Raw genomic sequence first — 142,456 nt, forward strand, 5'->3', positions numbered from 1 at the left:
CACATTAATTAACATTCCATCTGTCATAACACAGCAGGGTAGTGAGCTGAGGTGGGGGGGAGGATAAACACGTCCCTATTCACTACCTGCTGTTAATTAGAAGAGAAATTAAATAATTTTTTTTTTTTTTTTTGAAGGCTGTACTCTTTTTAAGGGTTGGTGAATCAATGCTTTGTGATAATACAGGTGCTTTGGGTGAATCTAAGGTCTCAACTACAGCCAAGATTATTCCAGAACTTTAGTCAATGAGCTTAGTGCATATTCTCATCTTAATTACAGCCTGACAGTAGCCATGCTACATACAGCTCAGGACAAATGCACATTGAGGAGGCTCAGGGTTGGAGGTTTTTTCAGTCACATCTCAGATGCCTCCTTTTGAAATCTCACTTGCCCTATTTCCTCTCAGAGAAAAGTTTTGCTGGGAAGTTTGATAAAACTCCTTTGGTGTTTTTAGAGCTGTAGTGCTTTGAAATGTATCTGAACTTTCCTTTAGAGAACTTTTTCTCTTTTTTTCCCTTTTTCTTTCTCAGCTCAAACACACTCCACAGTTGCTTGGCCTTGTTGTGTACCTGTTTGAGGTAGGTTAACTAGCATAACAAAAATATTGATGAGTTAGCATCTTGTCCTATTTTTTTTAATGCAGCAAAACCCCATTTGCTCTTCTCACACCACGTGTGCAGGAGTCACCACAGAGTTTGTTCTTTCATCTCACTCTATGAATAAGCATTTGTACACACCATGGCAAGGAGCAATATAACATGTGAGAGCTCTGGTGATGTGGGTGCTGTGCACCAGGGGTGTCTGCCACCACAGCCATGCCAGGTGTGAGCATCACAGTGATCCTGCCTCATGCAGGCATATTCACATCAGGCTAACCAGGCACAGTCAGCCTGGGACTGCTGGAGCCACTTGCTTTTCACTTTGGCAGGGCTGTTTTTGTAGTTTTATCCAGGCAGCTCTGCTGCTGCATCTGTATTCCATGTAGAAGCCAGTACAGAACAGCAGCATTCCCCTACAAAACACCCTGATGCACACACCATGTGACTTAGCTCTGACACAGAGCTCGGTCCTGATAGCCTTTGTTGCTGAGATAATGGGATTTCCAAGATATGGGGCTTGGGGAGAGAGTTTGCTTCTCTTTTGAATATAATGGCTGGAGCTCAGTCTGGTATTGTTTCCAGTGAAACACACTTTAAAGCAGAACTTTGTTTTTATCTTGACAGGTTTGTTTGTTTGCAAATAGGGAGCCTCTATCATCAGGCCAGGTCTTCTGCAAATAAGTGTCCTAGTGTGGTTTAAAAAGGCACATACATACATAAAAGTTACCATCTGGTTTGTAAACCACAGCCCAGGGATCAGAGGGGGACTTCCCTTGCACTTTTGTTTGAGCTCCAAGATGTTTTCCTCTGCACTGGGTCACAGCTCTGAGCTGTAGTACTCTTTGTGTGTTTCAATAGAAATAAGCAAGAGTTCACATCTCAGTCAACAAATGTAAAGAGCTCTTAAAAGTAAATCAACATGAGCAAATTGCTTCTGTTGCGTAGAGAACACTGGCGTGGCCAACATCACTGCTATATACACAAATTAAATGTTATGTGCATGAAAGGACATTCAACCACAGGCAGGAAAAATAAAAGTTCAAAGGAAAACCCATGAGGTAGGCAGACCAAAGCCCACAGAAGTGGATGGCCAGAGATGTTCAGCAGGTGAAGAGCAGGGATGGACCTGTGGGAAGTCCAGAGCGTGCTGGGCTTAGTCCCTTTCACTGCAATTGTAATTTGCTTGTGTGACAGAACCCCTGGAGGAGAAGGGAGATGACAAGTCAAATGGCTACATTCATTTTCATAGGTTTGGACACTGAGGGATAATATCCAGATTGATAGTCTAGTCGCTGTCAATAAGTGGTATTTCAGTGGGTAGGAGTGCCAGGAGGAATTTTTACTCCTTACCAACTCCAACAAAAGGTGGACTCACCAAAAAATACTTACCAGGGTGTGACTAAAATCAGAGGTGGACAAATGAGATCTGCCTTTAGCTGTTCTGCAGCAAGTACCAGCCTTTGGACATAAAGAACATGACTGGAAGCTGAAGTCACCAGGGAAAGTGTCTTCTGTCAGGGCAGACAACACTGGCAGATGGCTAGAAATAGCAAGGCCTCCAGTAAGACCTGGTGTTAAAAAATCTTAAATTGTTACACTGTTACAAAATGTTATGATTATGTTAAAATTTGACCACAAGGACTGACAGGAACCTCTCTGTGTTCCCCTCCTGCCTTTTCTTCCTGGTCTTCAGTTCCACCTCTATCTCTGTGGTGCTGTTCTAGCCCTTCCTGATTTTATTTTATCCTCTCTGCACAAATATTCTTTCCTTTTAGGACTTGCCCCTGTTCCCCGAGCTATTTTTATCAGTTCCACCTCAGTCTCTTTCCCCTCTTACTCACTGCTGGGAATCCTCCCCTGGATCATTCTTCCTTTTCTCATCCCCACAGTGTCACTCCTCCTCTGCTAGAGGTCAGAGCAGGAATCTCTTCTCCATTCCTAGCTATAAAAAAAAGTGATATCTTGGAAATCCAGTGCCTGAGGGCATACTGGTGACTGCTTCTCCAAAAGAAAGAGCAAACAGGCTTCTGTGGCTCTGGCAGGTTTAGCCAAGGTGCCCATCTCTCATGAGCCTTGTACACTGAAAGGGGAGGCTCTTTGGTCCTGTTGCATTGTCCTTTGGGTGTTCAGCATCTGCCAAAAAGGACTGGGCTCTGGGTGGGAGCTGGGGGCTTTAGATCCCTTTCTGGTGCCCTGGTCAGAGAGCAGCCACCAGCTCCCCCCTGGAGATGCCACCTTCAAAGGCAAAACTCCATTTCTTGCTGCTGCCTCCCAGCATTGCTCCTGCAGGAAGCTGTTCTCCTTGTCCTGTTAATAAATTTTTAAAGGCAATAAATCTTGGCTTCTTTTAATAATTCATTTTCATCTGACCAGGTTCCAGGTGGGTGTTCAGGCTCTCCCTTTCTCCTGGGACTCTGTGGATGGCAAGGAGCCTGTAAATCCCCTGGTTGGGAAGCACAGGCACTCACAACCCTGCCCTGCCCTGAGCCTCCCTGCTGCCTGGGAGCTGCTCCTGGGGCAGCAGAGGCAGGCAGGAAAGCTGTGGCTTTAAGAGCCCCATCCCTTCCCAGTGCCATGCCTTTGGGGTTGTGCTCTCCCTCCCCAGACCTTAGATTCCCTCTCCACAGGATGTCAGCTGTCCTCCTTGTCTCCTCTCTCCAGTGGGATGGCTTCCTCTGCTCTTGCTGTGATAAGAGTTTGTTTTCTTCTCCAACATACCCTAGGCTAATACCACTCTCTGCATTTTTCTGCTTTGATACCTGCATTTATGTTCTGATTTCTTTCTCTCTCCTGGGGCCATACTGCTTTTCTTTTCTCACCCAAAGCAGCTCTGCAGTAAAGACAGGTGTAACTAATAGCACTGGGCTTCGTCAATGAAGCAGAGTTCAATTTACCCTTTGCAGAGATCGTACAGGCAAGAAACATCAGGCTAAGATTTATGTGGAACTGTTTGTCTAAATGGGCTTCCTACTTCCTTATTTCCACAGAGTGAGGAAGCCACCAACATCTGCTCTGTGCCTGATACCACTTCCGATTCCACAGGCAGGAGCTTTTCCCAAGAGACAAGGAGCAAGTATTTCCCAAGCTGCTGGGGATTTTGGATCAGGAGCTCAGTTTCCAGCAGGGAGATGGATAGGTGCAGGGTGTGGGTGAGCTCTGCATCTCCTGCCTGCACACAGCCTGCATGACCCTGGAAATCCTCTGCTTCAGGCAGCCCAACCTCCACTTGCTCTCCAAAGGGAAGGGGAGACACATTGAAGTCAGTCTTCTCAGAGGGTATGAGGGCAGAGGAGCTCTTGTTTTGCTGAGGCATTGTGCATTTCCATCCTCTGCAGAGCCCCCACTGTTGCTTCCACTGTTGCAGTTGTGCAGGGCTGGTGTGAGAGGTGGTGCTTCTCTTGCCCAAACCGTGGCAGTCTTGTCTCCTGAGGGACAAAGTGCAGCTACTGGAGAGCAAGCAGCATGTCCAGAGCAAGCTCTCTGCTGCTGGGCACTCCAGGGCTTTGGTGCTGGAGGAAGACTCCAGGGAGACTCTTTCACATCCAGGTTTCAACTAGAGAGAAATCCAGCTTTCTGCCTAAAAGTTATGTGGTTTATGGCTTTTGGAACATGTTCTAAAGCTCTGATGTGTCACATGTGGCCCCCTGCATGGCTGTGCAAGCATGCCAGCATTTTACTGTGCAGATACTCCTGCCTTCAAATATGCTGAAATTAATGAAAAATAGTCTGATTTTATACTAGACCTGTAACAAAATAATTTGAGAGGAATGTGTTAACTTTTGTTTTATTTAACTTTGCCAACTTTCAAGTCAGCTCTCAAGCAACCCAGAAGGTTTTAGAAAATGTTTAATCTAACTCAGACAATTTCCTGAACTCCCTAACTGGACCACCCCATTTTCTGAAACCCTGCCAAAAGGCCTCAGTTACTCACAGGCTCCAGCGTGCTGCTCTTTCACAACTCCTTGCTGTCCTCTCGCCCCACTCTCGAGCCGTTGTGTGTGCCTCAATATAGCCCAGAAAGAGGAACCTCCCAGACCTCACTGCCAGTGCCTGATGGAGGAAACACTGCCAGCAGGGCTGGGGTGCCTGATGAACCCCTGCCTCAGTCACTTCCAGGCTGTGCATGGTGTGAGCACGGGCACCCTGATTGCATTAATCTGCTGCTCCAGGTGTGCCCTGCCCACCTCCCAGCCTGTGGCATGAGCCTCTGTCCCCAGAGAGCCAAGGGACACTCCCTGCTGGCCCTGCCAGACAGTGGTGCAGCCTTTCTTCTTCTGCCTGTGCTTGCAAAGAGCAGCAGGGGCAGATTCTCATGGTGACAGGACAGAGGTGATGGTGAGCATCACCTCTGCTCTCACCTCCCCCACTGCTGCACGCTGAGTCTGTGCAGCTGTGTACATAGGGCACATTCAGCACACAAGGATGCCAGAGCCTGCAAAGATCCAACTTTCAGACCTTAAGAATTATTTATTTTTCCAGCAGAGCCGGAGTGTAGCACAGTTTTTAAAAAGCTGCAGCAAACTGGGGTTTTAGCCACTCCCTCACCAAGAGATGCTTGCTGTTTGGGGACTTATCATCATGTGATAAAAGTGTCCTCCTCAAACTTAGTTTCCTGCTCTTCTCCTGTGCTTCCCTCTGTTCCCACCCACACTGCTGGCTCCAAGTAAGGGCAGGGAGCTCCCTAGAGCTCTGCACCTCCTACTCATCACCCTGCTGTCCTTCCTCCCTTGCCTACTTGCCCTGTCCCCTCCTGGTCACAGAGGAAGTGGGATGACCAGAAAACCCGGATCAACTTTTCCAGGGACTTCTGGAGGAATTTGTTCTCTCGACCTGGACCTGGATCTAGACCTGGACCTGGACCTGGACCTGGACCTGGACCTGGACCTGGACCTGGACCTGACTGACTGATCTTTAGGATTTTTACTGGAAATGGTTGGTGTTAGGTACCCTCGAATCCAAATGAAATAAAAAGCTGAGGGGAAGAGGATAAAGACAGCAGTAAGAAAGGTGATGAATGAAGCTTCTAGGATCTGCAGCTTCTTGCTGGTTAAAGCTGTCACAGACCTCACCAGAAGCCATCCAAAGTGCTGGGGTCAGAGCTTGCCTGGCAGCACAGTCCTGCCATGGGATGATCAATCCCAGCATGTGCAGGAAGCTGTTGGTGTTCCCAGCTCTCCAGGCAGGACTGGAAGAAGTAATGAAACCTCCAGAGTGCACAGCTTTCCTCCCCTCTCCCACAGGAAGCAACTTTGCTGCAGGGAGGACACTGCCAGTAGGAAATGGTAATTTTGTGAAGGCAAAGTATTGCCAAGGGCAGGAGTTTTTCTGGAGGCAGAGCCACTTGGGAATGGCAGAGGTGGGTTCCACATAATCAGTATGGATGTCTTTCCTTGGGTCCTGTATTTGAGATGCATCTCTTAGGAGGTTAAATCTCCTGCTTCCACTCACTAGAAGTCTCTGATCAGGATGGCACACAGGGTTCCACAGCTTCAGAGCCAAGGAGTTATTGCTCAGATATAATTCCCCTATCCTTCACAAAATTATTGCAGCAGGGAGAGGATTAACAGGTATGCAAATCACAGTGGAGGTGTGGGGAGAGCAGTGCTAAAAAATTAATAAATGCCACGGTGGTATTGCTGTTCAAGTTCTTCAGTGCCTTTTTAGGAAAACTAATGTGTTTGCAGGGTGACTGCAAGCCTGATGGGAAAGAGCCAGCCTTCCCCCTCCTGGGTCCTGCTCTGGGTCAGGTAATAGGATCTCCTGCACAGCTGGGGCTGGGAGCAAGCAGCCAGCACCCCCTGCACACACAGACAGACACACAGACACAAACAGACACACAGACACACACAGACACACACAGACACACACAGACACACAGACACACACAGACACAGACACAGACACACACAGACACACACAGACACACACAGACACAGACACACACAGACACACATAGACACACACAGACACACAGACACACACAGACACACACAGACACACAGACACACAGACACAGACACACACAGACTGTGCACAACTGCAGCGTGTCCCTCCATGCTCAGGACTGCTGCATGCTGAGGAGGGGAGGTGGCAAATGACAGCAGGAGCACAGCCAAAGCTGTCTGCTCCAGGTGAGCAAGGGGAGGCACTCAGCAGTGTGTGTCTCTGCTGGGCCTGACTGTGTTTAGACCCCATGTCATCCTGCAGCCTGCTCCTGCCTTCTGGCCCACATCTGTCCTGGCCAGCAGGACCAGGAGCAGCCAAGGAGAGCAGGCAGCTGAGTCCCTCCTGCACCCTGGCTCCCTCCCCACTGCCCTGTCCCAGCTCCCTGCCCAGGTCTGATTTAAACACATCTGCACCCACCTCACCTACCCCAAGAGAGCACATAGAGTTGTAGGGGGTGGCTCATGGCAGGCCAGAGTGATTTGAGTAAGTCCCTTAGTGCCCAATCTCAATTTCTAAATAAGTCTGCTTTAAATTACATTGATTTATGATTCACATATTTTTATTTGATCAGTCAGTGGTGCTGCAAACCTTCAGGCGCTTTAGGTGTTTCTAATCTCTCCATCCTGTTGGATGGAGGCACTGCTTGCAAAAGCCTTGTTTTTAACCCCTGAATCCACCAGCCACTCAGCCAGGATGGGCCAAAAGTCTGTCCCCTGTCCTCTTACTTTTGCTGGTGTTATCATAGCATAGATTATCCAGCACCTCTGGGATCTCATGCTGTCACACCAGGACACTCAACAAGAAACAGGGGTGAGGATATTTTGGACACTGCTTGTGACAGTCCACATCTCTGGGAGTTTACATTTTAACATTTGTACCAGGAAATCAGCTCTCTCAATGTCACAGGGTTAGACAAATACCTGATAAAGAAATAAACCTGTCAAATAAATTTACTTTATAAAGGACCAAGCCCCACACAAGTCTCTGTTGTGTATTTTAAAAACTGCCTCACACCTTCACAAACAGACTGCCTGGGATACTGCATTCCTGTGCACTTGGGAGCCCCTGGCAGCAGAAGAGAGTCCGTCCTTGGGGCTGTCTTGCTGTGATTCAGCACCAGCTGCTGAGCAGACCCGCTCTGCTAATCCTCCTCCTCCACATCCTCATCGTCATCCTCCTCCTGCAGCGCTGGCTGGGTGAGGGATGGGGCTGACTCACCTTGTTCTGCCTCTAAAGCAAAGCTGAGGGCCCCATGGAGCACCAAGAGTTCCACAGGTGAGGTGAAAGCAAACACTGAGCAGGAAAGGCTTTAAGGCTGTTAGGAACTTGGTGGGGTGTGTGGAGCCCTGGCAAGCCAAACGTGGGCTGAGTGTGAGTCTGTGTTTTTGAGGGGATCTGCAGCTGCAGAAATAAACCTAGGCAAGGGTGTTCTGGGTTTCCCCAGGCTGCTCTGCCTGTGCCACATCTGCTGTGCTCACAGGACAGCCTGACAGTGCCTGGGCAGCAGTGGCCCCTTCCCTCCTGACTGCTCTTGTTTGCTATTAAATAACCTTGAAGACAGAGGTGCTGCTTTGTGTCCACAGAGTCCTGCACTGCTCCAAGCTGCTTTCCTCAGGATAACCAGAAAAACACACCCTCCCTTCTCCAGTGTTTCCCAGCACACAGAGCTGCTGCCTCCTGCTACCCAGGGCCCCAGCTCACAGACTTACAAAGCACCTTTTTGCTGCAGCATATTTGCATCTCTTTGTTGATTTTGCTAATCAAGCTCACTCCTGAGCCTTTGAAAACAGCAGTACTCAAAGGCACTCCATCTCTTTGGGCATGGCAGCCATTTCAGGAGAGGTAACCCCTTGGGGACCGGGCAGGTTTGGTCACTAGGCTGTTAAGGGCCGTGTTGGGAGCACCAGCTGCTGGATGGGCACAGCATCCAGGTTTCGGAGGCAGAGGCTTACCCAACTTCCTGAGCCAAGGTAATGCCACACTGCCACCAAAAGGGCAACACTTTCCTGGCTCTCCCTGACCCCTTGCCCTGCTCCCAGACCCAGGCAGCACTGCCTCCTTCCCCTGCAGGGGGATGGGTGGTCTCCCCCCCCCGTACCATCCCACCCTGAGTGGCTCCTGGGTCTGTGTTCTGCTGGTTTAGTGAGTGCATCCAGCCCCTGTGGGGACATTCCCAAGCACTGCCATGTGCTGAGCTGGCCCTGCAGGGAGGTGACTCAAATCCCCAGGTGCTCACAGCAGCCAGTGGGTAGCACAGATAGGGTCCCTGGCCTGGGGAAGATGAGTTGTGCAGGGCAGCCAGGCAAATCCAAAGCCACCCTCATGACACAGAGCTAGGGGACAGAAGGTTGAACTCATTCTGGAAACCCAGCTCCATCCTTTGCTTAACTGCCCATGGATTGGCCCAATTCAGAAAGAAGAATTACATTTGTGTAGACTGGCAGGTCACAAAGATACTAAAAGGTGATACTTACCCTAAGATGTTGTGAAGTGGGGACACAAGGTACCCAGCTTCAAACAATTTTTTTCCTTGCTGCTTTATGCCATCAGCTCCAGCACCTCAAGAGAGCCCAAGCCCAGCCCCACTGAGTGGTCAGACACCAAATGCCCATTGGATTCCTGTGGTGGTGGAGGAACTTCTCCTCAGCAAGCACTCACAGACCACTGACATGACACGTGGCAGTGGCAGCCCAGGTCTCCCCACTCCCAGTGCTCTGTGGTTACCAGCAGCAGTTTGAGAGCAGCCAGGCCAGGCTGTCACAGAGAGTCCCTTCGGAACATGTTGGCTCCAGCTCTGAATTTGCATACTGTATTTGCCAAGGGTTATTAGTGTTGATCAGCTGTTAAATAATCTGCCCTTTTCATTTCAGGAGGCCTGTCAGGACTTGCCTTCAAATAGGCTTTACTTAAACAGGAGTTTCATGGCATATTTGAAAAGGGTTTTCATTAGGTAGCCTTTTCCTTGAAATTTCGACAGCTACAAATACTAAACACTGTCTCTGACATCATGAGCATCTGCCACATGTGTTGCCTAACCCTCTACATCCTCAGTGTGTGGAAAAGCCTGCAGCCACAGAGCAGTGGAAATTGGGCTTCAGTCCCACTGGCACTCCTCATTGTGCCAAGGAAAGACCTGAGCCAGGAGATGAAGATAAAAGCAGATCCCACATCAGAAAATTAAATTATCCCCTGTTGGAGAAGGGCGCTCTGAGCTTGCTGTACACAGGTTTTAAAAACAGCCTCGCCCTGCTCTGCACCTGCAGGGTTGCACATTAGTCTTTGGGGTGACTTATGGTTGTGTTTCAGCATCCTTGGTTTTATCTGTGCCTCTTCAAGGCTGTACACCCTTTGCAATTAGCCAGGAACAGGAGCTCCAGAGCCTGGGGAGGCTGGGAGCACAGGCCAGTGGTTCAAAGGGGGTGGCTTGTGACTCACAAGGAAACAGCAGGATGGGGTAAGAACCGCATTTTGTGGTTCAGGCAAAGGACTCTGGAAAGTCAGGTCAGGAAAAACCTCACTTCAGGACTGAGGGGAGCTGCAATAACCAGCTGGCTTCCTCACATGTAATTATGCCCACTACCCTATACACTTTTAAAAGAGCCAGAAAGGAATTAAAAATATGGATGTGGTAGTAGGGATCTGAAGAGAGGCTTGCTGTGCATACTGGGTGATCTTGAATAATCAAGTGGAAAAAAGTTGTGTTACTTTGGGGGCAAAGGACCTTTGCTGTTACCAGCAAATGAATTAAAACACCTGCCTGCAGGGCAACCCTGAGCTCCACATCTCCCATTCCTCTCACCTGCAGATTTTGAGTGCCTGTTGGATTCCAAGGGCTTTTCACCACGGTTCCTTCATCACAGGGGAGGAAACCCACAGTGCCAGGGGGGTTTGCTGCCACTGCCCACCTGCAGTGCTGGGGACAGAGCTCTGCCCTCCTCCCTCCCAGGGGTGAGCCAAAGCTGGTGTTTGGGTGGCACATCCAGGTGGTACATCCTGCTGGCAGAGAAAAGGGGAGCGGGGGGGTCCCTGCACAGCTGAGATTCCACATTTTCCTCAGCCGTGCCCAGCAGGATGGGAGGTGGCAGTGGGGCACCACAGCAAGCTCAGTCTTCACTTTGTCTCCCATCACTCCTCTGGGGAGAAGAAACAAAAGCAACTGTGAAAACCAACCAATTTGGCAGTAACGAGCCATAAAACATGGGATCAGCTCTCCACCTCTGGGTCAGCTCGCCAGCACAGTGCTTGGTTGTGCCTTGCTGGTACTGCCTGTGTTACGGTCATCAGGCAACAAAGCCAGCATTTAGAATTGATTAATTGATTTGTACATTAAATAGGTATTTGTGCTCAATTATTGGCAGGTTTGTTAATAGATTACCGTTTAAACAATTGTGATATTTTAAATGACACGTTATTTTATAGATGCACATTTACTTAAAAAAAGAGCGCCCCTTGCATCTATTAACATATTAAAAAGAAAATAAAACATTCAGGCTGTTATAATGCACAATGTGGCATTACTCTGGTACTTTCCCTAAGCTAGGGAAATCTTATTTGTTTAATAATAAGTTAACCATGAATATGCAAATTTGCATCCTTGCAGTACCTCACTGCTGTCACTATTAATGAGTTGTAAATTAATGTGACAACAAAAGGAAAATCTATTTAGTGACAGATTTGTGGTTCCTACCTGGCTCAAGAGAGCAGCCATCTACAGTCACGTCAGTCTGCTGGAGGAAAATGTGCACATGGCGTGGACAGGGTTTTCTTCAGGACTGGCAAACCAGAAACAGCAAAGGCTCCTTCACCCCAGGGGCAGAAGGCAGTGCTGCTCCCAGGGATCCATCACACTTCCCTTGCAGGAACAGTTTCTTCACCATGCAACCAGGGGAACCCATGCAAACCACTCTAAGGGTGAAATGCAGAACTAGTCAGACTGATGCAGGCAGATGTTCATGGTGGGATAGTTAAAACTTTGTCTTCTTTGGAGATTTTTGCCCCTGACACTGCTTCAAGTGAAAACTTGGATTCCTGTCACCTTCTCCTGCTCCTCCTTCTAGCAGAAATGCAATGGTGAATGAGCACACTGAGAAAAGAACTGTGTCTTCACAATTATGGCATTCAATTATTCTGCCTCGTGGGGTGGTGTCAAGCCTTCTCCTGCCACCACTGGCCTCATACTGAAATGGAAATATGTTCTGCAAAAAACTTTCAGCAATAAAATGCTATTTTTTCCAGTTACCTAGGATCTGTGCAAGTTTAAAGCAATAATGTGTGCAAATTGATGATGCTGAATGTTTACCAGCAGCCCCACAGAGCCTGGGAATGGCAGCTGCCTGCACTTACCACTCCCTGATACATTAATGCTCAAATGATGGGCCTCATCTATAGTTTCATTATTTAGCACAGAAATAAAGGGAGGAGTCAGCTTCAAACTCTTCCGATTCAAGGAGTGAGCTTGGCCCCTGGGAGCAGTTTTTAAAATAATTTCCATTCTGCTCCTGCTAACTAAAATCACAAAATCATTAAGATTGGAAAAGACCTCCAAGATCACCAAATCCAAATGCTAACCCAGCACTGACAAGTCCAGTACCACATCTACCCTTCTCTGACCCTTGCTTTCCACTCACTGTATCAGTGTCTCTGGCACAAGACTCCAGCTCAGCCACCACAGCAAAGCAGAAGAAATGAGGGAGAAATGACCCAAGCAGGAAACTCCCAGGGCTTACCCCACTCTGCAGAGATCTTGGGTAAGGCAGGAAGGCAAAGGAGAGGTTCAGTATTTTGGTCCTCAGCAGCATTGCTTATCTCAGGGGAAACTTCCCAGCACTGCCTGTGCTGTGGCTCCCCCTTAGCCTCCCTGCCAGGCAGCCAGCCTGGAACTGGGCATTCCCTGGGATTTCCCAGCCAGCAGCAAGCAAAAGTTTGACAAAGGAAACTCTTTGAATAGAGGCTCACCTGCCTGCTCTAGATGGAAATAGGGTTTTTCCCTGTTGCACCAGTGGCTGTCCAACACCTCCACAGGGCAGCACAGACTCCCTGCCAGGCAAATCCAAGTGGCAAGCAGGGGAAATTCAAGGAAACACCTTGGCTTTGTCCCCAGCAGCATCAACACTGCGCTTTCACCTTGCAGAAGGCATGAAACAGGATCAGCAGGGTTTTACCATCCCCAAGGGCTGCGTTTCCATTTCCTTATTTTTTTATTAACCTGGAGCAAAGCCAGCAGTGCAAAGCAAGCATGTTTGGCCCAAGGAGGATGCACAGGAAAGCACTTTAAAGGAGAACAGTGTGAGATCAGAAACCGAACTGCTGAACACAGCCCCCATGCTGGCTGGAGCTCGCCCAGCCCCGGCTCTGTGCCCTGCAGGATCCAGACAGTCCCAGTGCTGGCCAGTGTTTCACTCCCCTGCCCACAGTCACCACATCCACGCCCTGCTGGCACACTGCCATCTCTCCTCTCCCAAGGTAACACTCCCCTGGGCTTGCCTCCTGGAGAATTGCACCTGCATCCAGCCTCTCCTGTGACAAACTCTCCCAAGCCACCCAGCACAGGGGCAGCCAAGCCAGGCTCATGCCCTCCTGCTTCACTGAACCCTCTGTGCTCCCTCAAGCAGCTCACACAGAGACATCCCTTTAAAAAAGTCCATCCCAGAGTATAAAAGGGTTGCATTATGTCAAGGGACAGCGCTGGGATCAGGTGTTCCCTGCCATGACCCTATTTTTAGAGCCCAGGCGCCTGGGGCAGGCACACACACTGCATTACAGCAGCATGAGGCTGTTACTGTGTTTGAGCTGGGTTTGAGACCAGCATGGAGAGCCCAACTGTACCCGGGGCAAGCAGGGAAAGCTGACTAAGCAGAGATGCTCTGGGAGCACATGCCCGGGATTCTTTGAAGAGGGCTGGCCAAAAGAGGAAGCCATGTCAATCTTTTGTTTGCCCGAGGGGCTCGGGGAGAAATGAGGTGTCTGCTACACACCCCGGGAAGTGGCACAAAGCTGATTTATACCAGCTCAACCATCCAAGCATTACCCAGCTGATCAGATAAAGGTGTCTGTAAGAGCTGCTTTCAGTGCTCTCCCTTGCCTTACATTTTCTGGCCCTCTTCTTTCTGGGAAAAACGGGTAGTGAAAGCAGATAGCGCTGGAGAGTAGAGGTGACTGTGTTGCAGTTCCTTACAAAGCTAGAAACTTTGAAAAGGAAATCCAGCATGCACATAAAAGCTGTGCAGGGAGACCATCATCCTCCTTACCCCAAGTCTGGAAAAAGGAGGTGAGCAGAGGTGTTAGGACTAAAAATTCCCTGTCCTGTGCAGACATGAGACTTCAGCACCCAGCAGCAGACAGCTTTTGAACCCTCCTCTCACCTCTTGGCTCAGCTACAAAACCACCTCACCCACAGGAACAGCCCCACTGTAAAGCCACACAGTACAAATGTTTGGCAGAAGACTCACGGGCAACACAGCACAGCAGCTCTGACTCTTCCCCTGCAGGCACCTTCAGAAATGAGGCATTCTTCTCCCTTACCTTCAGGACAATGGAGAAACATCTTCCAGGATGCTTTTCCCAGACTGGCCAGGTGCTCTGCTCAAGAGGAGACACACCTCACCTTTGGGTGAGGTCCTGGCCTCCATCAGAACTGTGCAATTTAAACACCTCAGTGGCAAATGGTTATCCTAAGATATACAACTCTTAGTAACAGCCCCAAATTAAAACTCAGGAGTTTGAGTTAACAGCAAGATTTTCCTTGCACAAGGGAAGGCAGAGAGGGTCTGCCCAAGCCCAGGGAGCCCAGCCTTAGACACAAGTTCAAGCTATGCAAGTGACATCACTGTCCCTTTAAACCCTCCAAAAATGTGCTCATAGGTTTAATGCTCCACATTAAAACGAAAAGGTTTCCCTAGTACTATTTTCCTCCATTCTGCAGATTTCATTGGAAAGAGAATTCAGCCAATTGAAATTAAAAGGATGTCAAAGGAGGGAAAATTATTTAACCTATTCACAATTCTGGTGCAGAAGGTATTGTGAACACCCCTTTTAAACCCTTGTCCCACCAAAAGCACCCACCTGATGTTTTCTTGCAACACAGAATTTAGAAAGCCAATACAGATTATACCCCAGATTTCATCAGCTACTTGACTGCACCTCCACCAGCCTTGCCCCACTTTGGGAACTACACCCTCCTTTCATAAACACTAATGAGATGAAGCTTATGTCACAAACAGGCACAGAGTTAATGGGAGTCAGTTTAGCCTCTTCATTTCTCAACAGTTTTATTGCCTTTAAGAAAATTTTTGTAAAATATAAATACAAAGGCAGAAGATTTACTTACAAAGTTAAAACACAGATCTCAAACATAAACACACAATTCAGAAAATTTAGTTTATGTACAGTTTCAAGCAACTTCAACATATGTTAGTTTTTCAATATTTTACAAGGTACAGAAAAAATAGTTCAAAGTCTTCTTTAAATAAAGAGCATAAAATGTTTAAACATATATAAACAATCCGGTTTGATGTGTGAAAACTAAATTTCACAGCTTTTAAATTAGGATATAAAAGTTCTTACAATTAGTTGATGCGTATGGATATGGTTTAATTTATATTACAAACTATTGAATTATATTCAATAGTGCTTACCTGGCCAAAGCAGGTAATTCTGTAAACAAAAAAAACGAAAATAATATCGCCAAGTGCCTTACCAAGTTCTACCTCCCAAACAAGCCACACGACTTTGATCACATCACCTAGAAAAAGTATGTTCTGTGTAATCAGTGCTTTGTATGAAACAAAGTCAATGTGTGTGGGTGTGTTCTTTAAAAAAAAACATGTGTTCCGAGTAATAACAAACTTATCCCAAAGCCTGTGTGCATTTAAAGAAACATTATATAACAATTTTTGTAAAAACTGATTGAAGTTAAAAAAAAATTCTTCCAAAATCCATCCAACTGGAATTCAGATCTCTTATATAAAGGAAAGATATTTTCATATTTAATAGTGTCCTTTCTTTACAGAAACAATCTCATTTGAACACATATACATAAAGAAGTCACTGTATAAGCACTGTACATTAAATGGCTGATGGTTCACCAGAGGATGTCGAAGGGAGGGTCCTCGTGCGGATGCAGCCAGTGAAGCTCGGAGCCCAGCAGAGTCTTGAGCTCGCTTGTGAACTCCACCAAGTCCAAGAGCTCTTTGCTCTCTGGGTTAAAAGCTTCAAGGTCCGTAGCACAAGAGAACAACTGGCTGAGGGAAGTCTGTTTGTAAAACTCTGCCTCCGTGATGGTGACGACTTCCAGGTTGGGGAAGTTGCAGCGGAAGATGCGCGATGACATTTTTAACCTCTTCACCACGTCCGAGAGCAGAAGCCAGTTCCGTGGTCTGAGGAAGCAAAGGAGAGAGAGGTTCCAATAACTGCTATCAAGTCACAGCATTCCTGACTCGTCCCCACATGGCTGTGTGGCAAACCCTCCCCAATCCCACACCCACAAACAACCTCTCTGAAATCAAGGCTGTCTCCCAGGGGTCGAATATAACAGATAAGCAGGTGGTGTGTGTGTATTTATTCAGAGTACTGCTACCTGCACTTTGGGAAGGAAGGATCCAGGCATGCAGGGGGGCACTGGGACCTACAAAACCTGGCCCATGTGGGCCAGCAGCCATGCCTACTCAGATACCTAAAGGTCAGACCACCTGCACCCAACTTTCATTTCACAAATAAGGAGATGGCTTATAGTTACAACCACAAAATTCAGCACCCCTGACTTCCAGAGATGCCAATATTAAATAGAAGTCAACAGTAAGTTGTTTTTTTTTTCAGATACCACAGTTTTAAAATTCAATCTTTGTACTTGTCCATTTCAGGGAATTAAGTTAGATCCATCACCCATTTAACAAAAACATACTAAAATCCACACTCCTGCATGGATCAATATTTAAAACTAGCTGTCATCAAAACTGGTGGAAATGGTAAACAACAGTTGTTTACAAACCTAATTTATATCTTGAATATAATAATAATACAACTTTTCAGGTCTTTGCTTATAATTATCATAGAATCTTCCCTAAGATACTTATTTGTTTGCTCAAATTCAGAGCTTTAAACCAGTTTTGCTACAAAGTCTAGAAAAGCAGCAATGGTGTCACCACAAAAGCATGCCCACTCAGCAGCAGAACAGAAAAGCCCATGAAATACAATTAACACCTTACAACATCATACCCAAATTTAAGTGCTAGAAGCACTTCTATTTTGGGAAGTTATAAACCAGATGCCTGTCTGGGATGAGGAAGGGAATTTGTGTTCAATCATCACTTGTCCCACCCAGGAATATGGGAGTAAGAACTCAGCCCTGACAAACCAGCCTTTTCCCCTCTCACCTCCTATTTATTTCCCAAAAATTCCCAAGCAGTTACAATATTGATGTCTCATTTCTGTTACATAAATACAGTTTTCCCCACCAAGACAAACCACCACCAGCCCAAGCAGATCATCCCAGCTGTTTTTACCCCAAAATCTTTTTTGTTCTTACCCCTGAGAGAGACACACTTGAATGTTGTAACACGGTAAGGGAGGCTCATCCAAAAATTCAAATTCAAACACATCACTGAAACCATCTTCATCTTCATCACCTGGGCCGGGAGGATTTGCCAAGACATCAAATCCAGATTCATCTTTTGGATCTAAATAAAATTGAATAAAGGTGCTAAGTCAGCAATGAAAAGACTGTTGCAGGTCTTGCTTTTTTTCCCCAATAACGTGATCTGTAAACAAAATCAGTTTGCTTCCTCCCCAGCTTCCTCCACCACAACAACAAAACAGCCCCCACCCCCTCGTGCCCCGTGTTTTTCAAGTCTCTGCATACAAAGAAATAAAGGGCAACATTTGCTCACCGCACACAGAGCTGCCATAGAAATCCCAGTACAAACCAGGGTCATCAACACTTCGACCTTGCAGGTCAGTTAAATACTCTGGAGAGGAAAAAACAACAAAAAAAAACATACTGATGAGAACAAAAAGCTGGCAAGTTCGGAGACCGCGCGTCACAGAGCCTCAACGCGCGTCCTCTCCGTGCCTTCCATCAAAAAACCCACACCACATTCCTGTCCTTGTGCTACAAACAGCAGCATAAATACACCATTCCCCCACACCAAATAACGACCCACCACATCAAATAATCACCTAAGGTCTGACAGAGACAGACCCAACGTTGAGCTTCAGATACTGAGAGCAGTATCTTGTTTTTGTGAAGATAGGGTGTACCACGTTTTCTGGCCTTCACAATTATTCTGGACACCAACTTGAGTGTGGCCCCAAATGAACTGATTAAAAAGGTTTTTCCACACAAGTATGTTCAGAAGATGTAGTTCTTTTCCACTGATATAATTTGGGAGATTTACAAGCTGAATTGGTGAAAAGATACTGGGATTCAGGATGTTACGAAGTTCACTGGATCCTGAAACATCTATGTGCCTTCTATACTGCATCATTTAAAGAGGTAAACAGATGAGTACTTAAACTCATGAACTACAAACACTGCAAACATGCTCAGAGGTAAGTTACTAGGGAATGAAAGTGTCTTCAACCAAAACTAACATGAAAAAAAACCCTAAAAACATGCTATAACGTGGATATATTTAAAGACAAGTGCCTTTAATGCAATTTACAGTATTTCAGATATAAAACAAGGCAGAATCAGCAAAACCAAAATAGTCTGAGATAAAAAGCAAGACCATGGGAAAACATGAGTATGTTTAACAAACAGCTATTTGAATTGGCAAGTTTCTTATTTTTATTTCAAGCAGAAAACTGAAGGCACTGAAACAGCCCACTGACCTCCTACCCACCTATCAAATCTGACAGTGGAATAATCCTTATGGTGTATTAAGGGTTTAGAAGGAGCCCCAAGCATGGCTGTGCTTCCCACCTGCAACCTCTGGGCTTTTGCAGGCAAAGAGGGAGCTACTGCAGCCCAGCCTACCCCACCCCAGGGCTCCTTGGGATGAAGTCACTCCTGCCAGGGTGACTTTGGGGGACAGGGAACAAGCCCCCACCTGCCAGGAGCAGAAAGCCCCATGCAGTGTGGGCACTGACCTGTGAGGAAGGTCTCCATGAGCTCACTGTGGGTCATTTTCACAATGGTCCTCCCAGAGTAGGTTGCTAGTGTTGGATCAGCACCATAGGACAGTAACAGGCGGACAATTTCCAAGTGGTCGTTTTCCACGGCGTCGTGGATTGGTCTGGTGTGAAATAAAAGAAAAATCACGGTGTTACATTTTGACTCAACAGTGTCATGCAAATGTTTTTGACAAGAAACTCCTGACTGTAGATCAAAGTTATTTATAGAAAGTAACACTATTAATACAGCTGCCAATCACCTCATTGTCGGTTTTACTTGCACATCATCCCCCTCCCCTCCTGTCTTCAGTCAGACTGCTCAGGGCACTGATTTCTGTTACGTCTATTCCTTGCTGTACACATTTTTGAGGGACAGCAAAATAATTACACCGCTGTAACAGAAAGCAGGAGTTTGTGTGAAGCCTCACAAACATCATTTTGCTGCAAGTCACTCTACCATTCCAAATGTCTGCCAATTTAACAGTGTGTTGTGGAGCAAGGCTCATTCAGCCTGCCTCTGGGCAAGCACAGAAATCGGTTACCCAAAAGCCCCTGAATTATGTACACAGAAATAAGTTATGAAAATTTGCTAGGAATTAAACTTCTCTGCAGAACATCCTCTTTAAACAGTACTTGTGAATATATTTGCAGCACAATTCAACCCTTCTAATCAGGGAATAGAAAAACATGTTATTTTAAGTGTAGTCCACCCAGAAATTAACGCATTTCATGCGGCATGAGCAATCTATACAAGCTCAGACATAGATTTTGTGAGCCTTCAGAAGGATTATTCATTAATACACAGGCCTGCAAATTCCAGGTTTAGAATTCCTTATCGCTAATTATAAATCGCATTAACTTTTGCCTTTAAAATTGATTATACGTAACAGGGAGTTGTCTGCAAGCAGAACATATTGCCCTTCAGACTAATGAAGATGTGTTAAAATCCCATCTTCTCTTAGACAGCAAGAGCAGGGAACTAAAAGCAGAGCAGAGTCCAGTGATGCCAGGGACCATGGCAGTCCAGCTGAGCACAACACTCCTGCTTTGGGCTGTCAACACTGCTGCCCCCCAACAAGGCTTTCGAGCTCTCAGGGAGCCTGTATGAAAACACAAGGAAGGACTTTAACCAGGATCTGCCTTCCTGGAAAGCTTTCACAGTGATGCTACCAGGGGAAGTCATCTGGAAGCACAGCCAAGTGCAACCAGGGCTTCAATGCCCTCCAAGAGGTCACATCCCACCACTCCTGCCTCACAGGGCAATGTCCCCTCGATGTCACCACTGCTTTGGCATCCACAGAAGCTCAAGACAGAGGAGGGGAGGATCAAATCAGTCAGAAGAGGATGGCACACCACCGTTACCCCATCTATCACACAGCACTGCTGGTAGGAGGGAGACAAGGATGACTCTGATAAGTCTCAAAAAGGTCTGCCACATGTATTTACTCCAAGTACTTTCCAGCAGGTCGTGACTTAGGATGACTAACATCTGGTATGTGTTCTTGCTTGCACCCATCTTGCTGGAAAGCTGCATGTAATATCAGTTTTGACATGTGCACAATATACTGACTTGAGGAAGTGCACTTGGGGATTTGGAGGCTTGCTCCCTACAGAAAGAGAGCTTATCCCATGCTGCCTGCCTCCCATACACCCCGTGCTACCAACAGTGAAGAAGCAGGTGGTCCTCAAGCTGCTGAGCACAGTCATCAGTTCAGCTTGTGCCAATTCCTCAGACCCTTGGCAGCACAGAGCACAACATGTCAATGCCTTCAAAGCCCAACATGCCACTCTTTGGAAAGCCACCTTCACATTTTAAACCAGAGAGATCCATGAGGATCACTGGCAAAGGGTCAGGATATCCCTTCTCAGTTTCTGAGGTAAGGTCTCTAAAGCAGCACTGAAACTGATGCCTTTGAGACAGACAGTGCTGGAGGAGACAGCATTCCCAGGATTTCCCTGCAAGTCTCACCCTCCCACCTCCACCTCCTGACTCAGTGCTTCCCCACAGGGAAGCATCACATCCAGGATCTGGCCAGTGCTACATCGCAGTGTCACAGCCCAGGTGACACCAAGCAGGAGGCAACAAATAACAGAGGTGCTGACACGGAGGCTGCAGAAGTATCAGGTGTTTCTTGCTGTCAGCAAGCATCTGAGGCCTGAGCTGCTGGGTCATGGCACTCTGAGCATCCACAGCAGGAAAGGTCAGTCTCACTGCAAACCCTCCTGACCCCCACTGGGCATGCAGCATCCCTGGCTGAAAGTCTGGCAACAGGCACCAGGAGCAGATCAGAGTTACAGCTGTTGCCAAGTGCTGGGAATGCTCCTTCTCGCCCCCTCCCTCACTTAACTGGAGTCTTTACTTTTGAACTCTTTTAAATTTTTATTTCAGAATTATGATTTTCTGGTTTTGGGAAGGGGGTTGAGGAGTGTTGTGGGATTATTGGTTTGTGGGTTTTCTTGTTTGTGGCTTTTTTTAAACTGACTTACCTAAGTGGCTTTTGAAGCAGTAATGAATTCAAGATGATCCCTTAACTTATTAAAAACAGCATCTAAATCACTGCCCAGTGTTTCAATTGATTTAACGACACTCAGACGAGTTTATTAAAGGGTGCCTGGGCATTTCCCAGGAAGGAAAAATTGCAGCACATGGGCTGTAACCCTGTGATGGAACCTCCTTCTGCCTTTTTACAGGTCACCAAGCCCAACGTGGTGCTGCAGACAGAGGCAGAGGGGCAGGCAGAACCAGATTCGTCATCTGAGAGTACAGAGGGAGGCTGCCTGGGCATGAGAGGGAATTTATAGAGGCATGGGAAGGAAAGGCGTAGTAAAGCAGTGCGGAAGAAGGAAGAACAATAAATAGAAGGAAGGAAAGAAAACACTGGCAGGGATTGGAGGGGGGTTGGGGAGATTCCCCATAGATAAGTTAAGGAAGAAAAGGCCAAAACAGAGCAGTGACAGACTCTTTTACTGGCTAGAACAGCTTCTTGGCACGCTCAAGAGCGAGACCATGCAAAGGCACAGCTATTTGTTTGCTTCTCCCAGCAGGGCCAGCAGAGGAGGGAGTATTCTTCAGTCTTGGCAGAGTTTAACCATCCTCTTTATAGGATGCAAAAGCAACTACTGGAATAGGCAACTTTTTCAGATGTAAAAATAAAAGAAGATCCCTGGGAGTCCTCTCCTGGGCTGCTTTGCCATACAATCTCTTCCACCCAGAGCATCGTGGAAATAAACACTCTCTATCCCTAATGGTACAGTTAACGTAGCACAGCTCGTTTCTAAAACAAACCCTTCAAAAGGCCCCAGAAGGATCTGGGGACATCCGAGAGCTGCAATATCCTACAAAACACACACATCTGAAACCCTCTCTTGTGTACTGCCGAATTCTTCCTACTATTTTTACTGCCACTAGAGTCAGGAAAACATTTCACTGGGGGTTTATCATTCCACCACCAAAATTATAAACTATTTAGACCAGTCAGGCTTTGCTCTCAGCCTTTCAGGCACCACCAGAATCCTCCTCACTGCAGTAAGAGGTCCTGTAAGTCGCCCAGCAGTGCCATATCTCGGCGATTTGTTTTTATTTCCAGCCGCTCCGTTTGGCAAGGCTGCCCCGCGGAAGAGGCGAGTTGCAGGAGGGCAGCTATGCAGGCTGGCTCTTCTCTAACACACCGAGCTGCTGGAAGGTATGGCCGTGCCAAGAGCAGCTGAAAGGACACAGGAAGAGAGCCATCTTGGCATGGTACTCGCAGGGAAAAAAATAATTAAAAAAAAAAAAAAAAAGGCTGAGGTCATCAGCTGCCAGCGGGAAGGATCCAGCAAAACTAGCTGCAGAGAGAGAATCTAGCGAGGGAACTCTGAAGCAACACGGAGCCCTCGCTAACAGGCAGGGGACGTCTGTATTTTTGGCATGTGGCTTTGTTTCTGTAATGGCATGGGTTCAGCTGCAGAGGTAAGAGGAGAAGAACAGCGAGATAAGGCCGAATACAGGCGGCAAACAGCCTTGCTAATGTCAGTTCCAGCACCCCTAGTCGAGCTACTGCATTTACTGGGGTCCTGTCAGGGAAGGGAAGCTCTCACCTCTTAAGCACGGTCTATTATTATTTATAGGTAAGACGATTAAGAGCCCTTAGTGACTGCAGCACCTCGGAGACAGGTCTTAAAGATCTCCGGGTTCTACAATAATCTTTGATTAGGCACTAATTGAGCAGCAGAGTGCTTGTGTATTCAGGGTCTGCAGGCACTGTATGTGGTCTATCAGCATAGAGTTTAAGGGAAAAACATCCAAGACCTACCACATTTAGCCTGGGCAGATGTGCTGTGAATAGGGCAGAGAGGGACATCCTGTGCTGAGCTGGGGTGAAGGCTGGAGGGAAGGACTGCACCATTCCTACACCCCCAAACACCAGTCTGGCACTTTGTTTCTGTCTTCACCAAGATTTCTGATACTATCAGGAACCAGAGGCTGAACGCACGCCTCATCCCAAAACACACACAAGCAAAGCCAAAAAGCTGATCATAGCACCGGGAGATGCACAGACTTCACAGAACTTTGCTGCATCCTTCACATTCACACAGACACCCTGTACAGACCAAAGCCATACCCTCACCAGCCACAGCTTCTCAGCGTCCTCCAAAAAGCTGACAGCACAGGCAGCAAGGAACAGAGCCCAGGGCTCCAGGGGATCCCCCAGCTGCACTCCCACAGCTACATCACCCCTCCGAGATGCTTCATTAACAGGCTGAACACAGCTACACACATCACTGCCACTGTCTGCAGGCTTGAGAGCTTCCACAATAACTTAGGATAAGTGAGGTGGCAGAGGGGAAACTAAAAAGCATATTCAGAGTAATCAAAAAAAGCAGGGGAGAAGGGAAAGTCTCTGATGGTGCACTTTTGGAGGGTTTTTTGTTTTTCTTTTTAAGACTTAACTGTATTTCTAAGGGTTTAACATGTTCTGTAATTCAATTTTAAAAACAACACATCTGAGGAAGACTGACAAATCTTTCCTCCTAAAAGTTAAAGGAGAAAAACCTTCAAGAGAGAAACGGGACTTATCTTACGAGTTACTACAGAGCCAGAGCAGTCTGATCCTGCCAAAAGGCAGTGCATTACACAGATCCAAAGTTCCTTACAGAAGCTTCTGCTCTCTGTCCTGCCCAAATCAGACCATCTTTCCTCTGTATATTAGTTGTGGTTTGGATTCTTGCTGTCTGTTGGGCAGCTTTCCAAAGGAAAAGTAAGTCTGCCCTCAGAAAAGAGAGGCAACGGCACGCTGAGTTCTGGCATTACCATCTATGATCAGATCATCATTATGTTCATTTCTAGAATCCATTTTCCCAAAAACAACTTTTCAGGGTACACTGGCCAAGTTTCTTTCTTGAAAATCAGCTCAGTCTGTGACTAGAAATCAAAGGTGGACTCTAAACTGGTGGGTGATTAAGGCTGATCGGACACTTCCCAGGGATAATTTCCTATATAGGTTATTCCAGCGAGTGAGACAAAAATAATTTAGGATTCTTTTTACAGTAACTCACAGCTGTTGCACAGGTCACACATTAAAGCTCAGGGCAGCAGAAAATGCGAGGCTGTTTGTCAGCCTGGAGAGCTCAGAACTCTTACAAAGACGAGGGCGACAGAGGAGGAATCTGACAATCCAGTCTGGGTTTTAATGTTCCTCCAAAAAGCTTTACTTTGGGCTGTGATGGGCTGGTGATGGGCCGGGAACAATGGACCATCATGAACTTTAAATGGACCATCCCAACCAGACCTCTTTTTGTTTTCCTGACTCCTCCCTTTCCAAGTTAATAAATAAAGAGCTTAAAAACAAAAGAAGCAGACTCTTAGTTACGCTAATTTTACCTCCCTGGCTATTTGGATGGTGATAGGGAAGGCGATAAACCATTTAAGATAACAAGCTGCAGGAGATTCACAGAATACAAAGAGAGCTGTCTCCAAAATGCACAGACTGAATAACGCTCTGCATATGCTCAGGACAAGTTACCCCAAGGTCAGCCTCGCAGAGGTGGTCAAAGAGGTGCTTTAGGAGATACACAAGAAGCTTAAATAAAGGTCCAGAGCAGCATTTTTTCCTCCACAAAGCTAAAAAGAAAAGCTCGCTATCTATTCTGCCAGCACAGGAACTAAGCACTCCTACTATTCTGCGAAGGAAACGGAAAAAAGGGCTAATTCGGGATTAAAAAAAGAAAAAAGAAAAAGTAAATCCAAAATATCAAATGAGCAGATAGTTTAACAGTTCAGCAAACAGCATTTTTATACGGCGTAGACAGGACTCGCACACCCGATGGCCACAAAAGCCTGAAGTGCTCTCAAAAGTAACCCTGCTAAGGAGGCAAACTCCCCTTTTGGCACAGCTCAAAGGGCCTGGAGGGCACATGAGCAGGGCTGCAGCTCAAGTATCACTCCTTCCTGCCCTGCAGCTGGCAATTCCACCGACTAAGAAAACCCAACCAAAGCACAGCTTATTAAAATTCCCAGGAGAAAAAAGAAATCACCCCAAACTCGAGTCACAACAGGAGCGTGTCCCCACTGCTTTATCAACCAGAGAGCAGAGGAGGTCAGGCAGCGCTGCCCAAGGACCAGCAACAGGGCAGCGTTACCTGCTTAGGGCAGGGAGGCAGGAGCAGGGGAGGGTAAGGGAGAGGCACAGAGGGAAGGGAGGCAGAGATGAGCCGGTGCTGGGCCAGGGGGCTGCTCACCTGGTTCCATCCTGGGCGCTGCAGTTGACGTCGGCGCCGTACTCGAGGAGATGCCGCACGATGCTCAGCCAGCCCCTGGCACAGGCCTCGTGCAGGGCACAGTAACCCGCGTTGTCACGATGATTCACATCACACGCCTTGCTTTCCAAGCAGTACAGAACCACTTCCTGGAAACAGGAAGGAAAACAGAGGAAAGTCGAGTTGTTTCTTGCTGTGTAAATGGCGAGGATTTCTCTGCTCGAAGGAAGGGGGCTAAAGACAAAATCCCTATGATATGCTAAGTTACCCTCTGTGACACGGGTCAGTCAAAAGGAAAATAAAAGGGGGAGCTGTTGACAGTCCTGTCTGTTCAGGAGACATAGCAGAGACCACGACTTCCCCGAGCAGACTCATTTGGGCAACGTGACACTGAGAGCTCCATGCCCTGCAGGACCCTGTAACCCCCAACATCAGGAACTGTCACAGAGGAAGAATATAAAAATTTCACAGACAAAACTGACAATTGTTCCACTTCTGAGAACTTCTACACGTAAAGCTAGTGGGAGGTTTCTACTCTTCCATCTGCATTTTTTTAACAGAAAATTCTGCAAGAGCAACAGCAGCACAGCCAATGTCAGTTTGATTTTAAAAAGTAAAAGTGCACGACCCGAAACAAAACCCGTTTAAGACACACAAAGGATGGTTTGCTACCAGCAAACAAAAACCAGCCTGGCTGTATCGGGATTGGGGAAATCCCATTTTCACCCACCCAGGTTTTCTGCGTGCAGAAGTAAAGCAGGCGCCAGGTTCCAATAAGGAGCCCGGCGCCGCAGGAAGCCATGTGAATTTAACACAATTCATCTTGCAGTCAAATACACCACGCTCCAGAGCCTGGGCCAGGCTCGGCTCTGCGCTGCCGTGCAGCCTTGGAACAATGACTGCTCCATCACTCAACCGAAAATTCAGGATGGTGCGAGTCTTCCTCGGCTTGTGTCGGATGCAAACGAAGGCAAAACAAAACGAAGCGCATTTCTAAGGGATGTTCAATGCATAAAATAGCCCCCACGTTCCCAAAACAGTGGCAAACCATTAATTTTGCATGAGTGGCATCCTTGCAAAGCCAGATAAGGCACGGAGGGGGCGAGTGCTTGTCTCGCCGAACCAAGAGAATCAAACGGCGTCGGCCGCAGTGCATTTATTCCTCCCGTTTCAAAACAAACCGGAAAGCCCGCAAAAATCTGTGCTCTGGGTACACCTGACTCGAGAGCTGGTATCCAGGATACAGCATGAAGCTGCTCTTTTAGCAGGGCCTCACCAGCCAGGCTAGAGCTGAGAGATAATGAGCTGCCTGTCCCAAGCTCCAGAGTATCCCCTCCACCTGCCACAGGGGATGCACCCACCTACCCCAAAACACCCCCCCAGTTTAACCCAGGACCCCCACTGTCCCACCTCTCACCACAGAGGGGCTCTGAATGCTCCTGCTCATCAGCCCAAAGGCCAAAAATCACTCCAGAACAGATGATCTTTACCCTGCACATGCTCAAACCCTTAAGAAAGGGATGCATGAAATTATACTCCGGAGGTATGAATTTTCCTTCCAAACCAGACCTCCCTGCCAGGCAAATTGGCAGATGGATACAGGTAGCAGAAGCAGCTGCTGTATTCAGCACCACTTTCAGCATGCAGTTACCATTTAAAATAGACTTTGCAACTCAAAATAAAAGATGTTTCATCTATTTTTGTAAAAAGGAAAGGCTCGTCCTAGGGAGGAATACCTACTACTGGACAAAAAAGCTAATTTTGTTGGGCAATTCCATGTTAAGAGGCTATAAGAAGAATGTCATTAACCACAAAATGTAACCATAAAGACCATAAAACTCTACATTGTTAATTAATTAAATGCCTCATTAACTTTTTTTTAACATGATTTATTCAATTTACAAAAAAATTAGCCACCATTGCCAAAGACAGGAACATGTGGTGCCACAAACACACTTTTGGTTTCACAAGCATTTCTTGCTAAGGCTCAGGGAAGGCTGTGAGAATGCCACAGGGCAATTTAATGTCTGTTCAGGTGCTCTATTTAAACCAGCATTCTGAAAATCACTCACAGTTCATCCAAAGAGTGAAACTAGAACATAACCAGACACCTCCACTTCTGCTGCTTGCAGTTTCTCAGCCAAACTGCAAACAGCAACGTCAGGCTATGCACATATGCATGGTCCACCCTCATATACAAAGAGCTGCCATTCTTATGTACTCCTTTTCCAGGGGAAGAAGTCAGTATTCCCCAGGCCCCAAGAAGCACTATTCCAACCTCAAAACACAGCCCTTGGGTCAGGCATTACATGCTGAGCCTTAGCACTTGCCCCCAGCATCACAGCAAAGCCCTGAAGTGATGTCTGCTCCTGGGCAGGATGCAGGAGCCCCAGGGTGGCTGTGCAGGGACAGGATGATGCTCTGGAGCTGCTGCTCCTGTGGCAGTGACTCTGGGAACTCCCTGTGCCTGGGTAAGCCCTGCCTCCACCTGTGTTTAAACACCCTGTCACACACCACACACTCTGCTAATTTCACTGCCTTCCCAGGAAGGATTTAATAACAAACTGATGAGGGAACTTTCCAAGCCCACTGTCTGGTTTGACCCCAGCCATCAGCCAAGCCCCAGGCAGCCTCATTCATTCACTCACTCACTCACTCACTCACTCACTCACTCACTCACTCACTCACTCACTCATTCACTCACTCACTCACTCACTCACTCACTCACTCACTCATTCACTCACTCACTCACTCACTCACTCACTCACTCACTCACTCACTCACTCACTCACTCACTCACTCACTCACTCACTCATTCACTCACTCACTCACTCACTCACTCACTCACTCACTCACTCACTCACTCACTCACTCCCCCACCAGCAGGACCAGGGGGAGAATGAGAGAATCACAAGGGTCAAAGGTGGAAAACTTGTGGGCTGAGATAAAGACAGTTTAATAGGGAAAGCAAAAGCCATGCACACAAGCAAAGCAAAACAAGGAATTAATTTACTGCTTCCCATGGCTGGGCAGGTGTTCAGCCATCTCCAGGAGAGCAGGGCCCCATCCCACTTATTGGTGACTTGGGAAGAAAAACATCACTCCAAACGTCCTGCCACCCTTCCCCCCCACTTTATACACTGTGCCATGATGTGTTATGGTCTGGAATATTCCTTTGGTCAATTTGGGTCCCCTGTCCCAGCTATGTTTCCTCCGAGCCTCCTCACCAGTGTGGCAGTAGGAAAAGCAGGAAAGGCCTTGGATCTGTGTAAGCCCTGCTCAGCAATAACAAAAACATTTCTATATTATCATCACTGTGCTCAGCACAGATCCAAAATACTGCCCCATACCAGCCACTGGGAAGAAAATTAACCCTACCCCAGCCAAAACCAGCACATCCAGACACACACCAAAAAGCAACATAATTGCAGAAAGACAGCCAGACAGTATTTCGTCTCACATCAAATTCATTACACAAGCCTTTTGTAATTTTTTTCCCAAAAAGACTGCGCTCCCTGTAATTCCCTCTTCACAAAAAGTAAATTACAGTTTTAAGACTACCATTATCTCAAGTCATTTGTTTCAAATGGGGAAAACAGAATGGATTTAGGGATGGTAACATCCTGCTGAAGCATGGCCTGGAGCCGAAGCCTAGGAAGGGAAAGGCAAAGCTTCCCAGCAGCATCATCAGGGATTTCCAGCACTGAAGACCATTTGCTGCACTGTCTTTAAGTAGCCTTGCTGGCTGCAGCCCTGCAATTTATCTGACCAGACACAAGCCACACTTGTCCTTCGACATTTCACACTCGGGTCAGCTTTGCACACAAAATTGTATCTGCCCATGTCCTGCTTCCTGCAGTGATCTGGGGCACATCTGCACCGTGGGACTGAGCAGCACAGAGGCTCATGGCCAAGCAGCATCGGGCTCCCCATGGGTGCAGCAGCGATACACACAGCCTGCCAGCACCTCTGCGTGCTGAAGGGTTTGGAGTGGGATCTCTGCACAGCCTCAGGGCATCCCTGCTGCAGAAGCAGGCAGGCTGCCAAGGGCAGGCACGAGCTCATCCGGTCTCAGGGCAATCCAGCATTCCTGCCAGGGCTCGGCGGTGCCCTGCGGTGCCAGCCGCTTCCAGCTCCAGCCCTGAATCAGCACTCGGCTCCCTCTGCGAGCTGTGCCCTGACACTGCAAACCCAGCTGCCTCCCTGCCACCCAGCTGGCAAAGGGCCACACCACAGCAGCCAGGGAACCTGCTGTGTGCCCACCAGAGGTGGCTGCCCTGCTAAGAGGGGTGGCAGAAAACTGACCTGTGTGCTTGCCACAGGTCACATCACACGTTACCCTGACTCATCCAGATTTTTCTTCTTTTTTTTATTTTTAAACATACTTCTTCACCATTCTCATTCTTTGCCCAGACAGAAGAAATTCAGCTTTCTACTAACTGCAGTAGTCTCATCACTATCAAGCAAACCCCTCAGCTATGGAGCTTCCATGGGTGATCAAACTATCACAGCTCACCATGAGCCACACAGCTCCAACAGGGTGGCACAGCCACCCATCACTCTGAGCCTTGAAAAACACAATGTCACATTCTGGCAGCAGTCTGGGTGCATGGACTGGGCTCTTCCCCTGTCCTTTATTCCACCAGCAACAGAACCAACTGCTGCATGGTCAACACCACCTGAACAATCAAATCAAACTAGCTGAATATTTAAGCCTATTAAAAACATGGTGTTCACTTGAACTTTTGGGTGAATTCAAGTCAGAAAATAAAAATCCCCAACCAGCTGACAATGGGGAGGCATGGTGGCACACAGTGTTACTACCCACACCTTGGTGAGCCTGGGTATCCCCTGCTTTCTGCAATCAGCCAATTTGATAGCAGAGAGCTCCTGCTATCAAAGCAAATGCAGAGCCCTGGGGCCCAGCTTGAGCAAGACATCAGCCCATCACCAAGTTTGGGAGCAGCTCCCATTGAGCTGAAGTGCTGGGCACAGACAGCCAACTGCCCAAGCACAGTCACCCTGACACATCCCAGAAAATACACACCAAGAGCTTGGAGCACATGCTACAACACGTTTTGATTGCGGACCCACATAAAATTAACCCATTTAAATTAAGGAGAATATAACAGCAATGTTGTAATAATCACCTCTCCCAGCTAGAAGAAGCCTTTGCCTAAGGTAAACAAAACCTTTCCAATAAACCCTGCCTTCCAGAGCTGGATAAGGCCTTGCTCCACACAAAGCTCTCTCCAGCTATACAAAGGGCATTTCAAGGTTTCAGCAAATCCCCAAGGTGGGCAGGTCCCACCAGGACCTGGGCTGATGCCACCTTCCCACGTGGGGCTCAATCCCAGCTCCCAGATCCAAGCAGCCTCTCAGCAGCACAGCAAACCCTGCAGCCATGCTGAGGGCAGCAGCCACTCTCTGCAATGAAACACCTCTGCACCAGATCTGAAATCGAGCAACAACGACGCTCATACCTACATGCCCATATTTCCCCAATAAAAGCGTGCTTCAAAAAGGCAGAGCTAAGGGATTCATCGGTTTCTGATTTTGGTAGCAACAGGGGGCCCCTTTCATTAGACAACATTGTTCCAGCTACACCAAGCAGCTCCAGACGCCGAGTATAAAGCATGCAGAGTGCTCCTATGATGCGTCTGATCATGCAAGAGGACACTCCAAGCGCTACATCCTGTGTCACATACCAGATACTCCTTGGAGAGAAGAACAAAAATAAAACCCTTCTCCTAAACTACGGCCTCTTCACAAACAACAAAAGCAGAAAACATACAGCTCATTAAAGATCACCATAAAGATTACTTGGGAGGGGAAAAAAAATAAAATACGTTCGTTCTGTTTGCAGATGGTTTATATTTAAAGGGGAAGTGAGGGTTACCAGTAAAACTTCACCCTTTGCTCGTTCCCGTGGGATGCTGCTCACCCTGCACCCCTGCCAGCTGCCCCAGCAGCGCTGGGGAGTCACTCCCACAGCAACCTGCCTCCAAACCCCACGCACCAGGGAAGGGAAACCAGCAGGGGAACGGGGGCTACAAGTTCCAACGACCCAACCTAAAGCTGCTCATCTGCACAATTTCCATCTATAAAACCGGGAAGAGGATTTAAACTATTGAAATCGAAAAAAGAAAGAATAGAAGCCATGATCCCACAGGGAGCCTTACCTCGTAGCCCAGGCGCGCCGCCCGCTGCAGCAGCGTCTCCCCCGCGTTCTTGTTGACGATGAGGCGCCGTGCCTCGGGGGGCATGGGCCGGCTGGGGGTGCTCTCCTGCGGGGGGCTGGCCAGGGGCAGCGGGGGCTGCGCCACCGGGAGCAGCGGGGGCTGCTGCAGGCGCTCGTACAGCCTGGGCTCGTACGGCTTGGCTGGCGAGGAGTCGCAGTCTGAACTCGGCTCCGGCCGCTTCCTGGCTTTCCTCGTTAGCGTTACCTGCCAAAGCCATGACAGAGGGGGTTTTTTATCTTTGTTTGCACAGTACAGCGATGGGACTGTATTTGTCAGCGAGGAATTACACTTTTCTACTCGTATTTAATTTTTTAAGGAAGGCCCCGCTAGAGCTTTTAAACACAAGATGCTTCACCCCTGCAACAGTGCCTTCAACTAAGGTTAAGAAAAGCAAACACACAATGTGCAAAGCATCCACAGACAAATCTGAACGCAATCCCCGCTACCCTGCATGCACGACAGTGCATTAGTTTTAAGCAAGCTGGCTCTGCCATCTCAGAGGCCAGTGGACAATTAAGTCTAAATAAAGATACCTTATCTTCAGCATTTTCGATATCTGTGGTGTCATCCCCTGTCAGAGATGACCTCCTTCTCCTCTCCTGCAGTGCCAAGTGTTTTGTTTTACACTGACGTTTCCCTGATGGCTTCTCACACTCGCTGTATTTCGGCAGCAGAGATGCATGTTGGAAATCCTCCTCCTCGTCTGTGTACAGCCCATCTGTCTTCCGGCTTTCTTTAATTTTCTGCTGTTTGGCAGCCAACCTCGAGGCTGGAGTACAGCTTGGCTGAGCCTGCCTTTTGCTGTTTGCATTGGTGGATGAAAGGCTCTTCATGTGCGGAGACACCGGGAATACGGGCAAGCCTAAATGGGAAGGAAAGGCATTACACATCGCATGGTGCGTTAAAAGCAAAATGCATTGCTAGCACTTAACACAAGCTCCTCAACTGCTTAAGAGATCTACAATTACATTTTCAAATCATTAATATTTTAAGTGTTCCACATCCAAACTGCAAACAGCACCTCGCCCGTTGATGCCACACTAGTGGTTCTCGGGCTCTGATAAAAACCCCTGAATGAAATGCCCTGCACAGTGCAGGGCAGTGCCAGGGCCGTGGGGATGTGTGCCAGGCCAGCCTGGCAGTGCCACAGCCCGGCCACCACGGGCTCAGCTGCAGGGAAAAACTTGCCTCTTGACCTAGGACTGCCTGATCTGAAGGGGAACCAACTACTCCAGCAGCCTGGGCCCAGGCTTGTCTCAGAGGGATGCAAGTGCAGACACGGGGATGGTGTGGGAAGAGGGGACAGGAAGAAAGGTGGGAGCATGGATCAGATTTTAATGGGACAGCACAGGTGGGGATGTTGAGCTTAGCCCCAGTACAGCCACAAGACAGGGAACACCTCCTAGGCAGCATTTTGACTTCAAAAACAAGCCAAGAGGAGAAAGACTACTCAAGGAGATGTCCCTACAGAAGTTCTGTGCAAGCTCTCTACCAGAAAGCACAGGGATTTTGCAGGAAAAGCGATCAGATGTTTTTCTTCCCCCAAGAACTCCACTCAGAAGTGAGTCTTTCTGGGACATTGGGACAATAAAGCCAATGCTCTGCTGCCTGTGACAGGATACTGGCAGGGCTGGGTTTTCTCTGGGGGTTAGCTCCAACAAGCTGGATCACACAATCTGGGCCACATGCAAAAAGAATGGTTAGTTTTGGGGTTTTTTTTTCAGAGTGCAAGCAGGCTTACAACAAAACAAGGACAGGAAAGTTGACTTTTTATAGCCTGAATTTCCCTTGGGAGGAGAATTGAGGTGACCTCAGAACCAACTTCTCTGCAAAAAAATTAAAGGTTGCTGGAAAGGAAGGGACACTTCAGCCAAACAACACCACAACACCAAGGGAAGGTGTGGAAAAAACTTTGAGGACTTGAAAGAGGCTCCATTGCTCTGAGAAGTCTCTGAAATGATGCTACTTTCAGAAGAAAAGAGATGGCAGGAGCAAATAAGGAGGTGCTCAGAGGAGAGACACCCTTACTTAAGGAGACTCGGTCCGGAACCAGTTGGTAAAATAAGAAAATAAAATCTAGAATCGTCTTGGTGGGCAGTTTCACACTTTAGTCTTCCTTTAAAAATAGATCTGTGAAAGAAACTCACAGAAGGCTTTCTAGATTAAGGATGAAAACAGAAATCCCTCAGTTCTTTTGAGCCACTTTCTAGAAAAAGACACAAACCACGTCTTGCCAAGCAGATGTCAGGGAATTTATGGGACACATGATGTGCAGATTGTTCAGCAAAAATCATGTAAGTTTTTCAGGCTTTGCAATACTGAAGGAAGACACCTAGTTGTAGGCTGTGCCTGTGGATGCAAGGGTGTCTTTCCAACTCTTCCCAGCACGAAGTAAGGAGTGTGTTCCCAACTAAGTAGCATGTGAAAAGCCCAATTCCAACACAGAAGTACCATCATTACCTACTTAATCACTTAGTAAAGAAAAAAAAGATTGAAAAGATGGAAAGCAACAGTGAGGAGCTCTGGTAAGTGCAAATGGAACAAACAGCTGCATGCAAAAAAACTACAATAGAATGGAAAACTCACAGGTCTGGAGGAGGACAAATACTGAGAGGATGGAGGAAAGAAAAACACAGGAAGCTTATCTCAAAGAACTGCAGGCCTTCCCATGCAGAGATGCCGAGGCATTGAAAGCAGAAGTTTAATCACCACAAAAAATGTCTACTTCTGCCTGCAAACTCCACATCAACTCTGTGCTTCACTTTGACCCTCCACAGTGGTGACAGCAGGCACCAGGCTAAATGTGCACTGGAGCTAAGAGATAGAGAGCAGCTATGCTGTGCACCCAGGGGCTTCAGGATCAATAACATTGCAAGACACAGAAAAAGCCAAGCATCAGCCTGGCAAATGCAAGACAACAGGGACAGAAAAGCAGCAAGTGATTATTCCTGGAATCCCACCCCACCTCTCTGACCACGTGAAGAGAGAAGAAATACAAGAGTGAGCGGGAACGTACCTAAATATCCATGGAAAAAAAGAAAACCCAAAACAAAAATCCCAAAAAGCTCAGGTCTCTGAGTGATGTGGGTTGTGACAAGTGTGACTCAGAGCAGGACCTGTCCCCTTCCCACAGGATCGGGCTGCTGAGCTGCCCGTGAGGAAAAGCAGCTGCTGCCGTCACCTGAACTCGCCTGCTCAGCTCCCAGCCACAGCTGCCTCCTCCTGCCTGCAGCCCCAGGCAGCTCCCAGGGGCTGGCACATGCTTCCCAGTGGGAGAGATCCTCCTGGCTCCTCTCCTCAGGGCTTTTGTTTCCACTCTGTTCAGGATTTCTCCCCGGGAGCATCAGGAGAGCTGGCACTGCACTGCCAGCAGCAGCACAGTGTTACTGCTCAGCTGGGACCCCAGCACAGCCCGTGGCTTCTTGGTCACAGGGATGATGCCCTGAGGCATCACAGACCTGCTATACCCTGGAGACCTGGCACAGTAACCTCCCTCTGCAACAGGATCAGAGAATTGTAAAATGGTTTGGGTTGGAAGGGAGATCATCCCTTAAAGACCATCCAGTTCTAACCCCCTGCCACAGGCAGGGACACATTTCACTAGACCTGGTTGCTCAGAGCCCCATCTAACCTGGCCCTAAACACCTTCAAAGATGTGGCAGCCTGTTTCCAGCCTGTGCAGCCTGGTCCAGTGCCTCACCACTCTCACAGTCAAGAATTCCTTCCCAATAACCTAATCTAATAAGCCTACCCTCTGGCAGCCTAAATCTGTTACCACTTGTCCTATATCACTATACACCCTTGTCAAAAGTCCCTCTCCAGCTCTCTTAGAGCCCACTTTTAGTTTTGGAAGGTGCTATAAAGTCTCCCCAGAGCCTTCTCTTCTCTGGGCTTAACAACCCCAACCCCCTCAGCCTGTCATCCTAGCAGAGGTGATCCAGCCCCTTGATTTCATTTGTGGCCTCCTCTGGATTTCCCCCAGCAGGTCCACGTTTTTCCCACGTTGGGGGCCCAACAACTGGAGACAGCACTGCAGGTGGGGGTCTCACAGGAGCAGAGCAGAGAGACAGGATCACCTCCCTTGATGTACTGCCCAAACTGCTTTGGATAAATACAACTGGAGGAACGAACTCAGAAGTCAGAAACCTCCACATTCCCAGAGATTTGCAAGCAGGAGTGGAAAATCATCCTGTTAATGTTAGTCTGAGGCTTCAGAAGCACAGAGGCAACCCTCATGTTCTGTCACAGCCTGCTCCTTGGGATACAACCAGCTGCCCAGCAGCAGAGACTGCCACAACTGCAGGCAGTGCTTGAGCACAGAGAACAGCTGTTCCTAGCCCCAAACTGGGAAAAAAAAAAAATAATAATAAAAAAAAAAAGCTGCAAGTGGCAATGAATATTCTCATATTTCTCACATTCACAGTCTCTGCTTGCTTAAGAAAAGTTTGAGGACCAGTCCTGAGCAAGACAAACAAGCTGGAAGTCTCCATCCTCATGAGACTGTCATGCAGAGGATGCTCTGTCACACAGTGGGGAAAAATGTCCTCATCTCAGTCAACTAAGAACAAGGAGATTCAAAAGTTTACACTTCAACATGGCTACAGAAGCACCAGCAGAATTACCTGAATGATATCCACTGTCTTTGTACAATGAAGAGCGAGGCACAATTTAGTGAAGTTTATGATTTTATAGCAGCTTCCAAACCCAAGAGTTTTTTCATAGCCATAGAGCAATTCAACTGAATGCCTTTGGGAATGGTGCATAAATTGGGAGCCACCTCTTTTTCTTTCCCGAGGCCATGAGCCTGTCACTACCACAGGAGGCATTGCAGGGGAAAGTGAGAGCATCCTTACACAACACAGCTTCTTGTTAGTGGCCCTTGTTTAATCTCTACAAGGTATCTCTCTAAAAGCACAAAGGTGAGGGGCAGGGGTGTTAGAGCCCATACCATGCTCGCCAAGGCAGCACATAAAGCAAGGAAGTAAGAGTCAAAGCTCCTTTTATACCAAGTTTTGATCTCCTGCTCCACAAATCCTTTTGGAGAACCTCCCCCATCAATAAGCATCAAAGTTTGGGGGGTTCTGCCCTCAGATAATCCTACCAAGGAGAAGGACAGATGAGGAGCTTTAGGATCTAAGGGAAGTTGATACTTTTTGCCTGAGACTGTTTCAGAGACACTACCAAGGAAAATCCTCACTGGCACAGGGTGATCTGGACTCGGTCCCTTCCATGGCGTGGGACAAGAGGATACACTCTCCTCACACTTCTCTCTTTCAGGGGGATCTCAGCTAAATTACAGGTTAGGACAGTTATAATGTGAATGTCTTCCAGCCCATGAAGCTCCCAGATTTGTGAAGGAGGAAGGAGCCCAAGTGTCATCTATAGAGCTCCGACTCCCAGAAATCATCTTTCCTCAAAAACAAGCAGAGGGTAAGAGAGGTAAGAGCAAAAAAAGAGAAAGAAGAGAAAAAGGGATTTTCCCTGTGGATTGTGTGACTCTGTTCCCTATCAATTCTCCAGCCAAGCTATGGCAGCAAAATGTTGCAGGGAAGGAGAAAAGCATCAGAGCAGAAAATGTGCCCAGGAGTTGAGGACAGGGAGGACAGGACAGTGACCTGTCCATCCCAGTGAAAATTTGGCAGATTGTATCCACAGGCTTTTCCCCCAGGATAGGGAATCTACAGAAATGGGAGGGAGGATAGGGAAAGGAGGAAGTAGAGTGATGGGAAAAGAAGAAGCCAAAAACAAGTCAAGGAAAGCTGATTTGAGGAAAGAAAGTTGCTTTGAGGAAGCAGCCCCTTAGGAGAGAGCTGCTGGAAGACCTGTGCCAAGGGGCCAGGAAGTGGGGTGAAAGGGGTTTACAGGATGTGCTCAGGATGAACCAGGAAAGCACCCTTGTCAGGAGAAGGATGAGCTTTGCTCTTGAGCATATGGCCTGGGAAAGGCAGGGGAAGCCAGCAGTGCTGAGGGTGCTGGAGGTGTTGGTTTCCCGAGATCAGGAGCTGCTACAGCTGTGCTGATGCTGTTTGAGAAGCTCACAGCCCCTCAAATACTAACTGTGCTTAAACACCTTTACACCAGCTAGCAGCCCATTTGCTCCCTCTCTCACTCAAAAGCATGCCCACATTTTATGCCCTCCCCAGCTCTCCTCCAGTCATAAACTTCATCTTCCACATCATCTACAAAAAATATGTAAAGCCAAAACACGCACGCACACACACAAACACATAGTTACACACATACACAAACACGTTTTCTTGTCTGACAAATATCAGCTACAGTGCAATTCCTAAAGAGGAGGTGTCAGTCCTTATAAAAATGGACATCTACAGAAATATATATATAATTAAAAAGAACAAGAAAGAAGAATAAAAACTCTCAACAATTCCTTAACATTGGTGGCAGCATGCGTCACTGTAAATGCTAAACCCAGCTGGTTTCCCTAGTAGTCTCTGCATACCTTGTTCATTGTCACTTGTTTTGAGGGACTCTTCAGACCAACTTCTATTGCTTTTGGCCTCTGACCTTTTCTTGGTGTGCCTTTCTTCTGTGAAGTCTTTGACCTTTGCAGTGGCCTCTGGCTGAACAGCCTCAGCTAAATCTTTCCTGCTTTGCCGGCCCAACTTGCCGGACGGGGATCTCTCTGGTGACACCTGCTGCTCCCATAGTTCCCTAAGGTGCTGCAGGTGACGCTGCTTTTTGGGATGGAGCCCTGTTAATTCAATGCACACCTTCAGGTTGGTCACCTCATTACAATTGGGCTCTTCTAAGTGGTTAGAGGAATTGTTTGTCATTTCCCTCTCAGGCCAGTCATCTAATGGAAAAATAACTAAAAATTAATCAAAAAGCCCCCTCAACTTAAAACAAAAGCTACATTTCACTTTCGGGGCATATAGTCTCAGCTTTACCACCACACTATGCATTTTAAAGCTTCGCTCATTAAGGGTTACATGCACTACAGTAACTTGCACTGCTATGGCTACAGTGTCCAATAACTAGTGCTTTATCCTTACATACCAAGTTTTTTTATATATACATATATATATACACATATATATACATACATATATATACATATATATAATTTAAAGTGAAATGACAGTGCTCACATTAGTAACTAGCAAGTTCAAAAATGGAAACACATTAAGCCAAAGGGACGTTCCTTTCACAAGACATTCCTTGAGAGAGACCAAAGCAAAATGCTGTCTTACCTTTGGAGTTCTTCTTCTTTTTTGCTTTTGATATAACTTCATCCTGAAGTTCATCCACATAGTTTTCATTTTGGCTGCCATCATTTTGCACTCTCTCACCAGAGTGTTTACGTTTCCTGTCCAGACGTGGACATGAATGTTGGCCAAAATCTTCTGTTGGCTGGTCTTCCACCTTTTCATACACAGAATGTCTCTCTAAGTAACATTTCTCATTTGAGAGATCTTTTTCCTCTGGAGTTTCAAGAAAGTGACCTCGGTTGTTTTCTGTACTAGTGAAGTTACCTAAAAATACAAAACAAACAAACACCACAAGACCTAATAAATACGACACAATTCATTGTGAGAAGGCTCTGCTCTCTGATCTCCTCAATGTCATCTCCATCATGACTTATGGCTCATGAGGCATGCAAATAAACACAAAATTGTACTTGGGAACAAGTCTACTCTGCCCAGCCTAAGGCAGCAGTTTTCTCAACAGTTGAGCACAAAATCCCCAAATGCACACTACTTTGTGTTGTTTTTACTTTAATTTAAGAAGCACAATATTCACTATACTTGTATCCATAGAAACACCACAATATGTTTTTTTAAATAAAGAAACATGTTTAGATACTGAAAGCACAAACCCTTTTCAGAAAGCAACCTCACTCCCCTAAACTGTGGCAAGTAACAATCCAGTTCAAAATTGCCTTCTGATGACAACCAAGTATTAGTCCTCCCTTAATTCCCAATCTTTCACTAACTTCTCCCATCAAATTGCAGAGTCTGACTTAAAAGCATTCATCCCTTCTTCGGGAGATATAAATGGGATACAGAACATGCACACACGGACATAGAAATACCACTAAGAATAGCTGTGATATTTTGCAAAAAAGCAGTACTTGAATCCAAGGTTATAAAAAGGCTTCCTCACTTCAAGTAACCAACCAGTCACTGTACCTCACATGATCTCTGTCACCTCCTTTTAAAACAGACCTCAATTTTTTTCAAGGAGTATTTCCAGCAACAGCAAGAGGGTGAGCTCTGAAAAGCTTACTAGAAACTAGTCTGACAAATTAGCCACAAAAACACCCAAGCTGCCTCGCCTGCACTAACTTCAGCTTCCCTCCAGTACTGTTTGCCCAAATTCAGAGACAGCTTATGTAGTTTTAAATGGATGCTTGATTTAAAATTACACTTAATCACCATCTTGAATAACACTATTTTCTTGGTTTTAACCAAAATAGCAAAGGCAAGGTTAGGCAGATAGGCAGCACAGACTTCAACAGAGATAGTCAGCTCCTGTTTACAATTCCCAGAAACAAGCTGAGATTCCCACGTTTTAGCCCTCCTGGTCGACCAATACCCCACACCTCTGGTGCTGTTTGGCAAAGTGTATGTTCCATCCTCCTTCCCCATGGCTCACTGTCATTTCCTCTTTCTCCTTCTCCTACCTTCCCCCCTGCAAACACTTTTGCTGGTTTCCTACCTGCACTCCTGACAGCTCTGTTGCCCTTCCCTCCCATGGATCCTCTCCCTTTCACTCAGTCTCTTGCCCTGTCCAGCCTGGCCCTCACCTTGTGTTCTTCCCCCTTATCAGGGCTGGCACTGCTCCCGTCCAGCCCCTTCTCCCCTCCTGTGCCCTCCAAGACCCACCACTGGCAGCATCTGGAGGCAGCCCAATTCTATCCCACCTTATCCTGACAGCACCTTCCTACAGCTCTGCCAACCCCTCCTGGTTTCATGACTGCCCTCGAAATACCTGGTGTCAGTAATGGAAGGCTGAGGGTGTGGAGAGGGGAAAATCCCTCATGAGTTTTCCCTTCACCACAATCTGGAAATGGCTCCAAGTAGCACCAAGGGCTCTGGAAATGTTTGTGGGCACGGAGACACCCCAGCATAATTTTCACACTGCTTGGGAAGCTGCCTGCAGGGCTGCTTGTAAAACAGCACAAGATATCAGCCAAGAAAAATCAAAACAAAAGCTGATTTTCTGCAGGCGAGCGGGACGCTCGGGCTGTTCCGCTGCTTGGCGATGCTCCTCTCCACAAGGCCGTCTGGCCAACACATGCTCCTTCCAAGACTTTAAAATGCACTTTGTCACACTTCTTCCAGCCAACAACGCTGAGATGTTCCAGAGAACAGGTATCTCAGCTTACTACGACCGTGACTCTAAATCACGGAGTCCCCCCAGAGCAGAATGAATCTGGCAGCACCCTGTGTTTGCACATCTGGCAAAGGACACCGCCCCACAGCTGTACCCTATAACCACACCAGCAGTCCTGTTCAACACAGCATAAAAGCAGCTGGCCCAGCTATGTTTTATGTATCACAATAGAAATAAATGCGTCTATCAGATTTCATTTTGCATTTTTAATGCAATCTGCTATTTTCCTCCTTCATAAGGAAACATTATACTCCTGTGGTCAGTTTCCCTGAAGAGATCAGGTAAGGGCACTCTCAGCCACACTTGCTGTCTTAGAGCCTTCTCATCTCCAGCAGCACCAACAGCAACACGCCACGGGATACTGGGATATCTTTCCTGCTCCTAACACTGTCTGGTCTGAGAAAAGGCAGGCACATCCTGACCAATTCCCAGAGAAGCTCTTGCAGGGTCAAAGGAAGTAGCAGGCTGCAGGGAGGGGGGGGTGATGGTCTTAATCTTTACAGCTTGCAGGAAACAGCAAGCTAATTCCAGCCTGCCACCACCGAAAGCAACCTGCCGCAGATTAATTCCTTCTCTATCTGCAGGAGCACTTGGCACGGGGATGCCGAGCGCCGCTCGCTCAGACTGTGCTGAAAAATAAAGAGGGGAGAGACCTCGCTAGCAGCTTGTCACTGTCAGCGTTCCTGGGAAGAACAGCACACACCTCCTGCGCTTCATCCAGAGAGCCTCGCTGCCAGCAGCTCCGTGACACCTTGGCCTCCGCTGCCCGGTCACATCCGAGAGGGACCCTCCGGGGAGCAGAGCCACATTCCCACAGCTGCCGAGCCAGGAACGCCTCCCGAGCACCGCCCGCGGCACACGCGGCTCTGCCATCCGCCCGCCCGCTGCAGCAACACCATCAGAGCAGCGACACCTCTGCACACCATCCCAGTGTGTCCTGACCCTGTACCCCGCCAGGAGTGCCTCCACACACCATCCCAGTGTGTCCTGACCCTGCACCCAGCCAGGAGTGCCTCCAGCCATCATCCCAGTGTGTCCTGACCCTGCACCCAGCCAGGAGTGCCTCCACACACCATCCCAGTCTGTACTGACCCTGCACCCAGCCAGGAGTGCCTCCACACACCATCCCAGTCTGTACTGACCCTGCACCCAGCCAGGAGTGCCTCCACACACCATCCCAGTCTGTACTGACCCTGCACCCAGCCAGGAGTGCCTCCACACACCATCCCAGTCTGTACTGACCCTGTACCCCGCCAGGAGTGCCTCCAGCCATCATCCTGGTGTGTACTGACCCTGCACCCAGCCAGGAGTGCCTCCAGCCATCATCCTGGTGTGTACTGACCCTGCACCCAGCCAGGAGTGCCTCCAGCCATCATCCTGGTGTGTACTGACCCTGCACCCAGCCAGGAGTGCCTCCAGCCATCATCCCGGTGTGTCCTGACCCTGCACCCAGCCAGGAGTGCCTCCAGCCATCATCCCAGTGTGTCCTGACCCTGCACCCAGCCAGGAGTGCCTCCAGCCATCATCCTGGTGTGTACTGACCCTGCACCCAGCCAGGAGTGCCTCCACACCATCCCGCTGTGTCCTGACCCTGCTCGCGCCGGGAGCGCAGCCGGAGCCGCACGGGCGCGTCCCTGCCTGCTCAGGCTGCTCCCGCAGCCGGCTCTCCGTGCCAAGGAACAAAGGTCACTGCTGCTGGGGACACGGCACAGCCCATGGGCTGCCAGGCTCTGCTCGCAGCCTGCACGGACACGCCGCCAGCCCAGAGGTTCTTCCCCCTGTCTCACGGAGTGCAGGCTCTATTAATATTTTACCACCGGATTCCGCTGTGTCCTCAAATTGTTTTGCAAGCAACCGGGATCAGACGCGATGTCTCCCCAAATTAAGATATAAATGTCAACAAGAAGCACAGCAACGTAAGCATAACGTGCATGCCCAACAAGGATGAGGAGAATTTATCTGCTTTTGTTCTCACCACCCCCCTCCCGTGCCATGTATCTACAACATCCTTTTCTCTGCCTGAGGAAGAAAACAACAACAAAATACTTGGGAGTTCTCGTATCATCATTATTCAAACAGTGGCGAGGTAGCCAGAAACACAGGATAAATGCTGAGTTCTCATAGCAACACACCTCTATGAGTAAGGAGATTAAACTCTTAAATGTGTTCCTTCCTCAAGCCTCCAGTATTTGCCAGTCTCACACCAGCTGTGACAACCAGCACCAACAATTCAGACCATTTATCACTGTCCTACCAATCTAGAAACAAGGAAGAATTAAGAAGGTAATTTTTCACAGGTTTCTGTCTGAAGCAATATTTTCTTAGTGTATGGGTTACAATTTCACAAGAAACAGTTACAGACAGGCATAAACACGCTACCCAAAAAAACTTTCTTTCGTTTTTCCATCTTCCTGTTGCTGTCAACTGCTGTCACCGAGACCAGACCCTCCCATCCAGGGCAAACAAGGAAACTCATCTTTGCATTTAAGCCACAGATTCTTTTGTTCAAATAACATGGCAGCTAAAAACAGCCTTTCCTCTTCCCTGGACCAACCTCTCATTGCACTCACTTATATGCAAGGCACCCTTTATTCATCCAAGAAGAGTAATGATTATCCAAAAGCTAAAACCCAGCATTCAGCACAGAGATCGCAACAACAGTAAGAAATTCTCTAAGACATTCTCAGAATTCAATTCTGAGTATCCCATGGGGCAGAGGGAACCCAGATGATTTCATTTTTCCCTCCAAGTACTTCTTCTTGGGAGCTTTCCACATTTGTTTCATTTTGCCCAAGCCTACCACACCACACAAACAAGCAACCACCACTCCCAGTAGATAGGCTTTTTTTTCCCTTATTTTTTTTCACTATGTCCTGTGGCAGGAAGGTAATAACTGGCCAGGGCAAAGGACATGTTTACTGCCTCCATCTTTCATTTGTTCCAGTGTGCACACAGACCAGCAAGAAATAAGAAAAGCAGGATATCACCATGCAAAGGGACACTTGCACCTCAGTACAATGCTAAGACCAATTGTGCAATGTGTTTTGGCACATTGCACCATTTACCTTCACATATAAAAATTACTTTAACTTTTTCCTGATGATCTCATGCCTTAAGAACAGGTTTCTAATACATCGGGGTAATTTTGCCCAGCTAAGGCTTAAACAGACAGTGTCTTCCATCCTAGAAAATTAAGTAAACAGGCAAAGCCAAGCTCCCCAATTAAGGAATTCACAATTTATAGAATTCATTCAATCTTTCACACTTGCTATGATTTTCAGAACCTCTGGAAGAGCTTTGTTACGAACCGACATGCGATCATTACATGCCCGCATTGATGCATGTGTCCATGCCAATAGCTTAAATCACTTGATCTCTGAACAATCCTATGACTCATGACATATGCATCCCATAATTTATCATGTTTGTGCTATGAAAATGCACTGGAGCAGCATTGCCTCAGCAACATTTACAAGTCACCTTGGCAACAAAGCAGCTTTGCGGCTGCTCTCAGCTGCCCGGTCTCAGATGCCCAGCAAAACCAAGACGAGATGGGAGAGAACTGAAGCACTTCTACTTTACTGCTCGGCTTTAATTGCTCATTAATTAGCAAGCATGGCTACCTGCCTTAAATTGGCCCTTAAAAAAGAAAAAATAAAAAAGGCAAAACAAAAGCCCACCTCTTTTACCCTTCCCAAGAAGGCACAGTGCTCAAACTTAAGGAGACTCCCAGTACAGCAAAGCCACACACTGCCAAGTCAGAGGAAAAGTTTAAGGAACCGGATATTGTGCCTTCATGTGCTTCCAAAAAAGTCTATACACGTGCAACACAGCTAGGAAAAGCAGCAAGTCTTAGGACAAGCTAAAAAAAAAAAAAGCTGTTACCATCCCATCAAAAGCCTCTGTAAGCATCACCTGCCTGCGTTATTTAGCCTTTTGTTGCACTGGTAGGTCTAGAGGAGCCAAGGGGGCAGGCAGCTGCCAGGATCAGCTCTGGTGCTCCGTGCCAAGCACGGCTGCCACCGTGCGAGGCGGCAGCAGGGGAGCCCTGGGAGCTGGCGCCGTGCCACAAGCACAGTTTTGGATGAATTTCTTTCCTCCCTGACATCAGGCAGGTGGGGGCAGAACAGCTCGCTGGTTTCACTCTTAAATTCCCTTCTCACACAGGTAAAGGCAAGGCTGTTTCGATTTCAAGCCAGCACCAGACAAACACGAAACAGAGAGAAACAACTTTTCAAGCAGCAAGATCACTTGCAGGAGGCAGAAAGGAAACAGAGGAGGCTGTAAACCATCAGCTCATTCTCGTTCAGGAGCTTTAAACCAAACATACCAACATGTGGGCAGCAACTGAAGGCAAAGGGAAGGGAAAAGACAAGCAGCTCTCACCGAAGGGGAAGAGAAGGTAGAGCTCATCACCCTTTGCCAGTCGCTCAGTGAGAGATCCATTAAGGCTGCTGGTGGCTCAAGCCCCAACAGAGCCCAAACCACCACAGTAGAGGCATTCAAGAGGTGTGAAAATCGGCTTCCTGATTTATCAGCTGCTATCCCGAGGGGCAGGAGGTGAACCACCACGATAAAAAACTTTTACTGAGACCTGAATCTGTACTGGTAAGTATTTGCTGCTGCCTAGGCGGGCATACAAAAAAAAGGAGCTCCCTCAGCAGAACAGATCCGTGCTTTTAGGAGTTTAGACATTTGGCCAAAGTCTGAAATAGCCTGTTAAGTCAGAGCTAATTAGCAGAGGAGAGGAATGAACCAACATAAGACTGAACATACTTTCCCTGCTTCCAACAGTTATTTAACAGTCTCAAACAAATTTTAGCCAGCAGATTCAAGTGCCAGAGATCTCACTAAATGGTGAACCGTATCATCAGCCTTTTGCAAGGATGGGGGGGAGGACTTTCAGCGTACAATTATGCTCTGACACATCCTCTCCACAGCCCCCCCTCAGCCCCATGTCCCTGAGCCAGCCTGCCTTCCCTCCCTCTGTAAATCCCCCATGCCTCCTCAACTCCACAGCCCAGCACCCCCCCTTTGCTGAGCCCTCTCTGCAGCCAGAACATGCCAGCAGCACTGCTGCTGCCACTGCTCTTGTAGCTTTCCTGCACACCCAGGGTGGAATTTAACAGAGGACATCACCAGGGCACCCCAAGTCCTCTGAGGAGCAGGGAAGGCTGCAATGGGGACAGCCAGGGCAGCAGCCTGCCCAGCTCTCAGCTTTAGCACAGGGACTGCACAGGCAGCTGTGCCTTTCTCCCTGCAGCTACCTCAAGATAGCGTGGAGAAGGAAAAGGCTGCCCAGCTTCCAGAGGCTCAGCCTGCCACCCTCCCTACTTCCACAATTAAAACTTTCTATTTTGCCACACCAGTTTTGCTGATGCTGTTTCAACGATAGCAATGCCACAGTAACTTGAATTTAGGTGAGTAACCGAGCAAGTACAATTGACCAGCATGCTCTCTGCCAAAAGCATTAACCAAAGACCAGAACAATAATTCAAAGTTATTAAATTGCCCAAATGGAATTTTCTACTAGCCCTACTCATGAATCTCCACCTACCAAAGAGCACATTTAACCACTGAGTTACACAGCCACACACACACACACAGTGCAGTCTGCAGTACAATTCCTCTTGTTTTGCAATGCTTTCAGCACAGATCTTTTTCTGTGAGTTGTTCAAAACAAAGTAGCAACAGAAGGAACTGATCCATTCCTTAAACACCTAGGTAAAACCAATTTTTTAAAAAGGTGGAAACTGACAGAAGGCATATGCTTACCAAGAGTGCAAACAAAAAAGAAAGTATCTTTCTCACATATAGTGAAAAATCCCTAATACCATTTATTTATTTAAATTTTATCTTACTTTTAAGATGCTGCATTCTCCATAGTATTCTGACACCCTCTAACAGCCTAGAGGGAACAGACAGTCCCACAGGAATTTCACAGACTGCCTGCAAGAACCTGTGCCTCACACACCTCCCAGCCACTGCAGCAGAAGTCACCCAGGCAAAGTAGCTTGTTATCTTTGGAGTTGTTACTGCCACCTTTTATGGATCAGCCAGCCTAGCAGATCACATCCTTTCCCACCTCCCTTCACTCTTCTGTCCTCCATCCTTGCTTTGAAGACTGCATATTGGCATATCTCACTGCTACTGCAATTTCAGGAAGCTGAACTCCTTGTTGCTTTCCCCTCTTCCCCCATTTCCTTTCTGCATTTAAAATATAACCTTGGACCTTTGCTTTCACTGGTTGATGTAGTATCCCATCAGTTACAAGGAGGATCTCTCCAAGGCACTAGCTCAGTGACAGAGAGTTAACTATCTCCTGAAAAGCAGGAGCAATGGCAAAGAAACCTGCAAACCCCAAAACAAGCACAGAGGGTACCAGACATGGCAACTCAGCACCTGCAGAGGATGAGGTCAGTGACTTTCACCAGCAACACAGTGAGAACAAGAAGATTTGCTTGCTTTGCTGCCATGGCAAAGAGACACACACACGCTTCAGAAAGCCATCTAAATTCGCTTACATCTGTCATTGTCATTTTGGTCAGCAATGGCATCTTCCAGAGCAACAGACTTTGGCTTCTTTTCACTGTTTCCTTTCAAGTTTTCCCAGTCTGCCTGGCTGAATCTGCAGACCTCTGAGTCTTTGGTAGCTGTTTGGCCTTCTCTCTCTTTCATCTCCAACTCTGAGAAGCGCATCATTGCACGCTAGAAAGAGAATTGATATGAAAAAAAAAAAAAAGTCTTGCAATAAAAACCACTTCATTTACCTTACCTTATATGAAAGCATTTCCAAAGAAAAATTGACTCAAAACCAGGGTTTCAGATAGACAGCTAAGGGTAGGATTTTATCACATCTGACTTGTAAAACAGTGTTCTAGCATCTTATAAGCAAATAGCCACAAAATTCTTTCATATATAAGTATATATATAAAAGATTATATATAAATGTATATTATATATAAAACAAAAACATTCCATTTTGGAGGTAAAAAGAGACAAAAACATAAAGAAATAAAATAAAATAAAATAAAAACAACAACACAAAACCATACAATGAATAAAGACGACCATGGCCCACAAACTTCCCTTTGTGTATTTGGAAATGAAATTTAACTCAAAGGTTTATGTAAGAGTCTAGTAATAAAAATTTGAAGAACTGACCTCACAGTAAGCAGCAGGTAGACATAAAATACTGTCCTCTTGTAATCCTTCCATCTATGTAATTAAAATGGGCACTCAATGGATCATTTAGATAATTTCATCCATTTTTATAAGCATAAACCAATTCTTTTCTTAACAATGCAAAACAATTTGGCTTAACTCATCCCTTCATTAAAAGTAAAACACCCTAAGAATATTCCTACACAGTATCTGTCTATCATCCCTTAGCATCAACCTCAATACCACTCCTACTCTTCCCTAGGCACTCGCTCGGCACCAACATTGCCTGAGACCCACTAATGCATGGCTGCAACTCCTCTCCATCCATGGCACATTTGGCATGCTAATCACAACTTCTGGGCTCTGTGCGAGCTGGCACTGCAGGCCAGCTCAGAAATTACAGCCAGCGCCAAGGTAACATGCATGCCTGTCTGACTCCCCTCGAAACTGCTCAAACATTGCATTAACGTGCATTAACATTTGTATCAGATCTTAGTAAAAGCCCTTAAAGCTTGCTAGCCCGTACATACCTACACACCACACATACTATTCTTTACACCGCCTCGCTCTCATTAACAAACTTACTTTGCTATTTAAAACCATTTAAGGCGAGTACGCCCCAACAAAAGAATTTTCTGGTCTCCCCACCTGCGTCGCTTCTCTCAACTTTTAAAACTCAACTGTGACTTGCAACAGAGAAATAACCACAAAAAGCGCGGCGGTCGTTGGACCGCGCGGCTCACCTGCAAGGCGCGCTGCTCCCGGCTGAGCTGGCTGGAGTCGGCGTAGAGCTCAGTGGTCACACACTTGAATCGGTCACCTACATAACCGGCAGAGTTTGCGATCCTCTTGGCCAATTTAGACGGCTTGGGTTTCAGTATTTTGCCATCAGCAGACTCGGCGTCGTCGGCTCCGTCTTTGGTATAGGTCTGGCTGGTATCGATGCTCGGCGGCGCGGTCCCCATGCAGAATGGCTTCGCGTCCTCCTGCACCTTGCCAAAAGCCAGAGCTGGAGCATCGTTCTCGTGCGCGCTTTCCAAGAAAACAGGAGAAGGCTGGACCGCCACTCTCTCTTTAGGCTGGCTCACAGATAAATCTTCTTTCCTTAAGCCGAACACTGATGAACCCTGGGCTTGCTTGAAATTATAGGTTTCGTGAACATCATTATTTCTTCCAAACTCCTCTCTCATTACAATAAAATCTCTGTGCTGAGACGCCTGCTCTACCTTGTGCTTTGTAGGGTCATTAGTCTGATTACTGCTTTCTGTAGCAAAGCTGGCTTTTGTTAGGTTTGCTTCGCTCTTAGCCTCCTGCTCGTCTCGCAGAAGATCCGGGAAGAGGTTTTTGTCGCTTTTTGCAGAGTTTTTACTGTGGCCAGAGCTCTGGTGCAATTTCACGCTCTTGTCGCCGGGCATTTCGAAATGCATCTTCCCGCCGCTCTCCAGGAGCTCCGGCAATCGGCCCCGCAGAGCCGGGTCCTCGTAGCGAACCCTCTCGTGAGACCGCGACCTCCGCTCCGTCTTCTCCTCCTTATTGATCTCCAAAGCTGAATGCTGCAACAGCATGGGGTGCACCATCCCCACGCCCAGCGCATCCTGGTAGGTCATGAACTCCCCCCTCCCGGCTGGCAGGCTGTAAGGGAGGCCGGGTTTGGGAGCCAGGTGGGTGGGATAGAGGCTGCCGTTGGGCAGCAAGACAGGGTGAGGGTAGACATGTCCTTTCCCGTGGAGGGTGAGAGGGCTGATGGCAATCCCCTCTGGCACTGGATATGGGAGGTAGCTCCTGGGGTAGGGCAGAGGTGGGGAGCGAAACGCCTCGTTGGGCGGCAGGAAGATGGGGCTGGAGGCCAGGGCAGTCTCGGTCGCCTTGAAGTTGGCTTCCTGACCGCAGGATTTGGCCACCTTGCTGCTGTGTTTCGCGGGGGTGGCGACGGGCTGCCCGACGTGCTGGATAACGGAGGCAGTGCTCTCTGCAGAGCTCCGTGCCGTCTTGGTGCAATCCACGTTGGCATTGGGAGCTGGTGATGCCGACGCTGGCCGCCCCCCTGCTGACACCGCCCCTGAAACGCTCCCCACCACTGCCTCCGTGCCTCCCATCCTGGGGCAGGAGGAACTCCGTGGCTGTGGCATAACCCAGTCCAGTGCCTTGTTTTTCAGTGGGACATTCTTCCCAGCCTCCTCACTGGGGCTGGGACCGGGAACAATCCAGGAGGAGGGTGCCGTGCTGATAATTTCAGGCCTGTAGATGGGGCAGCTGTTCCCTGGAGAAATGGTTTCTTTCTGAACGATGTCACTGCCCGGCAAGTGCGTCCCCCCTCCCGCCCTTCCATGCACCAGCACCGTTGGCATAATCTTCTTACCGTGGTCTGACTTGCCAGCAGTTTCCGCATCAACCACTTTGGCCGACAAGTCCAGCGGTTTGTCGGTGACGTCTTTGGTCGGGGTCTGCTTTTCCAGGAGTGGGGGAGACCTGCTGTCCTTCCGGTCATGGCCAGCTTTCCGTGCGTGGGGGGCAGATGGCAGGGGCGCCTCCCCAGCATCACTGCCTTTGGGAAGCTTCCCATTAGAGAGACGAGCAGGTGGAAATTCACTGCCGATGTTCACGTAGGGCTTCGGGAGCGTAACAGCAGAGGAGGGAGAGGTGGTGATCCTGGGGAAGTGTTTGTGGAAATCAGCGTAGGCATCCCCGACCTGGGCAGGCAGGGGGAGGCGGGGAGACGGCCGGGGCGAGTGCGGCAGCAGGAGTGCGGGATCTGCTGGCAAGTTGGCAGGGGCTGGTTTGGCGGCAGGGACCCGGGGCTGCTTGCTGCTCTGGATGTGGGGGTAGGTGTGCGTGTCAACGGGATTGCCTGGGCTCACACCCATCTTCCATGACAAGCTCTTATCGGGACAGTGCACCAAAGGTGGGATTGCTGGTGAAGCTGAAGCAGTCGAGAGCCTCATGGGCGACGCCAGCGACGAAGGGATGTGAGGGGCAACGTAGTGGGAGGGAGGCAGGTATAAAAAACGTTCACCGTTCGTACATACGGGCGAGTAAGCCAGGTGCTGCGGTAAGCTGTAGGTGGACTGCTGAGGTAGCAATGCCTTGTACATGTTCAACGAATACTTATTTGGTGAGTCAAGGAAAGGGTATATGGTGGGCGTTGCACCCTCCATGTAGGGGCTTACCCAGGGGAGCCTTAGGTAACTAGCACCATTGACACCGAGGGGACTCTGCCTGTCACCCGCGGCTCGGTCCAAACCCAGTGTCTCCCCTGTTGGGACAGAGTTTTTTTGTATTCCAGGAGGTGTTTTGTATATAGCGCTGAAGCCGTTCGGGGCTTTTCCAGAGACAGCTGCGCTTTCCACCGCTTCAGGGGGATTAGCCTTAAACTGTATCTCTGGATTTCTTTCAGGAGTAAATCCCAGGCTGGCTATAGAACCCGTAGCATCCCGCGATTTTTCTGAGCCAAGTCCGCACAAGCTGGAATACACAATGCTACTGGGGACTCTGAGTCCTTCTCGCATGAGCCCAGACCTGTCCATACTCAGAGCTGCAAGACTGTCGATGCGATGTGCTGTAGTCGCATCCACCTTTACAGAACAAGAAGAATGTTACTCTCACATCTCACTAACGTGACTACCATTCAAGCTACAGATAGATCAGCATTTTGGACGAGAAACAGCAACAATGCAAACATGCTGTTTGTTGTGAAAACATACAGAGGCTGATTACACTGGAAAATGAGAGAACAGGAACCTACAGAGCAATATGTATAACACCACAAACATCAACACCAATCTCGCCAAAATTCAAACAGCCAGGAACAAAGATGTGAGGACTCAAGTAGACAGGAGTGGCCTAGAGATGATGCCCAGAGGCACTGCTCCTGAGCAACCACTGCCTCTTCAGCCCCAGCCCGCCCAGAGCAAGAGAATGTGGGCTGTGGTGTGGAGACCAGAAAGAGAAGGATGGAGTACATCTCCTCCTCGTCCTCATCCTCCTCCTCCAGGACCTCTCCCTCCACTGCTGCAGCTCTGCTCTGGGGCTCACCACCACCACAAGATACATGAGGCAAAGCACCTGAGGATGCAGCATGAAGAAAGGTCTGCCATCTAATTTCCTTCCCACCTGCTGCTCCCCATGTAGACTCAAAGAAAGGAAAACCCCACCAACTTTGCTGGAACATTGATGTTCTTAGTGCTCACATTAACTGCTTGTGTTACATGTGCTGGCATTCCACATGGCATTATTCAGAACAGCAAAATCAAGAATCTGACATCATACAACAACACATATTTACAAAGCATCAAGAGATTAACTACATAAATAAACAAAGCTCCAACTTCACTGTTTCACGGAAACAACTTGAATGTGCCCAAGTCCACTAGGGTAGCAACATGAAGGTGTTTTAATCATTTCTCCAAATGGATCACACAGTAACAGCCAGGGGCAGGAGTTGAGGAGTTGCAGTGGGGAGGACATGCACAGATTCATCTACAGCACAAAGCTTCTTACCACACTGTGATTCAGGTGATTTTCCTCCCTCAACTCCAGTCTGCTTTTCGGTGCATCACCATCATTAACGGGAATTTTCCTATCAAAAAACAGAAGCTTACTATTTGAAAACATCCTGTGCATCTAGGACCAGTAAAGGATCATATCACCTTCATATTTTGATTCTCCTAGAGAAGTCCCATGAGATAACATATTTATCCTTCCCTGTACCACCCATGCTGACTGAAAAGCAATGACCATTTAAAAATAAGCATAAAGGGTTCTGACAACAGGAACACACCAAGTACATCTCAGAGCGGCATCTTCTAAAGCAAGCAGATTTTGTCAAGGTCTTCTTCTCTTTTGCTCCATGCCCTTTCCTTTTTCCAGGGGGAGAATATCCCATTTTAAACATACTCTGTTCATATACCATCCATAAACACTGCTGAGGATAAAATTAAAACACACACGCTAATATCATATGAACATCAGCTCTTCCATGCTAAAGAGGGAGCTGCACATCTGTGCCATACCAGTGTTGCAGCTCTGGGACTTGTTATCATAGAAATCACCAATAAAGAATACACCTTAGTGCCAAATTCCAAATCCCAGGGATAAAAATCACTGACATGCAGCAGAAGGAAAGTTTCAGCATTACCCAAAAGAACTCCTTTCAACCAAAGTGCTTAAAGGCACATCATCACCATAAAGAAGAAATGCAATTTTAATCCATTTGTTTTTAAAAGATTCACCTTTCCTGCAAGTAGCACATACAGTTATTATCCCTCAACAACTGGGAGGAAAGAGAGGAGGGAGGGTGAGAAAGCAAAGTGAGATGCTTGGCTGTTTTCCTTCAGCTTATGTTTGCAAAAAGTATTCCCTGCAAAGACCAAAAACTTCCACCAGCTTTTTGGAGGCTTCTCACACAACAGCGACAACAGAGAATGAGAAGAGAGAAAAGCACTAAAATCACACAAAACTGGCACAGAGGACTGAAGGCACATCTGCAGCTTTTGTCCAGCATCATCCTGCTTTTTAAAAAGCTGGGATTTAAGGGAAGGGGACACCTGCCAGTGCCTGTGTCACCCCATCGAACACTGTAATTTTGATCATCAACCGAATTATATTCAGCAGGAAAAAAGGTGGAGAGGAAGAGTAATTCACTTGTGGGAGACAGACACTACTGATCCTATTTCACAAGATAAGCTGTTAGTCCAAAGGCAAGGAACCCCAAGTCACAGACATGAGCCCCTCTGCCACAGAGAGTCACCACACGATTTGTTTTCCTTCTCCTTCACAAATGCAAAAGAATAAATTAATTGTAAAAGCACATTCAAATGCTGCTTTGGGGGCATCCCCACTTCACTGACCCGGGCTGCCTGTTCCACAGTAAATCAGCATCTGCTCTACTGCTCTCAGGCACGTCTTGACTCTCTCCCTTTGCCCTCCCTCCAAGCTGGGCTGATCTCAATGCAAGGTGGCAGCTTTCTGCTCCAGTATTAGGGAAGCGAGCAAACTCCAAGACCTCGCTCTGCAGAATTACAGTGTGGTTTAACTTGCCAGAAGCTTAAATATTTACCTGTCTTCATTAATTCCACACATGCGGACCCTTTCATTGCTCATCCAGCTGTGAACGTTGCCATACAGGGGAGTTGCAGAAAGCATGACGTCTTCTTAAAAATCAACGCTTTTCTTCACGGTTTTATATTCTATTAAAAAAAGAAGAGAAGAAGAAAAAAAAAAAAAAAAAAAAAAGAAAAAAAGTTGAGCAGATTTGTCTAGGAGGAAGTGCAAACATCACAGCGGAGCAGCCAGCCTCCCTCCGGGTAATTAATAATGAATGCAGGATTGGTGCGGGGAGTGAGCTGCCTACGTTAACCGCTAAGGGAGATACCCAGCAATAAAGGAGCAAATTGAGGGCATTTATAGGTCAGAGGAGATGGATCTTTTCCCCAGCACACATCCAGAAAATTAAGAATCATTCCAGACTATCGACAAATAAAAGTTTCTTCACAGCATTTCATTTCCACAAGAAATGACTCAGCCAGCCAAGAACACACCAGTCCCCAAACCTTCATCTCAAATAGACTGAACCAAGGAGGGAGACCTCGTGAGCCTGGGGGAACTTTCAAACAACCCACAGGCACTCACAGAAGCCCTGCATTAGGAACACACAGGAGTAGGAGAGCATGGCAAGAACAACCACATACCGCGTGTATTAGCTACGCTGATTGCTGATAAGGCTTTTACACGAGGACTTAAAACTGAAGAGACACTCCTACAGAAGACATCTAAATAAAAACCTCCCTTTTAGCATCAGCACATGACTAACTTGGAGAAAGGGGTTAAAAATAGTAAGTGGGTTGGCAAGCTCCCCACCCCTTGATTTGATTAAACGAGGAGCCCTGGTGGCTTCTGCATTGGAGCTGCTGCTGCTGCTGATGCTGCTGCTGCTGCTGCTGCTGCGAGTGCTTTCAGTAATTCAATGATGCCTGCTCACTCCAGGGAAAGAAATCATTAGCGGGCTCACTGGAGAAGTATTAGCAGTCCAAGAGGATCGGCGCTGTGTGCAGCCAGAGAGGCAGGTGAAAGGTAACCACATTTTCGCGTCCAGCGGCAGAGAGGGAAAGGCTTTTCCTCCCCTCTACCTTGCCTAATGCCACCTCCGCTCGCATTAAATTCTAGTTTGCTGCATGAGCAAAGTGTCAGGACAAGCTGCGTTTTATTAACAGGATTATCGCGGCGCATGATTTATTCCAGTGCAAGATTTTAATTGCTCTTCGGAGGTTGAGTCGTTTCTTTTGACTGAGCTTCAGCCTGCATCCTGCTGCTAAATGCTGGGTTAATAAGTAGGGGGAGCCTTTAATGCACAGGATATCCCTCAGCTCTTCCTCTCTCACAAAAATAGAAGCCTTTAAGCAGGAGGCATGATACTCCTTTTACACACACACAAGCCAGTAACGGGCGATTGACCACTGGGAGTTTAATGCCTAACGTCTCCCAAAGCATCCATGCTTCCCCAGCAAACTCATTTCCTTTGTCAGGCTACAAAATATGCAAATGATCACTTTGGCATTTAATAGGGAAGAAGCCCAGATTGGGCCTTTAACACAATACTTCACACACGTTCAGAGGGGTTTAAGAACTGAAACGGCAGGAAAGCCTTGTTCCCCAACACTTTTTTCTCCCCTCAGAGAGGCCTTTTGTGCAAAACTCCACGTCTGGAACAAATGTATATTAATGAAACAGCGCGTTGACCCTCCTTTCCGCACAACGGTTAGCTTTTCCTAATGAAGTCCGCACAAATCGCCGCGAGGAAACAAAAATCCACGGAGGTTAGTTACCGCGCTATCATTCAAAAGGAGTTATTTCACTGGAAAGACGTTTTCTGGACAGATTTACTGGTTTCCAGATGCGCTGCTCGTAATGTTTTCAATAGAGGCAGCGGCAGCATGGAGAGAGTGATTTAGGGTTTTACGTAAGGTTAGTAGCCACCCTTCGTGCGCTGCCTCATCTGTAAGGGACACACAGCGGCTCGGAGAAGGGCCTGGACGGCACAGCCCTGCTCCCTGTGCCCCGCTCCCCTTTGGGGCCACGGCTCCTCAGAGGGGCTGCCTGCGCCCGCCCGGCTTCCTCACTGGAAATGTATCATTAAGATAAGGCGAGGTGCCTGAACTAGAGCCCATCAATCCCCTGACACGTGCAGATAGCGAAATGCTGAAGTTGCATGGGGGGAGTGAGAGCTTCCCCGGCCGAAAGCGGGTAATCTGGAGGCCTCATGTCCCACAGCCACCACCACCCAAGGAAAGGCATAACCCGCCCCCGGTCGCAGGGATGTGGTGGGACGTCCTGGGGACACCAGGCAGGTCAGAGCCAGCACGCCCAGCCCCTTCCCCAAAGCCGCCCCTTGTCGCTGCGCGCCCCGGGTGCGCGCCTGTGCGTGGATATAATCACCGCCGCCCTGATGAACTTCTCGTGAACTGTTTAAAAGTGGAGGTCTGCTGAACGAGGAGCGGCGCCACTGCCAGCCATAATTTCATTGCAACAAGCAGCAGACTTTTAACTCTTCGCACACCCTGTCCCTCCCCCTCCTCTCTCTCCCCGCAAGCAGCTGCCTGTCGGGGATATCGGCTCACAACCTCGGCCAAACGCCGGCAGCGCCACAAGCGCTCCGCGCAGCAGGGACGGGGCGGGGCAGCGGAGGGGCGTGGGGGGGCACCGCACCTATTTATACCCAGCTTCCGCGGGGGTGGGCGCAGCCGGTCCCGTTATGCAACCCCGACGGCAGGCTGAGCGCCCCGGCGCACGGAGGAAACCGAGGACACGTCCCTCCCTCCCTCTCTCCTCCTGTCACCCACCGGGCCACCGCCAGCGCGCCCCGGGGCGCCGCAGCCCCTCCGGCCGCCCCCGCTGCGCTGCGCGCCGGGGCGCGGAGCGGGGCTCGGCAGCCGGAGCGCGCACGGCATTTCCTCCGGGAGGTGTCTGGCCGATAAAGCCATTTGCGGCTAAATATAGACGGTGATGCACGGAGGAGGGAGGGAAGGAGGGAGGGAGGAAGAGAGAGAGGGAGGGAGGTGCGGGGGGGTGGGGGGGCAGAGAGTGAGACGCGCAACGCACACGCGGTTCCGCAGCGATGCCGCCGTGAGAAACCAGTTGTGAAAAGCGCCTGCAAGCACTAACCTGCCTCCCGGCGTGCTGCCTAGCCGAGCCGTGCCGAGCCGTGCCGGGAACAACCACCCGCCTCCCGCGCTGCCCGCAGAGGCAGGCACGGGCACACACCGCACTGATTAAAAAGGGAAACGTTTGGGTCTCCCTCGCAACGTCAACAGACTTTTGGCAGCCATTGACGCCAGCAGCAGCAAAGTTTTGTTAACACGCTTCTGGCGTGGAAACGAGAAAAACCCGATGCCCGCGGGGAGGGGGAGAAGGAGGAAGAGGAAAACTCCGCTTCTCCGTGCCTCCGGGGTAAAGAGGAGGGGATGGCATCGCCACCCGGGACGGGGCAGCCTCCTCTTCCCCCTCCCTCTCCACCCGTATGACCCCGGGGTGCCTGGCGGCGATTTGCGAGGTGAAAGTCTCAGCGAGGGGCGAGGGGCGGCGGGGGGAGGGAGGCACCGGAGGAAGCCCGGCGGGGCCGGCGGCCGCAGCGAGCCAGGAAACGGGTCGGGAGGAGAATTGCAGCGGCGCACGAGTTCCCTTTTGGCGCCTTTACTCTTTTCCACCTCCGAGCTCCGCCTGGCAGCCTGCCAGTTTCCACTGCACAAGCCACGGAGCCGGCAGCGGCAGCCGGCGGGGAGGGCTGCGCGGGGGTATAAAAAAACCTCTGCGAGAGCCGACGGAGCTCCGGGAGCTTCGGCAAACAACCCAGTCTTTCGGATATTAAAAGCGATGCAATAAATTACCGGCCTCTGATCCCTCCCCCCCACATCACCCCCCCGGCACCCCCTCCTCCCGCCCCGTCACCACCCGGTTCCAGGCCACTGGAAGGATCATTTCTAGATTTGTGAAAATCCCTGAGAAAGAAGTGAAAAGCAATCGGGGACTCGTAGCGATCTACTTCGATTAGCCCTCAGCCCCTTTCATTCCGGAGCTTGATTTAAAGAGCAGCGCTCGCACGGTATTTATAAGCTTAAATACGGGCTGATGCTTATGAATGTGTTTAGGTACCTCGTTTATCTTGTACCTCCGACTTACATATTTACGACTTATAGGAACAACGACCTGTACCACAGCTAGAAAGGAGACTTCAGAGACACCGTATTGCTGCACCGTTTACAATGCGCCGTATAAAGCTCTGGCAGCAGCCAGCGATCTAATATTAGACAAGTGTTAAAAGAACAGGGTTTGCTGCGCTTTTTATATATACTTACAAAAAAATAAAATATACCGTAGATTATTTTTGCAATCTCCACACGACATCACCGCTAGTGACACGTTTTGTAAACCAGAGGAGGAAGCTGCAGACTAAGTAGCCGCCGCACGGATCCGCGGATTAGAGAAGTTTGACCTTTACCCGGGACGTGTGGCATTTCATTTAACCATAAAGCTAAGCACAATGCGCCAGCGAGATCGCTAAACCGATTTAAAATACATATAGAGTCATGCACGACAGTAGTGCATCTCGGTTTAGGCAGCGTGCAGGCAGCACAAGGGGGTCGGCGACTATTTTAAGGCTCTTGCCGCAGCCACCCCCATGGTTCCCGTGTCCCCCGTGTTCCCCCCTTCCGCGGCTCCCACACCGTCACGTGTCGAGCAGCGACCGGGACTTTTTGCCGTGTAAACACGGCGCGGCGGAGCCGAGCGGGGCCACCCGGGGCCAGAGCCAGCGGGGCATCCTCCCCGGCCCGGGCACCGCCGCCCAGTGCCCTGCTCCGCCCCACGGAAACACCCCCGGGGCTGCGGGGCTCCGGCGGGGCCGCCCCCCGGCACAGGCGGCCCGAGGGAGCTGCGGCCCCGCGCCCCCCCCGCCGCCTGTCACAGACGGGCGCTGCGCCGTAGCGGCAGCGGCGCGTTCCCCTTTCCCATATGCTGCGAGGCGAATCATTGCATCGCTCTAAGCTGCCGGCGGCAGCCAAAAAGGGGGAGGACAAAAAGTTTTCAATTAATGATAAGCCTAGGAACTGGGGAAGGGGGCGGGGGAGGAGACCGATGAGGGAAAGTTAAAATGGCTGGCGAGCCTTCAAATTACCCTGGCTGCCTTTCCCTGGAGCCCATACGGCACTCCCTGCCGCGGTGCCCCGGGGGAAGACCCGGACTCCTCGAGGCCAAGGCTGCCTCCGCACACCGCGATGCCCATACTGAAGGTTACGGGACACTGGCATGGCGGGGGCACTCACCTGCCCCCCCTCCCTCCCTCCGGTTGAACCAGATCGTGGGGTTGCGACAGAGAGGCTGCAAATGCTCCCATACACACAGCGGGGGGAGATGAGGCGGCTGGTACCCAACTTTGAGGCATCACCGCATGAAGGATTTCCCAGAGAATCGCGGGAAACACCGACCCCGTCCGCCGCACTGGCAGCCCCGCACCGCCGCTACGGCGCCCGCCCCCGGGGCCCGCTGTCCCTCCCCCGGCGCGAGCCGTGCCGCTGTCCCCGGGCCGTGTTCTGTCCCCCGGGACGTGCCGCTGTCCCCAGGTCGTGCCGCTGTTCATGGGCCATGCCGCTGTCCCCGGGTCGTGCCGCTGTTCCCGGGCGCACGCCGCGGTGCCGGCCGGGCAGGACGGGCGCTCGGGGGGATTCCTGCCTCCGCTCCGGCCGTGCCGGGAAACGAGGCTACCGGAGGAGGCGGTGGCGGAGGAGGGAGCCACAAACCGGCTCATCCGCAGGAACCCCCGGGCCCCCGCGCAGACGGGGCCCCCCAGGGACAGCCCGGGCTCCCTCCCGTCGCCCACCCGCCGCGGCATCTCCCTACGCAGACCGTCCGCGCCATTTTAGACGCACACGCACACACACACACACACACACTCACACACACACACACGGGCGCACGGGAGCGAGGTTTCCGCTGCCGCTGCCAGAGACAACAGGCAGCAGCCGAGCCCGGGCTGCGCAGGCGGAGCAGCGGCAGCAGTGGGAGAGAGGGACACACACACGCAAGCACGCACACACACCCACGCACCGCGGGCCAGGCAGAAATGTGCATTTCAGGTAATTTAAGGCCGCATTCCCGGAGCGGGGAAGGAAAAGCGCAGGCCTGCGCCCCCCCAGCCCATTAACCCGCCGCGCACTCGGCATCCCGCGAACCCTTCATTGTTGCCTTTATTCCGTATAGCTTTTGCTTTCCAGAAGGACGATTGAAAGGAGGGGGAAAAAAGGGGGTGGGGGGAGGAAAAATAAAAAAGAAAAATACCACCAAGCCATCCCCTTCCCCCCGCTCGTCCCCCATTGTTCGTCCGCGGGAGGCTGAGAGAGCGCAGCGCCACGGGCTCGCCATTAGCCGGGCTCCAGCGAGCCCTCCCCTGCCTCCAATAGCTCGGTAAACTTAGGAGGCAGGATGGCGGGGGGGGGGGGAACACCCCCACATTGAATACAAAAGTCCCAGCGCTCCAGCGAGAGTTGGGCGAAGGCCTGCGCTCACTTCCGCAACGTTATCCCTGTAGAAATACCGGAGCACGGCCCCCGTTTCCTTCCCCCAGCCCCCACCGCACCCCCGGGGGGTGGAGTGATTAATGGGCCGTACGCCCTTGGTTTCCCTCCGGCCACCCCGGCACACCGCTTCCCGGCGCGGAGCCGCCGCGGCACGCTGGGCGGGGGCGGCCCCCCCACACATCCGTCGGGGACGTTGGGAGATATTGATCACGGACGACTTCATTTTGCATAACTGCGGCTGACAGGGCCTGTGGTTCCCTCATTTACGGAGCAACAGCTTCGCGGAGCTGATGGATGGGGAGCGGCTCCCTCCGCTGCCCCAGCCCCCCGCTCCGCTCCCCAGCGCCGGGGGACGGCGGCTCCGCGCCCCATGCAGCAAATGGCCGCGTACAACAGGCAAATATTAAACTTGGGAGCCTCCGTCTCTCGTTTTACCTAGCGCGGCCGGCATGGAAACCTCTCGCTTCCCGCAGGGCTTTGTCTGCGCAGCCACGGCAGGGCCAGAGTCGGGGCACGGGGACCTTCGGCGAAGGCGTGCAAGAAAAAGTGCTTGGGAAGTTGGGGGGTTTTCCCTATTTTTTTTTTTTTAATTCCCTCCTCTCAACAACAAACAAACAAACAGCCTGGTTTCTGCTGAACAATGCATAAAAATTAGCCTCGCCCCAAAGTTTATGTCGGGTTTATGGCGCTAACATTTCTCCTTAATGGGAAACGCTTTCCCGAGCACTTCTGGAAAGCGCTGGCGAGCCCTCAGTTTAGCAAGCTGCATTACAAACACCTCGAGTGAACGGCTCTGCAACGTGTCCCGACCTCACATCCACCACCTTCTCCACACCTTTAGAGGAAAAGCCTGTCCAGGGTGGGCACAGCCAGCGCCAAACACCGCCCGACTCGGCGTGCGGAAGACATCGAGATGGGAAAAAAAAAAAAAAAAAAAAAAATAAACCAAACAAAAAAAGGAAGAAAAAGGAAATAGAAAGGACATAAAGTTGCCGGTAGCAGCGGTGCCCCGGCGAAGAGGAGGCAGCGTGGAGGCCGCCACCGGCCTTGCCTTCCCATGCCGGCGCTCCGCACCGAAACAAAGCAGCGAATCAACTGCGATGCAGATGGGCGGCTATGAATTTTTGCTGCTGCTTAGAGCTTTAATTACTCGTTCTTGATCCGTGGGACTACGACACGACACCGCCAAGGTTAAAATGCCCTGAACAGCTCTGAGCAGATGTGAACGAGTTGGCAGACGCGCAAATGAGGTCTGCCTCTAAGCATGATAACAAGTGACTAATACATTGCATATCGCTGAAAGAAAATTATTTTTCTCTAATTTGCATTAGCTTCTTTTTTTTTTTTTACGCCGCCGACATTCCCTCCTCAGAGGCAGCAGCATAATCCTGAAAATATTGCTCCGTGACTTTAAAAGATTTGGAAGGAGGCAGCAATTGCCAGTGTTTTGGCTATGCAAGTGTTTTGGCTATGCAGGCTTGTTTATCTTTCCGCCTTTGCTCCAAGGCGAAACTAGTTTCGCAAGCAGTATTCTTGCAGAAAAATGGCACATGTCATATAAAACACCAGTTTATAGGAATTGATGCTAAAATTGTTGAATGACTACTGGTGTTCTTTTGCCACTAATAGCACAGTGTAATCCATAAAGGACCAAGGGGACGGTCAAGGCCAAAAGAGAAAAAAAACATAATAGATTGACTGGAGAGAAATAGATAAAGACAACCCATCGACCAAAACGACTAAAAGGGGGGTGAGGGAGGAAATAAGCATCTCCTCTTCCTACCTGCATTCCACCCCAGAGCCACCTCGTCAAAAACACAATAGTAAGTGGAGGTCACTTACTATATAAAACACAGCGGTTCTTGTAGGTAGTGAAATTATGTCAGGTACAAATATAGGCCGGAACCCAGTTCTCCAAGTTTCCTCGACTTTCCAGAGGCTCTTCTGAAGGGGCCAGGAGATCACTCTGGGTACCAGAGCAAACTTCAAGAACACACAGCATTTTATATCCTACGCTCAGAAGACAAACCAAGGGGCTTAGACGCAGAGGCTTTGAGCAAAAAAATAGCCACTCGGGAAATCTATGAACGAGAAGTTTTTCACTGAAGACCTACTCCAGGCATCCCTGCACGTCCAGGTTATCAGGGGTCGTACGCTGCCATCTCAAGCGATAACTTCTCTGCCAACACGTGTTTGTGAGGGAAGCGTGCTGCCAGCAGCCGCAGCGCACCGTGCCGTGCCCCAGCCCGGCCGAGGCTCGCAGCCGGGCTGCCCTCTCCTGCCGGCACAGCTCGCCCGCCGCTCCCGCAAACCTGCCGCCGGGAGGGATTTCCCAGCGCCGGGGCCGGGCACGGAGCCGGCCGCTCCTCCAGCTGCCTCCCTGCGCTTGTAAATCAAGCGGAGGCGGAAAGAGGGGCCGGCGGGGAGGGGGCGGAACGCTTCTCCCCGGCCAGCGGCGTTCTCTTAAGCGTGGCGGCGGGCGGCAGGGGAGCGCGGCTGGGCGCCCCGCCGCCGTCGCTGCCCGGGATGCCGCCGGGCCCCGCAGCGCCGGGCGGTGCCTCCGGGAGCGGCGGGGCGGCCCCGGGGCCGCTCCGGCCGCAGCGAGAGCTTTTGTGTGCGAGTACCAGCGAGGCGCGGGCTTTTCGCGCTCCAACAGCTGTCACATTATTTGCACTGGCTGTAAACAGCCTTCGCCTCCCCCCCCCCCCACACACACACAGCCCCCGCCCCCCTTTACCACAGAGTTAAATCCAGACTAACAATCCCCAGTTAGAGATCAAACCAACAACAGCAGCATTGTGTCTGCCTTCATTGCTTTACCATCAACTACTGCAGCTGGTTTACTCGAAACAAGGAACACCCTCTACCCACCTCCCCCGCCCCGGGGCCAGAAACGTGCTCGTTCCCGGAGGTTGGGCAGGCGGGGCCGCGCTGCCCGGGGGTTCTGAGGGCCGGGCCGGGGGTCCTGCTCCGCCAAGCCGATGCTGGCGTGTGCCGAGCACCGCGGGGCTCTCCCCCCGCAGCACAGAGGGGTTTCCAGTCAGCGCTCCCGCCCGACGAAACGCCTGCACAATCACAAGTTGAGCTCCGCTCTCGGTCTGGCTTTTGGGAAAGGCGAGGGGGAACCCCGCTGCAGCGGGGAAAGCCGCGCCTGCAGCTGCGCAGCGCCCCGCGGCACACGGCGAGCTCGCCCCCGCGGCGCGGCGCGCCTCCGAGCAGCCCTTTCCCGGGAACGCCGGGCTTCCCCCCGATCCCTGCCCGGCCCCTCGCACCGACCTGCTGTCACAGCCAACCTCCCGCCGAGGGGCCCCTCCGCCACCCCTGCCCGGGGCGCTGACCCCGCAACCCGCGGCGGCCCCGGCCCCTCCGCTCAGCCGGGCGACAGAGACACGCTCCCACCTTCTTTCCACCGTAAGGAGGAAAAAAAACCAACTATCAAGAAAAGAATAATGCCAATAACCTATAAAGCACGACTCCAGCTTCATTCATGATATAATCATCTGGAAGCAAAGGAGTGCGCTGCACACTCTCTAAGGGCCTTTTGCTGGGCGCAGCTGGAATTTGAGTGTAAATCCTCATATCTCCTTCCCTGCCCTTACTTATTTTTACATCAGCAGCAAAGTTGGAGGAGATGTGGAATTTACTTTACAGAAGCATGGGGGAAATAAATTTGTTTGAGGAAACTTTTCCTTGCCCATTCTGACTCCCGGCATTACCCGAATTGTGTGTCTCTTAAGGGAAAATCGAGACACAGCAACTTTCTCTGAAATCTGTGTCCCGCAAAAACTCTTTAGGAGGCCACAGGAGCTGGAATCACACCGTCTATGTACCTATACGCAGTTTGGGAGCCAGCACGAGTAAGGAAAAATAGCTGACCTTACTGGAAGCACGTCTACATGTTGGCCAAACTCCTGCCAAAGGGCAGTACTACCCCGGCAGGTATGGTGCTTCACACTAATGTGGCAAGTCTCCAATCGACTTCCGAATCAGATTCACCACCCCAAGACGCCAGTACATATTCGCAGGTCGGTATCATCGACTATTCATTGCCTATTCGTAGCTAGAAATCTGCTGGCCTGGTAAAAACCACTGCTAACAGAACAATGTCAGCAAAGGCTGCAACACAGTCTTGTGAGAGACAGGCGATTCGTGCCTACTGAGGCTCTTTCAGCACAAAGGCTTTTAGAGGAAGAAGAGAGAGAAGGGGGGAAAAAAGGAGGGAGGGCTCTCGTGTTTCAGGGCTGCTGTCCCCTGGGAACCAAGAACCAAGTGTAGCTTCAATCAAATGCTGACTTCTCCTCTGGGAGCTCAGTAGGAAACCTGATCTCACTAGCTCATGCCTCCATGCATATAGGCTGGGTTTTCTTTCATACCAGCAATTTGTATAAAGAGGGGAGCCAATATAGTTTATTGCAAACGAGATCTCGCAGTAATGGATCTAGAGAGATATTTCTGTAGCTAAAATAAGACAACCTTCAGCCACCTGCTCAGGGCAGGCCGTGCCACAGCCGCCTCCAGCTCCGCACACGCGGCTCCGCTGTGGGCGCCCCTGGCACGGCACGGCACAGCCTCCCACGCACCTCCCCGAGCCCTGCATCCTCCCCAGCTGCCAGCACCCGCCCCGGCTCGGGCTTTTGTGCAATGCCAGGTCACACTTCCATTAAAACGTTTACCCTGGGAGATCACTTCCTGCTTGCAAGTACTGTTCCAGTTTCCCCGCTGCTCCCAACTTTAGCCAGAGGTATTTCTCTGCTCGCCCAGTGAGGCGTGGAGACCCCATAAAGCATCCACCCCTGCCCACTGGTGCTGGGCTGCCCTGGCACGGCACGGCACAGCACAGCACAGCACAGCCAAGGAGTCCTACAGGGGAAGGCAGGCCAATCCTCAGAGCGCCGCATAACTTCACACCGGGCTGCTTAGTCCTGCACGGGGCTTTGCTAATCCACTTTGTGCTTGACTACTGAAACGGGAGGAAAGGAAAACACTGCACGGGGAGCACGACCAGGCCAGAGGAAGGTGAGCCTGGGGGACTGCAGCCTGTGGGAAGGGCTTTCCTCAACTCCCAGCTCAGCCTCCTACTGCTGTGGGCAAGTCGGTGAAGCTTAAAGCACAACCCAGCACACCAGGGCGTGGGAGCAAAGGGGATTGCCCGAGGATCAGAGATCCCTGTAGGATCTCTCCATAGCCGGGAGCTTTCACATGGAGAAAGTTTGGCTCAGGGAGCGAATTTGCACTTAGAAAGAAGAGCTCAGCCCATCCCTTCTTGTGCCATTAACAAGTTCTCTCTGAATTTCAAGGAGAGCTGCGACTACGCCCCTCCAGTGTATTTGATTTCACTTCCCTGTCCCTACCTGTCACCATACACAAATGCCATACTCAAACCATGACTAAACCAGCCCCACGAAGCTCTCTCACCCCTCCAGGAGACTCCCAGATGCAATGCCACCCCACCCCAGGGGAACACAGAGGAAACACAGCGGCGGGTGAGGGACAGGCAGCCCCACAGCACCTGTTCACACAGGGACAAGGACACGCATCAGGCTGCCCCAAGCATGGAGTCTGCTCTCTGTGCAAGTACAGGTGTACTTCTCTCTGCCATCAACTGTGCCAAGTGCCAGCTACTTCAATACTCCCGTGAAGGTCGAATTCTCACTTTTATAACTGAGGATACAGGCCCAAATGTTTTGTAATATACAAATACTGAAAGGCATACAAGGCCCTCAGGGGAGATATTGGGGTGAGACCAAGAGCTACTCCAATTGAATATGAAGAGCAAGCCATGCTCTGAGAAAGAATGAACTGACAGACTGCAACCCACCATGGATCATCTGCGTGGGGAAGGATCCCCCCACACCACCAAGCCACTGCAGCTCCTGGATGTGGGAGATTATTCCAGGGGCAGCAGGAGCCACAGAAAGGAGAGCACCAAGGCTGGGAGCAGGCACAGAAGCACAATGCCAGGCCTTCCCGATGTGAAGCACAGCCCGGAGCCTCCCCTTTCCCCTGTGCTCTACTGAACACACTCGGCTCTTTATACGAGCTGTTCCCAGTGTGGCTGGTGGATTCTGCGCTTTCCACTTTAATTGTCTTATCCAAATAAAGCTTTGTTTTCCTTAGTACGACAATCCCAACATTCAGACCAAGATTTTCATTGGACAGAGGAGATATTTTATTCTCTGATTGTTTAGGGAGTCATGGTTTACATGGAACAGCCCCTGGCTTGTGTGCCTCCACTCACAATGGGTGCTTTGCAGCCCCTTGTCCCATAGTGTAGATTCATTTTACGGAGTTATCAGGATGAAAATCATGTTTCTCTCAATTTCATATCTTTCCAAGTCTACCCTAGACTTTAACAAGTCTTTTAGCTTGCACCTAGACAATAAATTTAGTTTAATTTAGCTTCCGGTCTTTAATTTTAGCAGGTCTTCTTTTTGCATGCAAATCAATATGGCAATTACCATCTAAAAGCTCACCCAGCCCTAGGTCAATGTAAATTGATCATTGTCCGCCTTCTACAAAATAACACCGGGAGTCTGTGGTGCATAATGAGATTATACTGGAAACTGTCTTTCAGATCACAAATTATATTTCATGCTGTCAGGATCTTCTCCAAGCAGACTTCCTTGCATGCCTAACCACATGGCACCGAATCTATCAGCTCATGAGGTAGTTTTGGGGTGCAAAGAGTGAAGGAACAGTCCCAAATAATTTAGACAACAGTTCTGGAAAACAGGCAGGCAGGCAGGTACTGAGGCATGCTCTCACTCGCTAACTTCTCCAGCAGTAGAAGAGAAGAGGGAAAAAATCTCCCCTCAGCCAAGGACTGCTGTCCAGCAAACAAGGAAAAATGAATTCCCTGCTGGAAAGCAGAATAACTTTCCTAAAGCCACATTTTCAAGGAGTTCCTGGCTTCCTCCTTTCCGTCCCCACCTCATGTGCTCGGCCATTCAAAGGAGCGCTGGCATCCTGCTCCGGAGAAACCCGAGGAAGGATGCACTCTCCTGGCAGAGACCTCCCTGCCCGCCACAGCCCGGGGACCTGGGCAGGTCAGGTCGGAGGGAAAGGTCGCTCCGGAGCAGCGGCTGCTGTAAGCCGGTTCCCTGAAAGGCCAGAGGATTAACGGGATCTGCTCACAGGCAGGGGAACTCCCCCTGCCTGCAGCCCGGGCCTCCGCGTTCCCTCCGGCACGCACAGGCGATGCAGCCAGCGAGCGCTGCTCGGCGGATGGGAAAGGGGCAGCGCGCTCTCCGTGCCACTCCTCAGCTTACTAAAGCCAAGGATGAGAGGAGCAGGCCCGCTCTGACCATGAATTATCCCTAAAGCAACACCAGCCTAAGGAGGAAGTATTAAACTCGGCTTCATGCTGCTCTAAACCCACACTAAAATGTGATGTATTGCAGTGTTCGGGGGAAAGACAGCTCATCGCACATCACCTGTGCAACCCAACTATGCTGCAGGGTCCCAGCAAGAGCACAGATCTCTGTCAAGACATGCAGAAATTGGAGATCACTTGTCCTCCACACTAAGCACCGATTTACTCCAAGCCATATTTAGTCTGAGGGCAACGTGGCTGCTCAGCTACAACCTGAACTGCAGCAGGCCTTTTGCCTGTCTTTGCAGGGGCCACTCATCGGTCAAAGTTGAGAGACCTTGTAAACGACAGCCACACATTGCCAAAACTACTTCAGTATGTGCAGCACACATTATTTTGGGCTGTGGTGACCTGGGTCCATTTTCTCCACGAATGGAGACATGAAAACATGTCAACAACTTTGTGTACTCTTGCAGCTGCACAGATCCAGAAAGTTTGTTCATACAGGAGCCCCTGAAGCTCAGTCACTGTTAGGGGACCTTGGCTTCCTCATCAGTCTTCAAAAAAGTGAATTATCATGGGGTGGAGGAAGAGGAGGGAAGAGGGATGACAATTCTGAACTGCCTGAGAAGCTGCAGCTCTTGGCACATTCTGGTGAAGGCAGATGCAGTGTGTGACACGGAGTCTGGATTGTCCACCAGCACAGGAATAAAGCCAAGGCACCAGTATTGTTTCAAGACCCAGTCCATATTTGGGCATTCAGCTCACACATCCCAAGTATTGCTTTAAATATTAGAGACATTCACCAATGTGGTTCATAATGCACTCAAACGGGAGAAATCATTTCTGTTCGCTCTCAGATTACTGGCTTGGTCTTGATGGTGGGGGGGGGGCGTTTCGTGGGGGGAGAAGAGAGGGGAAACCCTGCTGAGTCTGTTTGCACTGGTCTCTATTAGATATGCAACAAATCTGCCATTTCCGGCGCTGCTTCTATCTAATTAGTGATGTATTTAGATGTGACGTGTAAATAAGCGCTGAGCTGCCTGCTGCCCTGGCTGCGTGGACTGCTCGGGAGCATTTCCAATAAGGCTGTAGCGCCCGGAACCAGGGCTCAGACAAAGAGGGATGGGAATGGTCTGCGCTGCAGGCGAATCCAACAAAACCAGCTTTTATCTATCGCTCTAAAGCCTTAACTGCTTTTAATCTGTACCGCCCAGGCTTGCACGCCAGGATCGCATCTCATCCACCGAGGACGTCTCAAGCACAAAAGGAAGCACACACGCACGGAGGAGCTGCGAACAACCCCCGACCCACCCGAGCTGCGAGGCAGACCCGGCTCTCCACCTGCCCTTGCGTTCCACGAGGTGTGTTTGCTCCCGTGGGCTTCCGAACACCCCGGGGCAGGTAGGGCCGGCTCTGCCTGCACAGACACGAGCCCAGGGCTGCCCCACGCTGCGAGCACAGAGAGAGGCCCCGTGGGGCGAAGGGCGCCGAGCTACTGGGGGAGAACTTGACGGAACCTGAAGACAGCCACGGGAACTCGCTTCCCCCCCCCCCCCCCCCCCCCCCCCCCCCGCAGGGCCGGGAACTCCATCTCGGGATTTCCACTGCGGGAAGAGGGGAGACATGGCAGGGCCGGGAGGGGCGGAGAGCCCCGGGGACACCCCCGAGCCCGAGGAGCTGCGGGGCTGCCCCCGCACCGGCGCTGCCGACCCCGGCTCCAAGCGATCCTCGCAGTTTCCAGAGAGGAAACTCCTGGGAACGAAATCATCTGGCACTCGCCTCGTGAACTCTTTTCCTGTTGTGGGAAACATCTCGTATAAAGCCATTAGATGGACGGGGCAGCGCCAGGGCCCGGAGGCGCGCTACCCCGTCCCGCCTGCTCCGACATCATCCCTGCGATCGCTGCTGTGCTGCCGCATCTTTCGAGGCCGAGACAGCCAGCCCCGATCCCTTCTGGCGTGAAGGGTTAACAACCATCACCACTACCACACACACACACACACAAAAAAAAAAAAAAAAAAAAAAAAAAAAAAAGGGAAGGAGAAAAGAGGGAGGGAAAAAAAAAAAAGAAAAAATATCGCGGTGACCTTTTCCTCTCCGTCTCCCCCACTCTCCCTTTCAGGCTCCGGTTCCTGAGCTCGCAGGGAGCCTGAGCGGCTGTCTAGACCGATCTATCACAGACGGACAAACAATACCAGGAGAAGCCCATGCCCGGTCCCTCAGCCTCCGCCACTCACCTTAGAAATGGCGAAGAATATAAAAGTGACCGCGATACAATCCTCCCCGGTATATTTATAGCCTTCCACACAGCCCACCTTCATGCCTGACAAATGAGATTTTGTCTGCTCTCTCAACGTACGCTCCAATAAACACAATACTTTTTTTTTCCCCCTGTTTGTTTTTGGTAACATTCCGGGCTCGTCCCTCCGATCTCAGTCCCACCACGCCCGTGCGTGAAGCAGGTTCGAATGGGGGGAGCAATAGGGGTTCCCGGTCACTTGTCCATATGCAACCTCTCAACCTGGATGCTTCAATATCCGTATTCATCACGCCCCTTCGCACCCGGCCCCCCTCACCCGAAGTACTCCCGGGTCCTAGCCAGCCCTCCAGGTTCCGTATTAAAGAGGTATACGGGGCGAGGAGCCGGAGGTCCAACGCTGCAAAAGGCTGGGGAATAACTAATGAGCTGTGCAGCCCATTGATCCGGTGCATACTTCCTAATTAACTCTGAGTCACCTATTTGTGACAGCAATTCAAAGAACTGCACCAGGGATAAACTGCAACCCCGGCGCGCGAAGGCAACCCGGCGGGGGGGGCGGGGAGGGAAAGGGGGGGCCGGGGGAGGAATTTGCTCCTAATCCTCCTAAAAGCAATTAGGGTGAGCGCTGCGCTGGCTACCTCTCGGGAAGGGAAGAAAAAAAAAAAAAAAAAAAAAAACAAAAAAAAAACCCACCCAGCGGCTCCAACAGCAGAAACGAAAGGAAATGAATCGGTGTGTCGCAAGGGCGACAGCACCGGGCTCCAGACAGACAGGCAAGCCTCAACACCTCGGGGACGAAAGTCGGAGAGAGCGGCGGCCGGAGGCAGCGGAACGCCGGGCTCGGCGGGCAGCGGGGGGAGCGCGGGCCGCGGTGACCCGGGGGCGGCGGAGTCACCGGCGGGGGGTGCGGGAGCTGCCCGGGGGACCCAGACCCCGCACCGCCCGCCCGCTCTCGCCCCCAGCTTTGTTCCCAAGCGGCTCTGGCGGGGCATTACTCTTCCCGGCCGCCCCCCGCGGCAGGGCCACGGGGAGGGGGCGGAGAAAAAAAAGTTAATAGAAACCTTTGGAAAATCCGGGCTTGGCTACGTGGTGCGGGTTGGGCTCCCCCCCCCCCCCCTTTTTAATGCAAACACGAATACAAAAGCTGCGGGCTCTAAAGAGCAGATGAAAGCAATGAACAGAGTTTCTGGAAAAGATTCATTAGTGGGAATTAATGCTGCGAGGAGCTCCGAGGCGATACCATTAAAGTCAGTCCCCACACTTTGTCAGTTTTATACCGCTATGGTCGCGGGTTTTTTTTCTTGTCGGGGTAGATGGGGGAGGTGCTCTTCGCCTTTCCCTCGCCCCCTCCGCGATCACCAAACCCGGGATTCGACAGACATCGCGGAAACGAGAGGGAGGGAGGAAGGAGGAAAGGGAAAGAAAGAAGAAGAAGAAGAAAAAAAACCACCCAACATACACACATCGAGAAAGAAAGAGGAACGTGAACGCTCCGCAGCCCTCGCCCCCGGACTCGCTCCGCGAACATCAAATGAATGCCTCATATGCTGCGCAGAGCCGCCCCACTTGGCCCTGGCTTCACAAAGCAGCCTCCGCAGCCTCCCCGCCTGGCCGTCCCCCTCCGGCCGGCCCATTGATGGCAAGCCCTCAGCCCTCCTCCGGCCCGCTCTCCCAACTCCAAACTATATTTTTGGGCTGACTAAACTTCCGTGTCACGCCGGACCTCACGCCAGCACAGCTCCGTGCACGGGAAAGCCCCGTCCCACGTGCGCCGGGGCGCCCGCCCCGCCGGGGCGGAGGGACAGGGGGGAGCAGCGCCTTGGGCTCTCCCGGCGGGGAGAAGGCGGCGGGCAGCGGGTCCTCCCGGCGGGGCAAAGGCAGCCGGCAGCGGGCTCTCCCCGCCGCTCACCTGCCCGCCGCCGCCGGACCGCGCGTTGCCCTCGGCGGGGAGCGCGGCGAAGCCCGGCCCGCCCGGCGCGGGAGCTCTGCCCGCTCCGCGAGCCGGCAGCGCCGCTCTTTGCTCGCCCCGTCCCACGGGAGCCCCCGTAACGCCGCTGCTCCGGCGCCTTCCCAATCACAAAGTGCGAGACGACGCGAACACCGCCACCACTCCCCACACGGGCGCACCGGAGCCGGCAACGCGATCGGGTGCTTCCCCCCCGCCTCCGCTGCCCCAAACAGGCATCTTCACAAGCAACTGCCTCCAAACTTCCCCTCTCCGACACCGCAACCCCGGAGGCGCTCCGCTAGACCCTCCTGCTCCCGCCGCCGCCTGCCCGCCAGTCCCGCCCGCGCCCCGCTGCCCCGCGCCGTAACTTTGTGCGGCGCCGCCGCTCTGCGTTCCCCGCGGCCGGCCGAGGGGAGCCCCGCGACCGCCGGGACTCGGCGGCGGCGCTTCCGCACGGGAGCTGTTCGCGGAGCGGAACACTGACCTTCCTGCCGCGCCGCGGGGCTGCGGCGTGCGCGGTCCGAGACGCGGGTCCCCACACCGTCGCCTGGCCCTGCTGCTCTCCCTGAAGGGCAGCCCCGTCGGGGGTGGGTGGAAGAGGCGAGAAAAGTTTCACGATCCTACTCCCCCTCTCCGTGGGTGCCTGTGTCGCGGCTTGCCCCAGCGCGGGCGGGTCAGAGAAGGGGCGCGGAAAGACCAGGGAGCTGCGGGACTCAGGGAGCAGGAGCGTGGCCGCCCTCCGTGCCGACGGGGCAGGTGCCCGCGGGAAGGGCTTTGCTCCTCGGCTCGGCTCAGCAGCGGGAGTGGGAGCGGCAGCCCGCGATGCTCATTCCGGCTGCCGGCTCTGGTTTGGCAGCGCCATGTTGCTGGCTTGCTCCGGGCGAAGTTCCTGCGCTGGCGAGCGCGGCGCTCCCCACATCTCGCCCGCGCCGCCGTCTCCCGTGCCCTGGCCGCCGCGGCTTTGTGTGTGTGTGGCTGGGGATTTAATTCTCCTCCTCCTCCTCTTCTCCTCCTCTCTCTCTCTCTCTTTTTCTTCCTCTCCCCCCCCTTCCCTCTTTAGTCCGCCGGGAAAGCCGCTCTTCCTCACCTTGCCGCTGGGAGACCGGGCTCCGTCTGCTGCACGCTGCGCTCCCCTCGCATCCCCCCTCCCTCTCTCCCTCCTCCTCCTCCTCCTCCTCCTCCAGCCGTCGCCTCCCCTCCCTTCCCCTCCCCCCGGGCAGGCGCTGCACCGAGGGAGCCGCCGCCAGCAGCAGCAGCGGCAGCAGCGCCGCCACCGCTTTTTCCCTCAGCAAGTTTCCCCCTCCCCTGGCTGCGTTTCCCTGCTCAGGCAGGGCTCGCCCGGCCGCTCGCCCGCTCCCCCCCCTTGCCCTGACTAATTGATTTGCCCCCCTCGCCGCGCCGCCAGCCCCTCGCCTCGCCCGCTCCCCCCGGCTGGCACAGGTCGCTGCCAAGCTGCGGCGCCCCGGGGGGGGACTCCGCGCTCCCGCGCTCCCCAGCAGGCAGGAGGGGAAAGCCGTTCCCCCCCCGCCCCGCCAATACTCCCCTCTCTCGCTACCCAGAAGGCCAGTGGAGAACCGCAATTACCATAAAGCTCCGTTCACTCCGCTCCGCCAAGCTGTCAAAACCCCGGCGGCGGCGGCGCTGCCAGACATCGCTACGAGCCTCCGCGGCGGGTCGCGCCGCGCTGCCACCCCCCGACACCCCGCTAACCCCCGGCCCCTCCGCCGGGCATCCCCGGTCCCCCATCCCGCTTCCCCCCGTGATTCCCAGTGGCGCCTGGAACACCCCCGACGATGCAGCCCGCGCCCCCAGTCACACCCGCCGGCTCCGGGTTCCCCCCGTCCCACAAAGGCATCCCAGCTCCCCCCGGACCTGCCGAGGGCTCGCAGCTGTCGTAACCCCCCGTAGGGTTCACGCCACGAGCGGACCCTTTCGGCCGCAGCGTCTCACACTCGCGGAGGGGGGTGTGTCGCCCCCCCGACCCCGGGGCCCCTTTCTGGTCCCACCCGCCGCCCCCAACTTCGCGCGGTCCGCGGCTCGGCCGCGCTGATTTCCGCGTTTCCGCCCCGGTCCGTTTCTCCGAGCGCTGAATCGGGATAGGAAAAAAAGCCACTCGTTTGTCAACGTCTGCATTGCGGGGGGCGGGGGGGGCCGAGGGGGACCTTATTAAAGCGCGTTTTCGCCTGATCCGGCTTTGGCAGCCCTTAACGCGCTCTTTACTCGGTGTGAGCAGTGTGGCAACCCGGGGTGGGGTCACGACTGAAGCGCCGTTTCCCTCGCTGGCATTTCTACGGCTGCTTTAAGATTTCTGCCCGGATCGTGGAGCCCTTTAATCTCCGGGTTGGTAGTTATCGGCTGCATCTATTTACTTTGGCAAGGCAACTTTTGGCTCGGCGAGCTCGACTCGTAAATTTCACGTTCATAACGCCCATCCCCGCTGATACTCCCAGGTTTGGTCCCGCAGAGTCCGCGGCGGGGAAGCTCCCGGGGCGGCCCTGGTCTCAGGGCCAGGCGGGCTCTCGGCCCCGCTGCTCCCCCGCACCTCCCGGCGCCTTCCCGGGGAAGCGGGAGTTCTGCCACCTCAGCGCCGCCGGCGCCGCATCGAGCCCTTCTCGCCGCCGCTCCGTGTGGGAGCGACTGCCAGCCAAACGCCAGGCGATTAACGCGGACAGTTTGCCCCGGGGGGGATTCTTAATCGCCTCGTTCAGGACCCTGCGCGAAAAGGCTGCAGAGACGCTATGAGCTGCAAAAGCTTCCTTCACCGAGGGCGCCGGAGCAGCAAGCAGGGCGATAGGAATTCAATGCCAGAGTAGGACGGCCCGGGTTGCCTGCCTGTTCTGCGCCGCTGCTTCTGTGAAGGTGCAAAAATGAGTTCTCCAAAGTTGTCCCTACTAAAGCTGCCCCCTCCCAAATCCAGAAGCTTTTAATAGAGAAGACACAGTACATCTGGGAAAGAAAGAAAGAAAAAAAAATAGAGGAAAAAAAAAAAAGTGGGGGTCGCCCAATACCAGGGAAAAGGACACAGAGTCCAGAGAAAAGCACACACGACCCACACATACACACACGCAGCCGGGTCATGGCCAGAGGGTTGGCATTTCATGAAACTGCCACCACGGGCTTTGGAGTTTCACTGTGTCTTTTAAAAAACTCGCCCGTCTCAAAGCAGAAGTGAAATATTCACCATCAGAAACCCGAAACGGCAGCCGTACCGCTCAGCTTCCTCGCAGGGGAGCCCTGAAAGCCGCCGAGCACGGGGCTGTGGTCCCACCGTGCTGGCTGACTGGGAGCACTGCCCCGAGAAGCGGCCGGGCTTGATCCCGGCGCGGCGGGCCGCGCATCTGAAAAGACTCCCACATATTTTTTTAATCTCCAATAACAAGCAGAAAGACACCTGGCCTATTACGCTGTAAAGCTATTTTTTATAAAGATGTTTTAGGGCTAGACATTAAAAGTTATTAGACTGAACACACGTGAGTTACAGGCACACAGCTGGAGGGAAGGCCTCTGTTGGATATTTTTTTTCCCCCTTTCCCAGGAAAACCTCATTAAAATTGCTTCTTTCGATATGAAAGCAGAACTAGCGCGTTTCCTGGCGAGGTGGCCGCAGCCGCGGCTTCCCGGCTTCATTGATCTGGGCTTTGTCTCTCCCCACAGGTCTGGATCTGCGGTGCCGGCGGCCCGCACTTGCATCACAAAAGTCACCCGCTTCCCTTCCCCCTAGCTGCGAAGTCCGGATCACAAGTGTGTGCCTACGGCGTGGGGCTGGACACTTGGGGCAGGGGTGGTTGTTTTTTTGTTTTTCACTAATGACTTTAAGTTATCTTGGGGTAAACTTGCTCCGCATTTATTTTTAACCGTAAACTTTCTTTGTGAGAGCAGCTTCCTTCGTGGCGGGGAGGAACAGACCCGCGCTTGTTCGCCTCTGTGCCTTTTTTGTTCCCTGGGTCCCCGAACTTTGCAGCGGGAGGCTGGCGGCTCCCGGCGAAGACATTGGGGCTTCAGTTCGCTCCTCCCGCGGCCTGCCCCGGCCGGCTGCGCGCCCCGCCGCCTTCCCCAGCGCGGCTCCGGCGGCACCGCCGAGCTAACCCCGCAAAATTCAAAGCATGCTCTTGCCTTGCGGATTACCGGGCGGCCTCCCCCCCCCTTCCCCCCACGCCCCGGAGGGAGCTGACCCCCGGGTCAGGCCGCTGCACACTGCTCTCTCCCCGGGAGGGGAGGGGGGCTCCGCGCTGTCGCTGCTGTTGCGGCCGCCGAGGAGCCGGGCGAGGATGCGCTCGCAAAAACGGCTGCTCCGATAATGCTAAGTACTTAACCTCCTCGTAAAGACAAATCCATTGTTAATGGCAGAATAGGCTTCTCGCAGGAGGCTTCCAAGTGGGATGGCTTTATGCCGGCTCTCATTTACCTCCAGCGCCGCCTCTAATTGGAAGCTTCCCCGCTGCCCTGGCCCGCGCACCTCAGAAAGTTGGGGGTTAAACCTCAGGAGTGGCGAGGCCAGGCCCCTGCCTCTCCACGGCCCGGTCCCCTGCTCGCCAAACGGCAACGGGAGCATGCGAGTCCTTTGAGCACGGGAAATGAGACAGAGGGGAGATAGGCGCTGCGAAGGTAAAATGAATTAATGCGAGCGAGGTGCTCAGACAGCCTAGTGATGAGTGCTAGGAAAAGCCTATAAATAACAGATCACTGTCCTAAGCTCTGAATTGCCCTGCTTCAGTGTGTCTTAAATCAGACCTTTATCATTGGTTATTGTAAGGCTGTTTTTAATGGAAGTGTAGAAATCTGAATAACAAAACAAGACAAGCCTCAATTGGCGTTATACAGGGTCTGCAGCGCTTTCAGACCTGACACGGCGTCAGCATATTGTTACACCGCCATGCAAACTCCCCGTGCAATCAAAGGGTTTTGCATAGCAAAAGTAACATAATTTTACTTCGTAGGTCAGGGCTACTCCGTTGACAGGAGTAGCCATAATTTTCTATCCGTCTCCCAAGAAGAGCCCGAAAAGCGCTCGGTTCATGGACTAAGCGCTAGTATCTTTCTTACAAAGGCGATTGACAAATCGCTCCGTTTGCTTCGCTCCGCACCCTTTGCCCGCTCCAGGAAACAGCGGATGCCCGCAGTGCTGCGCTCCCCGGAGCGGACAGCCCATCAGGGACAGGCAGGCCAACACTCGCACTACCGGCCTGCCCCCCGCCGGGGACCCGGCCTGCCGCGCCGCGGCCGGGGAAAGCGCTCAGAGCTCGCAGCGCCGAGCCCACCAGGGTTGGATTCGCGGCCCGGGACCCGGTTTGCGGAAGGGGAACGGCAGCCCAGCTGCAAGTGGAGGGCAGGCTGGCTGCGAACTGCCCCCTCCACCTCTCCCACTTGCATACCACGGCCATTTTGTGTGCTTGCGGCGCGGCCGTGTGCGTGTCCCCCGCCCCCGCGCTGTCCCCCGGGGCCGCCGCGGGCGCTGCCCCGGGCGCGGGGGCCGGGCCGTGCCGGCGCTGGGGCCGGCGGAGGTGAAAGGCGGACGGCCCCGGCCGCTCCTGAGAGCGCAGAGATGCAGCCGCTAGGCAAGGCCCTGCAGGGGAGGGGGCGTGCGCCGCACAAGTCTGGAGAGGAGTAAAAATAGCGCCGGCGAGGTTGTCGCTCTCCTCGCCTCCCCCCAGCCCAGCGGGGGGGCAGCGGTGCAGCTCGGCGGGAGGGCGGCGTGAAGGGCTCGGGGGGCCAACAGGAACGGGAGCCAGACAAAACCCCGGCCCGGCGGAAAGCGACGCGGACGAGGTTGAGTCTTCGCCTTTGAAGGCGATGCGCGGGAGCTGGAGGCTACAACCCCTTTTCCCGGTGGGGTCCCTGAGCCCCGGGAGGCGCGGGCTGCGGCCCATCCCCGTCTCTGGGCGGCCTCGGGAGGAGCGGCAGCGAGCGGTGACTTGGCGGAGGAACAGAAGCCACCATGCTCCAGAGTTTAAACATAATACGGCGGCCGGGGGAACCGCCATGGTTTGAAGGTGTGTTTGTGCAGACTACAGCTTGTATGTTAATAATTGGATACAGTCGATGAATCACCTCCGTCCTCCTTCTGGTTTTGTTTTTGTGTTGTGTTTTGTTTCGAAGGGGGTGGGGAGAGAAAGCGAGGAGACGGTGGCTCGGCGCTGAATACCAATTCCGAGCCCGCGTTCATAAACACTGGGGTTATTCACTCCGCCCCAGAGGTGACAGCGGAGGCCTCCGCCGCCCTCCGCGCCCGCGCCCCGCGGCGCGGCCCCCGGGCTCGCCGGCGTGCCGAGCGGGATTTGCGCCCCGGCTGGAAGCCCGGCAGCGGCGGATGGCTCGTCGGGGTGCATACATACGGAATGAGAGCCTGCAACATCAAAGCAGCAGCAGAGCGAGGGCAGGGAGGGGCTCTCGGTGCGTACTTGTGTGTACCTTTCCAGAGAAAAGCCCCTAATTTTTAAATTCGGCTACCCCCTCCTCCGCCCCTTCACTCGCATGGCAGACACGCGGAGAGATTCTTTGGTCCTGTACTTAACACTTCACAGTGTTTTTAGCAATTAAGGCGAGAGGGGGGTGGGTATAAAGATAAGCCACTTTTTCGCCCTGCAAGTGTGAAAGATAAGATAACAGTAAGCTGGGGCAAAACGTCTGCTTACAACCTCCCCCCAGCGATTCTGATCGGTCACCTCTTATCTCAGAAAATGTTCATTTCGAAAACAGCTTCAAAAATCCAAGGGAAAATAAAAGTATTTTCCGTTCAGAAGTGCCATTTAAAACCCCGTCCTCACTTCATCTCTCTAGAGCGTCGTTCCCCCGCGCCCCCCCCCGCCATTACGGAACCCAAACAAGGGCAGCAGCCGCTTCATAGAGCGCCTCTCGGAAGCCAAATCACACAGGTAATCAGAGGACCGAAACCTGTCAGGCGCCGAGATTAGCGGCTCCCCGCCGCTCCCCGGCCGTGCCCGCTCGCCGTCGCGGTGGCAGGCGGGGGACCCGGCCCCTCGCTGCCCGTGGAGTGGGCAGAGCCCTGCTAAAGGGAAAGCCCCGCGCCAGCCCCAGGGGCTGTGGCGGGTGAGGCAAAGCGAGAGCCAGCCTGCCTTTCCCGGTTCGTTTCGCTGCAGCACCCCCGACGGCGACACTCCCCCACCCGGACCTGTCCCCAGCCGAGCTGCAGGATCCTCTTTCGGCGGCCGTGCTGGGCGTCGAGTGGGCTCTGGTTCTGAGCCTCTCGCCCCTCCCGCGCCCCGCGGCCCGGCAGGCACAGCGGAGGCCGTGTGCGGGCGGGATGCCCGGTGTACACCCTGCCCTCCGCGGCACCGGGCAAGGCCCGCGGGTAGGATGCGGGCGCTGGTCCGGCCCGGCCCGGCGCGCCGACCGCGGCCGGGGTTACGCGCTGCTTCCCAGTCCCCAGGGGCCTCCCCCTGGGCCCGGAGTTTCCCCCTTCCTTCCTTGCGCAGTCTCCACCCGCGATAAATCGACGTGTCGAATAGAAAAGGCTTCCCGACACCTTCCCGAGGGCAAGGCGCGGCAGTGCCGTGTCCTCGCCGCCCTGGGAAACCTCCACAGAGGCCTCCACGCGAGGCAGCGCCGGGTGTGTGGCGTGGGGCTGTGTGTCTTTCCCCCGTCTCCCGGCAAAAGACACATGGAGGGCATGCACGAGAAATGTGATAGCAGCGACCCCGCGCTGCCCCAACGCGCCCCGGGCCGGAGCGGAGCAGGGGTGGCTCGGCGAAGAGCCAAGAAGGTGGGGGGATTCCCCTGACTCGCCACAACCCCGATCTCCTTCTGCCGCCGTTCTCAGAAACCCGTCGGTGCCGTGCTCTCGGAGTGAGTGGGTCAGCAGCTGATGACAAGGGGAAAAAAGAAGAGAGCGAGAAAGCGAGCGAGCGAGCGAAAAAAACTCCCTCCCAAACCCTAGCCTGGCGCGATTACTCATCCCCAGAGTTCCCCTAAGTCAGAGAAACTTGGCAAAGTCCCAAGGCGGAGCCGTTAACACGGTCTGAGACTCCCCGGGCACCTTCCTCCGCTGGGCCGAGGCCGAGGGGGCCGGGGCTGAGGGGGCCGAAGGCCAAGGCCATCGGGGAATGCGCGTCCCCATCCTCGGCGCTGTTCGCGCTCGAGTTATTGTGGAGCGTTTTATCTTCACAGTCACATCGGCAGCTAACGAAGCTCGGCGGCTGCAGCCCACACGACTTTGGTTCTCTGCATTTATCCTTCAATAAAAGCCGATTCCTTTATTAGAAACAGGAGACGTGTCTCCTACCGCCCCTATCAAATCCCAACTGGCAAGGCGCAGCCGACACCTCCCCCTCAGCCCCCCCTACCCGAGAGGGGCAGGCGGCACCACCCCATGGCCGGACCCCCCACCGCGAGCATCCCGCACTCCCCAGCTTCAACCCCCCACCAACAGGGGCAGCTCTCGTCCCCTTCCAGAGGGGCGGCCAACGCCCCCTCCCCGCGATCCCTCCGGGGCAGGAGCAGCCGAGGCCAGCCGGCCCCTCCCGCCCCAAACAGCCCGCGCCGGCACGGGCAGCCGCCACCCCTCCCCTGCCAAATCAATCGCCCCCACCAGGCGCACCCACACGACTTTCGTTCCCCTGCATTTATCGTTCAATAAAAGTCGTTTCCTTTATTAGAAACAGAGGAGACGCTTCTCCCTCCCACCGCCCTCACCTCATGCCCCTTCCGCGGGCGCAGCCGGCGGCCCCCCTACCACGTCGCCCCCCGCCTAGCGCGGACCGCCCCACCCCCCCGCTCCCACCACCGCCGCCCCCTAAAAATAACAATAACAGTAATAACAATAATAACAGCCGCCGTCCCCAGCAGTCGCGGCAGTCAGCACCCCCTCCACCGAGCTCAGCCCCCCTCCCCTTCCCTCTCAAATCCCCCATCGCTAGGCGCAGCCAACCGCCCCCACCCCGCCCGCCTTTCCCCAGGCGCAGCCAACGACCCATCAAATCCTCTGGCCAGGCACGGCTCGGCCCCCGCCCGCCTCGCAGCCCCCCCGGGCACCGAGCAGGTCTGCGCGGCGGATGCTTGTGTGCGACTCCGATTGGAGCTGCTGCTCCACCGCTACCGGGCGGGGAATGTTTCTCCGGGCGCCGCCGGGAGAGCCGGTGCTCGGAGGATGCCAGCCCGCTTTGCTTTGCCGTGCCGTGCCGTGCTGTGCTGTGCTGTGCCCCTCCTCCGCGGCGCGGAGCGCCCAGCGGAGATCTCCCCGCTGAGGAGGGGCCGGGAGGGAGCGCACTCTGTATCGCATTAAATTAATCGCTCGGCTCCGGAGGAGGCAGGTGATTCTGCCAAACACAATGAGGGGTTTGAGCGCTGCGGAATAAAGCGCTGTTCATGGGGCCGTGGGCGGCGGTGCCCGGCTCCACCGCGGGATCGTCGGCTCCCGGGCGATCTCGGCGCTGCTCCCCGCCGCCGGCCCCAGTGCGGGGAGCTCCGGCTCGGCGCACCCCACCCTCGCCCTCGGGATGGATAAAGGGAGGGCGCGGGGGGGGAACGAGCAGCCGCCCTGGCAGCGGGGGAGCAGCAGCCCCTGGGGACGGGTACCGGGGGGCAGAGGGGACTGTAGCCAGCTTTCCCCCCAGCCCCCCTCTGTGCGTCCCATCGGGGGCGGCCCTTTGAGATGGGGGGGCGAGAATCACCCTTCCGAGAGGAAGCAGGGGCCGAGTGCCGGGGACCGCGCCGCTCGCTGTGCAGGGCGCCGGGGAGCGCGGGGCCCCTGGGCGGCCTCGGGCGGACGGTGCGGGGCGGGCGGCGCTGCCAGGGTTCAGGCGATGGCAGGCGTTGTTTTCCTCGGAGAGCGGAGGAGGAGGAGGAAATCTCCGGGTTTTTAATGAGGGGGTGCAGAAGGGCTGAGCGCTGGGATTACACGGCGCGGAGACAGAGCTGCGGGCTGTGTGTGCGCGCAGGGCTGGTAGTCTCCGCCCGTCTGCCTGCTAATCGCACGTTTTCCGCTGTTAAAAAGAAACCGAGACACTGTGGCCGAGCCCAGCGCTGTCTCTGTGACTGTGACATGAAAAGATGGCGCTCTCTCCCCTCCCCCAGCCTCCCTCTCGGTTTACACTTCCTCCCCAACAGCTTTTGCCTTCAGTTTTTTAAAGCCCTCTTTGCTCCTTCCTTCCCCCCTCTCCCCCGGCCGGATACCACCAGCTTCCCAACCGGTCGGTGGGTCCCCTCTGTTGCGACGAATTTTTTTTTCCTTTTTTTTTTTTTTTATTTTTTTTTCTTTACCTCGCTATTTTCGCCTCTCCCTTTTCTCGGAAACCTCGATCTCTTTATGTCTCGCTCTTTTGTGAACTTCAGCGGCAGTTTGCAGGAGGCGGGGGGAAGGGGGGGGGGAGGAAAAGCGGGGAGGGGGTTACCCCGCCGCTTCTGCCCCCTATCCATATCCCCCTCTCCCTACGGCAGCGGGGGCAGGAAAGTGAGCAGGATCTCGGTGTGTGGGTGTCGGGGCGGGCAGCAGGGAGGCCCAGGGAGGTTCCTGGTCGCGCTGCGGTTGCCCTGGCCGCCACGGGAGCGCTCGCCACGGGGGCGAGACGTGCTGGAGCGGTGCAGCGGGAGCATCTCCGTCAGGGGAGTTTACCTGTCTAGAAACCTGCGCGCACCAAGGTGGTCCCGGCTCCCGGAGAGGGTCCACAGAACTGATTGCGGCCCTGCTCCGAGCCAGGAGGGCTACTCCGCCGCCTTCCACATCACTTCTTGCATTCATCAACAGACCTCTCTAAGTGCTAAGTTTTTTTTTTTATTATTGTTGTTGTTTTTGGTTTTTTTTTTTTCTAAGCCTGCAAATTAAATTCAGCGCCGCTCTCCTATTTTAGTGTCTGTTATGTTAATTGCACTTAGCGCTGGGGCGCTGCTCGCCAGGGATGTATGAAGGCCTCGGAGATTAACCGCAGGCTCTTTCTCGGAGTTTTCAAGATCCCGTGTGCTTTCGGGGCGTGTCGCTGCTGGCCGGCACCTCTAAACTCGGGACTAGGGACTCTCGGCTGGCAGGTCAGGCTGCCAGCAGCTCCCTGTGCACCCGCAGATCTATTTGCGTAAGGATTTGCATTGCGGGACGACAGGTATTTTTCCTCCCTGTGGATGGTAAAAATGCAAAATTAGCGTGACTGTTTCTAGGCAGAGAAGCCACGACTACGTGATCTCGCTGAACCTGTCGGTTGTGCTCTCTGGAGGAGCAGGGAAACCGGACACCTTTATCAGTGACCCCCGGAGCCGTTCTCCCGGGCGTTCGCTGTATTTATGGCCATCTAACCCGAGGCAGCCCGCGAGTGCCGTGTCACGGCCCCCTGCCCTGCCCGGGGATGTCCGTGCGGCTGGCTGTGCCCCGGGGTGTTACCCAGCCGCTCCGGGAAGGCGCAGAAATGTGCGGCCTTCCCAGGCATGTCCCTTCTCCGGCGTCTACTTCATCTATTCGTTATCAGGGGACGGCGTGTGGAGTGACTGAACCTAATAAGTTGTCCACTTGTTCATTTCAGGAGCATTGATTTCTGGTTCCAAGGCACTCTGTTCTAGCTCTGGCTACAGCTGCGGGGCATTTCGCAGCTGGTCTTTCGCCTAGACAAATATCAGCGAGAATGTGAGCGTTATTAGCCACATAAATAAATCATTAACGTGCACACAAATGTTATTTTAACATAACTTCCAGGGAGAAAATATCCCGGCGGGCAGGCGTGCTACATTGGGCTGCCCGGCAGCGGCGGGCGGGGGTCGGCGCCCCCCGGGCCCGGAGCGGCTCGGCTCTCTGGCTCCGGATTGAACATTAACAGGGCCGGCCGGCCACGGCCGCGGGGCCTTGCTCCGCAGACCTTTGTCTGCTCTCCCGAGGCCGGGCGGGGACGCCGGGCGCTTTACTCTCCAAACGCGACGGCACTAATGAGATTACCGGGCGGCTGGCCGCGACTGGGGCTGGGAAGCGCAGAGCCCAGCCCGGCCCAGGGCCGTGCCTCGTTAGCGCGGAGCCCACGGCAGGAAGGACGTTCGGTTGTGGCCTCCCGCGAAGGGAGGCTCCCCCCCGGCCCGGCGGCGAGCGGGGAGCGGCAGCCGCCGCCGCCCGGGCCGCGCTCGCCCTGCCCCGCGGAATCCCGCGGGTGCCAGTAAAGCCCTGCCTGGGAGCCCTGCCAAGGCGGGCTCGCTTTGATATTCCGCGCCACGGCCGCTCCTCCGCTTGCTCCTGATCACGCAAATGCGAGCTTGCCCCGGCACTCTCCATAATAAACACTGAGCGCGTTTCGCTGGGCGCCCAAAGTAAATGCTGTATCGGAGAAGCGGGGCTGCGCTGGGAAGCTGAAATCTTCCACTTTTTCGCACTTAGCAACAGACTGAGGCTTCGTGCGCGCCCTCCCCGAGCCAGGCTCGGTGTGATTTACTTTCTGGTTGCAATGCAGATATTCACTTGTCAGTTCAAGGGCAGGACAGAAACTGTGCAAGCGGAGTCTTGTGAACGGAAATCTCCCATTTACAAGGTTCTGCTCCAGCACCAAAAGCCACCCTCCAGCACCTTTGTTCTGCATGCAGCTGCTTTTACACACACAAACCCCCTCCGCCCTCCACCCAACCACATCACCATCCAACCCTTCTTCCCGCGCCTCACTCCTCAGATGGATTCTCAGTTTTTTCCCGACTGACCCTGGGGGAGGAGGTGGGGGGGAGCAAGGGGGAGGGAGCCTGGGAGAGGTTGATGATGAATGACAAGGCAAATGATAAGAGCCGAAGCGACAGCAAAAGCAAACAGAAGTGGTCTCTCGCAGGGCCCAGAGCCGTCCGTGGCCACGGGAGTTGTGCCTGTGCCGTGAAGGCAGGGTTGGCCTCCGCGGGCAGCCCGCCTTCTCCCGGGCGAGATAAACACATTTCGGTCACGTGGCGAGTCTGTACGGTACCATGCTCCTGTTTGCCTTCCCCGCTCGCTTTTCGCTTTTCACAATAACATGCCATCCGCCAGCCAGCTCCGAGGCCAACCTCACCTCCCTGGCGCCCGGCCAGCCCGCCCGGGCCCGGCCGTGCAGGGAGAAGCCGCGACTCCCATGGGGAGGTTGCACCTCGGCTTGGGGTTGGCAGCAGCCCAAGCCAGAGCTGGGGAAGCGTCCGGCTGCATCCCGGCTTGAGGCTGGAACGGGAGCTGGCTGTACGGGGGCGGGAGCAGCGGCCAGAACTGGCCACATCCCCAGGACAGGGCTCAGAAACAGCGCGGTGTCCCTGCAGGGTGGAGTTTCTCCCGGGGACCGCAGGTGCGGGGCGTATGCGAGTGGTGCTGAGTTCAGGGCGGGGGGAACCCCTGCATCTCCGTCAGGATCGGCCGGGCGCGGAATTAGCTCCGAAGAGAGAGGGTTGGGGAACAGGGCACCCGCGGCGAGACGCCAGCTTTGCTGTTTTAAAATGGCTGAAAAGGGTGTCCCCGGGCATCCCCTTCCCGGTAGCTGCAGCGGCGAACCCCGTCGCCCCGAGCACCGCGAGCGCCGGCGGCAGCCCCGGTTGGTTACGGGAACAATGAGGCACCGCGGGCGCGCCCGGTGCCTCCCCGCTGCCGGGGCCGGCCGGGGGCAGCGCCGCGGGGCCGGGAGAGGCGGTCGGGGGGAGCGGGAGGCTGGAGCTAAGTGCCCCCTCCCACCCCCACCCCCGCCCGGCGAACGAGCGTGCCGGTTAATCCCTTTATCCCCTCTCGCTGGTGGCAGTGCGAGCCGCCGGGCCGGGAGCCACCCGCCAGCCGCCGGGGAGGCAGCGTGCTGGCTCGGCGCCGCAGATGTCGCCGAGTGGGAGCAGGGAGCTGATCCCCAGCGGCACCACCTCCACAACGGCAGCGGCCCCCGGGGGACGCGGGCACCGCTTGGCCGCGCTCCCTTCGGAGCCCCCGAGGGTTTCCTGCCGTCGGGCACCAGAGCCGTGCCCCAGCACTCCGCTCGGGGCCCGGCCGCCCCCGGATCTGGTTCCCGGGGCAGGCCTCTCTTCTGTCCCCGCGGGAGCACGGTTTGCAGCCACCCCTCTGTGCCGAGCTCTCCGGAGCCCCTGGGCGGCCAGCAAGGAGCAGCTCCCGGTGAGGTGCCCAGGTTGCAGCCCGTGCTCCGAAATCCGGCAATTATGCAAATGCCCGGGACGCTCTCCCCTTTGATCTGAACTTCCTCGGAATGATCCCTTCTCATTACGGGGCATGAAAATGCCTCTCGGACGTGTAAAGTGAGCTACAGAGGTCCTTTCATTCCCTTTTGTTACCCGCACCGGGCTCGTCTCTCCAGCCCTGCATTCCCCAAGCGCCGGGAACGAGGACGGAAAAGGGGCTCCCGGGGGAGGCGGCGGGACGTGGGAGCAGCCCGGGCCGCCGGTTGTCATGGCGAGGCCAAGCGTCTTCCCAAGTTATGTGCGACTAATGGGTTTGTGCCCGGCTCGGCTCCGGGTTCACCTTTCCCCTCGCTGCTCGGCTCCCCGCCGACCTCCCCGCCCGCGCCCCGGGAGCAGCGGCGGCCCCCGCCCGGCCGAGCGCGGAGCCTCGTCCCTCTGACTCACCGCGCCATATCAAACGCCGCGGGGCGAGCAGAGGGCGGGGGGAGGCGGCTGAGGACTCCCGTCGGCGGGAGCGCAGTCCTCGAGCGACTTTAAACTCCATCTTCTGCTGCGCTCCTTACCACCTCTTGTTTTAGTTTTGATAACTGAGGCTAACGAGGCCCTAAATGTATCGGGGCCTCTATCGGGGTCTACACAATCATGGATATGGATTTTCAAGACTCCCAAGAGCCATGGCTAGGATTTTCTGTTATCTTATTTTCTCTCTTCTCTTCTTCTTCTTCTTTTTTTTTTTTTTTTTTTTTTTTTTCTCCTTTGAAGGGATATTAAGAAAGTTCATGCTGTCTTGAAAAAACTACTGCTCTGTAAGAAAAATATTCTGACCATTTGCTGGAGGCCATTTTATGAAACCTCAAGGAGGTTAATAGCTTGCATAATTTCAGGAATACCAGGTCTCTCCTTAATACCTTCTTCTCATTCTCTGCCATTTACTCAGACAAACCAGGAGCTCTGTAGGCCAAGCCCTCCTGTGACAGACAATGGATTCCCACCTAGTGAGGAGCCTGCATCAGAAAACAGATGGACTTCTTCCCTGCTCTGCTCATACATGGTGCAGAGAGAAAATCTGCAATGTGCCTGTGAGACTAAGGGATGCACATGAAAGAGGACAGTGTAAGGAGCCCACCCTAAGTATGGAGGTTGTGTTTTTCATTTTGCTGGAATTTGCTATTTCATCTAGAGAAGCACTGGTAGATGTGGCATGAATAAAATTGTGCTGCTGCAAAACAAAGCTGAGCAAACGGGAGAAGGAGAATTATTTGAACTGTTTCTAAAATGTTGTCATGTTTGTTAAAAGCTGCTTAACTCAGTGTCTAACAAGCTCTTGGAAAATAAGTTTATTAATAAAAAAAAGAAAAAAGCAATGCCCCTGTTTGCTTACAATTAAATGATGACAGCTTATAATGTATTCCCTTGAGACCTCCAGTAATATCAGGGCTCAGGGGACTGGAAATACCTAATTCATGGATTTTTTTATACCAAGAACGGACTGTTATGATCAGCTGGTCTGACCTGCCACATATCATGGGCCAGTGAATTTCAGCCAGACGTTCTTGTATCAGAGCCATAAATTCTGCCTGAGCTTTTAACCTGGCATCCAATCTTGCTCTGAAGACTTTTAAGTAACAGGAAAAACCACTGCTTGCCTCAGTTGTTCCCGTGGTTATGTCCCCTCACTTTTTTTTTTTTAAAGTACCTATTTCTGCTCAGAATTCATAGAGCTTCATTTTCCAACATAGGATCTCATTATGCCTTTGTCTGCCACATTAAAGAGATCTTGACTATCAAAAATCTCCCCATAGAGACACTTAGGGCACTTAAAGACTATGATCAAACCAAGTCATAGCCTCCTCTTGGATAAATTAATAGATGGGATTTCTTTAGTCTTTTGCAATAAGATGCGATTCCCAGACCTTGAATCACTCTTTTAGCTCTCTTCTGATCCCATATTAATTTGCCAATGCACTTTTAACATGCAACCACCACAACAGAGCCGGACACAGTATTGCAGCAACAGCCTCATTCATGTCGGAAGCACTAATGGCATCATTAAGTTTATTTGTTTAAAACCCTATGCAGATTACTTTTATAGATAGCTTTAGCAATACTGACTTTATTAAAAGTCCATTTAAAAAGTCACCTGTCTTCATGCAGACTAGTGTTGTTCATCAAAATCACAGTGCCGAGCATAGCTTGACCAAAGTGCAGAGCTAGCTTAGTTTTCCTGGCTGGGCTTTTTCAGTGCTCCATCAGCCCTCGCCTTCAGCAGGGCTTCATATTTTTTTCTTTTGTCTGTAAGAATCAACTGCTGCATTTTCTCACAGTGGCACTAGTCCTGGATGTACAGCAACAGAGAAGCATGGACAGAGCTTCACTATGCCATTTCCTCTTTTCCCTGTTCCTCTCTGGCAGTACCAAAGCCTTCATTAAGTTGCTCCAAGACTTAGGGTACTTCAGTCCTTTCAGTGCCCCAGTGATGGGGCTCAGCTTTGGGACATTTCTTCCCAGAGAACTCACAAGACATTCCATGAGGGCTTTTTCAACCATGTCAAAGGACCTGCTTTCACACCTCAGCCCATTGCCCATCCACCTTCTCATGAATATCTGCTCCAAAAGATGGACATTAAGCATGTTAGGGCTTGAGTGATGTTGCATTGGGTGCTGCAAGCCTGGATGCTGTTCTGCATGAGAAGCAGCCTGAGTTGATGCCAAAATGTCCTGGATTATTTGGGTGAGACAGACTCCCAAAAGCCCCAACAGTAACTGGGACTACATTGTGCTGGGCTTTGTACAGCAAGGATTGAATAGTTTGACTCAACAATCTCTCTTCATACTATTTGTATCCTCAAAAGCAGAAAATCAGGTAGAGCAGACACATTCTGGGAAATGGCTGAGCATCAGCTTCATACACTAACTCTGTGCTTCTAGCAGGAGTCCCACCTGAGCAACACTCCTTCATTTATTTTCCTCTGAAACTATAGGTATTTTTTCATGGTTCCAGTTGAAGATTCAGGTTGGTCATGCTCATGCATCAGACAAAGGTGCTTTTCCTATCAAGGGCAATCAGATTGGCATCTTTTAGTTTCCTTGGTTTCCCAGGCTGTGCTTACTGATGCCTGTGCCCTAACAGAGGTCGTGGTACATGCTGGAGAATGGGTGAGCTTAGTGGGCCTGCACCATGGTCACCTCCCAGTGGGAAAGTAGCTATGACCTGCCCAGGAAAACTGGTCCCCATATAGGAATGATTCTCCATTTCCACAGAGCTGCTTAAGGGGCTTGCATGCCACTTATTCTGCCACTACTTCTGGGAATGTGGTGGCAGAGCATAAATCCAGTGTAACTACACTTTTTATGTTAGGTGAACTGTGATGAAGTTCACATTACATTAGAGAACCTTGAGGCTGCTACTGCAATACCTGTTAAGGACCAGCCTGCATAAGCCAACACAAAGATAAGGACAGCACAGTATCAAGGGTTAAGTTTCTTTTATTCTTATGCCCCATCTCATTTTGCACCATGCAGTTGCAGCATATCTGCCCCTTTAATCATAAATTATCCATGAGCTTAAATTATTTTTCCCATGACACCCAGCACAGCATTCAAGTCTTACTTGTGGCAGCCCTCCCTTCGTTTATACTTTCCACGTGCCCTTGTTTTAGTATGAGTCAGACACACTTGCCCTCTCTCCTATGACTTACACTTTCCTACCTCAGAGGACACATATATCAGAAGGCACATCTGATGGCCCAGTTTATGGATATCCTCTCATACAATGGTCATTACTCCTTTCCAGACCCACTGCTAGATAGCCATCGGGTTCAAATCAAACTCTCTATTAGACCTGACTATGAAAAAGGGAGCACACAGAAGTCACCTTTGTTATAACAAAACACCCTTGAGTTGCACTTAATTCTAGTAAGCAGCACATTATCCTCACTCGCTGTACGAAAATGCGATTTATAATTTTAAAAAGCAATAATCATTCAAACCTTCAGACCTGCAGCTTTCAGGCACTGCATGCTGCAGAATGGGATTGCTTCTCTTCTGTCTAATTTACTTGCAAGTCACCCAGCCACTCATGACAACCTGTACTTGCTTCTTGCCAGGCTGCTGCAGCATTCAGGTCTGAGTGACTCCTTTGGGGTCTGCTCCCCTCCAGCTCTCTTAGGGGTTTGCCAGTGGTTTTCATGGAGAGCAGAACGAGGCTGTATGTGTAAAAACCAATGTTGACATTTCCTTGTTTAAATATCATACATCAGAGGGGGGTCACGGGAGCCAAGGCCACCAGAAAGGGTCCCCCCACAAGCTATTATTTCCTTTTAAAAGCACCAGGGACCCAGCAGACTCAGCTGGGCCTCACACCCTCTTGTCTGCCCTTCTCTGTGAGCTGGCTGACTGCTGCCAGTGCCACTTAGCAAATACAGAGGTTCAGGTCTTTTTCTTTCACCACGGGCCTCACTTATCCCTGTGCAGAGGTCTGCTACTAAGTGAATGCATCATTTAAGCTCAGTTTTCAAGGCCATGCAAAATACACACCCCATCCACACTCACCTCACTCTTTGCTTGCAAATATCTACAGCGCTTTCTTTCCAAATTTGAAACAAATGGCATTCAAACTTATTTTAAAAATTAATTGAACCAATACATCAACAACTTTCATGCTTTCAGAGCCTGCATGGCCCTCGCCAGGGAAATTAGAACTGCGGGAGGGTAATTTTGCATTTAAATCAATGGAACTCTCTTTCCTGAGCAGGTTGCCTTCATACTAAGCCAAGCAGCTCTACCAGGGCTCCAAAGAAGGGAGACCATTAGGTCCTGCACCTATGGCACACCTGATCTCTCTGCCAGGAGAGTTTCCTGGCAAGCTGTGGAAGTGTAACCCTCACATCAGCGCCACAGGGGGAATGCTGCTGGGGGGTGATTCTACACCCTGTTCCCTAGTTCCTTTCTCTTCCCGTTCATCCAAGTGACACCTCACCTGCTGTGCCTTATTCCATGCATTTTCCCCCATTCCTGATGTGGGAGTGTCATGCTGAGAGTGAGCAGGCTGTCAAGGTGATATCAGATGCTGAGCTAGGAAAAAGTGCGTTTGGGGACTGCTCAGAAAAAGGAGCAGAGAAAGTGACAGAAGACATGCCCTTTCCCAGGGAGGGAACGGCTGCAGGATTTATCTTTTTATCTAAACCCCTGAACAGATTTGCTGCCAAAAGAAAGATAATCCACATTATATAGAAACACAATTATATTCACATGAACACACACACACAAACACACACTGTTCCCTTCTACCCACAAGACACAGACTTTGGGAGTGGTGGCTTTGGTGAGATTTGGCAAAGGAACGCATGACTAAGTCCAGGACCTCACCTGCCTCTCTGTACCACCAGCATAGCACTTGTGGTCATCTGCCTCTAGAGACTTTACAGTTTTTCTTTCATTTTTAGGGCAGCCAGGAGCAATCTGTCTTATGTGCCTACAGAGTGCCCAGCACTCTAAAGTTTCTGGCACATAACACAACATTTAGAACCTGGAAAGATAAAATACCACTCAAATTTAGCATATGTCAATCCTCTACATATCTCTGTATGTCCTGAGCCTCACCCTAGTCCAAAATGTCTCCTTACTGTTTTATATTTTGATAATGGGAACAGTACATTAGATGATGCAGCAGAGTCTACCCCAAAGAAACAAGACAGGCAGCATAAACAGAGTCTCTAAGAATATGAAGGCATCCTTTAGGTGGGCATGCAGTGCTCTTTAAGAATTTTCGATGACAGGACTTTTGAAATTGTTCTTCCCCTTCTCAGAAGTGTTCTGAGGATGGTGAGATGTCAAAACAGTGAAAAAGAGAGACAAGACTTGACAAACTGTAACTGGGAGAACATCAAAGGTGTAAGCCTGGCTGCCAGAAGGCCTGCAGGCTGGTGGGGACTGGGTGCCTGCAGCCTGCTACTTCTTGCAGAATTAAGACAGGTAGCAAAGGGCTGAAGTTAGAAGAGAATCCTGGGGTGCACCTGTGTTCCAAAATGAAGAGGCTTTGGTACATTTTGGTGCACCAGCCAGCTGCTCCAAGCCACTGGGGCTTGCCCATTCTGCTTTAGTAATGTTCTCCACTGCTTTGTTTCTGAGGCTTAGCCATCACCACAACAGCACTTCTAAGGAGATTTTAAAATGCCTTTGGAGCAGCAAGGGGACAGCAGTGGGAAGGCTATCAGAACCACCTTGATCTGAGATGCTAGGACTTAAATCCATCCAGGCATTAATTCAGTTAAAGCCAGACAGGATCAGGCTGAAAGTGGCATAATGTGCTGTTGGAATCCACATAGTTTAAAGTACACACAAACCATTTTCTTTGGGACCTTGGAGTGCTTTACGAGAGTGCTCAAGGGACCAGGTGACTCTGAGCATGGTGAATTTCAGCTGCATAACCAAGGCTTAACACTGTAACCACGGCCCTCCCTGAGGTAAGGATGACTGCAAAGGCCAAGCCAACAGGTTGGAAAGGATTGTTTTCCTTTTTCATCACTACTGTCTGGTTTTCCAGCTTCTTGTTATGCATACTGCTTGGAAAAGTGATGTATGTTACCATCATGACACAAGTCTGCATTTTCTCTCCCTTCTAAAATGCTGGATGTACCTAGTCAGAGAGCAGGTCCATGCAGAACCTACAGGGAGGTGTGGAGACCCTGGGGCCATTTTTGCCTTCTGTTCTTCAGGTTGCTCAAAAAGTTTCAGTCCTGCCTTCAGACAGTGAACAACAAAGCCCAGGGTTAGAAAGAGTGGTGGTATATAATACCTATGCAATATCTCTCCCCTTACAAAGCAGGGTCCTATCAACTACACCCAAACCCCATCAGGCCCCTGGGAAATTACTTTTAGTATTGGTTTGCCATAAACCTTGTCCCAAATACAGAAGAAGGACCTTGTCTCAAGCCAAACTGGAAGAGTTGTATTGACACACATATCTGCTGTTGTCTCATTCTTGCACTCTTCTTTCAGGTGCTTCCCTGGCACGGGAAAAGGTATCCCAAATCCCTCATCACACATTTACACATACCTACAAGACTGCTTCCCAACCACAGTTTATATTCAGTTTTCCCCAGACAAGAGTTACTCTGACATCTTCTCTCTCTCACACACACACACAGAGGGATGTCTCTGAATGCCAAATGCATCATCTTTTGCTCTCCTACTCCCAGGCAGACCAGGGCTCAGCCTGCCCAGACATGTGCCACACCACACCTCTTCCCCATGGTCTGCCCAGAGTCTGTCCCCATTTCCTCCACCTTCCACTGTGCCAACACCTGCCACTTCTGGAAGGCCAGAGGGTGAAACAAAGTCACATGAATCATTTATCTCCTAGCCAGTCCTCTCTGCTCCAGCAGGAGAGGCACAGTGCTCTTGCTCCTGCTCCTTAAGCGGTACTCAGAGGTACAGGGCAGGTTAGAGATTTTTGCCTCTCTCTGACTTTGGGCTCAGCAGCAGTTCCTCTGCTTGCAGGGCTGCACAGGCAGCTGGCTTACCGCTGTGCCCCTTTGCTTCCTCTGCCGACCGTAATGCGCTAAAATTTCCTCCAAAGGCCAAAGGGGTGGAGGGGAGCAGAGGGAGAAGGTCTGTGCGACACCGGGGATGGGAATCGCTCCAGGGTGCTGGTGACGAGCCTGAAGGCAGCTGGTCAGCTCTGCAAGCACAAGGCAGCCGGGAGCAGCGGGGCACGGGCTGGGAGGTGTCACTTGCATGACCTGGGGCCGGGGCCATCACCGGGTCGGGGGACAAACCGCCCTGGCTGGTTCCTGTCGGGCTCCCGGGGGGCAGGGACATAGCTCAGACACCGCTCCGGGACGTCTCTCGGCCCCGCAGTCCTCTCGGTTAGCTTAGCTCGGGGGACATCCGGAGGAGCCCAGTCCCGCTGCTGCCGTCCCCGGCCTCGGCCCCGACGGCACGGCTCGTTGCTGCCCTGCCCGCCTCGCCCGGGGCTGTGAGGTGCTGCTGCCCTGGGCAGTGTTTTCCGACATCAGCCCGAGCCAAAATCCCGTCCATACAAGTCACCCCTGTCCTGGGAAGAGCCTGCGATATCCTGGCTGCCTGGGGGTAGCAGGGAACTCCAGAAAATACCAAGTGCGTGCTTGGACTGCATCAAAGGTATTTATTTTTTTTTGTCCCTTGGCTATAACTTTCATCGTTCGCCTTTGTTTTATAGCTGCTCAAGTTTACTTGCAGAATTAAGACAGATTTGGGGGGGGGGAGGGGGAGGAAGGGGGTAGGAAGCCTTTGTTCTCCGGAGTGTGCTTGTCTTACTTTTGCATCATGTGGCCCGAGCGGCACACACACACATCCCCCCCGCCCCGACCGTATTTACTCTATCTCGAGTGAGTCCTTTGAAGGAGAGGGCAGCGTCGTCGTTAACCCCCTGCGTGCCTGCTGGGCCCTCCGCCGGCAGAGCCCGCCTGTGGCGGGGACGCAACCGCTCGTGAATGCCAGAGCCACGGGTGTCGCTTTGACGGGCGGCATCAGTCGTGTGTTTGTCCCCCCCAAAAAAGCCCCCAGCGGCTATCCCGTGGCGGTCTCCGCTCCAGCAGCGCGCACGGGCAGCCAGCGGCGGTGGGCCTCTCGGAGAGAGCCCGGGGATACCCCCTTGATCACTAGCAGACTGGGCTGCTTACACCAGGCTGGAGATGCCTACAAACTCGAAACAGCTGCCGGGCTTTGCTCTGGCCTGACTGCTAAAATACGCCGATCTCCTTTTAATCTGTTTCATATTCACAAATTAATCACTTAGCCTAGGTAATAAATCATGAGGCAGTTTACGAGGCTAGCAGGAGACAAACAAGTGGAAAGGGAAAACAATCGCCTAAAAGTAGATTCCGTATAACTGAAAATATAACTCGGAAATGTAACAAATGGAACTCGGAAAAGCTAGTCCGCGCTCCCCGGGGCGGCGGCAGCACCCCGCGGTCCGGCAGAGCCCCGCCGCACCGGGAGCCGCAGCGGGACGGGCCGAGCACTTGTCGGGCAGCGGGGCTCCGGTCGCACCAGCACTCCGGCCTTTGTCTCCCCGGGTACCGGCTCCACCTGGAGAGACTCCCGCGGCAGTCGGCCTGGAAATAATGACTCGAGCTGGCGATAACCTCGTCTTGTACACACGCACACCGGCTCGTTTCTGGCTGGGGCGGGGGGGAGGAAAGTGATGATGGAAAAAAATGAAGCGCGGGCTCGCCTTCATGCCGAGCCGCTCGCAGGCACACGCGTAGGATGTGGCGCTCCCGGTGTCCTCGGGGAAGGCAGCCCCGAGAGGTGCCAGGGGGCTCCGAAGCGCACGCTGGGCGCAGGAGAGGGCAGTGGCTGGAAAGTATCGCCTTGGCTACTGCAGTTGTCCCCTGCTCCTCTTTCCGGGATGGCCGGTGGAGCGGGGCACCGCGGCTGGCGGGGGACACCCGGCGCCCCACGCCCGCCACTGTCAGCTCACCATCCCTGGGCGTCGCGGGGCAGGTCCCAGCCACAGCCCCTCGGCTCCTGCGGCGGGAAAGGGAAACCTGGAGGTGGGCGAGCCTGCAGAAGTGCCGGCTGGGCGCTGGCAGCGGGGGGTCGGGGCACTGCTGCCCGCGGCGGCAGCCGGGGACTCCCCGGCTCTTTGCCCAGAGGCTCTTCCCGGGAGAGCCGCCAGCGACTCTGAGGCACGAAGCCGAAGTCCCCAAGACAAAAGATCCGACGCTAAGACCCCTCCTGGCAAAGTCGCAGCGTGCCGAAAGTATTTCAGCAGAGAGTTTTCCCCCTCCCCCGGCGGAGCTCCGCGCCGGGCCGGTGGCGCCGAGCCGTGGCAGCGGGGCCGCAGCCGGACGCGGGAGGGGGAGCGAGCAGGGAGGGCGGCAGCGCTGCTGTGTAGGGGACGGTCGGGAACATCCCCCGGGAGAGGTGAGGGGGGAGTGGAGCCGTGATTTAAAGGAACTCCCGCGAAAGGGAGCGACACAGACCTGCGGCCGTCCACCGAATCCAATCTGCCGAGCTGCGGGTGCGAAGAGGCGCTGTCAGGGGCTATTTATCTCTCGCCGGAGCGGCGGCTCCGGTCCCCGCATCGCCCGCCGGTAACAATGGCAGCGGCCGGCGGCTTTCCACGCGCCTGGGCGGCGGAATGGATGGCGGAAGATGCCGCCGCGCTCCGCTCACACGGGCTCGTTCATGCATCCCTCTTGGCCAGAGCCTCTCGCTACTGCCGCTCCGCCGAGAGCTCTAGCCCGCTCCCCCCACTCCCCCCCCTCCTCCACCCACCCCTCACAGCCCGCCCTTCCCCAATTTTCCATTTTCAGGACTTTGGCACGGAGCCAGACATGTCAGGAGGGGATGAAACTTGACACAGAGATCTCAACCCAGAGCGATTTCCTCCTCCCCCCCCCTTTCCACCTCCCCCGCCCTCGTCCCCAGCCCCTAAGTTAACTTGAAGATAGTTTGGCCATATTTCAGTTTGAAAAGAAGGGGAAATTGCAGGTCACTGGTGCATGGTCGGGCCGGGTGCATTTTTTTAATTTAAAACGGTAGACATCGAGGCCTGAAAAGCATCTGCAGCCCGTGCACTTTAACTGCTCCTCCCGGCCGCGGCGCGGTTAACCCTTGTGTGCCTCGGCCGCCTGCCCAGCTCCGCCGACGTCCCCTGCCCGCAGTGACTTGGGACCCCTCCGGGCAGCGAGCCCGGCGCGGAGCTGCGGAGAGCGGCCGGGGCGGCGGAGCCGAGCGCTTCGCCAGCCTTCCCCCCCGCCCCCTTCGCCACCAAACGGGGCTGGGTCGTACCCTCCGGCAGGATGAGGCCCCCGGCGCGGAAGGGCGGCCAAGCGACAAGAAGCTCGCTGAGGAGTCCCTCCGCCGCTCCCCGCTCCCTCCGCCTACATCTCCACCCTCGGGCGGGCGAGGCAGCGCTCCCCCTCGGGGCAGCGCCGGGGCCCCGGGCGATAGGAGGGATGCTCGGCTGCTCCTTTCGCCCTCAGCCGGCCCCCGCAATCCGGGGCACACCGGAGGGCTTCCCTCGCCGCTGGCCAGCTGGGCATGCTGATAAGGGCGCGCGATAAGGGGGGGGGTTGGAGGGTGGGGAGGGGGACGGACCCGGAATGAGGGAGGGAAAACTCCCGAAACGAGGAGAGCAGGGAGCGGAGCCCGAGCTAACTCCGGGGAGGATGCCTCAGCACTTTCTCTATTATGCTTTTCCAGCACAAGGAAAGCTAATTCCTCCGCTGAGGGCCTCAATCAGGCATTTATTTGACACTCATGATGCATGAACGGCTAAACACTAGTCTAAGCGGAGGATCAGCCGCTAGTTTATAGCTCGCGAGGTTTTTTTTGATGCAGGTGAATTATGTTGATCTCTGAATGCCTCGTATTCCTGGTGACGGCCGGGGGGTGGGAGGGGGGGGAGGAGAGGAAAAGAAAACAAGAAGAGGGGGAGTGTGGGGGAGATTAACTTCTTCAAGCTCCTCTACCGCACACCCGGGAAACATTTTGGCCGGGAGTTTTGACTGGCACCCCTCCTCACGGCCCTCTCCTGACCGCCAGTCTTCCCAGCTGTTCCTCTCGCCCCTCCACACTGATGCTGACCCGTCTGAGCCCCTCCAGACACTGCGGCCGGGCCGGGCCGCTCTGCGGGGCCTCTCCGTGCAGCCGTGGGGAAACGCCCCCCCGGGGAACGGAGAAGGAGCGTGGAGTGGGGAGCGTCACGGAGACAACCTGGAGGGGGGAGGAGGAGGGGAAAAACCATATGGAGCAGGAGGGAGGGAGGCGACACGGAACGAGCGAGCCGAGAGAGCGGGAGAAGCAGGGGGAAGCCGGGTGACCGCCCCGGCCCAGGGCGCTGGGGGCGGGCGGGGGCGGCCCCCGAGGGGCTTGGGGGGGCTGGGGGGGCTCGGCGGAGCGTCGGCCAGGCCCTGCTGCCCTCCCTCAGGGCTGCACTTTCTCTCCATCTCTCCCACACTGTCCCGGACGCTGCCCTTTATTCCCCGCGCCTCCCCCTCGGAGAATTTATTTTTAATTTTTTTTGCCTCCTGCTGGCCTCTTTCCAACTGTTGTTCCAGGACCGAAAAAAAATATAACAATTAAGTAGGAGTCATGTCTTGTGACTTGCACAATCTCTTCTAACGCCTGAGTTCAATTTTACACAACATTTAATACAAATATTAAAAATCAATAAATCAGGGAGGTTGTTAATGAAATGTTACAGTGAGTATATGTCACTAGATAGGATTTTGGTGGGAAACATGTCTGATTTAGCAAAAGCTGAATGCAGTTGTATTATTTATCCTTCTGCTAAAAACAAAAGATAAAGGTGTTCATTAAATCATATCAAATCGAATTAAACTCTATTGGCGGGTCCCTCCAGCAGAACAGAAGTATGAAAAGCAGGGGATGGAAAATGAATCTCAATGCATCTCTTGACAACGGAACAGGAATCGGAACGCATTAAAAATAAATCAGAGCGCTGCTGTAGGTCACAACAGAAGGATTCGACTGTAGTGGAATAATGGGACGAGAGACAGAAAGGCAGAGACTACCCTGCAGGTACAGCCTGGCACTAGAAGGGGAAGCCAGATTTTTTTAACGATAGGTCACACCAGGTCTGTAGAAACAGTCTTTGCCCCATTCACGATGCTTCTTCATGTCCCCTTCCCTGGCTGTCGGGACTGCAGTGCTCCCCAGCTTCTCGGCATGCTGCCAACTCAGCATTTTGCAGGCTGGCATTGCCTGTCACCCCCCTCCCGGGCCTTTGCACCTCTCCAGTTTCTCCACCCTGGCCGGTCCCCGCTCTTCCTGGCTCGAATCTGCAGTGCTTTAGCCCGGCCTATCGCACTATTCCCCGTGACCCGTCTCAGCCCTCGCAGGAGTCCCTGGGAGCCGTCTGTATAGCGATCTGCCAAAAGCTGGCAGCTGCCCGGGCGGTGAGGAGCGGCAGCGCCGCTGGCAGCGGCAGCCGCCCTGCCCGGAGCCCGTCCCGGTCGCAGCCCCCGCTGCCTCCAGCTGCGAGGAGTGGCGCGGGGTGACGGGGCCAGGGGGGATTCTCCCCTCTGCCGTGATGTGGCCGAGAAATGATGGTGGCGGTGTCGCACCCCTGGGAGCCCAGGCCGCAGTTCCGCGGAAACTCGAGGGGCGCGGCTAGCTCCCGTTCCTCCCGCCGGCGTACCGAGGCCCCAGCTCGGGCCGTGCTACGGAGGGAACCATGGCAGCAGCAAGAGCTCCTCTCCTGCCACCGCCACGCCGCGATAGAAAGGTCTGTGACCGCGGGGGCGAGTGTGACCGCCCTCTTGTCGAGCTCTCGTCCAGCTTCCCCAGGCTTGGACTTCGCTCCCGGCTCTCCTGACACAGCTCCTTTCGTCCTCCCCTGCTGAGGGCATGCAGAGTCCCTTCCTCACCTCAAGAGCCGTGGGGCTTTTCTGTTGGCAACTGGATGCAAAAGTGATGCCCCCTCCGCGTCCTCTGCGAGCAGAGGGGCTGGACAACCCCTGCTCAGGCGGGGGCCGCCTCCCCCCCGTGTGGGCCTGCGGCGGCCGACGCTGCAGAAAGGCTTGGGAAGACCCCCGATCGCCCACCCCCTGCCCGGGCTCGTTGCTCGGGGAAGACGTGAAGGCCAGTTGGGGACCAGAGTCCTGGAGAGGCTACGGGCTCAGCTCTGCCCTGCCGCCTGCGGAGCCGGCAGCGAGCGAGGCGGCGGCGGGAGGCAGCGGGGAGGCTGATGCGGCGCAGCCGGGAGTGCTCGGCACCGAGCCCGGAACGCGCCGCGAGAGCGGGAGCGCGGCGCCCCCGCGGTGCGGCCAGCGGGGCCGACACGGCCGAGCCCCGGCGGCGGAGGGAGCGGGAAGGACCCCCCGAGCATGGCTGCAAACCCTCCGGCAGACGCCGTCTCGCCGCTTCACAATCGGGAGGCTCCACTCCCGCTCCCTCCACCTCTGCCTTCCTGCCTCCCCGGGGCCGCACGGCAGAGGCTGGGCGTGCAGCACCGCCGGAACGCGATAAACAAGGGTGGCCATCCGCCCTCCGCCCGCTGCCAGCCCACCGGCACCGCGCCCGGCAGAGCAGGGGGGCTGCCTGCCCCGGCCCCGCTGCTGTCCCGGGGCCGCGGGAGGCCGGCGCGCCGCAGGGGCGAGGTGAGGGGTCAGGGCGCCGGAGATGCTCTCCGCGGCTGCTCCGGACGCGGCTGCACACTCGCCCCGCGGGCCGTGCCGCGGGCTCATCTCGCCGGGAGCGCAACTTCTGATCCGACCTGAAGTTGCAGCTCCTCTGTTTGTTTATTTCCCCGGCCGCGGTGGCCGGCTGCCAAGCACGCCGACCTTGCCTATTAAAAACCCATTTCTCTTGCCCTGCGCGGAGCAGCAGTTTGCTCGCTGCTCTCTGTTGTTCCTTTAAAATAAAGCGCTGCAAAGTCTGCTCGGGGGTGCCGGGGGAAGCTGGTAATGGGGGGGTGGTGGTGGTGGAGCTCTGCCCGCTTCACGCGTCCAGCCCGTGGTTGCCGTGGGTTCCGGGGCGCCTCTCGGAGCAGCCCGCGCCGGCCGCCGCCGTACGCCGGGATCGCGGCGGGGCTGGGTGACCGCCCCGGCTCTCCGGCCAAGCCATTTCCTGCCCTCCGGAGCCGCGGCCTCGAGCCGGCGGCCAAGCAGTAGCTGGGTCTGGCTGGGGGACGGCGGGCATCGGGGCTGGGCGGAGAGGTTGGAAAAATCAACACGCGGCAGCGGTGGCGGAGGGCAGCGGCTGATCCCATTAGCCTCGTCAAGCCAGAGCGGCTGAGCCGGAACAGCGGGGTCACCGCTGCCAGGGGCGCCCCGGGGCGCCGGCCGGAGCGGAGGGAGGACGATGCTGGGTTCCTCCCCTCCTTCCCCGCCGTGTACCCCGGGGTCCCCACGCCCTTATCGGCCGAGACAGCCGAGGAGGGCCGCGGAGGGGTCGTTGCTGCGTACGCACCTCCGGGCGCAGGAGCCCGACAGCTTTGTGACGCTGGGCTCAGGGGCCTTTTCTCCTCGCCGCTTTGTTCGGCGGCGGCACTGCCCGCCGGAACGCGCTCCGAACAGCCCGGCCGGGCCGCGGCCCGCAGCTCCCTCGCCCTTGCCACTGCCCCTGTGCTCAGGGCCTCCTGCAATACCCGAGGGTGACCTCTCTCCTCTTCTCCCCTAGGACGATCTAGAAGTCGTCCGAAGCAAGTTGCTTTTAGAGCAGATACAACAATAAAGTATATTGAAATAAGTCTGCGGTTGGTGAGTTTCCAGCGATACTTAATGGCACTCGCGGTAAACAGTCCCTCTCTGTGCGAGCGGGGAAAATCATCCAGACACAAGCACATTCCACCCTCTTTAGGGCTCCCTGGCTGTTATTATAGTTATTGCATTACTCTGGTGTAAGCCTTTTGTAACTAAGCTTCTATAAAGCCCCGCTTACAAGCACCCTGATTAGAATTTTCCTTGCCAGTAACCAAAGGCCACCCGCTTTCCAGTGCTATACAGAGGGAGCCGTCAACAGCCACCCCTCTGAATGTACGCTTTGTTCCTGGCAACAAGGAAACGAGTGGGCTTCTATTGGGGAGAATGCAACCCTTCTTTTAAATATCACACAGCGAGAGCTGATGGGGCACTGGGCTTCGGAGAGGCTGCGATGGAGGGAGAGAGACACGGCGGGGTCACGGGAGCGCCGAGTGGCCGAGCTCTAATGCTACCCACGAAGCGGCTGCCACTCAGCCGACGGCCGGAGGATCATCTGGCTGATCCCGGCTCAGGGGCGGGCGGGGACGGAGCCAGGGCCTGGAGGGAGAAGAAAAGGAGGACGCCGGATAATGGTTTCCCAGCAGCACACTCCGCTCCAGCACCCTGCGTTCCAGCTCTCCAAGCAAGGGGAGAGCAGCGGTTCGCAGGCCCGGGGTGAACCCAGTGCAAAGAACGGTGCTGAGCTTCCTAGGAGCTCACCCAGCATCCCCGTCCCGAACTCGTCCCGCCGCCCCTCCAGGGATGCTCGACGCCCTGGGAAAGTAAATGCCGAGCGAGCGTAAGACATCGCCATTTCTGCACACACGTCTTAGCTGCCCGGCACTCCTGTTTCCAGGGAAGAAGAATCCCCCGGTGGCGGGAAGGAGCCCGGCTCCCCCGGGGCGCTCCCTGCGTGCAGCTGCGGCCCGGCAGCCGCACCGGCGAGCGAGCAGGAGGCGAGCGGGCAGCCGGGCTCCATCGGAGGGCTCTGCGGCCAGCGGGGCTATTGTGAGCGCCCGAGAGCCTGTCTCTCCGGGTGTAAGCGATTACTGTGCTGTGTCCAACATGTATGTTAGTGACATTACTAAGGAGGTGAGAGCTTGGCGCTCAGAGGCCCGAAATGCTGGGCTTTCGCTTTCATTCAGGATGTGTGTAACACAGAGTCTTTTCTCAGCTCGTCTGATTTTTAACTTCCTCTAAACCTCTCTCTCTTTTATTTCCTTTGCTCGGAGAGCAGCAATGAGAGACCGAGAGGAAACACGCTGCTGCTGTGCAAAATGTGGACCATGTGTGGGAACTATTTACTTAGAGTGCAACTGCAGGCACCAGGAGAGCGGCTGGCAGAACTGGGGGGCGGTGGAGACCGAGCTACGTCTCTCTCGCGCTTTCCCCCCACCTTGGCTTCCCTGAAGCCATGTGTGTGTAACGGTGCGTTTTACTGACTTCTCGCTGAGCTTGTGTTGGGTTTTTGGGGGGGCTTGGGGTTTTTTTCGTTCCAAGGCCTTCATGGTCTGCTTTTGTGCCTCACCTACCTCAAGCCTCAAGCAACGGGTTAAATCTTTACAGCCTTGCAAGGAACCAGAGTTAAAAAACAAACAAACAAACAAACAAACAAACAAAAAAAAAAAAAAAAAAAAAAAAAAGAGAGAAAAAAGCATGGGAAAAGGAAGCGCGAAGAAGCGGGCAGAGAGGGCTACACGGTCCCCTGATCGTCCTTTTGACGGCTACAGAATAATGAAAATAATTTATAATAATCCCTAGCCTTTATTTTCTATTTGGCTGTACCAGGAAGTGCCTATGGCCTTGAAACTCTCTATTACCTCTCTTCTCCCAACCCCCGTCCTTTCCTTGGGAAGTGAGAAGAAAAAGGTCTGCAGCTGACAAATATTATCCATCCTTTTCATCGATCGGAGCATATACAGATGTGATAGCTTGATGTACGCTGCAAACCGGCTGATCCATCGCTTTCTCCCTCTCTGGCTGGCTCTGGTTCGGCCCCCTCCTCCTCCCCTTTTGTTCTTCCCCCCCCCCCCCCCCCGCCTTTCCCTCTCTTTAAATAGATTTCAAGGCGCTGCCTGTTGGAGAGCAGCTCTCCAGAGAGAGCGAGCTATTGCTTTCCTGCCGATAGCCTCCCCCCTTCTCCAGTTTCCAAACAGAAAACAATCCCCGGCCCGAGGAACCTGTGCTGGGCCTGGCGGAAGGAGTTAACTAGCAGCGAAGAGCGAGATAAGAAGGCAGCTCGCCTGCACCATCGCTTTCGAGTCCTGTGTTTAAGAAAAATAAAAATAAATAAAGAAAAATGACATTAAAATAAATAATAAACAAATAAAAATATAATTCGTGGCTCCCCGTCCTGCACTATCGCTAGGAGAAGAGGCAGTTTATCCCCTGGCAGCGCCCGACCCGCTCCCGGCGGAGGTGCCCCGAGCCCCGGGCTGACCGGCACGGCGCGGCTCGGAGCGGGCGGGCGGCGGGGAAGCGGCTGGCGGCGCGAAGCGAAAGGGTTAAGCCTCCCCTCCACCGCCCTCCTCTCTCGCCAGAGAATAAGCGTTCGCACGAAGCGTTTCTGAGGAGGCAGGCTGCGAGCAGGCCTTTCGCAGGAGATCCATGGCTACCTCGGTGCTTGTCACCGAAACGCTGACCCTCTCCTGGTGCCGTGCGCGGCCGGTGCGGGCCGCTACCAGGCACTTGCAATCAGTTTTTCCAAAGGTTAGCCAAGGTCCCCGGTCCTCGCAGACGGGAGGCATTACGAAACCGCCTTTGTATCTGTAGGAACTTACATAAAAAACAGGCGAGAAGGAGACGAGGGAGAGAGAGCAGCTCTCTCCAGGCGGGGAGCTGGGGGCTCTCCCCGGGCGGGTGTGGGGACCCCCAGTTACTTCTCCCTCCGCCAGCGCACTGCGCCTCCCGGCAGGCAGCTCTCCCGCGGACAAGCCGAGGTAGCCCTCGTCGCTAGTCCCTCAAGACCTGCCCAGTGCTCGTCCGGTGCCAGGGAGAACCAGCCGGCGGTGGGGCTGCCGCGGAGAAAATGGAGTGGGAGGAGGGAAAAGTGCTATCCGGAGAGCTGTTGTGACAGATGCTAAGCTTTGCCCTACGCGTGCTAGTGAGAGAAGGAGTTAAAAGCAAGCTGCTTTTTCGATCGAGCTGCTTCCCCGAGCGTCGGAAGGAGCGGCTTGCTAGAAAGCCGTCCATCAGCAACCAGTCCAACCTGCCCGTGATAATATGCGATCAACACCAAATCACCCCCGCTAGGCACGATCCATCATCGCTACGATGCAATGGGCCCTTGTATGGATGTGTCTACACGGGGGGCGGGCGGGGAGAGAAGGGGAGGGAGCGGAAAAGAGAGAGGGAGAGCGGGTGTAGATGTGTATGCGAGGGGGGGGACCGCATCATTCACCGGAATGGGAATCGCCGCCTCCCCCGGTTCTCGGCGAAGGGAGCTGCCCGAGCCAGAGGAGCCGAAAGTTGCTGGGCCAGGGCTGAGCAGGGAGCCTGGCACACGGCCCCGCCGCCGCCTCCGACTGACATCAGCCTCCCCTCCCCCTCCTCGCTCCTCCTGGGCAAGCTTGACTGGCGTAAAATTAATAATTAATAGGGTGAAATTGATTAAAGGGCTGGGCGCGAGATGGGGGCGCTCGGAGAGCCCTTCCCCTACCCGGTCGCTCCGCATCCGCCTCCCCGCCAGCAGCGGCCCGGGAGCGGGGACTGGCCGCCGCCGGCGAGCCGGGGGAGCTCCGGGGCAGCTCAACCCGAGCAGGAAGGAAAAGGGCGGCGGGGATCGGAGAGGAGGAAGGCAGCGGCTGCAGCAGCCAACCCCTCTGGGTGGCTGGTTGTAACCGAGATCGGCCGCACGGGCAGCGGCGGCGGCAGGCGGGGGCTGGCCCCGGGGCTGGCTCGGCTCAGCGCAGCTGGGTGTGTGTGTGCGTGCGTGTGTGTGTACAAAGCCGGGTCCCGGGAGCTGCCCGAGGGCGGTGCTCGACAGCACAAGGCCAAACCCCCCGCCCCCCCCCCCCCCCCGCTTCTCCCCCACCGTGATCAGTCTCTGCCACGGAGGGAGTGGGGAACCGCAGGGGACGCGACCGGGCCAACGCACGCCTCAGCCTCCAGCCCCGCGGAGGTGGGAAAGGGTTAAACGTTGGAGGGAGACGGGGAGGAGGACGGGGGATGGGGAGCGAGGGAAGGGGGGCCGCCGAGCACAGCGCTGAGCGCAGGGAAACCACAGCGCACCTGGGCTCGGCTCGGGAGCCGGAACGAGCCGCCGCCTCCTCCTCCCTCTTTCCCTCCCTCCCGCCCTTCCTCCAGCTCGGTGCCTGCCTGGCCCATATCGCGGCTCTATCTCTGCAGCAGCGGGAGCTCAGCTCCTCCGTTTCTATCAGCTGCTCCTTCTAACCCCAGTGACCCAGATAAGAGCGGCGGCCTCCCCCCATACCCCGCCCGCAAGCGCGCCGGGGCCCCCCGTTCTGCTTCCCGCTGCCTCCCCGCGGGGCCGCCCCCGGCGGCCGCCTCAGCCCCAGCGGGTTCCTCCTCGGGGCTCCGGCCTGACCTCCGTGGGAGGCAGCAAACCTGGCCCCGCGCCCCCCCTCGCTGGGCTCTTCCCCCCCGGCTGGGGCGGCGCTGCTCCCCGGTGCCCCTCTCGGACAGCTTGGGGTTATTGTTTGCCTGCGCTGCGTCAGCCGGCCGTCAAAATAATAATTAAAAGCAAAACAAACACCCCGATCCGGTCTTTCCTGGACACGCGGGTCGGAGCCACCGCAGTCCAAGTGTTGTTATTCCCGGGCTGGAAATAGCCCTGGCTCCGCCCTGGACAATCGCCTGTCAGAGGCCTCTTCTCTCCCCTCCCTAGAGGCCCTTCCCTGCCCTGCTTTATTTACTTTTGAAGTGTCTGGATTGATGGAGGACTGCGAACGGCACTTTCTTCCCCCGGCTCCCTCCTGCACCAGGGCTCCGCCGGAGCCTCTTACCGCACCCGGCGCTCCGCGCCAGCGTGACCCAAGATAACCCGGCCCCGGGGAGGCCGGGGCGATCGGGGGAGGGCGCTTAACCAAACCGAACCAAACCAAACAGATCGATCCGTCCCCAGCCGGGGCCGCGCAAGCACGGGGCGGTAGTGGGCGGTATGGGGGCACCCCTCGCAGGGCTCCCCGGACGGGAGGGGGGGGGGCCGCCGTCCTCGCTTGTCCACCCAGCACGCCCGCCGGGGAGGGAGGGCGGAAGGGAGATCGCGGCAGGGCCCGTAACGACAAAAGGGATAAACACCAAAGTTATCACCAGCCGTGACCAAAATAAATGCCTGTGATAAAAAAGCACTGACAGGATGATCCATTACGCGGGTGTCACTGCCTACAACGAGGTTCAATCAGATACGCCGGTTGCCGTGGACAACGGGGGAAGCGGCGGTACCGGGCTGACGACTTTTCTGGATAGGCGGGTGGTGGTTGCCAATCAGGGAGGTGACACGGCGCGATCTGCATGAGGGTGGCCCCGCATCGCGGGAAGGGACAGACCGCATCTCCCGCGGCCACTGCTCGCCTTGCGGCCCCTCCACTCGTCCGGGAGGCAGCCCCGAACCACCGGCACGTCCTCGGGGAGAGGAACGTCTTCCCTTACAGGCGGCCCCGCGGATGTGCGCACACCCTCCCATCTGGGATGCGGTCGGGTCCCTCCCCCGTTCGTGCCCCCCGCTGTAGCAGGGCCGGGAGCGCGGCACGGCGCTGCCGCCCGCTCCCCAGGCGCCCCACGTCCCTCCGCAGCCCGGCGGTGGAAATCAATGAGCGTTTGTTCCGTGCGGAGCGACCGTCTTGCGAGCGGTGCCCTGTTATTAGTGGGGAAAGGGGGAGAGAAGAAAGGCTCTCTGCGGACTTCTCCGCACGTCCTCGCCTCCGGCGGAGCTCTTCGCAGGTGCCGGAGCGGGGGCAACGGAGGCCGAGCTGGCTGTCAGCGCCGCCGGGAAGAGCCGTACCCCGGGGCGTCGGGCTAATCGCATGGCAGGCCAGCTCGGCGGTACGCCGCAGCCCCGGGCGGTGCGATTAATGAAGGCTCAGAGGCAGTGAGGATGGGTAAGGGCCCGTCCTTCTCATGCCACATTCCTCTGGATCGGGTCGGGCCGAAACTTGTCCCACACCGGGGGAGAGGAGGCGAGAACAAGGTCCTCCGGGCCTGGGGGGTGACAAGCGCTTCTCCCGGCCCTCCGCAGGAGCGAAAAGCCTTTGGGAGCGGCCGTGCCCGAGGTGGGGCATGGAAGGGAACAAGGGACGATGCCTCTCCACGCCCGCGGGAGGAGCGATGCCAGGGCCGTCCCCTACGGTACCACGGTGCGTGACACGCCAGCCCCGTGTCTCTCCGGGGTGAGAAACTTCCTGGCTGCTAGCGACGGGTGGCTGCGCCGCTGCAACGCATCTTTCGGTCCCGAGATTCCCCCCCCGCGAGCGTAAACGCATCCCCCCCGCCCCCGCCACCCCCTTCCCGTCACGATTTAATGCTTTTCATGTTCTTCGGCAACTGCGTTTCCGCAGAGAAACCCCGGCGCGCTCGCAGCTCGGCTGCTCAGCTGTATTGTGGCGAGCTCAGGCACAGCCGGAGTGAATCCATTACGCCTCGATCCTACAATACAGGTTTATGCGGATACCCTCTGATTTACATTTAAAACAGTGCACGGGCATTGTCTGCTAGCCTAAAAAGAAAACACAGCCCCGTAACTTCAAATGACCTTCAAAGCTGTGCAATTAACTCTCGTAATTATCAGTACACGCCTTTTAGAAAAAGACACAGGTGCTCGCATCCGTGTTGTTCCACCTGGTTAAGCAACGTCGTCCTACCAGGGAATGCCCCCGTCTCCCCCTCCCCCGCTTTGGAGTCCCCAAATCTGGGACTCGCTCCGCTGTTCCTGTCGAAACCTCCCTTCACCCTCCCTTCCCCCCGCCCGCCGCCTAGGCTGAGGGACAGCTTGCTCAGCGCGGCGAGGCTTTGTCACACCGCCACACACACACCACCACCACGTCGCTGGCTGGTGCCGGCGGCGGGCGGCGTGGTCGCTTCCCCGGCTCCCACAAAGCGCTCCCCTCCCGCCGGCCCCCGGACCGCAGGCCACGCAGAGCCGAAATTTAGGTTAATAGGATGGGCTTTGATCCGTGGTCCCCTTCGCCCGCCCCTCACCCCGAACGACATCGATCCGCTGCATTTACTCCCGCGCCGATCGGCCCCCGGCGCTCCCGCAGTCACTCTCTGCGCGGAGAGAATAAATAAATAAATATTCCCGAAACACCCAGCCCGGTGCTGGCCCCCGGTCCTGCCTGCCATGGCCTCGCACACGAGTGGCAGAGTCCCGGCGGCTGAATGTGCAGTGTCATAATGGCTCCTGCGGCCCGCGGGCAGTCCCGGGGGCGATACCGGGAGCAGCGGGGACAGGGGCAGCTCCCCGGGGGCTGCCGGTCCCGCAGGAACTGCGCCCCCCCTCCCCTTCGCCCCTCTTTTGCACACACGCACACACAAAATAAATAAATAACGAGGCGGCTGGAGCCATCTGGGGTTGGATGGCTTCTCATCTCATTACAGAGCATTAGGAGAAACAGGCAAATATACAGCTATTAAAATTAATCGCCTCGCGCTGTCAGCTGAACATAATGGAAATTATTTATAGGCTGCCTACGATGCTTTTCTCGTCACGGAGGCTTGGTGCGGAGAGACGCACCCGCGGCTCCGAGCACAGAGAGGCGTACGGGGCCGGGCGTGGGTCGCTGGGCTCGACTCGGCCCCGACCAGCGAAGTTTGGGAGGTCAGGGCGGGGAGGAAGAAAGAAAGGGAAAGGGAAAGGAAGGAAAGGGAAAGGAACGGAAAGGCAAGGCAGAGGCGCTGCGCTGAGCGAGTTAGTGTGGCTTGTTTTCAGGTGATTGCAGGAGAACGATGGAGACTCAAAAAGGGCAAACCGCGGTGCTGGGGGCCTCCCCGGGCTGCTCTAGTGGAGCGTGCCCGGGGTGGTGCGGGCCAGGGTCCGGGGCAGCGGGCGGGCTCTTCCAGAAAGAAATCTCCTCTGCAAACAGCGCATAGTGCTTAGCAGGCACCGTGCGATGCGGCGAGGGCACGCCGCGGGAGGGGGCGATGCGCTTCCCGAGCGATCTGCGCGCAGATCCTCTGCTACCAGAGGAAATGTTAATTGTCAGCCCTTCCGCTTCAGCCTCTGGAGCGGGCTCTCGGAGCTGTGTGCTTACGCTCCCGGGGAGATGGGGGGTCTCTTCCGCTCCGGGAAAAAATACCCTAAACCAAATCGACTACACTAAGGAGAGCTAGCTTGTTTTTCCTACCGAGAAAGAGAATATACTCGGGAAGCAAGGGGAATCGGAGCCCGTGCATTTTCCCGCTCCGACCGGGGTCGTTTTGGCCAAGACAGCCACCTCTAGCTCGGTCGGGGCGAACCGCCTCCTCCCCCGCAACTGTGGGGCTGTGCTCATGTCAGGACTCAGAGCCTCTGCAGGGGCTGGAGGAGGCAAAGTACGGCTGCCACGGGCAGCGGAAGCCGCTAGGGCAGCCCGGGTGGCACCTGCAGGGTCGGAGGGAATGTGCGAGAAAGGCCGAGCGAGAGGCTGGAAGCGCATCTTCGCCAGGCTTGAGAGGTTAATAAATACACCCGTCCCCTCTTCCCAGCCCGCCTGAGGCTAAGGCTCACAGCTCAGCGGGTAATTGACAGTCTCAATCCAAAATTGAAACATGTGTTAACAACAACGCCACGCATCCTAGGAGCTACCCGGGAGATCGCCACCTCACGGTCTTTATATATTATTTGAATCCACCGGAGGAAAGTGTCACGAGATTTTCAGAGCACGTTTCACCCCTACCTGTAAATCAGCTCTTATCACTGCTGGCTGCTCAGACAGAGCCAGCCTCTGCTCGATAGCGCGGGAGACGAGCCATTGCTCCCTCGCAGCGCTACTTCTGTGCCGCCTCCATGCGGAGCCCTCCGGCACCCCCGCCCCTCCGGGGGTGAACCCAGCAGCGCGTCCGGGAGCGGGCGATGAGCAGCGGACCCGAGACCTCCCTGCCAGAGCAAGCAGGACCGGGATCCGCGTCCCACTCTGCCGCCAACCCTTTCGGGTCAGAGTCACACAGCCGCAAATGGGAACAGCAGCCCGTACCGGCGCAGCATCTTTCCCATGCAGTTGTTCATATATCTGGCATCCTGCGGAGCAGGAGCAGATTCCTGCTCCGAACTGAGGGCCTTGCTCTCGTCAGCACTTCAACAGCCACAGAGGGGTTGCCTGCTCCCTGTGGTATAATTAAACTGGGGATTCTCTCTCCCGAAACCCCTCTGAGGGCCTATGTTGTCCCTGGCAGGAGGGATCGGGCAGGGCGGGAAAACGCAAACTTGTGCCGAAGTGGTTGGACGTGCAGAGGCAGGACAGGACTGGCAGGGTTCCTCGGGAAGGGCAGGTCTCCAGGGACTCCCACCGCCGGTTCCATCCCTTTCCCCCGCCGTTGCCATCGTCCCCTTTCCCCCCCGGGAGCCCGTGTGAGGATTAGCGTCCTCCTCCGGGGAGGCGGCAGCAGCTCCCGCTGCCCCCGCAGCCCGGGCCCGCTCACGAGAGCCGGTGCCTGCGAGCTCTGCGCGGAGGTCACGACCAGCGGAGCAGGCAGATGGAAAATCCCAGTTCCTGCCGCACATAAACAAGGTGGGGACGGGCAGAACGGCCCTCGGCGCCGAGCGGGAGGGGCGTGGGGTCCCTCCTCCATGGCCCGCTGCCCGCCCAGCCACGGCTCTTGCCCCGGGAGCTCCCTCCTCCGGCGGGCGCTGGCCGCGCTGCGCGGAGGCGGATGGCCCCGGGGGCTCGGTCCGGCGAAGGGACGGGACCGCCGGTGGCCAATAGACTCCCGGCAGTGGGGGCCGCCCGGGCAGGGTGCGGGCAGGGCGCCAGCAGGGCACAGTTTCTGCCCGTCTTCCTCGGTCCCGCAGCGCGACCGCCCTCCGAGCGGCTCGGCAGCTCTCGCCCACGCGTGCACTCACACGGTCGCACGCTGAGTCACACGGGCACGCCGCCTCTCGTACACCGTGTCACGCATACGCTCCGTGTGGCACACGCACTGCCGCTTCTCGATCGTGCCGTGTCACGCACACGGTCCGTGCCACACTCACGTTCCGTGTCACACGCACATTTATTCCCACGCACACTCGGTGGCCCTATCTCACGGGCACTGCATCCTCCGGGGGAAGCACGGCAACTCTCGCGCATTCACTGCTTATCTCAGCTGGGACACACGCCGAGCACCTCTCACGTTCCCTTTCTCACACCCGGGCTGTCACACAGCCACACACACACACGCTGACCCGCACACGCGATCGCACAAGCGCAGGGTTTCCCACGCAGGGACACGCGAGTCGCTCCCGCTCCCCACGCACATCGTCTCGCAGGCACTTGCCGCCTCAGGCTTCCACACACGCGGAGCCGCCCGCCGTCCCCGGCTGCTCTCCGGGCACGTCACCACCCGCACACGCCCGCCCCCTCATCCCGCACACACACGCGGGGCCCCCGCCGCTCACGGCCGCTGGGAGCGGTCCCAGCGCCGCGCTCGGGCGGGCGCGTGTGTGCGCTTGCGGGAAACCCGAGGACCTTCCCTGCGGCCTCTTTGGCAGCGCTCCGCCGCCACCGCCGGGCCAGCTGCGCGGCCCCGGTCCGGAACAGCTTGTGTTTGTTCCCACCAGACGGCCGGGCGAGCGGGGGGAGGAAAGGTCAGCAGGTCCCGCACCGCGCAGCCCGGGGCTCCGCTCCACGCAGTGCCCCCTGCCCTGGGCTGAGCGGGGCAGCGGCGCAGCTTCCACCTGCTGCCGGGCATTCCCAGACCGGGGATTCCCCCCCCCTCCCCCCCCACTCCTCTCCAAACTTCTCTGCCACGCTTTATGCGCCCGTCCCCCATCCTCCATCCCAAACTGATGCTGAGGCTGCGGCCCGGCCCCCGGTCGGGTGGCTCCGGCGGAGGCAGAGCCGTGCGCTCGGCGGCTGCGATGTGCGTGCTGCCAGAGCCAGCCGGGGAAAGGCCAACGGCGCCCGAGGCGCGGGCAGAGGTAGCGGCTGATCTCTTGGCAGATCCAAGAGCGATTTGGCCGCCACAGCCGGGAGGCCGGCCCGGATTATTCATCATGGGCGGACGAACACAATCCCTCCCCCCTCCCCCTATCCCCGTCAGCCCTGGATATTTTGTCCCGGCCGCACAAACAATATTCAACTTGTATCCTCTTCCTTGGAGGCACCGGGAAGCCGGCGGCTGCCAGGAACAGGCTCCCGAGCAGCGCACGGCAGCGGGATCCTGTTTCCCTCGCAGGCGGCGGAGCGCGGCGGTCCCTCGGGAACCGGGCGCTTTCCGCCCCCGCCCGGCGCACGGCGGCGGCCCCCGGACCCTGCCAGGGTCCCCTGCGGGGCTTGGCCAGCGCTCGGCTCCCGCCCGCGGGCGGGGTCCCCGGCGTGCAGCCGCTGCTCTGCAAACCGCGCGGTCGCAGCCCGCGGAGGGCGGCGCGGCGCTGGCAGCCGGCGCTGCCTGCCCGTGCCAAGCCGCGGGCACAGCGGGGCTCGGCGGCCCCGAGCGCTCCGCTCGCCAGCCAAAGCCGAAATGAAAGCCAGCTCCGCAAACGCCCCTGGCTTTGCCTGGCGCCGGTTTCCCCTTTCCTTCCTCGCAGCCTCTCTCCAGTGGGAGCCGCCGGTGGTGTTGGGGGGGTCTCGGGGAGCCGAGCTGTCCCTGGGCCCCCGTGTCAATCCCGGTCCCCGCGCGAACTCGGAGGCCAGCCGGGCTTCCCTCACCCTCTGTTGGAAGCCTCCACCCGGTGAGGGCCCGTGGCGCCGGCGAGGTTCCCCACACCCCCCCAAATCCGACCAAGGGGACGCAGGAAACGTCGCCGCCGCGTTCAGCGGCGAGCAGCGGGGGCGGCACAGCCCGAGCGGGGCCCGGAGGCCTCCTTTCCCTTCCATTCCTCATTCTTCCTCTTTTCCCTCCCTTCCCTCACTGTTCCCTTTCCCCTTCCTTTCCTTGGCCTCCTCTCGGGGGGCCACCCCAAGAGCGTACTCAGCCGAATGCATCGTGGTCTTAAATCAAGCCTGGATATTTAAAGCTTAACTCCCAGTTTATTTTCGTCCAAGACCAAAGGCGCTCGCTACTTATTCGGGAAGCTATTTAAATACCTCCCCTCGGGGTTATGAACGTTTGCTGCTGGAGAATTTCACCAAGGTATTTGGTACCGTCGCCCCAGCTCACCAGGACGCTCCGCGGGAGCCGAGGAGCATTGCCGAGGGCGAGGGGGATGTGTTTTGAGACGCTGAAGGGAGAACACCTCCTTTCATCCAGGGAATCGCGGTACTTCACACTCACTTCGTGGTTTATTACTACGGGAGGAATCTGTTTATAGTCAAACCGTATTACATTGGGCCGTATCGATTTTCCAGCAGTACTCCCCACCGATTTAATTGTTTTTAGGAATGTCAATTGCAGCTCTCATGTTCCCTGAATTCATCAGTGTTCAAATGATAAACCTCATCATCGCTCTAAATCATATGGCAATCTGCTCGTTACCGGCTGCCCGTCCACCCCCCCGCCCCCAGCCCCGTGTGTCAGGGGGTCCTAAACTTCACCAGAGCCACAGCACCGCTTTCATGCCTCTCTCCCTTTCACAGCCACCCCCCCCCCACTCCATCTTTTAAGTTTTGCTGTCTTAAAATGAATGTACTGAAGAAATACACCCCTAAATTAGTCACGGTTCCCGGTGTTGGATTCTACAGTTCAAAATCCCCTTTGCAGCGCAGAGCAGACAAAACCAGAGGAAAAAAAAACCCCAGCTACCAACCAAGCAAAAAGAAAAAAAACACCAAAAAAAAAAAAAAAAAAAAGCACAACCCACACAGAGAAGTCATCGAGTCTTTAAAAAATAATTAGGAAGAAAAACAAGCTGAAACTGCGGACAAGGCGCTGGAAACTCCACGCTGGTACTGCTCGTGGCTGCGCTGGTCCCAGCAGGCGGGGGCAGACGGAACCCTTGCCCACTGCCCTGCCCTCTGTGTCCGCGCCCGGCATCCGCACACGCGTGGGCATCCGCGGGGGATCCCGCAGCCCCCGCCCGGGACCGCTGGGCTCCCAGCGCCTCTGCGGCTGCCCAGGGGACAGAGGAGGGTGTGGAGGGGCAGGCGCAGTGACTCTCCTGCGGCAGGGACGGGGACCCGAGGGTCAGCGTGGGGATATTCCCGGGAGGGCGAGCGCAGCCCGCGGTGCCCGCGGGAGGCGAAGGTCGCGGGCAGTCCCCTCGGGAGGGCCGAGCGCCGCTTAGCGCAGCTATTTCGGCAGCTTTTCCTTCTGCCGCTGCTGCTGCTCGGGAACCACTTTTCCCCGTCACAAACATGCTCTGCGGGCAAGCTCAGCCCCCACGGCGGTTTTCCTCCGTGGCAATCTTTACCCGGCCTCTTGGCCTGCTGGTTCCCAAAATTATAGCGAAGTGCTTTTACGGACAGCAGATTAATCTGCTCTGCAAAGTCAGCCACTATCTCTTGGGGAGGCTGCGGGGTTTTTTTTGCACGGGTGGGAAGTGAGGTGGGAGATGCCAGGTCGGCGGCGAACCCCTACACTGCTCGCGGTTAGAGGGATGGCTTAGCGGGGCACCCCGCGGGTGGGAGGCAGCTTCTCCCCGCGGTGAGTTTGGGACGTTTAAGGTGACGCCAGCGTCCGCCCTGGAGGCAACAGCTACCCTACAAACCCCCGACTAATCAGACGTGCGGGGCATTTTCCCCCTCGAAGTTTCGGCGCAGCGAGGGGATCCAAGCAAAATAAAACATCACTCCAGCTGGCGCCGGGAGAAAGCTCAGGCGCCGACCCTTCTCTCCGCTCAGAAGCCCCCAGGGCAGGACTCGATACCGCGCCTGCCATCCCCTTCGCACGGCAGCCCCCTGCTCCTCCTTCGGCGGGGAAAGCCTTGCTGCCGCCGGAAGAGATGCGAACCGCGCGGAGCCGGGAGCGAGCGGAGCCTCTGGGAACCGAACTTGGGTACCGGGATGCGCAGGCACCGCTCATCCCGCCCCCCGCCGGGCTCGGGGTACCGGGGTGCGCAGGCACCGCTCATCCCGCTCCCCGCCGGGCTCGGGGTACCGGGGTGCGCAGGCACCGCTCATCCCGCTCCCCGCCGGGCTCGGGGTACCGGGGTGCGCAGGAATCGCTCATCCCGCTCCCCGCCGGGCTCGGGGTACAGGGATGCGCCGGCACTGCTCATCCCGCTCCCCGCCGGGCCCGGAGAGCGGCGGCCGGGGAAAGTCGTGCGGCGGGCATCCATCACCGTCCTCTGCCGTCTCCCGCGGGCAGCCCTCGGCTGCTGTTTATTTTGTTATCAAATCAATTAAGCTGCCGCTCTCGTATAAAACGGGGGTGGGAGAGGAAGGAGGAGGAGGAGGGGGTTTGGAGTAAAACTGTGGCCACGCCTTTGACATCGTCTCACTAAAGCAAAGAGCTCCTCCTATTGGAGAAATGACTTCCCGCCGGATGGGAAACCCTCACAACACGCTAGGGATTTCACTGCTTTGAGTAACGTGGCTTTATGTTATACTATGTCATTGTTTTATTATTTTATTTTATTTTATTTTATTTTATTTTATTTTATTTTATTTTATTTTATTTTATTTTATTTTATTTTATTTTATTTTATTTTATTTTATTTTATTTTATTTTATTTTATTTTATTGTCAGTCAGATGTCTCTGCACCAACAACCACGCCAGTCACTCGGTGCAAATGCTCTTCTGTGTTCTATGCTCTATTGCCATCATGTCTGTCCACTGGTGCCTGGTCAGACACTAGCTTTAAAATAATGGACCCTTCCTGTGCCATGCACAATGATCCAGCCCTTGGAATACCAACACAATATTTGGCACCTGTGAGTAACATTGAGGAGATGTAGAATTTTTTTTTGCTTGACCCAAAGTCCCCAAGAAATCTGTCCCAGTTGCTGGATCACTGGAAAGATTTACATTGGTTCCCCCAGGCCATCAAATCAGCTGTCATGCAGGGTAATTTCTAATCTGTGCTCCACTAAGTTCATATCCACGATTATATTAAAAGTTGTTTTAAACTTATGGGTTCTGTTAAATGAGATAAGTTGAACTGGGGACTTGGTATAAATACAACTGGTGTCTTTGGGGGAATCCCTAGCAGAAAAAACCAAGCATTTGATGAGCAAAGACATCCTCCCAGAGCCTTGTGATTTGCTGAGAAGCATCCTCTGGCTGCTGTGTTGTAAGAACTCTAAAGACAAATCCCAGTGCACTGGATAGGTACGTCATGGGAGACATTTTCAGAAAAAGCCACTGATTATAAAAGTTTTAATTTCTGGGCACTCAGCTACAGCCTGTGTGGAAAAGTGGGTACACTTGCAATCAGCAGCTATTTAGAAAAATTCCTGCTTAATTCTGGTCAGCCAAGAATGGATAAAAATGCTAAAACATGCACATGTAATGATGTTGGAAGATGTTGAAAACTGTGAGCAGAGGCTGGACTTCAAGATATTTTCTATTGTTTCTGCATTGTGAGATTATCCATTTTTTAATTATTTACTTTACTATATTTGCTAAATGCAGCTGAGTTCTGTTTTTTAACCAATGACTGTGCTGTCTCAGGCCATCTGCTCCTCCTACCCAGTGCTGCAGCAGCCCAGATCTTCATGCTACGTCCTGGACAATGCAGAAGTGCACTTTCATTCACAGTGGGAGAGTGAAGCCAACAGTTGTGATCTTAATGTGTCAACTAAACAACAATTTTTCAAGAAAGACAGCTTATTATTTTGTTATATTTTAGTGGTTACTCCTTACCACCACTTTCATCCTCTCTCAGAATTTACTGAAAAGAGAAAAAAAAAAAAAAAAGGAGTGTCTTACCTACACCAGGCACTTCAAAGCTCTGGAAATAATCAATGAAATTGCTAATGTAGACTTCAACTATCTGCAAGCATGATTTCACCTTCTCCACGTTATATCAGCCACATCCACCACCCACAACCCATGCACCTCCTTCCTCTGTCCCCACACAAGGTGCATAACTGTAAACTCAAAATGCACAGTATGGTTTGCAGGAGGAGCAATTGTGTGGGTCGGTGATGCCCTGGGAAGCAGCAGGAATTCAGGGTGTATGGTCTCAGCAGCTGCTGGCAGGAAGCTGTGTAAGATGGTGCAAATGCTTTTTGTTTGTTTGGAAGGGGGAATCTACTGTAGGAGAGTTCATGGTTTGGAGTTCTCCCCTGCTCCTTGTGCTGGTGTGAGTTAGGTGGTGCAGTGATGCTGAATTTTGTTTTCTTGGCAGGAGAGGCTTGTGTGCAGGGTTCAGGTTAAGAGTTTCAAGTGGGAAGGGAGGGAGGAAGTCTGTGGGTTCTAGAAGTCAGTGGGGTGACATGCTGAACGTGAAACTGTGGTTAAAGGCTTCAAAACCCAAGTGAAAGCTTGGCCAGGGACTTCATGGCTTTCTAATGTTTTTGTTGGTGGGATGTGCCATGAGCAACTTTAATGGATTTGAAACAATATTTTTGGTTTGCTGGGGTTTCTGTGCAAACATTGGCAGATGGCATGGGTAGCTCATGTATTTTCATCTCTGTTCTTCCCCTAGTGTCTTGCAAAGCCCTAAATCTTCCCATACCACCTTGCTTTCTGTGTGACCTTTTTACCGGACTCCCCTTCTCTTTCTCCTTTTCCAGACCATGTCCTGGGTTAATTCTGTATTCTGCTGCCCCTAGAGCACAGACTAACTATTTTCTCCTGTTTTCTGACCCTTTGGTCAGCTCTTTCACTGCTCATTTGTACAGAATCACTGGAGAGTTGACATATTATGGGCATAGAGAAAAAAATAAAGGCAGTGAGGGAGAAGAGAAAGAGAAAGGATATGTGTGGGACAGTAAAGAGGGCAGCATGAGAAGAGGTGGTAAAGATACTGAAGTGTAGGTGGGGGCTTGTCTGTAATGTTCTCTGTGGGTTTTCAGGACTGACAAGCTCCAAGGGGGAGGGAGAGGTGAGAAAACTGGCTCTGTAGTCAATCTGGACCCAAGCAGGGAGAAACAGGAGCTGTGAGCTTCCAAAGCCTGGGCAGCCCCTCTACCCTGAACAGCTTTCATGTAAGCTGGCCCCCTCCCCTTCCGTGCTGCCCCACACAATCCCACTGCTGCAGCTGCCTGCACCCCTCTGCCCTGCCAGCTGAGATTCCCATGGTGCAGATAACCAGTGTGCCAGGGAGAGACTGAGGGAGCAGGAGCAGGGCTGGGTTCCTGGAGGGGTAAAAGCCCAGCAGCCCTTAACCCCATGGGGTCAGCCCTCAGAGGAAGCCCCTTGCTCTTGCCTCAGCTTTGGTGGGCAGTCAGAGCTGGCACACACCAGCACAAAGGTGCAGGTCCTTTGGCACAGGCACAGGAGAGAAGAAAGTGATGTGGGTGAGATTTCTGCAAGGACAGCTGCAAGTGCTGCTGATCTGGTGCAGTACCCCAGAGCCAGGCTTAGTCCATTCCTCCTCTACTGCAGAGGCACTGGAGAACTTGGGACTCAAGTGGGGCTTAACCACTTTCACCCAGTGCTGTCACTTGCTTGTCACATCATGTGCACAGCACACATATCCCACACATCTCACTCCCCTGTTATCTTGAAAATCCACCTCCGTAGTTTCTATTACCAGGTGAGCAATGCAAGAGGTGGAAGGCTTTTAAACTCACATTACTGGCAAACCCAACCATTCCCTTTGCTAAACTCTGCATAATTTGGACCTGCCACCCAAAGCAGGAAGAACGATTTGTGGTGCCTGAAATTCCCCAGGTACTAAACAATAGAAACTTTGAGGTACCATCAGATCCTCCATCTGTAGAGTCTGGTATTTACAATTATTTGTAAAGTCTGGTATTTACAATTGTTTAGAAATAAATGACAAAGTAAATGAACATAATTTAGAAGTGAGTTGATATACCAGAAAATAATGTGCCTTATGCAAGATCTAGTCTCTAAAGTCTGGAGATTAAACTCAGCCAGGGAAGTTTGATACAGAGGGATTTGATTCCTCTTTTGGCTGAATTCCAGACTGGCTTTAACTATGACCTTAGCACTAACATCCCCTTTTCTATTCAAGTGAGCACAGTTTATTTTAGCAGTATGCACACCAGCTTCCCCTAACATGAATTCCTGCCATAAGGAATCACTGGCATCCCTTCAAAATACCATGGAAAGCTTTTGGTCCCTGCTTGAGAGCAGAGAAGGTATTTGAAATGGAGAAAGTGACTGAAAATGGGGTATGGAAAAGGAAGGATTTAATATTTAAATGAGGCTCTTGAATTCCTCTCATTATAGACACACTAAGAGCAAGACTCAGCCCTTGCTTTGCACTGTCAAACACAATCTGTGATAGTCACTGTGCCTTTTTTGTGGTGCAAGCCAGAAGAGAAACTGATCCAACCTTTTGAGCAACAGGCTGTGTGTTGTCAGCATCACAGGGTGGCTGTTTTGTTTATACAGCTCCTAATGGAGGTAGATGGAGTGGTCATTCCTTTTGCACCCTTCTGATGCTGGAAACTTGACCTTTAAAAGAAGAAACTAGGCATTTGCTTTCATTTTCAGTGTGTTGAACCACAAGGACACAACCAGACAAAACACAGGTATAAGCCTATTATAAAATGTAATCATTTATTACAAATCATCCCAGTAACCTCTTTTCCTATCTTTTCAGCTTAATGTTGCTAGGTAAGGCAGGTAAGGTAGTTGGCAGGGCTTAGTTAAGCATCATTTTTAATGCCAGATTAAAAAAAGGCAATCTTCCACCAGACTGTGGAAGATTGGGCTCTCCTTTGTCAGTGATTTTTACTGACGACAAACTTTAATGGTATTCATGTCTAAAAATATTTTAAAGCCTGCTTCTTGGGGAAGAATACAGACTCCAGGCACCTGACCACAACAGTAAATTGCTGTCAGTGACACAGCCTATGCATATTTAGGGGACCCAGCTCTGCCCTTTCCTTGACAGAATAGTGGGTTGCCTTGGGGTTCATCTGCTCATATCACTGTCATCTGTCATGACATATTCATATGGGACCCAGCTGCTGAAGCTTACACCAAGAAAGAGAAAATGTAAAAATAATTGGTTGATGTTTATGTCATTCCTTAGGCTACACCCACGCAGCCCTTTTCAGGGTTCACTATTTGAAGGATCATTATCTTTACATACATACATATATTGTCCTATATTTTAAGTGATATGCCCTTTTACTTTTAACCTTTAAATAATGCAAGGGCAGAAAAAGCCTTGTCACCGCTGAGGACCTCCCAGTAAAATTTGAGCATGGCTTAATGTCAATAATAAAAGCATCACAACATTTTAGTAAACTTGTTTCTGAGGAAGGATGGATTTTCTTAAATTTGCTGGGAGATTAGACAACTTTTCAACTCAAGAGTTTTAGAAATGCTCATCACTGGAGCCATCAGTCTGAAGACAATGAAAGCTTTTGTACCAGATCTGAGCTTGCTCTGTGCCTGCTGCAAGCTACCCAAGAGAAGCCTGTGTCCCACCATCTGCCTCAGGGTCAGACCCCACAACAGAGGCACTTGGGATCTTCTGGAAATGCAGCCCCTGTATTGGCAGGTTCTGGCTCCTCAGGTGCTGGGGAAGCAGATGACATCCTGGTCCTGCCCTAGCTCCCCATGGAAAGGCAGTGTAAAGGTGCAGACCTCAGCAAGGAGCAGAATGTTGGCTCTGTACTGTGCATAGGAGTCATCCTGCAGAGACAGGGGAGCACAAACTGCATAAAGCAAAGGGCAGTGGCTGCTTCCCTCTGAAACTGTGCCTCCAAAGGATTTAAGCTGAAGGATTTGGGTCCAGTACAAAGAACACTGCCAGCAGGTCAGGGAGGTGATCCTGCCCTTCTGCTCAGCCCTGTGAGCATCACCTGGGCTGCTGTGCCAGCTCGGGGCTCCTCAGGACAGGAGAGACACGGAGCTGCTGGGGCGGGTCCAGGGCAGGTGACAAAGATGATGGAGGGGCTGGAGCATCTCAGTGAGGAAAGGCTGAGGGAGCTGGGGCTGCTCAGCCTCGAGCAGAGAGGGCTGAGAGGGGCTGATCCCTGTGTGTCAGTGTCTGCAGGAGGGCAGAGCACGGACCAGGCTCTGCTCCCTGGGCCAGCAACGGGACAGGAGGAACCGGCAGGAGCTGATGGAAGTTCCACCTGAACATGAGGAAAAATTTCTTCACTGGGCAGAGACCAACTACTGGAACTGATTGTCCAGAGAGGGTGTGGAGTCTCCTTCACTGGAGATATTCCAGATCCATCTGGACACAATCCTGTGCCATGTGCTCCCCAGATCAGAGAAGTGGGACTGGCTGACCCACGGTGGTCCCTTCCAAATGACCCATTCTGTGATTCCGTAATTTTAAGATTCTCTGATTCTGGATCATTGCAGTAACAGCAATAACAAAGGACTGATCATTGATTTGAATGTCCTCAAAAAAATGCTGGGTTTTAAATATCATCATTAACCTGGGTAATAAAGTTATATGGGAAATGAAGTGTGCAACCACCATCTTTCACTTAAGAAAGTTATTAAATTGAAATAGGTAGCTATGAAAATGAAGAGGATGCTTGTATGTATGATAAGTAAGAGGAACCACATGGGCAGCTTTAGGAAAGTCAGGAAGCAAGCAGTAATCATAGCACCACTTGTAGCAGGACTGAGAAAATGCTCAGAGAAAGAGTTCTGGGGTTAAAGTGCTTCCAGAAACAAAGTTGAAACTGGAGGAAAAGAAATTGTTTCCTCTTGCTTGAGTCCTCCCGCATTCCAAGTACCAATTGCTTGCAAATAAACGGGGCTGCATCAAAGAAATAGCTGACTGTTTCCAATTTCTGATAGACATGAATGCTGCATTTTAGTCATGCTGCCCACCAGAAAGAGCAATTATGCAGTGGAGATGACACAAAAACATAAATACATTTCCAAGAAGCAAAAATTGTCTGTGTTCCTTTTTGAAAACTCCTGAATTGTGTTTTTTTCTGCTACTTCACCTCTGGCTCTACAAGGGAAGAGCAGTAGAAAAATCTCGTAGATTGGTGATACAGCAAGATGTCCTTATTTATGGTCTTTGAGGCTTCTGAATGTCAGGTCCCTGTCTGTTGTAAAAGAAGTGGCCTCAAGGAACTGCTACCCTGGGTCACTCCAGAGGCAGCACAAGCTCCAGGGCAAAGGGGGCTCTGGCTGCAGCCCCTGCCCAGCACTGGCTCCCTTTGCTCCCAGCAGTTTGCACATGGGCAGTTCTGGCAGAGCCTCTGTGCTGAGGTGATTCCTTCTGCACGGCACAACGTGCTGCACGTGTGTGGTGCTGCTTAGGCACTTTGTCCCTGGTGCTGGGAAAGGTTTAAGGGGGGCAGGGAAGAAGCACAGCCACCCAACACAGGGCATCACACAGCAATGGCTCTGTGAAGGAAAGCCCTGTATCCCCAAAACATCATTTCAGATCTATTGTTAGAACATGAGAAAGGCAGTAATTAGAATTGGAGACCAATTGTGCTGTATTGCCAGGGAAGATTATTCTCACCTCAGTTACACAGTTAGCTCTATTTTTATTCTATAATTTCTTTTTTCAGCATGCTGAAAAGCTGAGAGAAGAACAAGTGACAAACAGAATTCAGAGATGTCCAAGTAAAGTTACTTTGGAATGAAGAATAATCCACCAGGATACCATTTGCAATGTCTATTTCAGTAAAAGTCCCCAGACTATGGTTCTTTAGAATTAAAATAAATATTGATATAATGCGTAATATAGGCAGCTGGTTTCCGGATTGTACTGTGCTGTCATCTATCACTGTAAGTAGTTTTTAATGTAAAAATGAAATATATATTCTGCTGCAGCTGCTTATGTTTTATACTGGGTTGTTTGTTTGTTTTTAACCATGTTGTGTTAGACAGGGAGCACAAATTGAGTGTCAAAGGGCCAGGTTGAATAAAGGACTTTTACACCCACTAGCCTGAGTGACTCCTTGTGTGACATGGTATTAGATTAGACCATACTGTGCTTGGTGCATGTCATCAGCACCCACAAAACCAATACAGACCATGGCTGGGCACTGGGACTTGCTGAACTGTGGTGCCAGAACCCACAGGGCTGACATGGCCATTTGTGAGTTCTGCCCCATTCACTGCTGCACTTTGATTGACCAGGCAGCTCCAGTCTGTGCCTAATGCCACAAACTCAGTGACATGCTCCAGTTTTGTAGAGCTTGTTACCCTACCTCATGAATTAGCAGACCTGCCTTGGCATAGGCAAATGTGCTCTCCTTGAGACAAAATGCAGAATAGGTTTATCCTGAACACATCCAAACATTATTTTTGGCTTAAGCACAAAGCTCATTGTACAAAAAAAGAGGCATCACAATGCAGAAATGCTGAGGGAAAGAGATGAACTAGAGATATACTTGTCAGGTGAGCTGAAACCTGTGCTTGTGTCATCTGAGCTAACATTTTTCTAGAATACGAGAACCCATGATCCCAGATCAGAAACAAAGAACATAAAAATTTGTGTGCACCACAAGTGCATTTCTATATATCTTCCTATTTGTAACTTCCTATTGTGGAACAGAGAAGTCAAAATATTTATTCAATGGGAACCTTGGTTTCCTTCAGTACCAACATCTGGAGGGTGCAGCCAGAACAAGGCACACCAGGACAAACACTGCTGAGGCTTAATGTCACCCTAGTGCTCTGTGCTGGGCTACTCCTGTTCAATATTTTTATTGATGACATGGATGAGGGTATTGAGTCTTTCATTAGTAAATTTACAGACTAAGCTGGGAGGATGTGTCAGTCTGTTGGAAGGTAGAAGGGCTCTGCAGAGAGACCTGAAACAGCTGGATGGGTGGGCAGAGTCCAATAAAATGAAGTTTAACAAGTCCAAGTAGAGTCCTGCATTTTGGCCACAATAACCCCCTGCAATGCTATAGGCTGTGGATGGTGTGGCTGAACAGTGCCCAGGCGGAAAGAGACCTGGGGCACTGATCAACAGCTGACTGAACATGAGCCAGCACTGTGCCCAGGTGGACAAAAAGGCAAATGGCTCCTGCCTGGATCAGGAATAGTGGCCAGCAGGAGCAGGGAGGTCATTCTTCCCCTGGACTCAGCACTGGTGAGGACACACCTGGAGTGCTGAGTCCAGTTTGGGAAGGACATTGAGACACTTGAGCACATCCAGAGGAGGGAACAGGGCTGGTGAGGGGCTGGAGCACAAACCCTGTGAGGAATGGCTGAGGGAGCTGGGGTTGTTTAGCTGGAGATAAGGAGACTCGGGGTGATTTCATCACTCTGTACAGCTCCCTGAAAGGTGGCTGTGGTGGGGCTGGTCTCTTTCTCCAGGCAGCAACTGAGAGAACGAGAGGACACAGCCTTAAGGTGCATCAAGGGAAATATAGGCTGGACACTAGGAACATTTTTTACAGAAGAGTGACGAAGTACAGGAATTGTCTGCCTGGGAAGGTGGTGGAGTCACCATCACTGGATTTGTTTAAAAACTATTGGATGTGGCACTCGGTGCCATGGTCTAGTTGAGGTGTTAGGGCATGGGTTGGACTCAGTGATCTTGAAGGTCTCTTCCAACCCAGTTATTCTGTGATTCTGTGATCTTCAGAGAGATGGGGGAGCAGCTTCTCAGCAACTTTCCAAACCTTCAGAAAACTTTCCAAAACTGCAGGTGAGAGACACTGGAGGCAGGTTTGGGTAGCTGGGGATACCCAAGAACTGACAAGCAGCTTATCAGAGTCATCTGTGCCACTGAACATATTTAGGAAACCAGCTTTTTTCAGTGTATAACACAATAACTGCAAGGGCACCTTCACAAACCTTCACAGACTCCTGGAGGCTGCTTTGCTTCTCCGAGTTAGAGAAATGGTACCACTCTTATTTTACTGGATTTTTTTTTTTTTTTTTTCTTGAGAGAGAAGTGGAACATGTTTCTTCCTTTCCTGACTGGTATAGAAAGAACATTTTCTCTTCTAATCACCATTTGACAGAAAAATGGAAGAGCAAACGACCTATGTTTTTCCACTGTGATTGTTTTTCGCTTCCTTTTATACCTTTCTCTCTGAAAAGTGTCCATATCCCTCTGCCCCCTATTTCCTAAGGTTTTTCTGGTAATCGTGTGTTATTGTGGGGATTAATGCACAGGAAACTTAAAAGCAGCAAAAGAAACCTGCAGGCTCTATTGGGTATGAGGGATGGGCTGTTATCCCTCACACCTCCTTGCTGCAAATCCCATTTGGTGGTGTGCTGCTAGAGAAAAGAAAACCTGTCTTTTGCAAGTGTTTGGATCAGTCAGAGGAGAAAAGATCCTGTGTCAGGGCTGGTTTTAGCAATAGAAGGGTCTGACTTTGCTCCCACACCACCCAGCTGGTGAGAGCCTTCTTGAGAGCCCTCACTGCAGCTTTGTCTTGTTCTGGGCTTGGCTTTCCTATCCCCAGCACCTTCTGTGCCAGGGCCTGAGCTGGGCATCCTGCTGGATCCCCTGCTGAGGTGGGAGATATGGGAGCACAAGGGCTGGCAGGGGCAGCTGGTCCTGGGCTGAAAACCTGAATGCTGTGGAGAGTGAAACAAGCTGTTGTCCTCTACTGTGAAAAATCTGCTCACTGGGTCCCATCCTGCCTCTGCCAACATCAGCAGGAGCTTGGTCCTTGATTTGGATGAGCCTAGCATTTTCTGAACTCCTATTAAGTTCTTATTAGTTAGGAATAGTTGAATCCATTGTAATAATCTGTCTCTGCTCACAGACTATGCAGGAGTAGGTTTCCCTTGTACAGCCTTGTGATTTACAACTCTTCAAGGCGACTTAGTGCCGATGCTCTTTAGCAAATTAATTTTTTTCCATAAGCCAGTTGCTAAGGGCGTTCACTACTTGCTATTCTTGCTGTGGCTGGTGCTGTATTCCAAGGAATTTTCCCTGTTCCAGGATTGGCCCCACCTCAACTCTGTAAACCTGAACCCCTTCTCTACTTGCAGATTGCTTACAAACATATTGAATTGTTTCTTAGGTCCATTTTACTCAACAGGAAAAGAAAAAACAAGTTAAAATGGAGCTTTCCACTCCATGTAGAACTGCTTTCAACACAAAGGCTCTCATGGACAGAGGGTCACGCCAGCAAAATTTATTTCCTAAAAGCTCTCTGGGGGATAAAAACCTGGTGTACCTGGGCACTGGTGAATAATCCATATAAATCACTAACAAATATAATAACAATAATAATATAAACCAAACTGATATAAAATAAAATAGATGGTGAGCAGCGACAGAACCAACGAGCAGACCGATTCCTGGGACTAAAGTGAAAGCCCTTCTGCAGTGCTCACCTCGCCGACACAGCCAGGACTGGAGGGAAATGCCAGCAACCAAATCTCCTTCGCAGCCAGCACAAATGGTTTAATAGCACGTTAGGCAGACTCCTGAAATAGCTGCCCCCTGTTTCCTCAGCGCGCTGAGAGGAGGCGGGAGGGACGCTCCCGGTAAATGCCGCCGCAGCTCCCCTGCGCAGGCACCCCCATCGATGCCAATTCCCGATCCAGCAGCACAGGGAGGATTAGCGGCGGAAGATTAATTCCTTCCTGTCATCTCCCCAGGGAGGTTAAATGATCTCAGGAGCAATTTCTCTTGCTACGAACACTGTAATCCCGGAGCAGACTGCTAACTGCTACAGTTTATGTGGGGCTCTAATGATGGCAAGGAGGTTCCAACTTTGGCGAAGTGTCATCGTTCAAAGAGATGTTTATTTAATTAAATGGTGATTTCTTGCAACCCTTCTCTTGTGTGAAACCTGCAGCTCGAAGGAACCGTCTGAGTAATTTTTAAAATGTCTGAACGAGAAAAATCTTTATTAATTAAAAAGCTAGTCCTAGTGAGTATGAGCAGTTGAACACAGTCCATGAACTTGACCTTAGCAATGCACATTATCCGTCTGTGTCCTGGCCCTATTTACCCAGTACAGCTTCTAGAATATGAAACTCTGGTTGGGACCTTTTCCCTCTGTTGTGCAGCTTGTCTGCACCCACAGCTTCCCCGTCAGTGTGCTTCTCTGCAGCCTGACACACCACCCTGCTCCCAGCCCGCTCCCCAGCCCGTGCTAGAAGGTGGCCCAGAGGAGATCAGGAGATCAGCTGGGACCTGAGGCAGCTGTGTGACACTTCTGCTCCCCTTCTCCCATACTCTTGATCCAGAAGGCTGCCTTACTGGCAGGAGGAAGGCATAGGAGTATTCCCAACCATGGGATCAGGGATAATAGTTAAAAATTCATCACAACACTGTCCCTTCTGCCTTCAGATGACAAGGAGCCATTTTTCCAGGTCACTTCTGCACAGTGAGGATCACACTGTCACATCGTTCCTGCAGTGCAGTGAGCATGGGGCTTCCCTGCCCCAGAGCACGTGCTCGCAGACCAAAATAAAATGCAGATGAAGCAGCGAAGAGTAAGAAAGAGCTGAAGAGAGATGAGATGAGAGGAAAGCTCCTGGTAATCATGGGTTTGAAATGGAGTCTCAAATAGAGACGGTTCTTGGCAGCAGGAAGCAGAAGACAGCTCTAAGTGGGGAGAGACGCGTGAGTGACATACAAATGGGAGCGTGGGAGCAGCCAGCCCCTGCAGCAGCAGCAGCGACGGCAGGGCGGCCACAGGGAGGGTGAGGGGGCCAGCCGTGCACTTGGGATAGCCCTGGAATTGGAGGAAAGAAAGAAGCAGGTCAGCTGGGGTCTGTGGGCACTCTTAGAGTGAGATACACCAGGCTGTGGATCTAGAGCACATCAGCCAGTGCAATAAGTGCTTGTGTGCCTGCTCTCACACTGGAGATGTGAGAGGCAGGACTGGCACAGACATTGGGCATGTTCACTGCAGGTACCACTGGCTTAGGGCATTTGCAACCAGGCTGCTGCCCTGAGGTAGCTGACACACAGTAGCTCATTGCCCTCCAGAAACCTGTTCCTCTGTTGGATTTCTTATTTGAGGGCCCAGTTTCTATTTCAACCTGGTTTGTAGGCATTTCATGTACATGTGCAAATTATTGGCTCATTAAGACTTGCCCCTACACAGAATTTGTATCACTCTGGTTTAAATCAGATAATAAAACAGTGGAGATCTCTCTGTAGGTATAGTGCTCAAGTAGATTCCAGGGGTTTATTTTTTCCTGGATGTTTTCAGGTCTAGAATAAACTCATGTACATATCTCCACCTGTATGTGCCTATTTGTGGAAATGGACTGTTGCAGATGAACTGCCTTGCCATCCTGCCTTTGGATAAATCGTGGCAGGGAACATCAGAACAGTAAGACTGGAGGAGGGGGAGGTAGGCAAAATAATTTTGAAGTGAAAAGCAAAGTAAGAGATGGGATGGGGATAACAGAGATGAAAAGCAGACCATTAAACCCAGGGGTTTGATCCTGTTCCCTGCTAAGAATTAATAGCAGTCATTATATGTATCTTATGTGAGGGTCTGGAATTGTGTCTGCATTGCAAAGGATGAATTTGAGGAGGATAACCAGCAGCAAAAGCAGTAGCTCCCTGGGCTTCTTTGCTGACCATGCCTTCAGTCCCAGTCACCTCATGCACTAATCCAGTCAAATATGTGCTTGTCCATAAGCACATGAGCAGTTTCACTGATTGCACAGGCGCCGCTCAGTTGTCATAAACCTAAGTGCAAGCTTGAGTGCTTTGCTTGCTTCATCAGGCTTTCCAGGAGCTGGTTACACAGCCTCTAACCCAGCACCCTGAATGATACCCTGGCACTGAAATGCAGCCACTGGGGATTACAACAGAGGGAAATCAGAGACATGCAGCGTGGATGCTTTTTAAGTAAATCGGATAAGCTGAAGGTCAACTTCCTATGTATTAATGTATTATGAGGATTTTTGTGTGGGTTGTTCCCCTAAAGTTTCAGGATAGCTGCTCTTCCCTCAACCCAACAAGTCACTAGTGGCACCCAGTGGCTAGAAGGGTTAGTTAAAAATACACCTTTCTCCCATATGAGTTCCCTCACACCCAAGTCAGCGTTTAAATGCAAATACCATTGTCTTGGTATTACAGGTATTAAATCCAGGCATAGCTATTTTTGAGTGAGGTTTCATCTGGAAAGTATCTCCTGAGTAATGATCCCAATTTCTGTTCACAGAGGCATTTAGCCTGCAAGGTAAAATGCTCAGGCTCCTAGTGCAGCACACAGCAGGCTACAAACCAACTGCATTTTGGCGCAGTTGTGGGATAGTTAATGCTTATTTATTCTGTGAGAGCACTAAACCTGCACAAATGAAAATTATGTCTGTTGTAAGAGTTCCAGGACTTTCCTCCAGAGAACACTTCCCAAAATGTGCTGACTTCCAGTACTTACAGAATTTCAAGAGCCAAGTGATCCATAGGAAAGTTAAAACCCAGCTAGTAAATGAAATGAGCAATTAACCAAACTGATGAGAGGGAACTCCAAAACTCCACAGCCATAGTTTCTGGATCTTTAGCCTCTACTTGGAGCATATACAATGAAAAGATGTGTCTTCTAAAAGACAAGTAAAAGTGACCTGGTTCACTCCTGAGTGATACATTAAATAGGCTTAAAGTCTGTGCCTGGTCCCTTGGGCTATGGGAATCAGTAGGATGAATCATGGGACCTGAGTCTCTAGGGGTTTGTGCATTACATGTTTATGGTGGAGCAGACACAGAGGTTTGTTACCCCCATGCACTCCATGGTCTGTGCTAAAGTCCCTTCACACCATGTTGAGCTCCTCTGCCACCCTTCCATTCAGCCAGTGGCCTGCAGCAAGTCAGAGCCACCGTGTCCCCACATAACCTCATTGCTATCAGGGCAATGACAATTCCTATCAAAACACACAGCTCTATCTTTACCCCATTTTCTACTCCCCCATCCCTCTGTCTGTCAAAAGCTGGCAGAGCAAGAGAGGGAGAAGATGCTAATCTCATTCCTGCTCTGTTTTAGAGACAAGAATCCTATGTGTGGTGGGAGGATAATGCCAGTAGCCTCAGTTATGGGGTTTGCTGTAGCTGCCTGCAGTGGTGCAGGAACAGAGAGAGGCAGCAAATCCATTCCACCAGGGTCTTGAGGAATGGAGTGGCTGTGCAGGAATCACATCTGCCAAATGCCCCCACAGCACCTGAACAAGGGCCATGGCAGGGACTGACAGGTTACTGCTGCAGTTTTGTTCCCAGCTCCCAGAGCAGCCTCTCAGGACTGAGGCAAACTCACACCCAGGCCTGGGCAGTCCTGCAGCAGACACTTTTCAGAGGCCAACTACCCAACATGAGGCAGAGAGCAATGCTCCTGTTCCTCTGACACTAGACAGCTGTTCTATGCTGGGGTCTCCTGGGCCAGGAACAGCTGGTTTTGCCTGTGGTGTGATGTTTTGTAGGCTGCTATGGCTTCAGGGAAGCACAGATCTAATTTCCCATGCACTACATGCAGGACATCTTTGGTGTCCAAGATCTCACTGGAGCAACAGGCAGTGTTCACATCTGTTTAGCAATTTTGCACATTCCCTGCTATCACAAGGACCCAGACCACCAATCATGCCCCTTTCACCTGCTTTTTACTGAATATAACACTTATGGCTGCAGGTCATCGACTACAGTTTGTGATGGGTTGCAGAGAAGCATTGGTGATCCTGGTGTGGGGTGGATGTTTTGCAGATCCTTTTTATGTCTCTATTCATGGCTTTTCCAACACTGCAATAATAAATTGAAATGTAAGTTTTTGAGCAAAGGCCTCCTGACCATTATGGTTAGGTCTCTGCAATCACAGGTGCTATCTATCTTTCCCTAATGGAAGTTGATTTCTCCTTGCAATCACCTTTCTGTGCCTCAGTGTCCTTGTCTGTAAAATGGGTGGCATCAGACAGGAGTTTGCTAACAGGAGGGCAGTGCTGTTTCTTGCCAAGCACTTTGTGATCCACTGGGATGCACCAGGAAAGTGCATGCTAGCTTTTAAGACTTACACACCCTTCCAAACGGTCTCCCTGGAAAGTTTTTAGCCAGTTTCCTCCATCACTCTCATCTCAGCACGTTTCTTAACTGAACTGTGTGGCTTTGCTTTCATTAATCCCCTCCTTACCCCACCCTTCCCTGCCTTCTCCCAAGGTGGGTGCGAAGTGTGTGTGCAGCAGAGTGCTCTGCCATGGTTCATTGATCTCTCTCGTTTGTTGCTTTCTTTCCTTTGGTTGCTTTCTTTTCTCTGGTTGCTTTCTTTTCTCTCTCCCCAAAGAAAGAAGTGAGTGGAAAAGCAATAGGTGATGTAAAATTTGCAAGCCAAATAGAGCACACATTCATTCCTATGTGTGCTGCTTAACAGGAGGATGGGAACTCTTCACTGACTCTTCTCATCTGTGTGGGAAGAGCTCCTCACCTGGCTGGTGAGTATGGAGTTCAATCCATGTGGGCATTCTGGTATAGCAGGGTTCAAATGTCCTTTCTGGCACATCAGCACATCCTACCTCAGCCTCAATTACACACTTTCCAACTTTTCATTAAGAAGACATAGTTCTGTGTGATGTCTCCTGTTTGGAGGTGGTTACAAAAACCTGTCAGGCACTGGCTGGTTTCTTAATGCACTAATCAAATGCAGAAGTGCCAAACTATTAATTCTAGAGATTTTTTTTTTTTTTTTTTTAAACCCCAAAACCCCAAGAGTATAAAATCCAAAGAAGACTTAATACAATTATTCTAGGGGATGTTGTTCATAAGTGTTGTGACCATCTGGGCATACAGCTGGCTAAACACAGCCTCTACTCCGTCTCCTCCGGGAGAAATCCTTAAAAGGGACAGAAAAGGGCTAAAACATTACAAAAGACGACCTCTTTTCAGTAAGAGCATCCTCCCCGTTTTGGAAGTGTTGATTGTTTGGCCTCCCTCAGCCACCGAGGCTGCTTTATTGTGTATTTATTACTCAGATGAAGGCTGGAGCCAGAGTTCTTTGGCCCATTTATAAAGCAATTTAAATGAGCCGGCTGCTGCGGGCGGCGGTGGCGGGCCCGGCTGAGCGCGCAGCAGGCGTGCCAGCGGCAACTGCCCTCCGCTTTGCGAGCGCGGATTTACGGTTCACATGCAGTTCAAGCACGGCTCCTGCCCCGGGATTACCGGCGTGGCCAGCACCGGGGCATGCCAGACAAGCTGCTGGGCGCTGCCGAATCGCGCAGCCAGGGAGGGGCGGCTGGCACCAGGCTGCTGCGGGCTCGGGGTGTCTCAGCCGGAGGCACCGCTCTGCTGCCGCAGCCCCCGGCTCTCCCTGCTCCTCCCCAGGGCGTGGAGCAGCCCGTGTGTGCTGCCTGGACCGCAGGGCTCATGGATCACCCAGCTCAGGTGGCGAGGGAGGACCCTTTCACAAGAGGGTCACAGTTTGGTAGCCAGTGGCATGAGGATATTCGCACCCTCCCTTATGATGCTGCTTTTATGGCAGAGACGCACAGGCAGTGCCAGCTTTTTGGCAGACGCCTGTAACTGCAGGGTTTCACAGCTGCAGTGTCACAGGATGGCAGAAGCCCTGCTGGGACCCTGCTGACCCTCCTCCCTGCAATTCCAGCCCATCCCAGCCCCAGGACCAGGCAGCTGTTCCATCCCATCCACCCATCCTGAGTTGTGTGCACCTCTGCTGCACTGCTTCACAACGGGACTTTAGGTAGGTCTAAACCACCAGCTCAGACTAATTTACACACAGAAAGATTGACATCCATGCTCAAGTCAGGAAAACCCAATTATTATCATTAAAAAAAACCAAAACAAAATATCCAGTCCATTCCTGCTTACAGAAACATCTTTCTTATCAGGGCAATCCTTCAACATCTTGCAATCACCAGCAAAGTCTGAATTCAATATCTACCCACCCTCAGCTCTCACACACCTTCTACACTGCCTTCAAAGCCCCAAATCTCCTCTTGCCCAACATCTGCAGCCTCATGTGAAGAGCAGCCTCCTGATCCCAACCACCAGCTCATGGAGGTACATGCCAGGTACACCAGCTCATGCCTGGTACACAGGGCAGCAGCAGTAACACCACCTCGTTTTTCCCAGAGGACTTTGGAAATTTCACACTTTTCCAATGCAGTTTGAGAAGGACTGGGCAGGCACCTTGTATACTGTAATATACCTAAACAGAGAAGGACTAAATTGACAGATTACATGTGAGAAAGTAAGACTTGCTGTGTCAGGTCATATCAGAGATCTGTCTGAACTGGTCAGGCAGTTGGGCCAGATGATCATTGCAGGTCCCTCCCAGTTGAAATATTCTATTCTATTCTATTCTATTCTATTCTATTCTATTCTATTCTATTCTATTCTATTCTATTCTATTCTATTCTATTCTATTCTATTCTATTCTATTCTATTCTATTCTATTCTATCCCACTGTCTTGCCTCCATCAGCATCTGACCACAGCTACACAGGGAGTATTGCAAAGCACAGAACATGCACAGAGTGATCCCAAAGTTAGAAGCTCAGCCTCAGCAACCTTTGGCTCAACATCTCCTGCCTTGCAGCTATTGTCCTGGCATATCTGGCTTTTGGCTACAGGAGAGGAAAATGTGAGAGTTAAGGTTGTAAGACAATGCTATCTTGGCCACAGGCACACCTGGAGTTCTTTCCCATGCAAACCTTTTAGACCTAAAGCTCTCCAGAGCAGGCAGCCTGCCTGAGCATCCCTCTGAGCTCCTGCACAAGACAGGACACAGAGCAGCCCAGCTCACACACTGAGGGAGAGGAACTCTTTGCACCCCTACTTCCACATATTTCTGTGGGTGTTGGTAACAGAAAAGAAACACATCCTCCAAATCAATGCTTATTTCTTTTTATATACAGCTGAACCTTTTGAAACTGTGCTGTCTCAAACTCTCATCTTGGTGCCACCCTGCCCTCACATCCCTCACAGCTCTCCTGTTTGTCTGGCAATGCTGCATTGCAGCAGGGGGTTAGCAGGGCAATGGCATCCTCACCTACATTGAAACAGCTCAAGTCTTCTCATGGAATGAGACAGAATCCCTGTCCATATTTTTTTCTTATTGAAAAAAAGGAAGGAAAAGGCTTCAAGCTTGGATAATAATTACAAATAAACCCAGCCATAAAGGTTTTTTCTTTGCATACATTTTCTTTCTTTCCCTTGGAAGGAAATAGTCTTATTTGGGTTTTTTTCCCCTTTCCTTTCCCCTGAGGCAGCAAGGACCAGGGATACTTACAGAAGTTTCTTGCTTTATTTTGCTGACAGAATCACAATGCCTCCCAGGTAAATTGTCTCATCATCAGTCAGACAGAGCACAGGAGTTTGTTATTACCACAAAAACGTGGGAAAAGTAATTTTTCATTTTTACTGAATGTAAAAGTGGTCAAATGAGGTCTCTTCCTATTCTTCCTTTCAGACTCTGCTGAAACACAATGTTTAAATGCCAGCATAAAAGTACCACCTTGAAGAAAGTTAGGCATGCTGGAAAAGAATAGCTGCAATGGAAACAGCAGCCTGAGGAGCTGTGACAAGTAGGATAAATCTTCCAATATGTGGATGATTTGTCAAGCATTTTATAAATATATATACATAGTGCAGATATATGTTATGTGTGTGTGTGTGTATAATCAATGAAGAGTGTGTTTAACAGATGGATGGATTAGACAGATAATGATGTGATTGCAAGTCTCCCATTATATTTATGGTCACCCATTAAAGCCACTTCTGAGTTATCCCTCCTGTCCCTGCTCCTGGAGGTAAAGGTCATTAATGCCATCAGCCACCAGGTATGCCTCACACCCAGCCTAACCCCAGCAGCAAGTCAGAAAATCCAGCACTGGCTTCTGCACCCTTCAGTCTCCTTTATTCTTGAGGAAACTGTAAGATGGAAAAAAAAAAAAAAAAGTTGTGTTCTCATTGTCCCCTGCAGTGGGCCAAGGTGTGAGAGTTGTGTTATTTGAGGTAGTGGAAAGATGCCAGCACCAGCCATGGGGTGTCCTGTGAGGATGGATGCCTGCTCTGGGCTGGCTGAAGGCACAGCTGTGCTGGTGGCTCCAGAGCCATGGATCCCAGGGCTGTGGGAGCCCAGCGAGCCTGGGGCAAAGCCAGGAGCCACTGGAGGCCCCAGCAGATGTCCAGGGCAGCCTTGGTGGATTTGGCTGGACAGCCTGACCTCAGCATGCTGAGGGTGAAGGAGGAGAGCTGGGATGTGGCAGGCACAAGAACCCCCTGTGCCAGCAGACCTGTCAGTGGCTGTCCCACAGCAGGCAGGGACTGGCTGCCTTAGCCTGTCCCAGACACTTGCCAGCCCCTTGGAGCACAGCCCATTCACCAGGAAGAGAATTTTAGTCCACACCCGTTTAGTCACCAGCGTCTGACTTGCAAGTATCTCACTAATTAGGGGTTGCAGGTACTGTAAGCCAGACAGGCTGCATTCCTGCCACCCCAGCCTTCCCTGCACAAATTCCTGCAGTCCACGCAGCTGGCTGAGGATCCAGCAGCACGGGGATGATCCATGCTGGCTGCAGGCAGGACTGCAAACAACATCAAACAACATCCTGGTCACTTCCCAAACCATCCAGCCACGTGGCTTTGTCTGTCCTCCCCTGCACAGCTCACCTGGGACAGGGAGGATGGTGGGGAAGCCCTCCCTGTACCCATGGACAGGGTCACAGGTCCCTGTCACCAGGCCCTTGCCCTGGAGCACGGATCTTTCTGGGCAGGCACTTTGCACTTGGCAAGAGTGGAGAGGGAGCAGCAAGCCTCAGCAGTGCACTGATCCCCTGGGGTCACCCTGAGCAGCCTCATCTAACACTTCTTTCTGACCTTTAAAGACAGTCCTGGATGTGGCTCACCCCCTGCCTGACTTCACACTGAGAGAAGCAGAAATAGGGCAGAGAGCAATGTTTTCTGAATTCTAGAAAGGACCTGCTGAAATAAATGATCATGGACCATCATTTTGCCAACAGAGAGAGTGAGGAGGAACACTCTAGTACTCAGCACAGTGGTAAATAAACCAGGCAAGGTGAGTCCTGGCCCCTTACCTCCAACCCAAAATCTCCAGCAGATTTTCTTTGCTGGAATGGAATTCTACATTTTAGATACAGACACAACTTTATATTTATAATTAATGGGTTTTGAGTTCAAAGATTGGAAATAAAATATGTGACCTAGGGTTTGTATCCTGCTACAAGACTAGCAGGAAGAGATGGATCTGGGAACCAGCAGTTGTTTTGCTGGCTGTGGTTCTTATGAATTCATGTGCAACAGATGAAATGACATCTGCCAAAGTTATTTTACCTCTTGCCTCTCTGCAAGCTGCAGCTCAGCTGGGCCCATGGCTATACCCCCTGCATCCTGATTCCTGAGGAAAATACAAGGATTGGTGATCTCTCTGCCCCTGATCTATTGATGCACACAAATGACCAGTTTAGCACTTTTATTTCCACTCTGGGAATAGGGGGATTAAAATGCCACTGTCTCCTGATTGTAATGCTTTTTATGTGGGCCCTAGGTAAACACTGCACAAGTCAACAAACCACTGTTAATAAAAATTGCTAATTAAATAAGGACCAGTGGCTTGTTTTATTGACATAAGTATTTATAGGTTTTTTCTGCTTTCTTGTACTTTCCAATGCTCTGTATGTTTTGCATTTGCTTTTACCCTTTGCTCCTGCTTGTCCTTTTAGTTCAATTCTTGCTTTATAGGGGTTTTGTTGTTGTTGTTTTAACCACCCTGACTCAGACATAAGGATCTGCCTTATATCAAGCCAATTTTTTAAAAGGAATTCTCTAACACAACACGATTATCTTGAGGTTTGTAAAGAATACCATGTTTTTCTTAAATCCATCTTTTGCAGTGTGTTACTAGCTAAGATGGCTTTTTAGCCCACACTTGTCACACTCCTCAAGAAATGAGGCCTTAAAGTGTGAGTGAAAAGAATTTTTGTTCATCTGATGCCTGTGGTAGTTTACTAGTTGACTGCCAGGTGAAGAAAGGTACCCAAACTGCACTTCAGCAAGGTATTTCAGTGTGTTCAGTCATCCTTCTGCAGAACATGAAGCTTCTGCTATTAGCATGTACTATTATTAGCATGTACAATTACTTCTGTGGAAACCTGCACTGAACATGGCACACAGGACTGAAATGGCACTCAAAAGCAGAAAAGTGACAAAGGCAACTGGAGTGCACCATTCCAGCCCTCAGAAAACTCCTCTGTGATAGTAAGATCTGAGCATCATCCTCATTATCAGAAGGTTCCTTGGCTTCCTGCTCTGGCACATCCTGTGGCTTCTGCCTGTGCAAGGTTTTATTCTAGAAGGCACCAAAGCTTGTTACCACTTTCATACCATGGCCCTTTGTGGATGACAAATCGAAAATCCAAGTTATCACCAGAAGATGTGCTCTGCAGACTGATCTTGAGAAAGGACTGGATGGGAATATCAGGGTACTATTGAGCCAAGACTGTTCAGAAAGTAAACAAAATTGAATGGAAGTGAAATGCTGTAGGACTTGTGTCCTTGAAAGCTAATTTAAGCTCTCTTGGTTCTGGTGGGATGAGGGAGACAAGCAGCCACAATATAAAAGATAAGTGCTGGAGCCTGATTAATATTGGTGTTTTGAAGGACTAGTTTTCACAGCCCATCTGGAAGTTATTTATTCCCACTCAGAGGAACCACCAAACACAGCCATTCCAGAAAAAGCAGCCTCCAAAAAGATAGTCCTTGAGCTGCAGTGAGGAGAGGGGCAAGCACTGAGAGTATTCTGAAATAATCACTCCACTCAGCAGGTGAAAAACAAGAAATTCCAGTTAATAAAAAAATAGCAGGAATGGCAATTTGGAAGGTATTCTTAGAAATAAATAGCAATAAAGAGGCATCAAAGAGAGGTAAACAGTATTTGAGTGAAGCCTAGCACACTCCAAAACACTGCAGAGCACCTTCCAGTCTCAAGGGAGATCACGAGTTTGAACACATGAAGAACTCACTGGGTAACGAGTTATCAGGTGTCTGCTGACCCATGGCAACTGTCCCTGATGATTTGCAAGGTGGCAAATGTGGGATAATTTGAGATCTCTGCATCCTTGTGGAAGATGAGAGAGGTCTGTGCTGGTGTGAATGACCTCACACTTTGTGCAGCTCAAGAGCTGCCCTGTGGACAGTTGTCTTCTGCCACTTGGCTGGTGGCACCTGGTTCTCCTGTGTTCCCTTGTTTCTCTGTCTGAGCCTGCATGAGTGTCTCATTGCCTGGTTCTTGGCCTTAGAGGCATTTCTTACTTCAATGCAATTCTTTCCTCCCTCCTCAGGTAACCAGGTCAGTGAGCCCAGTGCTGCTCCCCATTAACAGGACTGTTCCTCTACAGAGGTAAAAGGATAAGCAGACTGAGGTGAAAAGTGGTTTTGGGACCTTCTGATAAAGAACCATCTTGTTTCTGACATTGCTGTGGCATCTTTCTAAACACAGGTCCCACGTGGCCACTGATTTTTCTCTTATCTAAGGATGTACTTGGTCTGTAGGGCCTGAGAACATCTCTTTGCTAGAAACAAGGTGGTGAAGAACATTTGTTATAGCAATGGGAACTGCACAAAACTAACATGAATTTAGATTTCATTACAAACATGGAACCTGGCAAAGGTTAATTGAAACATTTGCCAAGGGCCAATCTAAAGTTCGATGGAATCAAAGAGGGACTTTAAACTGACTTTAATGGTCTTGGGGTCAGGATGTAAGACAAATTTGATAAGTTTCAAGGTCCCTAGGTCAATGGATATTTTTTTTCTTTTAAATCAAAACCATGCCACACTATTAGTCTAAAAGACATTTCAGCCATCAGTCATAGAAATCACTTGATACCAGTTCAACAGGAGCTGGATCAGCTCCTGCAGACCATGGAGAGCAGGCTGTAATGCCTGGCTCCTTGGGCACTATACTGCCCTGGTGGAAAACATCAAGTCTCCCTGGTGAGGGGGCAAGGGAGGAGCCAGGCATCACATGCTGCTGGGTCTGAGAGTCCCAGAGCCTGCCTGGGATGGCCCATGGCAGGGCACTCATGAGACAGCTCTCACTGGTAGAGCTCTCTGCTGCAGGAGACATCAGGCTGGGAACCTCCAGGGCACAAGACAAAGCTGGTCAACTCTTCCCTGATGTGTTTGTGTGAGGGTATGGGTGGGTGGGTTGTTTATCTTGTTGGGAGGAGCCTTTTCCTTTTGGCTCTTGGGAAAAAAGGAACTGCATTGTGTATGTTTACTGAAAAGTCCAGTGTGTTCCCTGAGACATGAGGACAGGACACATCCTTATAAATCAGGGTGGAGAAAAACTGAAACCAGATAGAAATGGTTGGGGATTGCTGCAGAGATAGTGTGTGTGCACTCATCCAGCAAGGGGAATGACACTGACACTGTTTCAAAGGAAGGTCATTGTGCAGACCATAAATCTCAAACATTTAGCATCAGCTTCATTCGTCTTTGTTGACTTTTTTTTACAAAAAGTTCGGCAACTATCAGAAAATTTTGAAGTTTTTCTTTATTTATGTGGCCTTTCAGCTGTGATTTAAAGTCTGATGCAGCCAAACCCAGCAGGGCTGGCCTGAGGCTACAGGGGGACCTGCCCTTAGCAGGGTTGATGGTGCCTGTGGCTGTTCTGTGCTGGGCTGGGGTGTCCAGGCAAATGGTACAGACACATCACAGTATGAATGCCCAGGTGTGATCACTGCCTTTGCCTAGGCACAGCCAGAGCAGGAGGAGAGCCTTCTGGAAGGGAGCAGACCTTTGCTGTGGGCTTATTCCTACTCCCAGACCTCTAATTTCAGGCATTGTCGGGGAAACAGACTTGTAGTTTGAGGTGGTGGAGCCCTTCCAATGTCTGCTGCTGGTCTAGTTTTGCTGTTTTGACTCTTCCAGTTAACTTTGGGCCTTCAAGGTTCTGCTAAGCATCTGAGACAAGTTCATTAGGCAAGTTGTCCACAACCTTTCTGCTCAGAGGAGAGAGTTTTCTCAAACTGATCACAATTAATGCAATCAGTGGTTTGCAGTTTTTCCTATCTGTGTCTTTACCTTAGAGATCTTAATTCATCTTAACACCTGTTGCCATTCTTAATTCTTTTCAGTGAGCCCATCACAAAGAAGAGATGTGTAATTCTTTTCTGTGATCAGCTGCATGGAAATATTAGAAAGAGACAAATTGACTAGACTGAGCATTTAGTGAAATTATCTTTCACAGTGTCCACTGCAAGTCATTTCACTTTGCTCTAGGTTGTTTTATTCCTATAGAAAATGGAAATAGCAAACTGATTCATATTGAAATCCTACTCCAGCCCCAACTAAGATAAAGCTTGGCTTTGCTTATCTTTGCTTGACTTGCTAAGTATTTTTGAAAGTAGATGCTTTATTATTTTGAAAAATCCTTGTTAATCACAAGAAAAATCTATTGTGTTGTTTAAATAGGTAACCAAAATGGAGAAAAATAACTGCAGCCTTCTCAACCATTGAGAAGCAAATTCTGTTGGCTCCTGTTTATAACTTACAGAGCATTCTGATCTCAGAATATGTTCCACCACTCTTTGTTTCCACTGGGGCACTGGACTGCTTCATTCTGAAAGTCCAGGTCCACCAGAGGTCAAAGAGAGCCTTGATTTAGAGGTTTAGTTTGCAGTCCAGGAGCACCTTCCCAAGCAAATGAGAACTTTATACCAGCCCTTGCTTGCTAACTAGGAGGATAAATGACCAGCTTTCCAGTTCCACCAATTGCCATGCTTGACTGCCTCTGTTTCCAAGACCAGGGGGCTGGAGACATCTAATGGCAAGTGCCTGCATAGCAGAGCATCCTCCCCCACTGCAGCTGTCCTGTCCTGAAATTCCAACATTTAACTCTTACAGCACCTCAGAAACAGATGTGCACAAGACCAGTGAAATAACAATGGCTGTGTGGGGTAAGACATCTTGGCAACCTTCTTGAAAGAAAACTAAGTGATGCAGAGCAGTCAGAGTCACTCCTGTGTTTGGAGCAGATCCTCCTGGAAACTGTTCTAAGACACATGGATGGTAAGGAGGGTATTGGTGACAGCCAGCATGGCTTCACCAAGAGCATAATAGTGTCTGACTAATTTGGTGGCTTTAGGTGATGGGGTAGCAGTGTTGGTGGCTGGGGAAGAGAAACTGGTGTCATCTACCTGGACTGGGGTGAGGGGCAGATGCCTCCTCAGTGAGTTCTCTGGTGACACAAGCCTGGCAGGAGGGGTCAATACCCCAGGGAGCCGTGCAGGCCTTGGGAAGGACCTTAACAAGATGGAGAGATGGGCAGAGAATCCCCTGAAATCCAGCAAAGGCAAATGCAGGGTCCTGCACTGGGGAAAACCAACCCCAGGCACCAGGACAGGCTGGGACAGACCTGCTGGGAAGCAGCTCTGGAGAGAAGGACCTGGGGCTGCTGGTGGACAGGGAGCTGTCCCTGAGCCAGCACCGTGTCCCTGTGGCCAAGAAGGCCAATGGGATCCTGGGGTGCTTTAGGAAGAACATTGAGAGCAGATCAGGGAGGTGATCCTGCCCCTGTGCTCAGCCCTGTGAGCATCACCTGGGCTGCTGTGCCAGCTCGGGGCTCCTCAGGACAGGAGAGACACGGAGCTGCTGGGGCGGGTCCAGGGCAGGTGACAAAGATGATGGAGGGGCTGGAGCATCTCAGTGAGGAAAGGCTGAGGGAGCTGGGGCTGCTCAGCCTCGAGCAGAGAGGGCTGAGAGGGGCTGATCCCTGTGTGTCAGTGTCTGCAGGAGGGCAGAGCACGGACCAGGCTCTGCTCCCTGGGCCAGCAACGGGACAGGAGGAACCGGCAGGAGCTGATGGAAGTTCCACCTGAACATGAGGAAGAATTTCTTTCCTGTGCAGAGATCAAGCACTGGAACTGATTGTCCAGAGAGGGTGAGGAATCTCCCTCACTGGAAATATTCCAGATCCATCTGGACACAATCCTGTGCCATGTGCTGTGGGATGACACTGCTTGAGCAGGGAGGTTGGACCCGATGACCCATGATG

General features: G+C 52.5%; 1 protein-coding gene across 10 annotated transcripts; it reads right to left on the minus strand.

Annotated features, from left to right (window-relative positions):
- Positions 1 to 14,786: 14,786 nt before the first annotated feature.
- BCOR (BCL6 corepressor) lies at positions 14,787 to 96,517 on the minus strand. Of its 10 annotated transcripts, none has more exons than XM_079325361.1 (15): positions 96,246 to 96,517; positions 54,207 to 54,336; positions 52,649 to 52,727; positions 48,895 to 51,723; positions 48,152 to 48,205; positions 47,512 to 47,695; positions 38,842 to 39,123; positions 38,091 to 38,444; positions 32,164 to 32,492; positions 31,571 to 31,834; positions 25,371 to 25,537; positions 18,630 to 18,775; positions 17,429 to 17,506; positions 17,068 to 17,218; positions 14,787 to 15,919 (listed from the first exon to the last, which is right to left on the minus strand). In XM_079325361.1, the coding sequence occupies exons 2-15, from the start codon at positions 54,290 to 54,292 to the stop codon at positions 15,625 to 15,627; spliced, it is 5,298 nt and encodes a 1,765-aa protein (XP_079181487.1). In that variant the 5' UTR covers positions 54,293 to 54,336; positions 96,246 to 96,517; the 3' UTR covers positions 14,787 to 15,624. The 10 variants fall into 10 exon arrangements, with proteins under 10 accessions (XP_079181487.1, XP_079181488.1, XP_079181486.1 ...); XM_079325362.1 differs by lacking the exon at positions 96,246 to 96,517 and adding an exon at positions 74,458 to 74,478; XM_079325360.1 differs by lacking the exon at positions 96,246 to 96,517 and adding an exon at positions 73,325 to 73,391.
- Between the last annotated feature and the right edge of the window lie 45,939 nt (positions 96,518 to 142,456).

The sequence above is a fragment of the Erithacus rubecula genome, assembly GCF_903797595.1.
Source record: "Erithacus rubecula genome assembly, chromosome: 1".
NCBI lineage: Eukaryota > Metazoa > Chordata > Aves > Passeriformes > Muscicapidae > Erithacus > Erithacus rubecula.

What these genes read in the sequence shown, in the direction of transcription:
- BCOR (XM_079325361.1), bottom strand. Translation starts at nt 54,292, where the DNA reads ATGCTTTCTGCAACTCCCCTGTATGGCAACGTTCACAGCTGGATGAGC. An exon ending in TGTGGAATTAATGAAGACAG is followed by an intron (nt 52,728 to 54,206) that starts GTAAATATTTAA and finishes GTTTTTTGATAG; the next exon opens with GAAAATTCCCGTTAATGATG. An exon ending in CTATGGCAGCTCTGTGTGCG is followed by an intron (nt 17,219 to 17,428) that starts GTGAGCAAATGT and finishes AATTTTATTTAG; the next exon opens with ATCCAAAAGATGAATCTGGA.